The sequence below is a fragment of the Salmo trutta genome, chromosome 32 (assembly GCF_901001165.1).
Source record: "Salmo trutta chromosome 32, fSalTru1.1, whole genome shotgun sequence".
In the NCBI taxonomy this organism is placed as follows: Eukaryota; Metazoa; Chordata; class Actinopteri; order Salmoniformes; family Salmonidae; genus Salmo; species Salmo trutta.
Genome location: NC_042988.1, coordinates 3847385 through 3989534, shown reverse-complemented (window position 1 = coordinate 3989534; position 142150 = coordinate 3847385). Strand labels below are relative to the sequence as shown.

Genomic DNA, 142150 nt, shown 5'->3' with positions numbered 1-142150 from the left:
AGGTACAGAACGGCAGGCAGGCTCGGGGTCAGGGCAGGCAGAATGGTCAGAACCGGGAAGTCTAGAAAACAGTAACTAGAAAGACTCGAAAACGGGAAAACACGCTGGTAGGACTTGGCAATACGAACTGGCAACAGACAAACAGAAAAGACTGGTATAAATACACAGGGGATAATGGGAGAAAATGGTGGGGGGTGGAGACAAGCACAAGAAATGTGAAAGATCAGTGCGTGACAGTAAACCCCCGGGATGCCACCTGGTGTTCTACCCAGGCACATACCTGGTTGAACGGGGTGCCGGTGGCGGAACTCAGTAATGGGGGCTGGGTCCAGGATGTTCCAAGTGGGGACCCAGCACCTCTCCTCTGGGCCATAACCATCCCAGTCAACCAGGTACTGTATTTGTATTAATTATGGATCCCCATTAGCTGCTGCCAAGGCAGCAGCTACTCGTCTCTTAAAGTACTTCATGATGACAGAAGTGAGTGCTACGGGGCGATAGTCATTTAGTTCAGTTATCTTTACCTTCTTGGGTACAGGAATAATGGTGGCCATCTTGAAGCATGTGGTAACAGCAGACTGGGATAGGGAGCGATTGAATATGTCCGTAAACACACCAGACAGCTGGTCTGCTCATGCTCTGAGGACGCGGCTATGGATGCCGTCTGGGCCAGCAGCCTTGCGAGGGTTAACACGTTTAAATGTCTTGCTCACATCGTCCACGGAGAAGGAGAGTGGGGGCCCGCAGTCCTTGTTAGCGGGCAGAGTCGGTGCCACTGTATTTATTTACTATCCTCATAGTGGGCAAAGAAGGTGTTTAATTTGTCTGGAAGCAATACGTCGGTGTCCGTGACATGGCTGGTTTAGTTTTTGTAGTCTGTAATTGCCTGTAGACCCGGCCACATACGTCTCGTGGCTGAGCCGCTGAATTGCAACTCCACTTTGTCCCTATACCGACATTTCGCTTGTTTGATTGCCTTGCGGAGGGAATAACTACACTGTTTACATTCTGCCATAATCCCAGTCCTCTTTCTATGGTTTAATGCGGTGGTTCACGTTTTCAGTTTTGGACGAATGCCGCCATCCATCCATGGTTTTTGGTTAGGGTAGGTTTTTATAGTCACAGTGGGCACAACATCTCCAATGCACTTCCTTATAAACTCACTCACTGAGTCAGCGTGTAGATTTATGTCATTCCCAGAACATTTCCCAGTCCGCGTGATCAAAACAATCTTGAAGCGTGGATTCCGATTGGTCAGACCAGCCTTGAATGGTTCTAGTCACGGGTACATCCTGTTTGAGTTTCTGCCTATAGGAAGGAACTCACAACTTGCAGACTTGTTTACGCTGCTGTGCGTTTTTGTTGCCGATCTTACTTTGCTACCTGACTGTTTTTACTTTTTCATTACCGTATATTTTTACTTTTTACCCTCACTCAACTTTTTTCATTCAACTTTCTTACCCCGGAGGTTTTATCTGGACATGGTTCGTCAGGACTTCAAACAGCCGAAGCTAAGTAACATTAACATGATGCCTTCTAATTGCAGTCGTTGTACTTATAATATACAGGAGAACGATCGCCTTACGGCAAGGATAGCTGTGCTGCAAGCCCAGCTTCAGACGCAATCGTTAGGCAAGGGTAATTTCAGTGTAGGAAAGGATGAAACAGCGTCTGTGCCACCAGCAAGTACAGATAGTAACGTTAGTATAAACCCCCTCGCACGGTCCCCGCAGCCGGACAACTTTCTCATGGCTTCTGGAGGGAAACGCTGTAGGAATGCTCAACCGGTGTCGCTTATTCAGCCGACAGAAACTTTCAACCGGTTCTCCCCATTAAGCGAGTCGGAGTCAGAGGCCGAGTCTTCTCTGGTCTATACTCCTTCCGCTGTGGGGTCTGATACGCCGACGGCTCTCACCATTAGCTCTGACAAATTGAAAACGCTAGTCATTGGCGACCCCATTACCCGCAGTATTAGACTTCAAACGAATCATCCAGCGATCATACACGGTTTACCAGGGGGCAGGGCTACCGACGTTAAGGCTAATCTAAAGACGGTGCTGGCTAAAGCTAAAACTGGCGAGTGTAGAGAGTATAGAGATATTGTCATCCACGTCGGCACCAACGATGTTAGGATGAAACAGTCAGAGGTCACCAAGCGCAACATAGCTTCAGCGTGTAAATCAGCTAGAAAGATGTGTCGGCATCGATTAATTGTCTCTGGCCCCCTCCCAGTTAGGGGGAGTGATGAGCTCTACAGCAGAGTCTCACAACTCAATCGCTGGTTGAAAACTGTGTTCTGCCCCTCCCAAAAGATAGAATTTGTAGATAACTGGCCCTCTTTCAGGGACTCACCCACAAACAGGACCAAGCCTGGCCTGTTGAGGAGTGACGGACTCCATCCTAGCTGGAGGGGTGCTCTCATCTTATCTACGAACATAGACAGTGCTCTAACTCCTCTAGCTCCACAATGAAATAGGGTGCAGGCCAGGCAGCAGGCTGTTAGCCAGCCTGCCATCTTAGTGGATTCTGCCACTAGCACAGTCAGAGTAGTCAGCTCAGCTTTCCCCATTGAGACCATGTCTGTGCCTCGATCTAGGTTGGGCAAAATTAAAAATGGCGGTGTTCGCTTTAGTAATCTCACTAGTATAAAGACCTCCTCCATTCCTGCCATTATTGAAAGAGATTGTGATACTTCACATCTCAAAATTGGGTTACTTAATGTTAGATCCCTCACTTCCAAGGCAGTTATAGTCAATGAACTAATCACTGATCATAATCTTGATGTGATTGGCCTGACTGAAACATGGCTTAAGCCTGATGAATTTACTGTGTTAAATGAGGCCTCACCCCCTGGTTACACTAGTGACCATACCCCCCGTGCATCCGGTAAAGGCGGAGGTGTTGTTAACATCTACGATAGCAAATTTCAATTTACAAAAAAAAAACAATGACGTTTTCGTCTTTTGAGCTTCTAGTCATGAAATCTATGCAGCCTACTCACTCACTTTTTATAGCTACTGTTTACAGGCCTCCTGGGCCATATGCAGTGTTCCTCACTGAGTTCCCTGAATTCCTATCGGATCTTGTAGTCATAGCAGATAATATTCTCATTTTTGGTGACTTTAACATTCACATGGAAAAGTCCACAGACCCACTCCAAAAGGCTTTCGGAGCCATCATCGACTCAGTGGGTTTTGTCCAACATGTCTCTGGACCTACTCACTGCCACAGTCATACTCTGGACCTAGTTTTGTCCCATGGAATAAATGTTGTGGATCTTAATGTTTTTCCTCATAATCCTGGATTATCGGACCACCATTTTATTGCGTTTACAATTGCAACAAATAATCTGCTCAGACCCCAACCAAGGAGCATTAAAAGTCGTGCTATAAATTCTCAGACAACCCAAAGATTCCTTGATGCCCTTCCAGACTCCCTCTGCCTACCCAAGGACGTCAGAGGACAAAAATCAGTTAACCACCTAACCGAGGAACTCAATTTAACCTTGCGCAATACCCTAGATGCAGTTGCACCCCTAAAAATTAAAAACATCTGTCATAAGAAACTAGCTCCCTGGTATACAGAAAATACACGAGCTCTGAAGCAAGCTTCCAGAAAATTGGAACGGAAATGGCGCCACACCAAACTGGAAGTCTTCCGACTAGCTTGGAAAGACAGTACCGTGCAGTATCGAAGAGCCCTCACTGCTGCTCGATCATCCTATTTTTCCAACTTAATTGAGGAAAATAAGAACAATCCGAAATTTATTTTTGATACTGTCGCAAAGCTAACTAAAAAGCAGCATTCGCAAATGGAGGATGGCTTTCACTTCAGCAGTAATACATTTATGAACTTCTTTGAGGAAAAGATCATGATCATTAGAAAGCAAATTACGGAGTCCTCTTTAAATCTGGGTATTCCTCCAAAGCTCCATTGTCCTGAGTCTGCACAACTCTGCCAGGACCTAGGATCAAGGGAGATACTAAAGTGTTTTAGTACTATATCTCTTGACTCAATTATGAAAATAATCATGGCCTCCAAACCCTCAAGCTGCATACTGGACCCTATTCCAACTAAACTACTGAAAGAGCTGCTTCCTGTGCTTGGCCCTCCTATGTTGAACATAATAAACGGCTCTCTATCCACCGGATGTGTACCAAGCTCACTAAAAGTGGCAGTAATAAAGCCTCTCTTGAAAAAGCCGAATCTTGACCCAGAAATTATAAAAAACTATCGGCCTATATCGAATCTTCCATTCCTCTCCAAAATTTTTGAAAAAGCTGTTGCACAGCAATTCACTGCCTTCCTGAAGACAAACAATGTATACGAAACGCTTCAGTCTGGTTTTAGACCCCATCATAGCACTGTGACTGCACTTGTGAAGGTGGTAAATGACCTTTTAATGATGTCAGACCGAGGCTCTGCATCTGTCCTCGTGCTCCTAGATCTTAGTGCCGCTTTTGATACCATCGATCACCACATTCTTTTGGAGAGATTGGAAACCCAAATTGGTCTACATGGACAAGTTCCGGCCTGGTTTAGATCTTATCTGTCGGAAAGATATCAGTTTGTCTCTGTGAATGGTTTGTCCTCTGACAAATCAATTGTAAATTTCGGTGTTCCTCAAGGTTCCGTTTTAGGACCACTATTGTTTTCACTATATATTTTACCTCTTGGGGATGTCATTCGAAAACATAATGTTAAATTTCACTGCTATGCGGACGACACACAGCTGTACATTTCAATGAAACATGGTGAAGCCCCAAAATTGCCCTCGCTAGAAGCCTGTGTTTCAGACATAAGAAAGTGGATGGCTGCAAACTTTCTACTTTTAAACTCGGACAAAACAGAGATGCTTGTTCTAGGTCCCAAGAAACAAAGAGATCTTCTGTTGAATCTGACAATTAATCTGGATGGTTGTACAGTCGTCTCAAATAAAACTGTGAAGGACCTCGGCGTTACTCTGGAACCTGATCTCTCTTTTGAAGAACATATCAAGACTGTTTCAAGGACAGCTTTTTTCCATCTACGTAACATTGCAAAAATCAGAAACTTTCTGTCCAAAAATGACGCAGAAAAATGTATCCATGCTTTTGTTACTTCTAGGCTGGACTACTGCAATGCTCTACTTTCCGGCTACCCGGATAAAGCACTAAACAAACTTCAGTTAGTGCTAAATACGGCTGCTGAATCCTGACTAGAACCAAAAATTTGATCATATTACTCCAGTGCTAGCCTCCCTACACTGGCTTCCTGTTAAGGCAAGGGCTGATTTCAAGGTTTTACTGCTAACCTACAAAGCATTAGATGGGCTTGCTCTTACCTATCTTTCCGATTTGGTCCTGCCGTACATACCTACACGTACGCTACGGTCAGAAGACGCAAGCCTCCTAATTGTCCCTAGAATTTCTAAGCAAACGGCTGGAGGTAGGGCTTTCTCCTATAGAGCTCCATTTTTATGGAATGGTCTGCCTACCCATGTGAGAGACGCAGACTCAGTCTCAACCTTTAAGTCTTTACTGAAGACTTATCTCTTCAGTAGGTCCTATGATTAAGTATAGTCTGGCCCAGGAGTGTGAAGGTGAACGGAAAGGCTGGAGCAACGAACCGCCCTTGCTGTCTCTGCCTTGCCGATTCCCCTCTTTCCACTGGGATTCTCTGCCTCTAACCCTATTACAGGGGCTGAGTCACTGACTTACTGGTGTTCTTCCATGCCGTCCATGGGAGGGGTGCGTCACTTGAGTGGGTTGAGTCACTGACGTGGTCTTCCTGTCTGGGTTGGCGCCCCCCCTTGGGTTGTGCCATGGCGGAGATCTTTGTGGGCTATACTCGGCCTTGTCTTCGGACGGTAAGTTGGTGGTTGTAGACATCCCTCTAGTGGTGTGGGGGCTGTGCTTTGGCAAAGTGGGTGGGGTTATATCCTGCCTGTTTGGCCCTGTCTGGGGGTATCATCAGATGGGGCCACAGTGTCTTCTGATCCCTCCTGTCTCAGCCTCCAGTATTTATGCTGCAGTAGTTTATGTGTCGGGGGGCTAGGGTCAGTCTGTTACATCTGGAGTATTCTCTTGTCTTATCCGGTGTCCTGTGTGAATTTAAATATGCTCTCTCTAATTCTCCCCTTCTCTCTTTCTTTCTTTCTTTCTCTCGGAGGACCTGAGCCCTAGGACCATGCCTCGGGACTACCTGGCATGATGACTCCTTGCTGTCCCCAGGGTACCTGTCCATGCTGCTGCTCCAGTTCCCACTGTTCTGCCTGCGGCTACGGAACACTGACCTGTTCACCGGACGTGCTTGTTGCACCCTTGACAACTACTATGATTATTATTATTTGACCATGCTGGTCATTTATGAACATTTTAACATCTTGACCATGTTCTGTTATAATATCCACCCAGCACAGCTAGAAGAGGACTGACCATTTATGAACATTTTAACATCTTGACCATGTTCTGTTATAATATCCACCCGGCACAGCCAGAAGAGGACTGGCCACCCCTCATAGCCTGGTTCCTTTCTAGGTTTCTTCCTAGGTTTTTGGCCTTTCTAGGGACTTTTTCCTAGGGAGTTTTTCCTAGCCACCGGGCTTCTTTCACATGCATTGCTTGCTGTTTGGGGTTTTAGGCTGGGTTTCTGTACAGCACTTTGAGATTTCAGCTGATATACGAAGGGCTATATAAATAAATTTGATTTGATTTGATTTAGATAGAGTCGTGGTCGGATTTCCCGAAGGGAGGGCAGGGGAGGGCCTTGTATGCATCGGGGAAGTTAGAGTAGCAATGGTCCAGTGTGTTGCCCGCGCAGGTGCTGCAATCAATATGCTGATAGATTTTATGTTGCCTTGTTCTCAAATTTGCTTTGTTAAAATCCCCAGCTACAATAAATGCAGTCTCAGGATATATGGTTTCCAGTTTACATAGAGTCCAGTGAAGTTCCTTGAGGGCCGTCGTAGTATCTGCTTGAGGGATTATATATACAGCTGTGACGATAACAGACGGGAATTCTCTTTTGTGTGTAGATTGGTGAGGAAAATGTTTTATTTAATCCATTTTAGAATAAATCTGTAAGGTAACAAAATGTGGAAGAAGGGAAGAGGTCTGAATAGTTTCCGAATGCACTGTATAGTGTATAATACAACAGCAACATGTGCACAGACATACACACATGATCTTTCTAACACACTCCAACATACACTCACCATGGTCTCAATGGTCTCTTTCGGAATTTCCGAGGGCTAGTTGCTAGGCAACCAGGGCAACTTCTAAAATCACCGGTAACTCCACTGCAGATGGGGGGGGGGCACACCGTTGGGGTGAGTGTTCTCTTCTTTCCCATTCCTCTAAACCAGTTGATGTGATGATGCACAAGTCATGCAACAATCTGAGAAATGGTTTATGTTCCTGCCTTTCTATTCATATTTTTAACCCCTGATTTTATATAAGCCTAAATCCTATTGGCACCTATATCATGAGTGAGTGGAGGGGAGTAGTGAATTTGTGATTTCTCCTGTCTTTATACATCGAGCCTGAATAACTGACAAGTCAATGCATAGGCTATGCACAACAACTCTAATGGGATCTGGATCTGGCATGACAATGACAAGTTGGCTGAAGCAGAAACAGACTATAGCATCCAGACCATTGGATGTTTATCTTCTGTTAGCTGTAACTTATTTATGTATGTATGTATGTATGCCAGAAACATCTATAATTCATCAACAAACCAATCACTTGTCCCAGACTATGGTTGCGTTTACACAGGCAGTCAAATTCTGATATTTTGCCCAATGGCAAAACATCTGATCTGACCAATTAGCGAAAAAAAGAACAGAATTGGGCTGCCTGTGTAAATGCAGCCTTGTCTTCTGTTTTGATCAGCTGTTAAGTACGAACATGAAATAAGCTAACATCTGTCTGTTTGTTGACAATATCTGTTTGTTTGATCATGCAAGTGTGTGTGTGTGTGTGTGTGTGTGTGTGTGTGTGTGTGTGTGTGTGTGTGTGTGTGTGTGTGTGTGTGTGTGTGTGTGTGTGTGTGTGTGTGTGTGTGTGTGTGTGTGTGTGTGTGTGTGTGTGTGTGTGTCTCTATTTTCAAGAGGCCATGATGGGGTGATTTATATAATCCGATTAGTTCATGTTACGCTGAGGTACACTCTCCGAAGACAGCAGGGGGAATTTGACAACTGTGGGTGTGCATGTACATGCAGAAAAAGGCTTCAGTGTGTGTATATGAATGTATATTCCCCTGTGTTTCATGTATACGTTTTCATTACATGATCATGTTTTCATTTCTGCTAATAGAAATATAATGGGGCCAATGTGTGACACTGGGACCAACATTTTAATATGGTTTGAAACAAAAATAAAAAGTATTGTCATGCAGTTAGACATGTGTACTTACAGGAATTAAAATGAATATATGCAAATTGACCCATAACTCTACCTATACAACAACATAGGCCTAGGACTATACATTCTTTAAGCAGGGTTCATACAGACATTATCAGGTCAAATTCAAGGATTTTAAGTGACTTTTTCAAGCACTTAATTGTAATTTTCAAGGACCTCAATGTTATACAATTGCATAATTTATATAATTGTACATATAGGGCCTAATATAGAACCTCACCTCCCCCCAAAAAGCATGCAAAAAGTATATAAAAGAAATAACAGGTTCCTATCTTAATGGAAGAATTTGTATGGAAAGCCAAGTTGAAGCCAGCGTTAGATGTTGTCATCCACATAATAACCGCATGTGGTTTTACCGCAACAGAGGAGCACAACGTCCTTCAATTGCACCAGCGGGAAACAAATGAAAATGGCCATATCACTCATAAAAACTGATCAAAAATGAAATCACGGATAACTATAAGGAGAACTTCTAAATTGGCAACAATAATTACAATGACTTTTCAAGTACCGAGGAAATGTCTGATTTTAAAGGTAGGCCTATTCCAGTGCTTGCATTTCTGAGCTAAAAAAATTCAAGTAGGCTACTTCAAGCCCCTTGTATTGTTCAAAATTGCAGGTGTAACATGGAAAACAAAATGTATTTGACATGTTCTTTCATTACCAGATCATATTGTGAATAAACCCGCTAGGCTGTGTCATTTGTCATTATATCCAGAATAATTCATAAGAAAAGCGCTGGGTGTTGCACAATAGTTTATCCGATATTCACCCCCAGTAGACGTGTCCTATCCAAGGCACAAAAACATGTGGAAAAAAACAAATTACCTTGGTGCTTTTTCTGTTAAATCTAAACGAGACCCTGCTGTAAATCAACAACAGATGGACACCAAATGCACATACAAGTATTATGCATAATTTTTTGAAGAATCACAATGACAGTATCGACTTAGGTTTTAAGGTTTTAAGTATCAAGAGGAGGCTTCTCGGAGGAGGAAGGAGAGGACCATCCTCCTCAGTGTATTTAATAAAAATGGTTTAACATTAAAAAAGTTAGATAAAACTATACTAAATATATTCACGTCACCAAATAAAACACACTGTTTTGCTATGAAGGTCTACAGTAGCCTCAACAGCACTCTGTATCAAATCAAAGATCAAATTTTATTTGTCACACTTGTGAGTGCATTTGACTGCAAGTTTTTTTGGGGGGGGAATTACTTTCAAAACAAGACAAACTGCATTGTAGGCTATGCCGCCTTGAAAGACACGTGAAACTAACCTAATATAAAAACCCTGTCCAACATCAACTAATTTCAGTTCAAGGGTAGCCTACATTTTCAGATGAAGAGATGCAAAGCACCAGACTTAAGTTACTCATTAGCCATTTAGTTTAAACAGTTGAATGAGCAGTCATACAAATTGCTATTCTTTTGCATTTTCTGTTCTTTGTCAAGGGCTCTTCAAATTGTAAATTTCTTGACAGTAATCCCTTAATTCTTTGGCAGAAATTTTCTAAACTAGAGCATTCCTAGAGAGGACTGTGACTTGACACAAATCTGTTACTGCCACCTATTGGCTTGTTTGAAGATCGCAGCCCATGACACCTTCCATGAAGACACATTCATTATTAAAAGACATCCTCCAGTGATGTTGGAAAATGAATATCCCAAGTATAAAGACAGTAAAGTACACACACCAAAATATAAAAATAGGTTAAGCAAAATAGTGTTTTATACAACTGCAAACTTCAAGGAATAGGGCATTCAAAGACTTGGTTGGATGGGAAGTTGTGATGTCAGCCTCCACCCTGCTATGTCATGACTTACCTGGACCACCTATTGAGATGTGCCTTTTGTTAAGTAAATTGGGTTAAATGGATGTGAAAAGGAGACTGGAGTACCACTTTAAACCAAGACTTTTAATATATTTCATGAAAGCATTTATTTTCAATACACTTAAAAAATAAAGCAATTTTCAGAACCTCTTTGGTTTATAAAAACATTAAGTGACAAGCATCGTCAATTAAGACTTAAAAACAAAACCACATTGATACTGAAAAGAGATGCAGCCTGCCACCACCCCTATTACTCCCCACTTGCGTGGGGAAGGTCGTTCAGAAGCCGCTTGCACAAGTGGTCTACATCACCTTCAGTGGAGATCTACCCATGACTGAGGTGAACAACCAATATGGGGGCCACTCCCACCGACAGTACCATCAGCTCTATGAAGGAGAGGACTGAAATCTCCCTTCACTGAAGCTACAGTCAAACTCATTGGCAGCATGTGACTCATCCTCATATTCACCCCCCTCTACATTGGAGTTCACCGTCTGCCTGCCCATCTTGTTTTGTCGCCAAGGCGGCCATGGTCGGTTGCCAGGGTTAGCCGTCCGATTTGTCCTGAACTGAAAGACAAATGCACTTTGGTTACGTTCTGCCTACTTGACCGTTTTCTACATGAGGGTGGTAGAAATAGAGTACTGAGATAGGATCAAAACAATGCCTTAAAATAGTATTTAGTAGGCCAATAAGCCTACCAAAAAAAAAGAATTCACTGTAGATCAAATGTTGAATATTCACTTTCTCAAACTTTATATTTAGTCCCACACCTGAGCCCCAGATGTGGGAGTTCATGTTTAAAATTGTGAAGTGTATACAAAGATTGTGTGGGGATGGGGGGGCTTACCTCCATTTACTCACGCCTTGGCCTTCTTTTCAGTGTTCTGAAGTTTCTCTACGAGCTTGCGCTCGTGGCCTCCGGGGTTAGGGCGGTTGGTATTGTCGCTGGCTTCCTTCTTTGACCTCCCCTTGCGGCTAGCGCCACCTGGAAACAGTGCGAGTTCACAGTTCAGATTGTGAGACTTTGAAAACAATTTATATATATATATATATAAAAATAAAAAAAACACACCCACTTGCCCCCAATGCAACGTCATAGCAGTCAACTTGGGCCACTTACGACACGTTGAGGAGTTAGACATTTATTTTTCAATTCTTTGCGCTGACCATTATTTGGTGGTCATAACTTGATAATTCATTGCACAAACAAGCCTAAGAATTACTGATACTTACATGTGTATTTTTCTGAAAGGTTATAGTATTCATATTCGTCGTAGTGTTGTTCTTCAAAGTAGGTTGGCTCAACATTCTTCACGTCTACGAAGCTTGACATAGCGACTCTTCTATTGAACAGATAAAAAGTAACTGAAAACTAACTTTTCGCTGGACAACAACAAAAACAACGTTAGAAAGCAGTTATTTTCCACGGGTGTTTCTTTTTCTTTCAACTCTCGAAATGAGTGGTTTATGCGCTTGCCCGTGTGCTTTATAAAGTATAGTCGCTCCTCCCTTTCTCCATGTCTCCCATTTATGTTGAGTCCTCCTCCCAGTTTTGTTATGAGTCATTGGCCCTTGCCTGAGTCAGTGAACGTTGCATCAGTTTTTGGTAAATGTTTGACGCCAACTTCCAATAAAATATGTCTCTGTAGTTTAAGGTCACCCATGTTTGTTTATTTTAATCAGGTGCCCTTTATTGATTTAATTTGCTCTACATCTCGTGGTACATGTTGTCTGTCTCTCTCTTTATTAGTAGCCTGTTTGTATTTGTGTAATCTATTCCATTGCACAATTATGCTTTATGCTTTCTTTCTATTGGTCATCTTCCAATAGTAATTTATTTTACATGGGCAATTAAACTAATTTCTTAATTCTAAATGCACCTAGTTTCCTTCACCGACATGGTTTCGCTGCCCTATCAACTCCTCCCTCCTCGGAGACAAAGATTAGATTAACAATGTTTTTCCTTCAGTCTTATCAACACCTGTGGTTCAAAGCTCACACTTCTCACGTTTTCTAAGAACGTGAGAAGTGTGAGCTTTTCTTTGTATGACCTCCATTTGTCTGTCATGGCCAATCCAAAGGGTGCTTGAAGGTGAGGTGTGTGAATGTGAGCAGGGTGAACCAACTTTTGGTGACAATGGTAAGATGTAAGACAGATTCTGATTGTTCAGTAGGCATTGAACCCATTTTGATCGCAGTTCTATAGCACCCATGAAATCCCATTGTGTGTGTGTGTTCTCACGTGTGCATGTTAATAGAGAGGAAATTAAATGTATGTTGTACTGTAGGCCTACATAAAGGAATATATATATGTCCTAGATAGAATGATTCAGACTGTAGTCATGACAAATAAACACATGACTGTCTGTATCTGTGAAAACGATGAGGAAAGGCCCTTCCCTCACATAAATATACTCATGTTCCGACGCTGTCGAATAAATTACAGGCCTTGAACCAGGAGCTATGAGTAAAACTTCTCAAAGTAGCCTCTTCTCCTAAAGCCTGGCTTGAATATTCCACAAACCAGTCCTTTTGGATATGACCTCATTGTTTTTGAGCAAGGAAGGTTTGACGCAGGCGTACTGAAGCAGGGAGAGAGTTCTTGGCATGTTTTACTTCCCTCGCTGCCTCCATAAACAGTCATAAACAGTACTGTACTGGCCATAATCTGGAGTCAGAGCTGAGAGGGGTGGGGTGACATGTTTAGGCTTCACTCTCTCCCAGTCTCTCTTATCTCTCTTTCCCTCCCACTATTCACATTTCTTACATTTGTGCTTGTTTCCTTTCAACGGCTATCTCTCAGTTGTCTATCAACATTCCTGTTTTTAATTTCACTGTTTTCTCCTTCTCCCCTTACTCTTTCTGTGACTCCTCCTTCCACACTTTCTTGGCATTTCTCAGTCATGTGGGCGCTCTGTTCAATAACTATTTGCTGAAATACGAGCTTACCCATATGAGCTGTGACTAAGCCTACTCTCAACAAACACACTGAACACACAAATACTCACACACACACACAATGATAAACAGCACGGAGCGTCCCAGACAGTTTTGACACATGGCAGATAAGCCAACACTTACCTGTGTCTGTCTATGGTCCATTTTACGACCTCATTTTCTCCTTGACAGTGTTGAATATTAACTTTTCAGTATCTCCACCTCACCACCCTTTGCCCCCCCTCCACACACACACACAACTAGTAATATCAAATAGATACAATACATTGCTTTACATTAGGGCACTGTCTACCTAGCTTTACATTCATATTAGTTGTCTATTGAGTTTTGTTCTTAGTGATTGTTTTGCTGTTTATGTAGCTGTTTTCTTCACCATAGTGTTTATAGCTGGTGTTTGTTTCCAGATGCCAAACCTCCCTCCACTCCCTCGCAGAATTCTGCTGACGGAACATTTTACACAAGCTTCAGAAAAAGAACAGAACATTACAGTCCGATTTAATGTGTTTACAAGAGAACGCCTCAAAAGAACTGTCTGTATGTTTCAATATGTAAACATTGAGGAGAGATGTTTGGAAGATAGAATGTAAGTGTAAATTACATGGGTTGCTAAACGAATTCAAACAATTATATTTACGTGTTATTATATATTTACGTGTGATTTTTATATATATATATATATATATATATATAAATAAAATACTTTTTTTTTTACATTAGAACACCCATATGGTAGAGAGAGGCCTTATTTGTATACCGTCTATGGCCGAGATGCCATATTGAAAGACGCGTAAGACAAACGTTTGGGGTAGTACGGTTTGTCCTCGCTGCCAGTCCGTAGTAGGCCTTGAAACGAATGAAAGCTAACAAGCTACCTAACTACCAAAGGTAAAGGTAGGGAATGTATAGTTCTAAACATGTTGTATAACAATTTACCAAAATGTAACTTTACTCCACAAAATAAACTGCGTTTGGTGGTTGATAAAAAGGAAAGATCACGTTTAAGTCATCATCGAAGCTAGCTTGCTAGATTTTTACAATTTAGCTGGCTAGCTTCCTGTAATATGTTTGTTCTGACCACGTTAGTTAACTTTTGCAGACAACTTGCCAGTACAAAGTAAATATGACGTACGTTGCGAACAATACAACTACCTAGTAATGTAACCTTACTGTTAGCTATGTTAGCCAGAAGATTCCAACCCTACCGTTACGCTTGTTTACATTGAGCTGCACTGGGGTCAGAACGCAATCACGGTTAGATTAAATGCCCATTGCAGTCAAAGACGTGATTTCCTGAGTTGTATATATATATATATATATATATTCCCACACTATGTAGTTGGAATAATATTAGGAAAATTATGATAATGCCTGTAAGAGCTCTTTCAAAATACCTGAAATTTCAGCCTGTTTTGGTGGGATGGAGTTTTTGCCTGCCTGGTGACATCACCAGGTGGTAAATTAGTTAATAGACCAGTGGGCGGTATTAGATTATGCTGAGCTGCAGGGCACGGGTCTATGGCCCGTGACATGAATGGGGAAAGCGGTGAGGGAGGAGCACCCTTCTAAAATTGAGTACTGATCTAAAAAGGAAAGATCACGTTTAAGTCATCATAGAAGCTAGCTTGCTAGATTTTTACATGTTGTCAACAAGGCAGCATGGTACATCATCCAGTAACATACAACATCTCTTTTCCATAAAATGTATGTTTGAATTTTCAAACTGGTTTTTATTGGAAAGGCAGATAATGTGTTTTTTATCAAAAGCAATCACTTTTGAATGTGAAAACACAGAATCCTACTCATTACTCCACGTGCTTAAAATACGTCACTTTTGTTTTGACCCAACTTCGCCGTGGGCTTTGAATGGGACACATGGCCCAGACAGCTCAGTTCAAAAACAAATGTAATCAACATTCAGCCGTTTAATAACACACCTATCTGGGCGCCCAGGCCAGATAAGTCGAATCCCCTCAATAAGCGAGTGAGTTCCAAACCTCTCTGCCAATAACAGCTAGTTTTCTGTTTTCCCCGCCCCACATAGACCACTCCCAGACAGTCCTAACAATTCTTGCTTGAGAAATTGGTATTTGCTAAGAAGCTATTTTTGTTTCTTGTTGACCATTTTAATTGAAAACAGTCACAATAAGGTACTTAATTGTTACCCAGAAGTTATTTGATATTTAGAGAAAAATGGCAGCATTGGACCAAACTGATACATCGAGAAGATTGAAATACTGCTAGCTTTCCGGGAAAACTGCCTTTTTTTTCTCATGCTAGCTAGCAGTAGCCACCGCCACCATTTTGGAATGGCAGTGTCAGCCAATCAGCTCCTTTGTTGTCTAACGCATGTCATTCCACAATGGCTACTGCTGGATAGCATGAGGACGAAAAGGGCAGCTTTCCGGAAATAAAAGCAGTCATTCAATCTTCCCGGTGTAACAGTTGGAATAATGGGGCAATTCGGAGTACAACACAATTTCTCATCTCCAGAGTCTTAATCTAACCATGATGATGTTCCCGACCCAAGTGCAACTCAGTGTGAACAAGCGTAACGGTAGGGTTGGAATCTGCTGGCTAGCTATCATGTCTGCAAGGCATGTCTATCATGTTGCTGCTTAAACTCAAGTGAAACTAATTTGATGAATGCATTTTGGACATCTCGTTACCACAGGCAAAATCATGTCGGCAGACACCAAAATCGCAGAGCTTTTAACAGAGCTCCATCAACTCATCAAGCAGACGCAGGTAAGTCTCAACCAATGATTGCTATGCCCAAGTGATGTTGTCATCAGAAGCACTGACCAGTGACTCAGGGACCACAGTGGAGGACGGTTATTTGATAAATAAATAGCTACCTAGCTAGTAATATTCAAATGTGACTCCTATGGCTCATATTTTTACATCATGCCATCATAGGGATTGAAGTCACATTTGGGAGTAATGTAATACCTAGCAAAATTGCCCTGAAATCTCTTTAGTCATATCCCAGTTTACCTTTTTGCTAATGGTCTTGCCTACACCTAGCGAACAGTTTTTAAATTATATGAGGAAAAAAATATGAAATTTGATTTGGAACGGCAAGCCAGACAAAATTAAACGGGCCTATTTATATAATGAATATGAATGTGGGGGGCAGATATTATTAAATGTTAAAGTATTAGACCTCTCAATAAAGGCTCCAGTCATACAAAAGTTATACTTAAATCCAAACTGGTTCTCTAGCAAATTAGTAAGAATGTCTCACCCTATATTCAAGAAAGGCCATTTTGCCATTATTCAGATTACAACCTCTCACTTTGTTATTCAAAAAGGAAATCATCTCCCAAATATTGCTATTTTTAAAACAAGCCATAGAAAGTTGGTTGCAATTTCAATTTAATCCACCAGAAAAGACAAAACAAATAATACTACAAATATTGTTGTTAAAATAAATACGACTGGTGGAGTTATGTCATACATGCAGCTAACTAAAACACAGCAAAAATGGAAGAGGAAAGTGGAAGGGGGAAAAAGTCAGGAATGTGTCTGTTGGACCTGCATTAAAGACCATAATTGGTTAAAGAAAATTGTGATAAATAAAAAATTATATCAGTTTCATTTAAGGACCAAAAATGTACAGCTGTGCCATATAGATTGCAAAAGAGATTTTTGATGTACCGATTCCACGGCACGTGGTTTATGAACTGATACGCAAAACAACGCCGGATTCAAACCTCTTCTGCTAAGAGACAGAAACATTAGATCATTTGTTTTGGTACTGTCCATATGTAGCTTGTTTTGGGACTAATAACAACAAGATAACTAATGTAAAACATACTGTAAAACGTATATAGGTTAAGAACTTTTTTGAAAGAGCACAGTTTGAAAGATATGGCAAATAGAAATCAAACCGGATGGACATGAGAAATATATGGGAGAGGTTGAGGGTAGAGGAATGACAATTTAAAAACAAAATAAAATGTATAAAATAGACTGTGTCCATGAAATGTATACAGTATGTATAAGCTGGAAAGACAGGCCTAAGGCACCAACATTGCACCAACATGGTTTAAATTAATCTAGGATTAACCCACCCATATGTGTTGTTGTTCACTCGTTTGCTCCAATTGGGGGAGGGGTGGCAGGGTTGGAGGGTAATAAAGGAAATATATATTTTTTAAAGATGTGCGTATACACACACATCTTTAAAAAATATATATTGATTGCTACGCCCAAGTGATGTTGTCATCAGAAGCACTGACCAGTGACTCAGGGACCACAGTGGAGGACGGTTATTTGATAAATAAATAGTTGCCTAGCTAGTAATATTCAAATGTCACTCCTATGGCTCATATGGTCCAATGCTACCGTTTTTCTCTAAATATCAAATAACTTCTGGGTAACAATTTACCTACCACCTTATATTGTGTGTGTGTGTGTGTGTGTGTGTGTGTGTGTGTGTGTGTGTGTGTGTACAGTTGAAGTCGGAAGTTTACATACAGTTAGGTTGGAGTCATTAAAACTCGTTTTTCAACCACTCCACAAATTTCTTGTTAACAAACTATAGTTTTGGCAAGTCGGTTAGGACATCTACTTTGTGCATGACACAAGTAAGTTTTCCAACAATTGTTTACAGAATGATTATTTCACTTCTAATTCACTGTATCACAAATCCAGTGGGTCAGAAGTTTACATACACTAAGTTGACTGTGCCTTTAAACAGCTTGGAAAATTCCAGAAAATTATGTCATGGCTTTAGAAGCTTCTCATAGGCTAATTGACATCATTTGAGTCAATTGGAGGTGTACCTGTGGATGTATTTCAAGGCCTACCTTCAAACTCAGTGCCTCTTTGCTTGACATTATGGGACAAGCAAAAGAAATAAGCCAAAACCTCAGAAAAAAAATTGAAGACCTCCACAAGTCTGGTTCAGCCTTGGAAATAATTTCCAAACGCCTGAAGGTACCACGTTCATCTGTACAAACACTAGTATGCAAGTATAAACACCATGGGACCACGCAGCTGTAGCTCGCTCAGGAAGGAGACACGTTCTGTCTCCTAGAGATGAATGTACTTTGGTGCGAAAAGTGCAAATCAATTCCAGAACAACAGCAAAGGACCTTGTGAAGATGCTGGAGGAAACAGGTACAAAAGTATCTATATCGACAGTAAAATGAGTCCTATATCGACATAACCTGAAAGGCTGCTCAGCAAGAAAGAAGCCACTGCTTCAAAACCGCCATAAAAAAGCCCGACTACGGTTTGCAACTGCACATGGTGACAAAGATCGTACTTTTTGGAGAAATGTCCTCTGGTCTGATGAAACAAAAATATAACTGTTTGGCCATAATGACCATCGTTATGTTTGGAGGAAAAAGGGGGAGGCTTGCAAGCCGAAGAAACCATCCCAACCGTGAAGCACGGGGGTGGCAGCATCATGTTGTGGGGATGCTTTGCTGCAGGAGGGACTGGTGCACTTCACAAAAAAGATGGCATCATGAGGCAGGACAATTATGTGGATATATTGAAGAAACTTCACAAGACATCAGTCAGGAAGCAAATGGCTCTTCCAAATGGATAATGACCCCAAGCATACTTCCAAAGTTGTGGCAAATGGCTTAAGGACAACAAAGTCAAGGTATTGGAGTGGCCATCACAAAGCCCTGACCTCAATCCTATAGAAAATTTGTTGGCAGAACTGAAAAGGCGTGTGCGAGCAAGGAGGCCTACAAACCTGACTCAGTTACACCAGCTCTGTCAGGAGGAATGGGCCAAAATTCACCCAACGTATTGTGGGAAGCTTGTGGAAGGCTACCCAAAAAGTTTGATCCAAGTTAAACATATTAAAGGCAATGCTACCAAATACTAATTGAGTGTATGTAAACTTCTGACCCACTGGGAATGTGATGAAAGAAATAAAAGCTGAAATAAATCATTATCTCTACTATTATTCTGACATTTCACATTCTTAAAATAAAGTGGTGATCCTAACTGACCTAAAACGGGAATTTTTACTAGGATTAAATGTCAGGAATTGTGATAAACTGAGTTTAAATGTATTTGGCTAAGGTGTATGTAAACTTCCGACTTGAACTGTGTGTGTGTGTATATATATATTTATTTGCAAAGAAATATATGGGCAATTGGAAGTGATGCAGACAATTAAATTGACAGAAGCTACAATCTATCTGCAATATTAAAGCTGATCTACACCCTAAAATATTTTATTTATTTAAATAAATAAAAAAATATACCTAGCAATGCAGAATAGAAATGATATGCAGAGATCAAATTAAATCTCATTGCCAAAACATAAGTCATTTTAATACATTGAGGTTTTGTGTGCACATGACATGTTATTCTTGCTGATTTACTGCGTCATGTTGCACCTATGCAACAACCACTTTGTAATAGTAATCCCTTTCCTTCTCTTTTTCAGGAGGAGCGGTCGCGCAGTGAACACAACCTGCTCAACATCCAGAAAACACATGAGAGGATGCAGACTGAGAACAAGAGTGAGCCTCTACCTCGCCTCCCCACGTTCCCCTTTGTCCATCAACACTGCAACACTATTTTAGAACTCTTCATGTTACAGTTACTCACCGTTTCTATTCATGTGTCGTCTGGCTAACTCTTTACCCCACACACACACACACGTTATGTTCTTCTAACCTCGTGGGGACCTAAAATGAATTTCCATTCAAAATCCTATTTTCCCTAACCCCTAAACCTAACCCTTACTTGTAACCCTAAACCTTACCACTAACCTCTTATCCTAACCCTAATTGTAACCCTAACTCCGAAGATTAAAATAGCCTTTGTCCTCATGGGGATGTGGGGAAATGTCCCCACGAGGGAGAATGTTCTTTATTTTACTGTCCTTGTGGGAACTTTTGGGGATTTTAGATCCCCACAAGGATAGACAAACCCACACACACACACACACGCACACAGTGTAATAAGGTGTTATTCTTGTCCCCATCTCCCCCAGCCTCCCCTTATTACCGGACTAAGCTGAGGGGACTCTACACCACAGCCAGAGCAGACGCTGAGGCAGAGTGCAGGTCGGTAGCCTACACCTGAAAAAGAAAAGGCGAGCCGCCCACTCTAGGAGCTCAGATGCAATAATTTAATAACCAACGTTTCGACAGACAAGCCGTCTTCATCAGGGTAGCCTACACTGACATCCCTATGCCCCTTGCACTATGCCCCTTGGAGTGTCTGCTGATCTGATATGATAGGTTTGGTGTAAGCCATTTAATGTAATGTTTCCTTTCACCTATGCAACTGTGGTAGTTCAGTGATTAGATGTGTTTTTGTCTTGCGTTCAGAAATCATCGCCACCATGTGGAGTAAGTAAGTACAGCTCCATTCCAAAGTAATAACTCGGGCACCACTCTCTCTCCCACAGTATTCTTCGTCATGCCCTCGACAAAATTGCAGAGATCAAATCCTTATTGGAGGAGAGGCGAATAGGTAAGGAGAGTATGGCTGTGACTGAATTCTCATAACACCTTGCATCCTATTTAGGAAGGAGAGGAGACGAGGAGAAGAAGCCGCTGTGTACTATTGAGATGCAGCCCATGCCTCACTATCTCCCCTCTCTCTCTCTCCTCTCCCCCAGCGGCTAAGATGGCAGGGGTGAACAGCGACAATGACCCCCCCAGGAAGACCATGCGGAGGGGGGTGCTGATGACACTGCTCCAACAGTCAGCCATGACGCTCCCGCTGTGGATCGGCAAGCCAGGAGACAGGTAGGGTCTGATGATTCAGTCTCTCTCTTGAGCCCTGTTCAGTACTGCACAACATAGCAAAATGTTTTACAACGGTAAATTAAAATCTGTGTTCTTATTGTGCACAGTTCAAGTTCAGTACCTCCCCCATTTTTCTTCCACCTGCCCCTTTTTTCTGTCCTCCATTACTATATTAAACCCTCCACCCTTCCCTGTATCCCCCTCTCCTCTTCCTCTCCAGTCCTCCTCCCCTGTGTGGGGCGATGCCAGCCAGCAGTGACTACGTGGCCAAGCAGGGGGACAAGGTGGCAGCGCGGGTCAAGGCCGTGGACGGAGACGAACAGTGGATCCTGGCCGAGGTGGTCAGCTACAGCCACTCCACCAACAAGTAACTATCAGCAAATCAGCTCCAGCCACTGTTAGCCAATCAAGTACAGCCATATCCCACTGTTACCAATCAACTACAGCCTTTAACACTTTTAGCCAATCAGCTACAACACAGACTGTTTTGAGTTGTATTCTTCTGCTCTGTCCTTCAGGTACGAAGTGGATGACATTGATGAGGAAGGAAAAGAGTAAGTCATTGTCTTCATTTTCTTTATTTCTCTTCCTACTATTTTGTCTTGTACATTATATTTTATGCCCTGAAAATCTTACCTCGGATGTAATGACAATTATCTACTCTACTTCTCCCCCCCCAATCTCCCATCCTCCTCCTCCAGGAGACACACCCTGAGCAGGCGGCGTATCATCCCCCTGCCCCAGTGGAAGGCCAACCCAGAGACGGACCCGGAGGCCCTGTTCAGTAAAGACCAGCTGGTGCTGGCCCTCTACCCCCAGACCACCTGCTTCTACAGAGCCCTTATCCACACACACCCACACCGGGTGAGACAAGGAAAGGGAGAGGAGGGGAGGGGAGGGGGGGGGGGACTTATTGATGTCATTGGAATACATTTTATTTGATGACGAAGCTGGTTCAGTTGGAGATAATGTTACTGTACACCAAACCCTGCATCCAGGCTGGCCCCTCGCTTGGCAGCTTCCTCTCCATCAATCCTAATCCTAATCATAACCATTAGTGGGGAAAATGCTAAACTGACCCCAAATCAGTGAACCCTGTTCTCTCCACTAACCACCATGCTCTCTCTGCCCTCTCAGCCCCAGGACGACTACTCAGTGCTGTTTGAGGACACATCGTACGCAGACGGCTACTCCCCGCCCCTCAACGTAGCTCAGAGATACGTGGTGGCCTGCAAAGAGAACAAAAAGAAGTAAAGAAGAGAAGAGGGAGTCAGTCGAAATCAAGGGGACTGAAGATGCTGTGTAGACAAGTGTTCCAAGACAAGTGTTTCCAACCACTCCTCTCCCCAGAATAACAATCGGTTCCATACCCTAGCCACACGTATGGACACACTGAGGGCAGGTTTGGGCAGCTATCTGTGAGGCTCAGTCAATCTAGGGAGTTGTATTGATATCCAACGGTGTGTTATAATGGCTCATCTGTTTGATCATCGTGAGACGTGCAGGATGTTCTGTGCTCTGTTCTGTCTGTATTGGCCTGGTGGTGACATGACTGTGCTTATTGTGGAACGGGCTATGCTGCATGTGTGATGTAAAAAAAAAAAAAAAAAAACGTTAACAAAAAAACTATTTTAAAAATGTGTATGTTGACTATGGACACTGAGTAAGAATAAATGTTTTTTATATACAGTACCAGTCAAAAGTTTGGACACAGCTACTCATTCAAGGGTCTTTCTTTATTTGTACTATTTTCTACATTGTAGAATAATGAAATAACACATGGAATGTATGTAACCAAAAAAGTGTTAAACAAATGAAAATATATTACATTTGAGATTCTTCAAAGTAGCCACCCTTTGCCTTGATGACAGCTTTGCACACTCTTGGCATTCTCTCAACCAGCTTCACGAGTCACCTGTAATGCATTTCAATTAACAGGTGTGCCTTGGTAAAAGTTAATTTGTGAAATGTCTCCTTAATGCGTTTCAGCCAATCAAGGTAGGGGTGGTACACTGAAGATAGCCCTATCAGTATACATTTAAACTCCGATGATGCTGTGACACACCGCCCCAGACCATGACGGACCCTCCACCTCCAAATCGATCCCGCTCCAGAGTACTGGCCTCGGTGTAACGCTCATTCCTTCGACGATAAACCGAATCCGACCATCGCCCCTGGTGAGACAAAACCACGACTCGTTTTGTCAGTCCTGTCTGGCAAAAAGATCACTTTTTGCCAGTCCTGTCTGGTCCAGCGACGGTGGGTTTGAGCCCATAGGTGATGTTGTTGACGGTGATGTCTGGTGAGGACCTGCCTTACAACAGGCCTACAAGCCCTCAGTCCAGCCTCTCTCAGCCTATTGCGGACAGTCTGAGCACTGACGGAGGGATTGTGCGTTCCTGGTGTAACTCGGGCAGTTGTTGTTGCCATCCTGTACCTGTCCCGCAAGTGTGATGTTCGGATGTACTGATCCTGTGCAGGTGTTCTTACACGTGGTCTGCCAGTACGAGGACAATCAGCTGTCCGTCCGGTCTCCCTGTAGCTCTGTCTTAGGCGTCTCACAGTACAGACATTGCAATTTATTGCCCTGGCCACATCTGCAGTCCTCATGCCTTCTTGCAGCATGCTTAAGGCACGTTCACGCAGATGAGCAGGGACGCTGGGCATCTTTCTTTTGATGTTTTCCAGAGTCAGTAGAAAGGCCTCTTTAGTGTCCTAAGTTTTCATAACTGTGACCTTAATTGCCTACCGTCTGTAAGCTGTTAGTGTCTTAACGACCGTTCCACAGGTGCATGTTCATTAATTGTTTATGGTTCATTGAACAAGCATGGGAACAGTGTTTAAACCCTTTACAATGAAGATCTGTGAAGCTATTTTTATGAATTATCTAAAATTATTTTTCGCACCAAAGTACGTTAATCTCTAGGAGACAGAACGCGTCTCCTTCCTGAGCAGTATGACAGCTGCGTGGTCCCATGGTGTTTATACTTGCGTACTATTGTTTGTACAGATGAACGTGGTATCTTCAGGCATTTGGAAATTCCTCCCAAGGATGAACCAGACTTGTGGAGGTATTGGCTGATTTCTTTTGATTTTCCCATGATGTCAAGCAAAAAGGCACTGAGTTTGAAGGTAGGCCTTGAAATACATCCACAGGTACCTCTCCAATTGGCTCAAATTATGTCAATTAGCCTATCAGAAGATTCTAAAGCCATGACATCATTTTCTGGAATTTTCCAAGCTGTTTAAAGGCACAGTCAACTTAGTGTATGTAAACTTCTGACCCACTGGAATTGTGATACAGTGAATTATAAGTGAAATTATCTGTCTGTAAACAATTGTTGGAAAAATTACTTGTGTCAATCACAGAGTAGATGTCTTAACCGACTTGCCAAAACTATAGTTTGTTAACATGAATTTTGTGGAGTGGTTGAAAAATGAGTTTTAATGACTCCAACCTAAGTGTATGTAAATGTCCGACTTCAACTGTATATAAATATACACACACACACACTACCGTTCAAAAGTTTGGGGTCACTTAGACATTTTCCGGAGTCGCCTCTTCACTGTTGACGTTGAGACTGGTGTTTTGCGGTTACTATTTAATGAAGCTGCCAGTTGAGGACTTGTGAGGTATTTGTTTCTCAAACTAGACACTCTAATATACTTGTCCTCTTGCTCAGTTGTGCACCAGGGCCTCCCACTCCTCTTTCTATTCTGGTTAGAGCCAGTTTGCGCAGTTCTGTGAAGGGAGTAGTCACAGCGTTGTACGAGATCTTCAGTTTCTTTGCAATTTCTCACATGGAATAGCCTTCATTTCTCAGAACAAGAATAGACTGATGAGTTTCAGAAGAAATGTATTTGTTTCTGGCCATTTTGACCCTGTAATCGAACCCACAAATGCTGATGCTCCAGATACTCAACTAGTCTGAAGAAGGCCAGTTTTATTGATTCTTTAATCAGAACAACAGTTTTCAGCTGTGCTAACATAATTGCAAAAGGGTTTTCAAATGATCAATTGGCCTTTTAAAATGATAAACTTGTATTAGCTAACAAAACGTGCCATTGGAACACAGGAGTGATGTATTCTGATAATGGGCCTCTGTACGCCTATGTAGATGTTCCATTAAAAATCAGTCGTTTCCAGCTACTATAGTAATTTACAACATTAACAATGTCTACACTGTATTTCTGATCAATTTGATGTTATTTTAAATGGACAAAGAAATTGCTTTTATTTCAAAAACAAGGACATTTCTAAGTGACCCTAAACTTTTGAATATTAGTGTATATCAATCAATCAAATGTATTTATAAATCCCTTTTTACATCAGCCAATGTCACAAAGTGCTGTACAGAGACCCAGCCTAAAACCCCAAACAGCAAGCAATGCAGATGTAGAAGTACGGTGGCTAGGAAAAACTCCCTAGAAAGGCCCGAACCTTGGAAGAAGCTTAGAGAGGAACCAGGCTCTGATGGGTGGCCAGTCCTCTTCTGGCTGTGTTGGGTGGAGATTATAACAGAACATGGACAAGATGTTCAAACGTTCATAGATGACCAGCAGGGTCAGATAATAATAATCACAGTGGTTGTAGAGCATGCAACAGGTCAGCACCTCAGGAGTAAATGTCAGTTGGCTTTTCATAGCCGATCATTCAGAGTTAGAGACAGCAGGTGCGGTAGAGAGAGAGTCCAAAACAGCAGGTCCGGGACAAGGTAGCACGTCCAGTGAACAGGTCAGGGTTCCATAGCCGCAGGCAGAACAGTTGAAACTGGAGCAGCATGACCAGGTGGACTGGAGACAGTAAGGAGTCATCAGGCCAGGTAGTCCTGAGGCATGGTCCTAAGGCTCAGGTCCTCCAAGAGAAGAGAGAGAAGGAGAACGAGAGAAAAGGATCGAGAGAGAATTAGAGGGAGCATACTTAAATTCACACAGGACACCGGATAAGACAGGAGAAATACTCCAGATATAACAGACTAGCCCCCCGAGACAGAAACTATTGCAGCATAAATACTAGGCTTTATTTGGGTACACATGAAAAGTGTTTTTAACATTTAGTTGGATTTACTAACGAGTGGTGAGTGGCTGGGAATCTTACACAAATCTTGTACAACCGTATTGTTAGAATATAGAGTAGACTATTCAATCGCTTTAAAGAAATCAATCATTTTTCTTAAATTATTGAAGATGAAATATAGTAGTGTTTTTCCTTTGCCCCTGAAAGCAAGCACATCATTTGGTTCTAAGATGAAGCATCTTAATTAGGCTAAGTTCAAGTTAGCCTTAAGATGTTTTTGGGAAACCAGGACCAGAACAGAACAAAAGACAGTACAGCATAAAGAACCACATTTGTAGGCAATGTCATAGCAACGTTGGCTAGCAAAGCTCATGCATAGAAACACGTCACCGGGTCTAGCGATCGTCTCGCGCCAAACTGAGCATGTGCAGGCCTTCAAATCAATGGCAAATCTGGTTTGCTTAATATAAGGAATTTGAAATGTATTTATTTAATTTTTATTTAACTTTTATTTAACTTGGCAAGTCAATTAAGAACCAATTCTTATTTACAATGACGGCCTTCCCCGGCCAAACCGTAACCCGGACGACGCTGGGCCAATTGTGCGCCGCCCTTTGGGACTCCCAATCATGGCCGGTTGTGATACAGCCTGGAATCGAACCAGGGTCTGTAGTGACGCCTCTAGCACTGAGATGCAGTGCCTTAGTCCAGCAATCTGGTTTCCGCTCAGGTTATGGATGTGTCACTGAAACCTTAAAAGTCCTCAATGATGTCACCATTGCACTTGATTCTAAGCAATGTTGTGCTGCTAATTTTATTGACTTGGCCAAAGCTTTTTGATACGGTACACCATTCCATTCTTGTGGGCCGGCTAAGAAGTCTTGGTGTCTCTGAGGGGTCTTTGGCCTGGTTTGCTAACTACCTCTCTCAAAGAACGCAGTGTATAAAGTCAGAAAATCTGCTGTCTCAGCCACTACCTGTCACCAAGGGAGTACCCCAAGGCTTGATCCTAGGCCCCACGCTCTTCTCAGTTTACATCAACAACATAGCTCAGGCAGTAGGAAGCTCTCTCATCCATTTATATGCAGATGATACAGTTTTATACTCAGCTGGCCCCTCCCCGGATTTTGTGTTAAATGCTCTACAACAAAGCTTTCTTAGTGTCCAACAAGCTTTCTCTACCCTTCACCTTTGTTTTGAACCCCTCCAAAACAAAGGTCCTGGGGTTTGGTAAGAAGAATGCCCCTCTCCCCACAGGTGTTATTACTACCTGAGGGTTTAGAGCTTGAGGTAGTCACCTCATACAAATACTTGGGAGAATGGCTAGACGGTACACTGTCCTTCTCTCAGCACATATCAAAGCTGCAGGCTAAAGTTACATGTAGACTTGGTTTCCTCTATCATAATCGCTCCTTTTTCACCCCAGCTGCCAAACTAACCCTGATTCAGATGACCATCCTTCCCATGCTAGATTACAGAGAAATAATTTATAGATCGGCAGGTAAGGGTGCTCTTAAGCGGCTAGATTTCCTTAACCATTCGGCCATCAGATTTGCCACCAATGCTCCTTATAGGACACATCACTGCACTCTATACTCCTCTGTAAACTGGTCATCTCTGTATACCCGTCGCAAGACCCACTCCACTGGTTGATGTTTATTTATAAAACCCTCTTACGCCTCACTCCCCCCTGTCTGAGATATCTACTGCAGCCCTCATCCTCCACATACAACACCCGTTCTGCCAGTCACGTTCTGTTAAAGGACCCCAAAGCACACACATCCCTAGGTCGCTCCTCTTTTCAGTTCGCTGCAGCAAGCGACTGGAAGGAGCTGCAACAAACACTGGGCAATTTTAACTCAATCTCTTCATTCAAAGACTCAATCATGGACACTCTTAATGACATTTGTGGCTGCTTTGTGTGATGTATTATTGTCTCTACCTTCTTGCCCTTTGTGCTGTTGTCTGTGCCCAATGTTTGTACCATGTTGTGTTGCTAACATGTTGTTGTTATGTTGCTACCATGCTGTGTTGTCATGTGTTGCTGTCTTGCTATGTTTTTGTCTTAGGTCTCTCTTTATGTAGTGTTGTGTTGTCTCTCTTGTCGTGATGTGTGTTTTGTCCTATATTTATATTTTATTAATTTTTAATGTTTCATCCGCAGGAGGCCTTTTGCCGGGTTTGGCCAAGGTAGGCCGTCTTTGGAAATAAGAATTTGTTCTTAACTGATTTGCCTAGTTAAATAATACAAAATAAAAAAAGACCGTTGCGGCACTCGGGAAATTATGTATACTATTACTTTTGATACTTAAAACCTGTTGAGGATCCCTGCCCGGTATTGGGATTCATTGTCATGTGACCATGGCGGGGAATTCAAAACTGCAAGAGTCTAATCATTTCAAATACTCAAATAATCAACTATTTTCCTCCATTTGAAAGATACACATCTCCTAAATCTAACCACGTTGTCCGTTTTTCAAAGAGGCTTTACGGAGAATGCATAAAGTTAGGTTATGTTAGGAGAGTACATTGACAATAGCTGTGTGTAATGTTTAGCCGATTCAAAGAAGGGCGTCAACTGAGATAGAAAACCAGCTAGAATTATGCACTTACCTTTGACAATCTGCATCAGATGACACTCATAGGACATTATGTTATACAATACATGCATTTTTAGTTCCATCAAGTTCATATTTATATCCAAAAACAGCATTTACAGTCGCGGTGAAATTCAGAATTTTTTCGGCTCGAATGCTCCCAGTGAATTCAGCGTTACAAATAACGGAATTACTATTCGAAAACATTGGTAAATTATAATATTGTCATTCAAAGAATAATATATTATCATCTCGTAATTGCTACCGAATGGCCAGATCTCAAAATAACTTTACTGGGAAATCACATTTTGCAATAAACGGGGTACTATGCTAATAACAACATGCTAGGCTATACAGGTTGGCAGCATCTAATATCATAATAACATTGTAAATATCCCCTTACCTTTGATTATCTCCATCAGAAGGCACTGCCAGGAATCCCAGGTCCAGAACAAATGTGGTTTCTTTTGACAAAGTTCATAATTTATGTCCAAATAACACCATGTAGTTAGCGTTCAGTAGGCTCCCACAAAATGTGGTGGGTGGGGGTGTAAAATCACGCAGAAAAGCTAAAAAAACCTAGTAAATAATCTATTTACGTTCGTTCAAACATGTCAAACGTTGTTTAGCATCAATCTTTTGGTCCATTTTTAACGTGAAACATCAGTAAACATCAGTAATATTTTCACACGACCTATTCTTTGTCTAGAAAAACGATTATGACAAATGCACTCTTCTCAGATTTATGCGCAGGCGCAAAAAAATGAAGTGACGACATGTCAACTTCCCTGCATTCTAATTTGCTCCCTGTTAATCATAGACGCTTCAAACAACTTTATAAAGATCGTTTACATCTAGTGGAAGCCGTAGGAGTTGCGAAATGAATCCTTTCTCACTGTGGTATCTATAAAACAATGACACTAAATAGTACAGTCACAAAATTCACATTTTCTTTTGATCTATTTTTCACAGGTTTTTGCCTGCAATATGAGTTTTGTTATACTTACAGACACCATTCAAACTGTTTTAGAAAATTCAGAGTGTTTTCTATCCAAATCTGGTAATAATATGCATATCCTAGCTTCTGAGTTGGTGTAGGTGGCAGTTAAAAATGGGCACATATTTTTTCCAAAATTCTCAATACTGCCCCTGTAGCCCGTAAGTACATTTTTTCAATTACATTTACTTTTGATACTTAAGTTTATTTAAAATCAAATACTTTTAGACTATTTCTCAAGTAGTACGTTACTGGGTGACTTTCACTTTTGAGTAATTTCCTATCAAGTATGACAATTGGGTAATTTTTCTACCCCTGATAACATGTTCAACTACCTAGGACATTGGCTGGAATCTAGGTTGTGCCTTTAGATTTTGAGAAAACGAACAACTAAGGAATAACTTTTCATCTCTCTTATGGACTTCTCATACCCCAAACCCCGGCCTAGTCTGTTTGGTCTGTTTCGTAAGCGTTCCCAGAAGTCTTGTGATATTGCGCCTGTGGGTTTAGAAACTCTGTGACACGCGATGCTGCGTCGCTGGGTTTAGAAAAGCTACGACCACGTCTTCTTCCCAGAGATGATTGGTCCAGAATGAGGTCACAAAGTCCCCCCAGAAAACACTGCGATTGGTTGGGAAAAGCTACGACCACGTCTTCTTCCCAGAGATGATTGGTCCAGAATGAGGTCACAACCTCCCCCCCCAGAAAACACTGCGATTGGTTGGTGAAATCATCACATTGGAGGGAAACAATGGCTGAAGTGGTAATTATTTTCCGGGACTTCCAAAAGAAAAGTTCTCACCGATAAGTTCGTTTAGTGTAGAAAGCAATCTAGCACAAAAGTATGCAAACGAGTCTTTACTCAAGTAGCCAGCTAGCTAAAATAGTAGCGCGATCTGTGCTAGCATAAGCTAGCTAGGTTTACTGGTGCTGCTTGCGTCAATGTTTATTTTCGTGCATAATATGCTATGCTTATGCTAAATTCTTACCAAGCCAGCCGTCCGTGATAGAGCGGATCAAACTAGACATGCTGAGTGAAAATGTTGGTGTATGGCAGGGGTATTCAAATCGTACCTTACGAGGTCCGGACTACTGCTTGTTTTCTGTTCTACCTGATAATGAATTGCACCCATATCAGTCGCTGATTAGAAAAGCAAGAGGACTGGCTTCGAGGTCCATATTTTAATTTGAAGGGTGTATGGTGTCATCGATGACAGTTTGCTAGTTTGTCAAATGTTTACAAGTTGATCCAACTTACAGTAACGTTAATTCAGCATGTAAAGCATAGAGCAAAGCTTACTGCGTGTGTGTGTGTGATCTCCCCCCTTCGTTCAGATTTCTGACAGTGACAGCGACCTTGAGTCGACCGCCCCCGTGAAGCCTCAACTCAAACGGCGTCGTATCATCGACCCCTCGTCTATTACCACAGTGCCTATCTACTCTAACAAGGTGTGGGCCATAGAGATCCTATTAAATGAGTCATATTCCTGTTCTTATTTAATTATTGTAATTCTATGGTGTGAAGTTATTTACCACTATGCTACTGGCATAGTCAATTCTATTGAAATTTGCTTTAATTATTTTATTGACTGGCAAATTCTATTTGTCTGTGATTCTCTGTATCAGTGTGTTGCCTGAGTGTATCAAAGTTGATTGATCCATCCACACAAATATTTGGATATGTACATCAACTGCTGCAGATGAACAATTGCAAAATTCCCACACAGATTTTTTGCCTTGCCAAAGCAATGGGGCTGGGCTATTTGTAAAATCTATTTCATTACCAAATACTGGTCATTTTGCATTTATGTTTGTAGGTGAACAGCAGCTTACAGCTGAATCCAACTCTCTTCGCCTGTGATGTTAACGCAGGTATGAACTACAGTCAGACCACAGACTGACAGAGGTCTGATCTGCTACGAGTTAGTTCCTGTTCAATTCCTGTCTGTTGAACTGAACATGGAGTTTGACGGGTGGGTATAATTTGTGGAACGTTCCAACAAGAATCTGTTACAAAAACTTCGTAAAGTACATGGTTGCCAACCAAGTAGCATGATCAATTCACCTAGCTAACTAGCTGCCGAATAGGCATCAACTCACCACGTAGCTTATTCTTAATGTTTGACCATAGACATTTTTCAGAACAAATGTGGTAAGTAAAAACTTTATGAAATAGCCCACTCCCTACCCGGTATCTTATTTGGCCGCCATACAACTTTCTATGCCTTATTTGTTGACAACCTTGTTATTTACGAAGTTTTTGGAACAGATTCCGGTTGGAACGTTCCACAAATTATACTCACCTGAATTTGCTTTCTCTACCTAGGTGACAATGCAGAGGAGGTCAGTTTGTGGGCCAAGTCTCCACCCTCAAAGAAAAAGAAGCCAGTCATCGTTGTCTTGAATGACTCAGAGGATGAGTCTGAGCCAGAGGACAAAGATCTGTGAGTTACTTGCTGCTAAAGGTGTACTCTGTTCTGCTTTCATTTACTGTGTTTACTGTATATGTAGCATGTTTTTGTACTACCCCAGGCAACCAGAAGGTGACAGTAGTGTATTTAATTTGTATTTATGTACAATATTTCAAGTATGGTTTTAAAGCTGCAATATTTAACTTTTTTGGGGACCTGACCAAATTCGCATGTAAATGTGTGTTATAGAGCTGTCATTTTCATGGAAAGCAAGTCTAAGAAGCGCTAAATCTGTTCTATGTGCGCTATTTCTATGCTCCCCGTTCTTAAGTTTCGTTTTTGCGTCTTTTACTTTCAGTTTTGTACACCAACTTCAAACCTCTAAAAATACAATATTTTTGGTTATGGAAAATATATTTCACAGCGGTTTAGATGGTACAATGATTCTCTACACTATACTTGCTTATTTTGTCACATAAACTGAAATTAGGCAAACTAATTACAATTTTAGCAACCAGGAAATTGGTGGGAGATTTCTGCGTAGTGCATCTTTAACAAATTCTTAGTTTAAGTAAGTAGCCTTGCATGAGCTTTGGCTTGTGTGAGCCAGAACGGCTCACAATTCTTAGTGTAGTATTCTCCTTTTTCCCCCCCCTAAAATGCTCTCTCTCTCAGGGTAGACATCCGTTCCCCCTCTCCACCCCCACCTCCAGGCAGCCCTTTTGTCAAAGTATCCAATCGGGCCAATCGAAAGATTCTGTGAGTTGACGTTTTGTCTATGTCCAAGACAGAAATGCAATGCCCTTTCAGTAATGCAATTACAATATCATCACCAGTCACTTAATTGGTCTCTCTCTCTCTCTCTCTCTCTCTCTCTCTCTCTCTCTCTCTCTCTCTCTCTCTCTCTCTCTCAGAGAGATCAACAGAAAGCTAAAGGCTGTGGGCTCTCTCCTCTCTCCTGAGGCCAAGGGGCGGTCCGGACGCCGCGGTTGCCACTCCCCTCCTCTCACTGAGTACGACGATGATGACATCATCCTCATGTCCCCAAACTCCCGGCCCAGGAGCCAGCCCCTCTCCCCCTCCCAAGACCACAGCCCCCTGACATCCAGAGAGATCACCCTCAAGTTCCGCAGCCGGACAGACCTCTACAAGATCCCTGTGTTAACCGTAAGAATCAGGAAGAGCACCACTTCCTGTTGTGTCATAGTGATGCTCAAGTGAGTGTGTTGTGATTTGGGTTAAAGATGTAGGTTGTCATTAACTGGTGGTCCAGGGTCGGTTTTGGACATTAACTTCTAGGGGCCAGTTTCTCAGATTCAGAGATTCCTGGACAAAAAAGATAATTTAACAGAGACTAGCTAGAGGATCAAAGAGGGCTTTTGTGTTCAATTAAGGCTGAATGTATGCTGAACAAAAATATAAATGCAACATGTAGAGTGTTCGTCCCATGTTTCATAGAAGTAAAAGATCCCAGAATTGTTTCATACGCACAAAAAGCTTATTTCTCTCAAATGTTGTACACATTTGTTTACATCCCGGTTAGTGAACTTTTCTCCTTTGCCAAGATAATCCATCCACCTGACAGGTGTGGCATATCAAGAAGCTGATTAAACAGCATGATCATTACACAGGTGCACCTTGTGCTGGGGGCAATAAAAGGCTACTCTAAAATGTGCAATTTTGTCACACAACACAATGCTACAGATGTCTCAAGCTTTGAGGGAGTGTGCAATTGGCATGCTGACTGCAGGAATGTCCACCAGAGCTTTTGCCAGAGAATGTAATGTTCATTTCTCTACCATAAGCCGCCTCCAACTTTGTTTTAGAGAATTTGGCAGTATGTCAAACAAACCTCCCAACCACAGACCATGTGTAAACATGCCAGCCCAAGACCTTCACATCCGGCTTCTTCACCTGTGGGATGGTCTGAGATCAGCCACCCGGACAGCTGATGAAACTGAGGGGTATTTCTGTCTGTAATAAAGGCCTTTTGTGGGGAAACACTCATTCTGATTGACTGGGCTTGGTTTGCCAGTAGATGGGCCTGGCTCCAAAGTGGGTGTGCCTTTCCAGGCCCACCAATGGCTGCACCCCTACCCAGTCGGGAAATCCATAGTTTCGGGCTTAGTTAATTTATTTCAATTGACTAATGTCCTTAAATTCTGTAAAATTGTTGAAATTGTTGCATGTTGTGTTTATATTTCTTTGTTCAGTATAGTTATGAAATTCAATTAGGAAAACTATTACCTTGGCGACAGTGTAATTTTTTATTGCAAAAATCAGGAGACTTCTGAGTGTGCCAGAACTGAGACCAGTCTCATTATGTATTTTTTTATTTATCCTTTCTTTAACTAAGCAAGTTAAGAACAAATTCTTATTTACAATGACGGCCTACCCCGGCCAAACCCAGACGACGCTGGGCCAATTGTGCACCGCCCTATGAGACTCCCAATCACGGCCGGATCTGATGCAGTGTGATGAGTGTGACTGCTTTTGAACCCAGGTAGTCTGTGCGCCACAAGACTCTCAAAGCCTACTAAGCTAAAGCCTTTGGCGTTATTAACTCAGGGGGAGCTAACACAGGTTTTCTGGTGTCAGGCAAGGTTACTCATCATCATGTTAGCGTAGCTCAGTGAGCCCCTGCTACTACACAAGTACACTGAAGGCTTCTTCTAGTTCCTAACTTGAGGCTCTTCATTCCCAGACGGTGCCTCTGAGCAAAGCGGTGGAGCAGCTGTCAGTCAAGCTCAAAGTACCGCCCTCTCGCATCCTGTTACTGAGGAGAGACATAGAGCTTCCTGTCCACTCCACAGCCAATGAGCTGGGCCTGGGCATCGCTGACATCATAGGTGAGATGACTCATAGTGGCGTACAGTAGTGGGATGCACACTTGGATGTTTCACACAGTTGTTACAACGGGGAAAGTGTCGCACCTCACCTTCTAATGCAGTGGTTCACAACTGGTGTTGTCTGAGTCACAACCCAATATTAGCATCGTGTAAATAAGAGTGCTTTTGTTCCAGATTGCTTTCTACACTAAATTATAAAATGCTTGTCACCAAATCTGGAAAACTATTTTTATGCTATATTGTATGTAAATGTAGCAATTATATGACAAGGGAACAACATTCCCACCTGTTTCATTGTCAATGATAAAATGTTGCCCATATTCTTGATGAAGAATGATAATAAACTGATTTGAGACTCAAAAATCTACCAAAATAGTGCTGCTAATAGCTCTATATTGAAAATACTGTGATTGAAGAAAAACAATTCTGAGACTGAATTATATATATATTTTTAAATTCATTATCATTTCTACGTACTTTTTAGCTGATTTAAGTCGTTTAAGTTCAGACTGGAGTATATATATTTTTTTACAGCCACGAGTTGAGAATCGGTGTTCTAATGTATTGCTTCATAATTTAAGGCAGCAACTCCACTCTCAATGTTTGATCACAAACCCTCTTTTCTGTTCTGTTCTGTTAACCCTACCCTCCCTTCTGTCAGACTGTGTTGTCATAGCAGCAGACGATAAACACGAGCCTGAGCCAAGTGGTGACATGATCACTGTGCGACTGCAGGCCAAGGAGAAAGGCTCAGCACAGGAATATTCCCTACACAAAGTGAGCATTACCCAACGTTTCTCACAATTAAGAATTTGGGGTTGAGCACAAATGTGTAAGGATAAGGTTCAAGGGCAGAGGGAACGAAGCTGTTTGGAGTACAGCCTTGGTCTTAAACTCACCTTTCTTCTCAACTGTTCATAAAGAATAGAAGGAACACAGTTCATCCTAATTCCCTTACTCTCATTTTCCCCTTCTCTTGCATCTCATTCTTCTCTCGCTCGCTCGCTCCCTCCCTCTCTCTCTCTTCCTCAGGATGCCCCCCTGGGCTCCATTCTCTCCCAGTATGTGTCCAGTATGTCCGTGGATGCCAGACGCAAGGTGCGCTTCCAGTTTGACGGGTCAAAGGTCGTCCACAGCCAGACGCCCTCCCAGTTGGACATGGAGGACGGTGACGTCATCGAGGTGTGGGTGTAAACACCTGTGATATTTTCATAGAGCTGTGGTTTTCAAACCTCTCCTTCGGGGATCCCCAGACGTTTCACAATTGTGTTGTAGCCCTGAACTAACTCACCTGATTCACCTAGTCAAGGACTTGATTAGTTAACCATTTTAATCAGGTGTGCTAGCTGATATAGTTAAAATACATGAAACTGCTGGAGGTCCCCAAGGAAATGTTTGTGAATCCCTGTCATAGATGATTTTGTTGTATATGCGATGGACACAACAAACAAAAAAAGATAGAAAGATGTCCCAGTGCAATGTTTTTTTAAAGATGCACTTACTGCACTTGGTCCAATTAAGACTCTTCAATATTGCCACTGTCAATTTATGATTGTGTTTATTTACAAGATGTGTTTTGAACCGATTTTGAAATAAAAATGTCTCTGTTCAAATGAATGCACTGTAACGTTGTATCTGAATTGTTTTTAAATGGACCTGTACACTGGTGTGGTGAGAACTCGATCCGTTGGTATATGACGATACGAGCGCTTATTTCAAAGAGCGTTCTGTAATCATGCCCCAGTGAGCTGAGCTAGGCTTGTTTCACTGTGACATGTTTTAATATGGAGAAATGCCTCTTATGGTTATGCCTATTATTTAGCCTAGTTATGCTAAAATGTTTCAGACCAGTATATTGCAGTTAATTTCGTCTTTGACTTAACCACTCAAAAATATTTGACCTATTAACTGTGAAACAACAACCAGTCCCAGACATTTCACAATAGAACATACCAGAGGGGGCCATTGTAGTAGGTAGGCTACCTACATTATTGGGATTATATGGTTACCACCAGTGTTCGGAATACATTGAGTTTGTTGATAAAAAAAAAAACACCATGGGATGCCTTTTCACACAGATTTATTTGTCAAAGGTCCGCGCTGGGTCTGTGTGAACTATGCGATTATATTGGAGACAGGTTTATAGCAGTGAATGTCATCTGTTCATTTACTGTTATAGTATTTCTAAGTAGCAGCCATATAACAGCAAGGGAAACTAATTGTTCTCACTTTGTGATAGAACATTCAGATTTGTCTGCCTGACTGTGCCGCTCTTTACCTGAATTGTTAGGATTTTGCTCAAATAATGATGGAAATAAATTGTGTTTCTTTAAAAAGATGGGCCTGGCTGACATGGACTGTTTCCTAGCCTTATTCTCTTTGTGGTTACCCAGCATTGTTGCTTATTTACCAGGTAATAATAAGTGAAAACGAAACAAGGACTGAAGCAATAGACTCAACAAGAGCTTTAAATAAATGCTGTATCTTTGAAAAGCTGGGCCTGGCTGACATGAAACGTACATTAAAGGGAAAGGATCCACAGACACAAGAGGCTGATTATCTTTCTGCACATCTCTTTATTTACAATGCTGGCTGCCATGGTTAACACAAATGCAAGACATCGAATGCTACCTGAATTGACTCATTGAAGTAACATAAGTAGGCCTACAGTATCACAGCGAGGTCAAACAGGTTGTTTGTGTGTGTTAGTCAGATTATCCAGTGTCCACATCAACACTATTGATTATTCTCTAACCCCAGTGCATGTGGTGTACTATGGTCTCACTAACCCGCATCTTTTCTCTTTCTCTGTCTCCCCATCCGGAGGCCCTGAGACTGTCGGTGTGATCGAAGCGTTGGACCGTAACTGATGACACCCTGGCCTGACACCTGGACATACCTGGCCCAATCTCCCCTGGCCCCCATCTACCTGCCTGTTGCTGCCTCCACTGGTTCTTTCTTTGTAGATGTATTTTTCAATTATTTACTTTTACTATTTGCCAATGAAAGGTATTTTTGTTTTGCTATCTATTTAGTGTTCAGTCTCTGGTATCAGTTTCATTGTTGGTCGATTTCCAAGGGAGGTGGTGTCGTAATAAGTCATGTGAGTAAGGGGCGGAAGTTGGATACAATTTCAACATGGCTGCGCCGCGATGATTAAAAGAACCTAGCTGCGCCTCACAAAAACAGCGGTTTACCTTCGTCCGACCAGTTTTTCAGAAATGTTGACGCTAGTGTGTTTAAGCTAATGCCATAAATCCCAAGAGCAGATCTGACATCAACACAGGACCCGAGACAGATATAAATTCGCGAAGACGCATCAACCCCGACTCATCACTGCGTTGACCAGGTAAACAATAACAACAAGTAGCTTTGACTCACACAGCCACAAAGCTATTATGGACATCTGTTACAAAGTATACGAGAGTCGGTATGATTACACTACTGGGCTGCTAGCTATGGAATACAGTTGTTACATATTATTAGCTAGCTAGCTAACGTACTGACATTGATGAATGACCAAATATGTTAGGTAGCTTTAGTTTTGTAGCTAGCTGATAGCTAGTTAGCCAGCTAACAAGGCGATTGGTAATTGTTTACGGTGCCACTGGTTGCTAGCAACAAGCTAACCAGCCAAGGTCCCATGACTATAGGGTCGGAATAGCAAGCTAACTACATAATTTGCTGTCCAGCAATCACGTAACGATAGCCAGCTAACTTAACTAACGTTAACTACATAATGTCTACTTCTGCAACCTTACAAAGACAATGTAACCCTGCTCAAACTAGATCAAATGAATATAGTCAACCATAGTTGAAAGAACATCCATGATTTCTTGCAGTGTGTGTGTGTGTGTGTGTGTGTGTGTGTTTAAACAGTCTGTAATATTATCTTGTTTAACTTGCTAAGTATTTTATTTAGCCATCTGTAAACAGACAATGCATTTTAACCCTCTACTCTAGACATAGTTTTGTGGTTAATTATACACAGCTTAGCTTGTTGTTTTGAAGAGGATGTTTGTGTATTAGGCTGCCTGTCAGCACAACTTGACCCGACAGCCTGGTGACCAGCTAGAGTTCGTCTTTGTGTGACGTTAAAAAACACTTGAGGAAATGGGTAAATCATAGAAACCAGACTCAAGTAACTCATGGTTCTATCTATGGTATCTTTCATTACCTGTGTTTCCTCATATACCCTTTCTAAAAAAGAGTCCATTCTTGCTCAAACAAATGCTGATACGAATGCACACACACACTAAGTCTTAACACTGCACACACACATTCAGACACGTGCTGTCCATGTTCACATGACAGTAAGGTAGTTTTGTTAACGTACATCACAAGACTACATCTCTATACTCCCCCCCCCCCCCCCCCCCCCCCCCCATTCTCCCACATTATCTCTGACTTTCTTGTTCCCCTGGCTCTAAATTACATTACTTTCCCTTTAGCCAAATAACACGACCAAACGACTCACATTAGCTTTGGTTTTTACAATGACACACTTTTGAAATGCAATTTGTGTGTCTGCCATTCATTTAGGTATTTTTCCTCTTATTTTCCCTCTCTGTTTTTGCCAGAACTCTTTGAACGTGAGTTCAATTTAACTCAAGGTGCCTACTTTGTTGACCCAAAATGGCCTCCTCGTCATTCTGTTTCCTTCCTTGTTCTCTCCAGCAGCTGTGATGTCTCTAGCCGACCCCACCTCGGACACCACGCCCTTCTTATCTGATGACAGCGAGGCAGAGGGTTCAGAAGAGCCTGGTGCGGGGCCTAACCAGCGCCGGGAAGAGGAAGAGCCAGCCAGCGGAGTGTCCAGCATGAGAGCGGTGTTTACCGTTATTGTCCTGTGTTTCATCAACCTGCTCAACTACATGGACAGGTTCACTGTGGCTGGTATTGACAATCTAACGTTACACCAACATTTACCTAATCCAACGCTCACCTAGCATTTCTTTAAAGGAGAACTACATATCATACGTGTTTAGAAATTAATCCTCACCTTAAAGCTCCCAAACAGTCATTCTGATTCCCATGTAAAATAGCCTTATGTGTGACTTAAACATCAGCCATAATATTTTTTCCCCAGATTTATTTATTTATTTTTTTAAGTTGTTTTTCTCTCATGTCAAATTACAAGGAAGTCTTAAGAGACTGAGTGGGTGGGGAGCTAGTAGGCTGTAGGCGGGGAGCTCACCTTGACTGGCGGTTCTTTGAAAACACCTATGTCAAGCAGTGTTGCAGTGAGATTATCTCAAACAAATTTGCTGACACACAAAGCAACTCAAAACAACATTGAAATTGCATACAACATCCAATCCTGTCATACATCATGGTTTCACTTTGGTTATTGTAACAGCATCAATATAAATGTTGGCTATATAATTAATCTAGCTAGCCAGAATGGAATTGTCAGCACTGTTTATAAAGCTATCGAGCTAATTCATCTTGGACAATTTCAGTTTAAACTTTGCCAGGTGAGGTCTAGGCAGAGTTGCAAAGTAAAATACATATATCAGACTGGCCCAAAAAAATAAAATATTAAGATGGGCAAAAGAACACAGACATTGGACAGAGGAACTCTGCCTAGAAGGCCAGCATCCCGGAGTCGCCTCTTCACTGTTGACGTTGAGACTAGTGTTTTGAAGGGTACTATTTAATGAAGCTAACAGTAAAGGACTTGTGAGGCGTCTGTTTCTCAAACTAGACACTCTAATATACTTGTCCTCTTGCTCAGTTTTGCACCGGGGCCTCCCACTCCTCTTTCTATTCTGGTTAGAGCCAGTTTCCGCTGTTCTGTGAAGGGACTAGTACACAGCGTTGTACGAGATCTTCAGTTTCTTGACAATTTCTCGCATGGAATAGCCTTAAATTCTCAGAACAAGAATAGACTGACTAGTTTCAGAAGAAAGTTCTTTGTTTCTAGCCATTTTGAGCCTGTAATTGAACCCACAAATGCCGATGCTCAAGATACTCAACTAGTCTAAAGAAGGCCAGTTTATGCTTCTTTAATCAGAACAACAATTTTCAGCTGTACTAACATAATTGCAAAAGCTTTTTCTAATGACCAATTAGCCTTTTAAAATTATAAACTTGGATTAGCTAACGCAACGTGCCACTGGAACACAGGAGTGATGGTTGCTGATAATGGGCCTCTGTACGCCTATGTAGATATTCCATAAAAAAACAGCCGTTTCCAGCTACAATAGTCATTTATAACATTAACAATGTCTACACTGTATTTCTGATCAATTTGATGTTATTTTAATGGACAAAAACATGTGCTTTTCTTTCAATAACAAGGACATTTCTAAGTGACCCCAAAGTTAGAACGGTAGTGTGTATATTATGATAATTTGTGGTCCCATGTGTCCCGTGTGGCTCAGTTGGTAGAGCATGGTGTTTGCAACGCCAGGGTTGTGGGTTCGATTCCCAAGGGGGACCAGTACGGGAGAAAAAAGTATGAAATGTATGCATTCACTACTGTAAGTCGCTCTGGATAAGAGCATCTGCTAAATGACTAAAATGTAAATGTAAATGTAATCATTTCACACAAAGAACAATCATGAATCTGTTTGCTACGAAAGCCTAGGCTACTCCTAAAAAGCATGTTGGATTAGACTATCATAACTACAAGAAATGCTATGGATAAGTCATTTCTCATATGCCGTATAACACAGGTCTGTCTCTGTCTTGTTTAGGTGTTCTGCCTGACATTGAGCAGTACTTTGGGATCAATGATGGGAATTCAGGGCTGCTCCAAACAGTCTTCATCTGCAGCTACATGTTCCTGGCTCCTGTCTTTGGTTACCTGGGCGACAGGTACAACAGGAAGATGATCATGAGTGTGGGCATAGGCTTCTGGTCCATCGTGACACTCGCCAGCTCCTACACACCCAAAGAAGTGAGGGACACTTACTAACTATCATTTTCAGCAGGGGTTGGAACCAAAATGATTTCCCAATCGTTTCGTTCTGAACAGAATCATTATATTTTGGGTTCCGAGCCACTCTTCCGACCAGCAAAATAAAACCGGGTTGATCCCTAAAAAAGTTACGGTTTATATCGTTCCTTTCTGCTTTTTTTTTTTTTTTTGCAGAGCAGCACCAGAATTAGAAATAAAAACACGTCTTACCTTTTTGTAGTTAATTAATAAATCCAATGTGAAACGTGAACTATAGTATCCTTAACTAGCATTGAAAAGGTTCACGTTAACGTCACTCCATTCTTCTCTTATTAAAAATTTATTTTATATATATATATATATATATATATATATATATATATATATATATATATATATATATATATATATATATATATATATATATATAATACCTCCCTAATTTCCTGATTACCCCTTGTAACGTCAGTTCGACTATGCTTCCGAGGGGGGAGGGTTAGGTTGGCTACACACACCAGGGTTTCCGATTTAATTGTTTATTATTATATATTTATTTTTTTGAAATGGCGATAAATAAAATTGTAGCCTACCGGGAGAGGCTGTCTTTCATAGCCTACATACGAATTTTCGTTTACTCCTTGCGCGCACGTGCGCCTGCTGCTGAGAGAAAGGGAGAGCGAGAGAGTTAGATCTATGGTAGGCGATTGCCTTTTGTTGGTAATTAATTGAATGCCGCAAAAATAATAACCTGTTCGTATTTCCCCTATAAACAGTGACTTAACTTACTTTTGATATTACCCTAATAAAGTTAAGCACCTTTTGTGAAGGTGTGGTGTGGCTATTAGGCTTAGCTACGGCAGGCCTATGAAGGCAGTGCGCACAGACACTCCGACTGACTGACAGTTGAACTTGAGACGAGGAAGAATGTTTTAGGCCTACCAGAGTTGCTCATTTAATCGAATAATGTAATACTTTTATAAAATAGATTCCGATCGAAAATGAACGAATTAGCCTCCTGTACGCCTATATCTCTATCGCAGTAGTAGCCAATTGACGAGTATAAAGAAGTCGATGTCGGAAAAACATGGGGCCGGCAAATCTCTTTCTCCCTGTCTCTCTAGGGCTAAGCCTAAGCTTGGCTCCTTCAAATAATATATATTCATATTTTTTAAATATATAGTACTGTGGACACCTAGGCCTATATGCATGCAATGGCCAGATGCATCTATTGCTCAAATCTCTGACCCGTGTGGTAGACAACTATTGTTTTAGAAAAGTAAAAATATAATAGACTATAAAGTTTGGAATATGCTACACATTGAACCACAACAAATTGTTTGTTTGTAATTTGTTATAGGCAGTTTAAGGACATGTAACTGTGGATGGTTTGGCCAATATTGTTTGTTTATTGATGGTGCTGGCAGCGCCCAGTTGGAGATTTCTTTCTCTCGCCCTCTTTCTCTCAGATCTGAATGAGTCTCTCGGATCCGAACCAGCATGGGTCTGTTTTCCTCAGTACTTTTCAGAATGTGTCCGACTGACCTTTGGTCCATTCGGAAGGGGTCCCCGTTTTTTGTAAAATAAATGTATGCTCATTTGGTCGGGTGGGAAAGCCATGGATCCATTTCGGGACGAATCCAACTTTTTGGACATGTGAAGACCTCTAGTTCCAAGCCCAGGTTCTCAGACAGTGTATATGAATTGACATCAAACTATAAGTGTGTGTGTGTGTGACATCTCCTAAGCTCTGTCTGCCTGCCTGCTTGTCTGTCTGTCTCCGTGTATGAAGAGATGTGAGCTAGAGTAAAACTTAAGTACATTTTAAAGCTCCCGTCTCCACCGAATTAGGTAAATTTGCCTTCAGATTTAATGCTGCCCATTTTTTTGAAAAACCTGCATCTTGATTCCTTGGGTTTAATGTTGAATATGTTAAATAAGAATGGCATTTTTAAATGTAAAAAGTGGCGCAGTGGTCTAAGGCACTGCATCGCAGTGTTTAAGGCGTCACTACAGACCTGGGTTTGATCCCAGGCTGTTTCAGAACCGGCCATGACCGTGAATCCCATAGGGTGCCCACAATTGGCCCAGCGTCGTCTGGGTTAGGCGAGAGTTTGGCCTGGGGGTCTTTACTTTGCTCATCGCGCTCAAGCGACTCCTTGAGGCGGGCCGGGCGCCTGCAGGCTGACTTCGATAGTCAGTTGAATGGTGTTTCCTCCGACACATTGGTACTGCTGGCCTCCGGGTTAAGCGGGTGGGTGTTAAGAAGCGTGGTTTGGCGGGTCATGTTTCAGAGGACGCATGACTCGACCTTCGCCTCTCCCGAGCCCTTTGGGGAGTTGCAGCGGTGAGACAAGATCGCAATTGGATATCAAGAAAAAGGGGTTAAAAAAATAAATATCATTGAAAATGAGACCCTGGTCTCAATAAGCTCCCCTAATTTTAAATGAAAGTTAAATCTTAACCTGAAGGCATGTTCTTTTCTTCCCCCTCGCCACCCATCTCTCCTCCCCTCTTTCTTCCCCCCTCTCTCCTTCCTCCTCTCTCACATTCCTCCTGTCAGTATTTCTGGCTCCTGTTGTTGACCCGTGGCCTGGTGGGGGTCGGGGAGGCCAGTTACTCCACTATCGCCCCAACCATCATCGCTGACCTGTACATCAAGGAGAGGAGGACGCAGATGCTCTCTGTCTTCTATTTCGCCATTCCAGTGGGCAGGTGAGGTCATAGAACATAATAATGAATACATCTGTATCCATCTTTGTTATCTGTCTTGGCTTATGTGATAGGAGGAGCGAAATGTGTGGTGAATGTTTGTTCCATTGTCCTTCCTTCCTCAGTGGTCTGGGCTACATCGTGGGGTCAAAGGTTGATGACTTGGCAGGGGACTGGCATTGGGCCCTGCGGGTAAGTTAACTAATCCCCGAGCTGTTGGATATTATACTTGTCAACACAAAAGTTACTCTAAATACATGCACTCTCAACCATAAAGGGAATAATACACTGTAATACAAACATGCATAAAAGCGTGGTACCTTTCATCTGACTTTTAAATTCAATGTGTCCATGTTTTAGTTATATCTGTCAGATAGATCAATTATGACATTTAAAATTGTGTTTTTTTCCCCCTAGGTGACTCCTGCGTTAGGACTGGTAGCGGTGTCGTTGCTGCTGTTCGTGGTGAAAGAGCCGAAGAGGGGTGCTATCGAGGCCCGACCGGAGCACACTCTCCAAAGGACCAGCTGGCTGGGTGACATGAAGGCTCTTTGCAGGAAGTATGTCCACCATCACAAGCCCAGTGTCAAATGATATCCCTCTGTAGAGCACTACTTTTGACCAGAGCTGAGTATCACATCCTATTTTCTATATTGTGCACTACTTTTGACTGGAGTTGAGTCTGAAATGACACCCATGTTCCCTATAATAGTTCACTGTGTTTTGACCATATCTCTATAGCTCTGTATTCATTGCACAATTACAATGCATCTTTGGTCCTATAGAATAGTTATCAAACCAATATCTTTGTGTGTGTCTGTGTGCAGCCCCAGTTTTGTGCTGTCTACGTTTGGCTTCACGGCAGTGGCCTTTGTGACTGGCTCCTTGGCACTCTGGGCCCCGGCCTTCCTCTTCAGAGCTGCTGTCTTCACCGAAGGGAGGCCCCCCTGCGTTAAGGGGCCATGCGACACCTCCGACAGGTAACACACAGACACCTGATAGGTAACACACACACAGACAAACACACACCGACATCCAACAGGTGACACACAGGAACTAGGCGCTGAACAATGACACTTTATAATCAGTCAGAATGTTAAGGGATCGTCAGACTCCTCTGTAATCACAGGATAAGATTGAATCATCACAACATCGTTGCCACTACTACACTCGACTCCTGATAACTGCAACGGCTTGGGATGACAGTAGGAGTCAGTGAATAGAGCGCAGCAGTGGAGAATAGACATCAAACTTCTGCTTTAAAAGGAATCCAGTTTATCAGGAAATAGTCAATTGTCAAAATATAAAAAAAACACACAGATGAGTTAGCAAGGGTAAACAAATGTCTCCTGTGGAATAAATAGTTTTAAACCTTCTCTCACTCTCTCCCTTCCCAGCCTGTACTTTGGCATCATCACAGTTGTGTCGGGGATCCTGGGCGTGGCCAGCGGTGCAGAGGTCAGTAGGAGACTGAGGTTGAGGACGCCGAGGGCTGACCCCCTGGTGTGTGCTCTAGGACTCCTCCTCTCAGCTCCCTTCCTCTACCTCGCCATCGTCTTCGCTCAGGCAAGCCCCATCGCCACATACGTAAGTCAACACCCATCTCTCTCTCTGTGTGGCCGTGTCCGAATACTTGCGTTCTAAATAGTCGGCATTTGAGACTTAGATTTGAGTTGCCTTTTATAATCCCCAGTACAAGGCGTAATGAACATGCTGTTTATTCAGCTTATTCATATGCCACACCAGTCAGGTGGATGGATTATCTTGGCAAAGGACAAATGCTCACTAACAGCTATGTAAACAAATTTGTGCACCAAATTTGAGAGAAATAAACTTTTTGTACGTCGGGAACATTTCTGGGATTTTTTTTATTTCAGCTGATGAAACATGGGACCAGCACTTTACATGTTGCGTTTATATTTTTGTTCAGTATACATGCTTTACTTTCTCAGACAATTAGCTTTCATTTTGACACCCAATTTGATATGCTCCTAGGAACTTCACGTTGGTCCTTTTTACCTGGAAATGACCATGTGCTAAGTGAAATTTAGAAAATCTAGTTTGGTTTAAATGTCAGGGGTGTCCTACTCATTTTGGCTTTTCATCTAGTAGAATTTGCCACACAATATTGAGGAAGAGAATCGCTTGTGTTTGACAACAGCTGATAATCAGATATAGTGCCAAAATAAACGAATGTCGGTAATCAATGCAATTGAGCATTAGATGACTCATTCTCAGTATGGCTGAGCCTAGTATGTTATATTGAACCTTTATTTAACTAGGCAAGTCATTTAAGAACAAATTCTCATTTACAATGACGGCCAAACCCTCCCCTGACCCGGACGACGCTGGGCCAATTGTGCACCGCGCTATGGGACTCCCGATCACGGCCGGTTGTGATACAGCCCAGGATTGAACCAGGGTCTGTAGTGATGCCTCTAGCACTGAGATGCAGTACCTCAGACCACAGCGCCACTTGGGAGCACGTGTTGCTATCGGCATTCGATTTTACTGAACAGTACGTAAATAGAATGTAGTATGATTAGTACACAGTATGCAGTTTTAGTAAGGTAGATTTTGGACACAGCCTCTGTCTTTCTCTCACACACACACACACACCCACACACACGCACACACATGCTTTCCTCTCTGTTGGCTTTGTATCCCCAGTGTATGGTAATAGTAATGGTGGTCTAAGCAGTTTTTCTGTGTGATCAGGTGTTTATCTTCCTGGGAGAGACCTTCCTGTCTATGAACTGGGCCATCGTAGCTGACATCCTGCTGGTGAGTTCAGATGCATAACAATCCCCTATCTCGCACTATCAAAACGCAAGGTGGTTGTGCCCTATTCAATCAATGTCCATATACAGATGTTTCTAGTCAAATTAGCGTAATCTGTCTAGAGCCGTGTTTCCCCAACACCAGTCCTCAAGTACCCCCAACAGTACACGTTTTTGTTGAAGCCCCAGAGAAACTCACCTGGTGTGCTTGCCTGGGGCTACAACAAAACGGTGTACTAGCTGGATAATATGGAATCGGTTTCTGTTGAGGAATTTAGATCATGCCAAGTCAGTGGCATATATGGATAGACACTTTTCAAGTAACGTAACTCTTTAGTGCACATGTTTGACCTTCCAACCTCAAGGTTACTTTGTATTGTGCTGATTATAAGATTTGAAAAACTGTTTGCTCATTATTTTCTGCCTCCCCTCTATCTATCCCCCCCACTCTCCCTCCATCTTTCTCAGTATGTGGTGGTCCCCACGCGTCGCTCCACGGCTGAGGCCTTCCAGATCGTTCTCTCTCACCTGCTTGGAGATGCTGGGAGTCCTTATCTCATAGGCGTGGTATGTCTCGTGATTATCACACACACACACACACATATGTGTGTATATATACGCATACCTACACATTTGATACACACGCACTTGTCTAAAGAAACAGAGTATGATCCTCATTTACTGTGTAACATCCCTCCCTCCCTCCATCCATCCATCCATCCATCCATCAATCAGGTGTCAGACTCTCTGAAGCAGACTGACTCGTACCTATGGCAGTTCCGCTCCCTGCAGCTCTCCCTCCTCACCTGCTCTTTTGTGGCAGTAGGGGGTGGGGCTTTCTTCCTGGCTACCGCCCTTTTCATTGAGAAGGACCGCCAACGTGCCGCAAACTACGCACCCTCAGGTGAGAGGCTAAGCTTGGAGCTACGTTTTTGCGCATGGGCCTCAGGTGAAGCTATGAATATATGCGAAGTAGTAAAATTCAATGAGGAGGGCCTTTCAAAAAAACAGAAATCTCTTATTTTACCAGGTAAGTTGACTGAGAACACATTTTCATTTACAGCAATGACCTGGGGAATAGTTCTAGGGGATGAATGAGCCAATTGAAAGCTGGGGATGATTTGGTGGCCATAATGGTATGAGGTCCAGATTGGGAATTTAGCCAGGGCACCAGGGTTTACAACCCTACAGTAAGTACCATGGGATCTTTACTGACCACAGGGAGTCAGGACACCCATTTAATGTCCCATCTGAAAGACGGCACCCTACACAGGGCAATGTCCCCAATCACAGCCCTGGGGCATTGGGATATTTTTTTAGACCAGAGGAAAGTGTGCCTCCTACTGGCCCGCCAACACCACTTCCAGCAGCATCTGTTCTCCCATCCCGGGGCCGACCAGGGCTAACCCCGCTTAGCTTCGGAGGCAAGCCTGCAGTGGGATGCAGGGTGCTATGCTGCTGGCCCAACACTGTTGCTCCTGCTAACTACAGATATGTGAGAGTGAGCATTGAGAGACTAACAATAGTTGAGAGCAACCACAGATGAGACCGGTAGTGATGAGTCTACAGACCACATGTGATTTTAGCAGAGAGAGGCTAGCAACAGTTGCAAGAAACTGCCAGGGCACATTCTGCTCATCTTGATAATCAATATACAATGCTTTAATTGTACTGTCTTGCATGTTCTTTCCTTGACAGATGATGAACCAATTGTTGTACCCAAGAGCGGCAGGTCCACGAGGGTGCCAGTGTCCAGTGTTTTGATTTGAGAAGATAGAAGGGGCGTTGGAGGCTCCTGTGGAAGATGCTGCGCCCTGATTGGTCCCTGTTTGTGACCAATCACGCAGCAGTGTTTTTACAACTAGGGTCTTTGATTGGACAATGCCCTATACAGAGACTTTTATTTATTATTTGTAACATTTGATGTGATATGGTTTTTAATTCCTTTATCTGCTGAGGAACATGGCAGAGTCATAGCTGCCAAACCTTCCGCTCATAATTTCTTGGTGTTTTTGTAGTCACCAACAAGATATTCCACTTCTGATTGGCGTCACATGTTGGCATGACAACATGAGACATAGTGACTTATGAGAGATGTATGCAGACTAGCAAACAGGAAGTCAAAGAGCCACATCAGTGGAAGGCTAACCTCATAAGGTTAGCCTGGAAGAGGTTAGGCTGGAAGAGGTGACCGGAAAGAGGGAACTTCAGAGGAGAAACAACTTCTTTACCTGAGGCAAAGAAGGAAGCAGAAAAGCCTTTTTGCGTTATGATGCGTGCACCCCCGTTATGTCCTGTTGAAGCCAATGTGTCACAGGGTCACAAATAGGGGTGTCACTCTTAGACAGACACTCATCTGTTACTCCACAGGGACCATATCTTGACGGTGGAGACCTCTGGAAAACCGCCAGGATATTTTTCACCCAGCGCTCTGATTGAGTGGTAACCACTACATCCCTACTACTGCTGCTGCGCTTATTGCTTGGGTCTGAAACACAGAGCTCTGATTGGCCGGCCCATTAACTACGGCCGGCCCATTTCAAAGCCATTCCAACCAGTGCTGTCATCCTCCCGTCAACAAACTAAGACTGTAAATATGATGCTTGTCCGTTCAGTGTAACCACACACTACTTACTACATACAGTATCAGACTGAAAAAAGGGAGTTTGCAGGCACAGGCCAGTGGTACCCGCATTGGACTCCAAACCCACCGATCAGTTGTGCGATGTTGCATTTTTAACAGATTAAGCCTAATCATGCTTGTTCTGTTTTTAGACCTGTTTGGTATATTATAATAATAATAATAATAATAATAATAATAATAACACTAGATTTGTCCCTCAGCGACTTAGAACGTGGTGGAGGGACATGTATGTTTCAGACAGGTCCAAAAGGTAATCTATGGTTTTTAAGACCTTCTTTTTTTTTCAATTTAATTTGTTTTTATTAGCAATTACTGGTGTTTTTATGGAATGATCTTGGAGGTCAGGTGTACTTTGGGTTTTTGTGACCTCATATAGAGGCACTGATGTCACATCGACCAGGAGATCAAATCAGGACTATTACAGAGTACATTTCTTAGTTGTCTGAGGAAAATGAATATCCCTTTTTTAATGAAGGCGATTGTTACTTTTTTTTTTTTTTAAATGGTTATTTTGGAAAGTGAAGCCTTAAAATAATTAGTTAAAGTTGCTAGTTTCTAACCTGAATTTCATTTGATGTAACCTTTTGTTGAAACATTAAACGATGAGAATGGACCGTTGATGAGATGACTCCTGGAATGATTTCTCTATGTATCTGCGCAGATGTCACTTAGGGCTTTGCAGAGGTGATAAATGTGTGTCTTTGAAGCTTGGATCCTGTACGCCCATAGCCATGCTTTAATGAGGGGTTGTTTACTCTGCTGCACAAATACACCAAGTGCAGCTGTAACCTCTCATTCAGCCTTTCTACACCTTTCCCTCTCTTGTCTCCTCTGACCTCCCTCTCCTCTGCCCCTCTCACTTATTCAGGAATTCCTCCTCTACCCTTGTTTTTTTCTTCAGTTGTCTACATAGTCTCTCTCTTTTGATGGAGAGAGGAGCTCACGGCTTCCTTCCGTTGGTGTGGTTTCCTGGGGGGAGGGGGAGCGAGGTAAAGCAAGTCGCTTGTGCAACATTCACACTATTCAAACGTAACGCTGCTGCGGAACTGTGTGTGTGTGTGTCCAGAGCAGTATGACATTTTGAGTTCTTCTGAGAACTAGCGTCTTCTCAGAGGCTCTGGCAGTTAAACCAGGATGGTAACACTAAACGCTACCACAGAGGCACCCGGCAGCCATTTTATATGTGTGGGTGCCATGCCAACCAGCTTTTCTGATGGCGGTCTGCTAGAGGAGCATCTATAGTGGTGGAAACATTTCCCCTAAAATGGTTGTCTGGAGAGAATAATAATGAGTACACTGATGAAGATGGGAACACACACACAGCCCTTTAGGAGGCACCTGTCATGATTTGCCATTCCATGTCTCTCGTATACTTAATCTAACTGACATTTGAGTTGACTTTCAGATTCTACATCCCTGACTCAAAAATAAAGTATTATTACTGACAGCTCAATTATTAGTTGATGGTAACTGATTATTGACTCGCAAGGACCAAATGATAGCCAAGTGTCTGACTGTTGGCCACTTATGCTGTTCTCACTGTTCCCTCTACAGCATAAACATTGGTCCAAATACAGACCCTTGGGGTACCTCGGCGTAGGATTTTGATTTAGATCTATAGGATGGTACATCTTTTGAAACATGAACTGAGCATTTGTCATTCCCCGTATTTTAATGTGCCTTTCAGGTCTCTCCAAGTAAGGTAGCGAGAAGGAGGCGATAAGATCAGAGGTACGGTGGTGGGGAGAGGGTGATCTGAAACAACACTGTGAGAACGATAGAAAAAAGACATTGGGGGAGGCTGAGATGACGGCAGGGTAGGAGAGTTGATGAGAAGAGTGAGGGAGGAAGGGAAGGAGGAGGCGACTGAACAGGTCATACAGACCAAAAGGTGCATCGAGGAAGCCACCTATGTCAAGCTGCTATAGGCAAGGTTCCTTACAGTTAACTGAAAGGGAGGGAAAACTCAAGAGTGAACAAAAAGAACAGCTAGGGAGAGTTGCATGTGGTAGGATAGGGATTTGAGCAACAGACAGAAGATCAGATGCATACAAAATGGCGCATCTCAGTGTAGCTGACGACTGAGCTGGTCTGGGGATTGGATTGGGGTCAACTCGGCCGGAACTCAACCTCCGGTTTAGAACCAGTCTCATTGACCACCTGGCAGATCATCAGCAACCTATGACCTAACGCTCTGTTGGAAATCTACACAACACGTGCTGGTAAGAACTCCCTCCACTGATTGACTCCTACTTTATGCCTAGTTTCTTAACCTCTAGGTTAGTAGAGAATAAGCTAGAAGTGAAGAAGTAACTTGTTGATTTATTCACCTGGGTTGGGGTCAGTTCAATTTCAATTCCACATTTTCCCCAGTGAAAAGCATTGAAGATTATTGGAGTTTCAGTGTACTTCTGGAATTGACCCCATCCCTGGTACTCAGCAATGTTGATTAACCCACGATGAATTCCAAATGGAGACATGTTCACAAGGTTATAGATATAAATTACTTTGACTGAATCTGAATGTTCTTCAACGTCATGGCCACCCGCCCATGGCCCAGGTTTTCTGAACTCCGCAGGTTCAGCAGCTCTGTACTATACCGCCTAACTGGGTCTAAGCTAGCCCTTCAGATCAGCCGTCCCTCGCTCCCCCCCCTCTCTCTCTACCAAATCTAGACCAGTCTGAATTTGGCAGAAAAGTCACCCTCATGGCTCTCTCCAGGTGGAGTGTCGAGACACAAAATAGACACCATTTGTCACAACGATGGGCCCGTTTGAGTTCAACTCACTACCTATTAAAAGGTTTGGAGGGAGCAAGGTTCTGCAAATGAGTAAATGCCAGCCCTATGGTACCACACCGTAGTGTCATTGTAGTCGTGTCTGTTCTTGAGGTAGTCTTATTTTGTGTCAGTTTTGCATGGAGTTTTACTGTAGATATTATGTGACATACAGAAAGGTGTGCTGGTATTTTCTTTAACTTTAAAATGCAGGAAATCCGTTTCCTGGCATTAGCTGAACTGAACCGCTGATAGTGATAGTTAGCAAGAAAGTTAGAGACGGCATGTGTGAAATGGAGAATCAAAAACCACAAGGAAGGAAAATGACATGATAACAATGACAACCGCATTCCTATTCAGAGGTGATATTTTTCAAAAATGTTGTAACATTAGGGGCCATTATTTTGTCTAGGACAAAAAAATCACTTTACATTGAGAATCTCCATTTAACTTGCTTCTTAGTTCAAGACTAGTCTTAAACTGGGTCAGAGAAGACAGCATAATAATGCTTTAATAGTGTCGTGTCAAAAGTGTCATCTGACTGGATGAGTTTGTGCTTGTGTTATTCCTGCAGACAGTGATGGAGGTGTCTGTGCAGCTGTATGCGTTGCTGTTGAGTGGAGCGGTCGCCCTGTCACTCATCCTGTTGACTGGCCTGTGTCTCAGCTGCAGAAGACACAACCTGCCTAGTAATACCAAGGCTTCGTTGCTGTACCTTTTTGAGGGAATCAATAAAGTTGTATTGAATTAAATTGGGCTCTATGTAGTAAATATTGTCGCTGTAAATGAAAGTGTTCTTCTCAGTCAGCTTAACTGGTAAAATAAGGGTTAAATGTCAATAATTAAAAATAATAAAGCGCATTTACAGAACATCATTTTCTTTCTCCTCAGCGTCCATTCAGCAGCATTACAGTGAGGATTACACTCAGCAGTAAGCACTTTTTCATTAAACAGCTATTCAGTGCCTATTAATAAAAATGAAACCAAATATTCCAAAGTTTGTGTGGCACTTGTAATATATGTCCGGTGCACTGTTTAAGTGTACCAGACGAGATGACCAGAAGTGCGCCTGAATGTTTGCACAAATCTCCAGCTGATATCCGTGCATGTACAAACCTCTGCCAACGCTCTGATTTCTTCCCCACTCAGCACCCCAGGTTTTGGCTTGGCCCACCCACCATGTGAGTATGTGTGTGATGACTAAAGTTCTACCCAAATCTTTTCATGAAACGTCTTCAGAAAAATGGATGTTGATGATGAACCTTGTTTCTCAGACAACCCCTCTGCTGCCACAAGCTGGGGTGCTCCCCCTTCCAGCCTTCTTTCACCCATGTGAGCTACTACACACACAAACACACACGCACACAGACAATGACTCATATTACCCGTCAAGTGAAATGTACCTGCCTTTCTATCCCATAGTTCACCACAGATCGTTCTGAGACCGAACTCTGTCACACCGACTGAAAATGGTGAGATGTCTCGCTCTTCCTCTACATCAAATGTCTATTTTCTCCACTTGTTTTCTTCCTTCCTCCGCCACTATCTCGATAGTGTTCCTTCCTTCTTAAGTTTGCTTTTTTTCTTGCAGAGAGTAATGACGGCTATGAGAGTCCAAGAGATGGTAATGTGAACGTTATATCCTACCGTGTTCAGTAACATTGATCCCCTCAAACTTGTGTGTACAGTAACCGTTGAAGAAGTTTTGAAAAATGGCACATTGCTACTTAGGTGAAAATGTGTGTGTTTTATTGTCACATACACCAAATAGGTGCAGTGAAATGTATTGTTTTACAGGGTCAGCCATATTGAGCCAGGTTTAAGTGTCTTGCTCATGGACACAGTTTTCACCTTGTTGGCTTGTGTGTTTGAACCAGCAACTTTTTGGCTACGGGCCCAAAGCTCTAACCGCTAGGCTACTGTACCTGCCTACATGTGCACCTACTCACAATCATTCAGATATTTGGACATTAAACCATTCATACAGTGCCTTCGGAAAGTATTCAGACCCCTTGACTTTTTCCACATTTTGTTAAGTTTTCAGTCTTATTCTAAAATGTATTAAATTGTTTTTTCCCTCATCAATCTACATACAATACCCCATAATGACAAAGCATTTAAATACGTATTCAGACCCTTTCCTCAGTACTTTGTTGAAGCACCTTTTGCAGCGATTACAGCCTTGAGTCTTCTTGGGTATGACACTATTCTTCTCCCATTCTTCTCTGCAGATCCTCTAAAGCTGTGTCAGGTTGGATGGGGAGCGTTGCTGCACAGCTATTTTCAGGTCTCTCCAGAGATGTTAGATTGGGTTGAAGTCTGGGTTCTGGCTGGGTCACTCAAGGACATTGAGACTTGTCCCGAAGCCACTCCTGCGGTGTCTTGGCTGTGTGCTTAGGGTCATTGTCCTGTTTTGAAGGTGAACCTTCATCCCAGTCTGAGGTCCTGAGTGCTCTGGAGCAGGTTTTCATCAAGGATCTCTCTGTACTTTGCTCCATTCATCTTTGCCTGGATCCTGCTAGTCTCCCAGTCCCTGCCGCTGAAAAACATCCCCACAGCATGATGCTGCCACCACCATGCTTCACCGTAGGGAATGGTGCCAGGTTTTCTCCAGACGTGACGCTTGACATTCAGGCCAAAGAGTTCATTCTTGGTTTCATCAGACCAGAGAATTTTGAGTCCTTTACGTGCCTTTTGGCAAACTCCAAGCGGCCTGTCATGTGCCTTTTTACTGAGGAGTGGCCTGATTGGTGGAGTGCTGCAGAGATGGTTGTCCTTCTGGAAGGTTCTCCCATCTCCACAGAGGAACTCTAGAGCTCTGTCATTGACCATCGGGTTCTTGGTCACCTCCCTGACCAAGACACTTTTCCCCCGATTGCTCAGTTTGGCTGGGTGGCCAACTCTAGGAAGAGTCTTGGTGGTTCCAAACTTCTTCCATTTAAGAATGATGGAAGCCACTGTGTTCTTGGGGACCTTCAATGCTACAGAAATGTTTTGGTACCCTTCCCCAGATCTGTGCCTTGACACAATCCTGTCTTGGAGCTCTACGGACAATTCCTTTGACCTCATGGCTTGGTTTTTGCTCTGACACGCACTGTCAACTGTGGGACCTTATATAGACAGGTGTGTGCCTTTCCAAATCATGTCCAATCAATTGAATTTATCACAGGTGGACACCAAGATGTAGAAATATCTCAAGGATGATCAATGGAAACAGGATGCACCTGAGCTCAATTTTGTGTCTCATAGCAAAGGGACTGAATACTTATGTAAATAAGGTATTTCTGTTTTTTATTTTTAATACATTTGCAAAAAATTCTAAAAAAACTGTTTTTTTGCTTTGTCTTTATGGGGTGCTGTGTGTAGATTGCTGAGCATATTTTTCTATTTAATCCATTTTAGAACAAGGCTGTAACTTAACAAAATGTGGAAAAAGTCAAGGGGTCTGAATACTTTCGATGGCACTTCATTCTCTGACATGATTGATTGACAGCCATGTGTGTGTGTCTATCCTATCTCTGTTCTATAGAGTATGTCAACGAGGACAGCTATGAACAAGGATACCTGTGAGTGTTAATTTAATTAAAACAAAATACACTGAGTATACCAAACATTAGGAACACCTTCCAAATATTGAGTTGCACCCCCCCCCCCTTTTTCCTTTGGTAGAGCCTCAATTCGTTGGGGCATGGACTCTATACAAGGTGGTGAAAGTGTTCCACAAGGATACTGTCCCATGTTGACTCCAATGCTTCCCACAGATTGTGTCAAGTTCTTTGGGTGGGTGATCATTTTTGAATCACACACAAAACTGTTGAGCGTGAAAAACCCAGCAGCGTTGCAGTTCTTGACAGAAACAGGTGTGCCTGGCACCTACTACCATACCCCATTCGAAATGGCACTTAAATATTTTGTCTTGCCCGTTCACCCTCTGAATGGCACTCGTACACAATCCATGTCTCTGTTGGCTCAAGGCTTAAAAATCCTTCTTTAACCCGTCCCCTCCCCTTCATCTACACTGATTGAAGTGGATTTAACAAGTGACATCAATAAGGAATCATGGCATTCTCCTGGATTCACCTGGTCAGTCTGTGTCATGGAAAGAGCAGGTGCTCTTAAGGTTTTTTATACTCAGTGTATACTGTATGTCAGTGCCTCACTCTGAATGTTACACTTTGCATTTCCAGGACTTCCTGGGAAGAAAAGTGGCAATTGTTACTGTGTAGACTGTCTTGGCTAAATTAAATGAATGTTAATTCTGTGGCTATAGAGTACTGGGGTCTCTCGGGTTTTGTGTAACCTCTCTCTCGCTCCTCCTTTATAGAATGGTGTTACCATCAGTTCTTCCTGGGACTGGGTCTCTGCGTCATTCCAACCAATGTCTAAGCTCCCAAGGCACAGGTAGGTAACGTAGGGTGGAGAGATGACTGAAAATGACTCATTACTTTAGCCCTTTTCGGATGGGATACATTTTAATGGGGGAGCTCAGGTAATGTAATTATGTGCATGAGCACAAATCACCACATCTGCAATTTGGTAAAACTAATCCCGTCCAAATAGTCCACTGGAAAAACGGACATTCTGGGGTAATAATTACATAGCCGACGTTCTATAGTAATACTAGTCCCGTGTGTAATTTTAGTCCCATCCGAATCTTAGTTTATTGTTTATTGTCCCAGCCCTAAAAAAACGTCCTGTTTTTCGGCAAACTCACAGGTCATCTCTGTGTTTTGAGGGATGTTACAGAGTTTAACGGGTGCTGCACCTAGTTTAGGTAAAAACATGGAAACAAGTTCATGCTTAAAACAAAGTGCTATGCATGTAGCCCACAGGTGAAGGATCTGCTTTGTCACATATCAACTTTTCTAGTGCCATACTTCTCTGTTTAAAAGATGGAGTGGACGATATTGTCAATGGATTAATAATTTGCCAAATATGTCAGGTAATTTAAATGTCTGCATAGGTTACAGTTCATGGTTCTTACTGATATGCATTAATATTTTGATTTTCTCCGAACCCAAGGCCATTAGGTACATATTAGACTGTCCCTAGACGTGAAATATCTTCATGCCTAGAAGAGCCTCCAGGCTTCCATCATAACGGTCAATTTTGAATGAGGGGAAAAAAAAGAATTACTGGGGCAGTTTGGTAACGTCCGAATCGTCCACTGGAAAAAACCGGACAAGCTGGGTAATGGTTACATAACCAGTGGTGTAAAATTACTTTAAAGTGCTACTTAAGTCGTTTTTTGGGGTATCTGTACTTAAATATAAAATAGTATTGACAACTTTTACTTCATTCCTAAATAAAATGATGTACTTTATACTCCATACAATTTCCCTGATACCCAAAAGTACTCATTACATTTTGAATGCTTAACATGACAGGAAAATTGTCCAATTCACACACTTATCAAAAGAACATCCCAACTGCCTCTGATCTGGCGGACTCACTAAACACACATGCTTCGTTTGTAAATGATGTTGGAGTGTGGCCCATGCTATGCAAAAATAAAAATAAAATGGTGCCATCTGGTTTGCTTATTATAAAGAATTTGGAATAGTTTATACTTTTACTTTTGTACTTAAGTATATTTTAGCAATTACATTTACTTTTGATACTTAAGTATAGTTAAAATCAAATACTTTTAGACTTACTCAAGTAGTACTTTACTGGGTGACTTTTACTTGAGCAATTTTCTATTTACTTTTACTGAAGTATGACAATGTATACTTTTTCCACATAACTGACGTTCTATAGTAATACTAGTCCCGTGCGAATAGGGCTTTAAAGACACTTAAACACATGGATATTGCACAACACATACACAATAAAACATTTCAGTTGAAATCACAAGTCCAATTCATGACAATATATATTCAAACCTTATCGCAGAAGTTCAGCTTTACAGCATGATTGAAATGTAAAGGCTACGTTCCCGCTTTGGCGAAAACTGCATTCAAGGTGAACGCTTCAAATGACTTTAACGTTTCTGGTGCCCAATCTGGAACCCTTCAGCGATGTAGCTTGAATAGAGCACTCATTTGCATGTATATGTTGCCAGCAGCAGCATATTTATTTCCTCATTCAAGTTTTTGTGAAGCACATGTGCAGAACATTATACAGAGGTTTAGAAATCAGGAAAAGGCATCTTGATGGGCCATGAAATATTATTAATAAAATGCTGTCTGGAGTATTCAGATCGCGTTTGTATGATATGTCAATGTGAAGCAGAGGAGGACAAAGAGCAGGGTGAGTGACGCAATAGAAATCCATCCTGTAGGTTTATCAGTATAAACATCACAATGGTTTTAGGCTGGAGTGTACATATACAGTGTATATACCTCAATCCTGTGTGTGTTTGTGTTCACAGAAAACAGTGGCGCGGTTGGCAATATGAATATCGACGTGGAAAAGAGTGATGACAGTGATGAAGGCAACGACTATGTCAATACTAAAGGTATGGCCCACATTGGCACATTGAATAGAATCTAACTTTTCAGGGATGTTCCTGATTTTAAATCAGGAATCCCTGCTTTTTTGACAGTTGTAATAACCCATGGAACTCTTTATGCCTTGGAAGGAGTGAGCTCTTTATAAACTGATTACTAACCTGGATTGTCATCCCTGTGTTTTTGAGCGATATTAGAGTTTAACAGGTGCTGCACCCAGTTTGGGTATGAACATGGGAACAAATTGATTCTTAAAACAAAGTGCTATGCATGTAGCCTAAAGATAAATGATCTGTTTTGTCACATATCAACTTTCTTTGTGCCATACTTCTCTTTTAAAAGATGAAGTGGACGATATTGTGCCAATTAATTGATACATTGCCAACTACGTCAGGTAATTAAATGTCTGCATAGGTTACAGTTCATGGTTCTTATAGACCCTTTTCCAGTGCACGACACATTGACGTCACGCAAAGATGCTCGCGACTCTTGGCGACAGTAAGAAAGTCATCGCCGTCTGCTTGATTCTTGCTTGAACAGTCATTAGGATTAGGTTTGGTTGTGATCTTTGCAAAATAACTATTTTGGATGCAGCAGTTGTTAGCTAGAATGCTAATGCTCATTGATATAGGCTGTAGCAAAAGCTAGCCAAAGAGCCATTTTACTGGTTGAAGTGTTTTAAAAAAAAAAAGAAAAGTATAATGCAGTTGATTTGCGATGATTACACAAACATTATATTAAGCAGGACATTCATAGGACCCTTTAAAATCCAATTATAATCCAAAAGTAGTGTGAAATGCACTCATAAGCAACATGTAAATAGAGGCATTTTTTGCTGGCGTTCTATAAGAACTCCCCTCTGTTCTGCTTCCAAATTGCGTGCACCGCCCTCGCGCGGCAATGTTTGTAAACACATAAAGGGGTCTATAGATATGCATTATTATTTGAACTGAAGGTCAATATTGACCTAGCTCTAGACATGTGAAATATTTCACCCCTAGAAGAGCCTCCGGGCTTCCGTCAAAACGGTCAATTTTGAATGAGGGGAAAAAAAGAATTACAGGGGCAGTTTGGTCAAATTAATCCCATCCCAATCGTCCTCTGGAAAAACGGACATGCTGGGGTAATAATTACAGAACTGACGTTCTATAGTAGTCCCGTGCGAATAGAGCTTTAAAGACACTTAAACACATGGATATTACACAATAAAACATTTCAGTTGAGAGCACAAGTCCAATGCATGACAAATATGTACATTTAGGAAACTCGGAGTTTTGTTATTTTTAAGGGCTGTATCCATCCTTATCGCAGAAGTGCAGCATTGCAGCGTGATTGAAATGTAAAGGCTTCGCAATCTGGAACGCTTCATCGATACAACTTGAATTGAGCACTAATTTGCATGTACGTCAATGTTGCCACCAGCAGCAGATTTATTTCCTCATTCAAGTTTTTGTGAAACGTGTGCAGAACATTATAGAGGTTTAGAAATCTGGAAAAGGCGTGTTGGTGGGCAATTAAATATTATTGATAAAATGCTGTCTCGAGTATTCACATTGTGTTCATATGATATGTCAATGTGGTGCAATAAAAATCTGTCTGTAGACTGGAGTGTACATATACAATGCATTCGGAAAGTATTCAGACCCCTTCACTTTACACATTTTGTTAAGTTACAGCCTTACTCTAAAATTGATGAGGATTTTTTGTTTTTAATCCATCTACACACAATACCCATAATGACAAAGCGAACACAGGTTTTTAGACATTTTTGAAATATTATTACAAACAAAAAAAACAGACCTTATTTACAGAAGTGTTTATACCCTTTGCTATGAGACTCGAAATTAAGCGCAGGTGCATCATGTTTGCATTGATCATCCTTGAGATGTTTCTACAACTTCATTGGAGTCCTCCTGTGGTAAATTCCATTGATTGGACATGATTTGGAAAGGCACACACCTGTCTATATAAGGTCCCACAGTTGACAGTGTATGTCAGAGTAAAAACCAAGCCATGAGGTCGAATGAATTGTACGTAGAGCGCTGAGACAGGATTGTGTCATGGCACAGATCTGGGGAAGGGTACCAAAAAGATTCTGTAGCATTGAAGGTCCCCAAGAACACAGTGGCTTCCATCATTCTTAAATGGAAGAAATGTAGAACCCCCAAGACTCTTCCTAGAGCTGGCTGCCCAGCCAAACTGAGCAATCGAGAGAAAAGGGTCTTGGTCAAGGAGGTGACCAAGAACCTGATGGTCACTCTGACAGAGCTCCAGAGTTCCTCTGTGGAGATGGGAGAACCTTCCAGAAGGACAACCATCTCTGCAGCACTCCACCAATCAGGCCTTTATGGTGGAGTGGCCAGAAGGAAGCCTCTCCTCAGTAAAAGGCACTTGACAGGCCGCTTGGAGTTTGCCAAAAGCACGTAAAGGACTCTCAGACCATGAGAAACAAGTTTCTCTGGTCTGATGAAACCAAGATTGAACTCTTTAGCCTGAATGCCAAGCGTCACATCTGGAGGAAACCAGGCAGCGCTCATCACTTGGGCAATACCATCCCTACGGTAAAGCATGGTGGTGGCAGCATCATGCTGTAGGGATGTTTTTCAGTGGCAGGGACTGGGAGACTAGTCAGGATTGAGGCAAAGATGAATGGAGCAAAGTACAGAGAGATCTTTGATGAAAACCTGCTCCAGAGCACTCAGGACCTCAGACTGGGGCGACACTTCACCTTCCAACAGGACAACGACCCAAAGCACACAGCCAATAAGTGGCTTCGGGACAAGTCTCAATGTCCTTGAGTGACCCAGCCAGAGCCTGGACTTGAACCCGATCGAACATCTCTGGAGAGACCTGAAAATAGCTCTGCAGCGACGCTCCCCATCCAACCTGGCAGAGCTTGAGAGGAGTAATCACTGCCAAAGGTGCTTCAACAACGTACTGGGTCTGAATACTTACGTAAATGTGATATTTAAATGTTTGGTTTTTAACACATTTGCAAAATGTTTTAAGAAACAGTTTCTGCTATGTCATTATGGGATATTGTGTGTAGGTTGATGAGTGGGGGAAACTATTTCATCCATGTTAGAATAAGGCTGTAACGTATCAAAATGTGGAAAAAGTGAAGGTCTGAATACAATTTCAAATGCACTCTATACCTCAATCCTGTGTGTGTTCTCACAGAAAACAGTGACGAGGAGGGCAATATGAATGTCGACGTGGGAAAGAGTGACGACAGTGATGAAGGCAGCAACGACTATGTCAATACTAAAGGTATGGCCCACATTGGCACATTGAATAGAATCCAACTTTTCAGGGATGTTCCTGATTTAATCAGGAATCCCTGCTTTTTTGACAGTTGTAATGACCCATGGAACTCTTTATGCCTGGGAAGGAGTGAGCTCTTTATAAACTGATTACTTTATTACTAACCTGGATCGTCATCCCTGTGTTTTGAGGGACATTAGAGTTTTATCAGATGCTGCACCTAGTTTAGGTAAAAACATGGGAACAAGTTCATGCTTAAAACAAAGTGCTATGCACGTAGCCCACAGGTGAAGGATCTGTTTTGACACATATCAACATTCCTAGTGCCATACTTCTCTGTTTAAAAGATAACGTGGACGATATTGTGCCAATGAATTGATAAATTGGCAAATATGTCCGGTAATTAAATGTCTGCATAGGTTGCAGTTCATTGTTGCTATTGATATGCATTATTATTTTGACTTTCTCCGAACTGAAGGCCATTAGGTCAATATTAGCTATCCCGAGACATTTGAAATATCTTCATGTCTAGCAGAGCCTTCAGACTACCGTCATAATGGTCAATTTTGAATGAGGGAAAAAAAATAATTACTGGGGCAGTTTGGTAAAACTAATCCCGTCCGAATTGTCCACTGGAAACACTGAAATTCTGGGGTAATAATTACATAAACAACATTCTATAGTAATACTAGTCCCTTGCGAATAGGGCTTTTGTGACATCTTGTGGTTGAATGCTTTTGAATTTTTTATTGATATCCAAATAACACTTAAATACATGGATATTACAATATATAAATCATTTTAAAAAAAATAAGTTGAAGTCATAAGTGAAATGCATGACAATACAGTGCCTTTGGAAAGTATTTAGACCCCTTTACTTTTTCCACATTTTGTTACAGCATTCTAAAATGTATTAAATTGTGTTTTTTCCTCATCAATCTACACACAATTCTCCATAATGACAAAGCAAAAACAGGTTTTAGAATTTTTTTGCTAAATTATAAAAAATCGAATACTTTTGTAAAAAGACCCTTTACTCAGTACTTTGTTGAAGTGCCTTTGGCAGTGATTAGAGCCTTGAGTCTTCTTGGGTATGACGCTACAAGCTCGGCCCACCTGTATTTGGGGAGTTTCTCCCATTCTTCTCTGCAGATCCTCTCAAGCTCTGTCAGGTTGGATGGGGAGCGTCGCTGCACAGCTATTTTCAGGTTTCTCCAGAGATGTTAGATTGAGTTGAAGTCCGGGCTCTGGTTCTCCAATCTCCACAGAGGAACTCTGGAGCTCTACCATTGACCATCGGGTTCTTGGTCACCTCCCTGACCAAGACCCTTCTCCCCAATTGCTCAGTTTGGCTAGGCAGCCAGCTCTAGGAAGAGTCTTGGTGGTTCTAAACTTCTTCCATTTAAGAATGGTGGAGGTCACTGTGTTCTTGGGGACCTTCAATGCTGCATATTTTTTTTTGGTACCCTTCCCTAGATCTGTTTCTCGACACAATCCTGTCTCGGAGCTCTACGGAAACTTCCTTCAACCTCATAGCTTAGTTTTCGCTCTGACATGCACTGTCAACTGTGGGACCTTTATATAGACAGATGTGTGCCTTTCCAAATCATGTCCGATCAATTGAATGTACCACCAGTGGACTCCAATCAAGTTGTAGAAACATCTCAAGGATGATCAATGGAAGCAGGATGCACCTGAGCTCAATTTCAAGTCTCATAGCAAAGGGTCTGTACTTATGTAAATAAGGTATTTCTGTTTATTGTTTATAAATTTGAAAAAATTTCTACAAACCTGTTTTCGCTATGTCATTATGGGGTATTGTGTTTAGATTGAGGAATTTATTATTTATTTAATCCATTTTAGAATAAGGCTGTAACCGTAACAAAATGTGGAACAAGGGAAGGGACCTGAATACTTTCCGGATGCACTGTGTAAATGCCTCAATCCTGTGTTTGTGTTCACAGAAAACAGTGGAGCAGAGGGCAACATGAATATCGACGTGGAAAAGAGTGACGACAGTGATGAAGGCAACGACTATGTCAATACTAAAGGTATAGCCCACGTTGGTACATTGAATAGAATCTAACTTTTCAGGGATGTGATTTTTTCCCCCCCCTGATTAATCAGGAATCCCTGCTTTTCTTTTGACAACCCATGGAACTCTTTATGCCTTGTGAGAGGAGTAAGGTAGTAGCCCTTTATGAATTGATTACTTTATTACTAACCCGGAGCGTGGTGTAACAGGCAGGCTGTCGCAGCTGCACTCGGTGTGTATTGGGGTGCATTCCAATACTCTAATAATGATACCAATAGGTACTCAAGTGCTACACAACCTGGTAATGTGTAATGACGTTAATACCACATTCCTTCCCTCATAAGATTTCAATATTACGTCTTCACAAATCAACAAAATCTGAATTAGTTATTTTAACTGAAACAATTATTTTAACCTTGTTGTGCACTTTACTGACCTAAACAAGTCAGTCATTTTAAACAACAAACATGACGTTCCACAAGTTCACTTTTATTTTCACATGCTTGGGTAACTAAGTATTTTAACTCTTGAGTCTCTTAAACAATTTATCACAGTTATTTTTTTATTTTCTTGTTCAGAGTTCAGTCTTTTAAGCCGCTTGGAAGCTTTGCGTGCCTCTGTGGATAACGTATACTAGGGGTAGTGTTCATTCGCAACGGTGGAAAAGCCACCAGCTGTTTCTGAGCTGGGCTCAGAGTTTTTGACTCTGAAACTGGATTCTCCTCTTGGTGAACTGTTTCCTCTGTTATTGTCTCTGTCTGAGGAATGTGCACTACAGAAGCACTGGGATAGCTAGAGAACAGACTGTCCTCTGCCATCAGAACTGGTAACTCACTTGTTGTTCCATCCCGTCTGGCAAGAATCTGATCGACATGTCTGCGAACCACCTTGTCAGAAACAGGACAAGTCACTGAGTCTATGAATCCAGGAATCCATTTTCCCACAACTGAAATTTCTGATAAAGACAGGGTCCCCCTCCAAAATGTCAGCCCTTGGTATGTTTGTCATGGTTCTTTTTCTGTCGTAGGCCATCTATAGTAGTGGTGGATGAAGCAGAACTAACCGGATACACATCCATCCGTTTTCAATCTTCATCAATGATTATCAGGAACATTTTCCCCATGAATGGCCCTGTGTAATTTATGTGCAATCTTCTCCAAGATTTCCCTGGAAACTCCCATGGGTGGAGTGGAGCTGCTGCTGGTTCCTTTCTGTGTTCCTGACACGTGTTCCATGTCTTGACTAGATTGTCTATCTCCTGATCTAGTTTTGGCCACCATAAATAACTCCTAGCCAAGGCTTTATATGCGAGACCACCTGCTGTAGGATGTGCTGGCTGTGGAATAATCACTAGTGCTCCCCACAAAACGCAACCATCCTGTACACTCAACACTGTTTCCTGACACTGTAATGGTGTGAATTCAGTCCCTTCTGTTTGTTGTGGCCATCCCCTTCCTACATGTTCTCTAACTCTAGACAGTACTGTGTCTTTACTTGTCCGGGATCTCCCTTGCTCTGCAGTCACGAGGGCCGTGTCCACGCACATCAGCACTCTGTCCTCTTGAGCTGTTGTGGTGGGTGTTTATCGCAGCAGAAGACTGCTCAAGGCATCTGCATTCCCATGGTACTTTCCTGATAAAGCTCAAAAGCAATCACTTTTGCGCGTGAAAACACAGAATCCTACTCATTACTTCAAATGCTCCTACGTCAATTTGTTTTGAGCCAACTACGCCGTGGGACTTGAACGGGGCACCTGGCTCATGCCGGGAGGCAGCCCGCTTCCAAAACGAATGCAATCAACTTTCACCTGGTGCAAAACACACCTACACGGGCGCCCGGGAGAGATTAATCGAACCCTTTTCCTAACCTTAACCTCAGTCTCCTAACTTGTAACATTAATTATCCTAACCTGCGTCCAGAAACCATCAGTTTCATAACACCGGAACTGACCAATGGCAGTTATCAATTGGCATTTCCTGATATCAGGGAACACCCACATCAAGAAACACCCTGAGTTGTGGTCTGCAATCACACCATATTCTTTCCAATGCCTCTTCTCCTATGAAGTAGTAACGCCCCTCTTCCACCCCTGTGTGGCGTCACATAGCCCTAAGTGTTATGTTCCAATGACACCTTATTCCCTATATAGTGCACTACTTTTGACAAGAGCCCTATGGACCCTGGTCAAAAGTAGTTCACTATAAAGGAATTAGGATGCCATTTGGGACACAGCCTTATTCTCTACTCATATTTGATAGAAACTGACCTATCCTCCCATAGCCATTACTGTATGTTGTCCTGATCACATCCCTGATATTATTAAAGTGTAACTGACAGCGTTTTAACTACTTTGCAGATATGAAAAAAGCAGACAATCATAATATCACAAAAAAAATCTCAGATTCCCAGTGTGTGCTTCAAAACCAACTTTGAAAATAGGTTTTAAAAATAGGTTATAATTAACTCAAAATTCCATGACACACAGTAAGGCGTTGTTGGCAGAATAGATGCAGTTCAATGCATCCATCTATTCTTATTGTCTATCAACAATGACAAAAGGTCTGACAACTTGGATGGAAAATTACTGAGGGTAATAGCGGACATTATTGCCACTCCTATTTGCCATATTTTCAATTTAAGCATACTAGAAAGTGTGTGCCCTCAGGCCTGGATGGAAGCAAATGTTTTTCCCCTACCTAAGAATAGTAAAGCCCCCTTTGGTTGGCTATTTGAGCCAGTAATCAGCCTGTTACCAACCCTTTGTAAACTTTTGGGGAAAAATTGTGTTTGACCAGATACAATGCTTTTTCACAGTAAATGAATTGACACCAGACTTTCAGCACACTTATTGGGAAGGACATTCAACAAGCACAGCACTTATGCAAATGACTGATTAGCTGAGAGAAATTGATGATAAAAAGATTGGGGGGGCTGTTTTGTTGGACTTCAGTGTGGCTTTTGACATTATCGATCATAGTCTGTTTCTGGAAAAACATATGCGTTATGGCTTTACACACCCTACTATATTGTGGATAAAGAGTTACCTGTCTAACAGAACACAGAGGGTGCTCTTTAATGGATGCCTCTCCAACAAAATCCAAGTAGAATCAGGAATTCCCTAGGGCAGCTGTCTAGGCCCCTTACTTTTTTCAATCTTTACTAATGTAACAGTGTAGGTTCCGTCCCTCTCTTCGCCCCAACCAGGGACCCTTGCACACATCAACAACTGACACCCAACGAAGTATCGTTACCCATCGCGCCACAAAAGCCACGGCCCTTGCAACGCAAGGGGAAACCCTACTTCAAGTCTCAGAGCGAGTGACGTCACTGATTGAAATGCTATTAGCGCGCACCACCGCTAACTAACTAGCCATTTCACATCGGTTACACTAACAGCATGCCACTTTTGATTAAAGTCAGTGTCTACGTATGCGGTTGACTCAACACTATACACGTCAGCTACCACAGCGACTGAAATGACTGCAACACTTAACAAAGAGCTGCAGTTAGTTTCAGAATGGGTGTCAAGGAAAAAGTTAGTCCTAAATATTTCAAAAATTAAAAGCATTGTATTTGGGACAAATCATTCACTAAACCTTGTAATGACTGTGTTAATCTTGTAACCCTGGATTGTAAACTGTCATGGTCAAAACATATTGATACAACAGTAGCTAGGATGGGGAGAACTCTGTCCATAATAAAGCGTTGCTCTGCATTCTTAACAGAACTAGCAACGAGGCAGGTCCTTCAGGCCCTAGTTTTGTTGCACCTGGACTACTGTTCAGTCATGTGGTCAGGTACCACAAAGAGGGCCTGAGGAAAATTACAATTGGCTCAGAACAGGACAGCACGGCTAGCCTTTGGATGTGTACAGAGAGCTAATATTAATATTATGCATGTCAATCTCTCCTGGCTCAAAGTGGAGGAAAGATTGACTTCATCACTACTTTTATTTATGAGAGGTATTGACATGTTGAATGCACCGAGCTGCAGATAAAAAAACAGATAAAAATACACCTTATGGAACAGCGGGGACTGAGAAGCAACACAAACATAGGCACAGAGACATGCATACAAACACACGATAACATACACACTATACACACAGACGGATTTTGTGGTATAGATATGTGGTAATAGAGTAGGGGCCTGAGGGCACACAGTCTGTTGTAAATGTATTGTAATGTTTAAAAATAAAATAAAAGGTAGAACTGCCTTAATGTTGCTGTTCCCCAGGAAGAGTAGCTAATGGGGATTTTATAATAAATACATGATTAATATAATTCACCAATACATTTCTTGGTAGTCCAAAGAATATTGCTATCAGGTTGTAAATCACAGCTGGCCTGACACTGTTTGCTGCCTACATCCATTTGGGATGCACTGTTTCATCTTCAATTACTAAATATTTGGAATGAAAACGGACGACTGTAACTAAGGCTTGGAATGTTAATACAATCAAACTAGCAAGGGCAGTGATCACATGTCAGTCATAATGTGGCTAATCGGCTAGCACACAAGGCCCGCGGGCCGAAAAGGTCTCAGGCAAGTATAAATGAATCAACAATTGAGTCATGTACTTAATGAAATTACAGCGTGATGTGCTCGCATGAGTGAATTCAACTTCAATTGCGCTGCTTTCGTGTGTCCCGTTTACAGCGCGCAGTGGATGGAAAGTGTACAGACACATGCTACGGTGTACACATGCCACTAGCTAGGCTACTAAAATGCAATAAATGCTTATGTATTTTCACGTGACATTTGACTTATACAGTATGTATAATACTTATGCTCCTATATGTGATACATGTAGTATTCACGTGTTTATTACATGTCATATGTTACCTTGTGCTCATGTGTGACACACAGTATTCACATTTTTATTACACATGTCCTTTGTCACAATACATGTTTAACATATGTTACGGGAGCATAATTTCAGTGCTACTTGTAGTCATGGTAATACAATTGAACAAACACAAAACTGAATTTAATCCTATTCATTTTCTTTCATCGATTCTCAATTCAGCCATTTTACTGTTTCAAGCCGTTCCCACTTGTCCCTTTGTTGCACCCGGAAGTGCTTCATGACAGCGTCTGTGGAGGTAAAGCAACAAATAAGATAAAGAGCAGATAGGGGTTGGGTTCATAAAATTACATTTAAAAAAAAATACATAAGCTTTTCAGATTTATTTTAATAAGAAATCGACCAATAATGCCCTATTTGCAATGATACAAGCATTTCGCTACACCCGCAATAACATCTGCTAAATATGTGTATGCGACCACTAACGTTTGAATGGCGCCGCACATGCGTGCACAGATAACATAATAAAACGCTGCGATCTCTATGCGAAAACAGGACAGAGAATGAGGAAGTGGACAATTCTTGTTTCTTATAACTATCAGTCAAATTAACAAATGTATAAGAAAATCGAGTATACTCAACGACAATACATTGAGCGCGCCATACAGCAACGCTGCATTCCACCGCACCGGTGATCCATGCAGTGGCAAACAAAACAATATTTGGAGTTAAATACCTTTTCATTAGGGTCGCAGCGTATTATGCATTGCAGTAAAGGATGGACAAATATTTATCTTATGTTTTAATGTTAATGCTATATGCATCCTATGCACATAAGATGACATTTTATAAAAGTCCCATTCAGTTGTCAAAACGTGGATTGGGACAAGCATGCATTGGCAGGCATGCTGCGGAAGGACAAGCAGGCTACTATTCTACGATTCTGATGCCCAACTAGCTGAAAACAGTTTATCTAATGTTCTCTCGTTAGATTTTAGCTCTGGCTAGCATTAGTTGTTGGTGTGCATAGGCAACTGAGGGAGCGAGCCTATTTTTTCATGGTTGTTTTATCAATAGGGCTATGAAGTTCGCAAATGTAAGAGGACTCCCGTAGTATTTACACATTTGCAGAAATCCAGTCATGTGGCTTTTGGCAAATGCGTTCTAATAATCTAAAGGCACACTGTTGCTACGGCCTGTAATCACACAGTCCAGTTTACAGTGAATGATGGCAGGCCCATGTGGCAAATTGATGATTTGCATGCATCTCTGATTGGCTATGGTGCACCTGGTCTGCATAGACTCTGGTCCTGGACAGGACAGATGTTTTATTTACTGCAGTGACTTAATTGTCCAAACGCAAGGCCGCTTTCCCACTCTATATTGCTATACAATTTTCACAAATGCCTTACTATGTCATTCCCATACATTCTATGAAAGACCATATCTAAGTGCTCCATTGTCAGAACATTTACAACAAAAGTCTCATTCCTGGGGGTGTATATGAACCGATTTTAATAAGATTTCATGTTGCAAAAACACTGTGTTCCATTTTGAACTGCTAGACCATCTAATAACCAAGCAGGTGGGTGATACCATTCTGAAACTCAGCTCTACATAACAAATAAAGTTGGTACGAACTCCTTTTTTTTCTCTTAGATATGTGAAGCCTCCCCATCATGTAGCTGATTCCGACGGGGAGGGAACTGATGAGTCGATCGACTGCTGGATTTGAGGGCAACCAAGTTTGTCAAGGGAAGACTACACAGCGTAACTAACATCTACATAGGGGTTCTGCAATATGGACAAGAGCACTGTGCAACTCACTGCTGTGGCTGATGAAACTTTTCAAAAGACCTTAATCTCATCCACCAGCCGTCTCTCTCCGATAATAATTAAGGCATAGTTAGGACATGTAAGATTTATTGTATGGCTTCGAACACCTCTCTTGGTGCCCCAGCTGCTTGTGAGCTACCAGCTATAACCATGATTTTTGTTCTTATCTTTAAGCTCTTTCCTGACTATTAGAGAGGATGACAGTAGGGAAAGATAAAGGTGGTGTCAAAGGGCAGTAGGCCAGATTTGAACCCATGTCGACGGCATTATCGTTTTCAATGTATGGATTTGCTGACGACTCCTGAGAATGTTCGTTCTAGTTTACCCATTTTCTCTTAGCTGTATTTATATGTTGTTGTTTTTTACTGTGGAGTCATGTTAACTACATTCACATTTGGTTTTATAGTTGAAGGTACTTTTGTCACTATATAAGAAATGCTTTGCCATAATCTATAGCCCTATTCAGACAGGATAAGTTTCACTGGGGGAGCTCAGTTAGTGTAATGTGCATGAGCACAAATCACATCTGTAATTTCAGTCCCCTTTTAGTAATACTTTTTTTGTTATAATCCCATCCCTAAGGTTGGGTCCTCTGATAGTGTGAATTGTCATCCCTGTGTTTTGAGGGATATTACGGTTTGACAGGTGCTGCACCTGGTTTGGGGAAAGCACTTGGGAACACATCGATGCTTAAAACAGTGCTATGAATGTAGCCTAATGATAAATTCTGTTTGGTCACAACTTCTCTAGTGCCATACTTCTTTTACAAGATGAAGTGGATGATACTGTGCCAAATACGTCCGGTAATTAAAAGTCTGCATAGGTTCTTATTGATATGCATTATTATTTTGACTTTCTCCGAACTGAAGGCCATTAGGTCAATATTAGGCTGTCCCAAGATGTGAAATATCTTCATGCCTAGAAGAGCCTCCAGTCATAATGGTCCATTTTGAATGAGGGGAAAAACTGACATGCTGTGGTAAATTATAGCTGACTTTCTATAGTAATACTAATCCTGTGAGAATAGGGCTTAAACCATGTGTGTGATTTCTGAATGCATTGTGTTATAGCAAGATTGGGTGGCATAGTTTACGGTAATTCACAAATGCTTATGTTTGTCATATACCTTTAAAATAAATCTAAATGAACAAGATTCCTTTTCAATCATTTCACCTTCGCTCTTGCACAGAAAATAAGAGTTCTGGCAGCATGAGGTTGAGTTTAAAACTTTATTTTTGTATGATTTTTCAATTTTTTTGTATTTTAATAGTTTCATTATTTATTAATGGTTACCTGTAAAAGGAGGAGATGGGGAGGAAGTAAAGAGAAGTAGGTCAGGTTAAAAGGGAGCAAGTTTCATTGATTGATAACTCCTATAATTCTCTGCAGAGTCTCTTCAGTCTACTGTGAGACGATGCTTTCGCCATGTCAATCCTCTCAACTTAAATGGATCCAGCTAGCGAGGACGACTCAGTCTTTCTAAGCTTTCATTAAAACAAAATAATTCATTTTATTTCTCCGTCCCTAACAGAGTAGCAGAAAGGGAGCCTTTGATGGGCTCTCTTTAACGAAAAGGACTCCGGGTAAAAAACAGGAGAAAAAAAACAAGTTGCTTATTTTGTGGGCGAGAGGAGAGTGGCGGCGGTGGTTCCAGAAGGGGGCTTCAGTTCTCAGACCAGTTTAGCCGATCAGAGAACAACTTGATTGGGTCAGTCAAAGACTCAGTGAGGGACTGGGGGCTTCAGCTCCCTGTCCTCAGCTCCCCTCCCCTTCTTCCATCCTGTGTCCTGCTTCTTCTGTGGTCCTCAAGATGTAGGTAGGGGTGTCAGTTTCCAGGGGGGTGGAAGGAGAGCTGCTGGGTGGGGTGAGCCTGCACCTGTACAGCTAGAACACAGAACAGTCACTGACGAAGATCTGTAAATGTAAAGCTAATTTCTATTGGAGATGTAGCTCCATGACTTGAAGTTACTTACCCTGTGGGTGTTGGATGTAGTAGTGTTGGTGCGCCCCCTGCTGGGGGGGAGGGCCGTGCTGCTGGGCGGAGCTTGGGCCTTGCTGTGGGGGTGGGGCGTAGTGCAGCATCATCTGGGGCGGGCCGTGGCCTCCTTGGTGGTGGGGGCCAGACATACCTTGGGCAACATGGGCCTGGAGAAAGAGGGAGCGAGATCGTGTCATCCCTTTCTAAAAAAAACATTTAAATTCAAGACTAGTGATCTACAGACTACGGCGCTAGAAAGATTCAGAGCACAACGCAGTATGTGAATGTTTTCCGTCAAAATGGGTGGTTCCTTGTAGAACGCCGTCCTACCTTCGTTGCTGGCGACTTTTTTGGAGCTCCAAATCTGACTGTGGGGGCAGTGTTAAAAGCTCTGCTAACCTACCCCGACAGGCTTGACTAAGATCATGACATGGTGTCAGAAGTGCTTCAACATCAAATATAAGACAGGAGTGATTATTTCACAGAATAATGTTCCTCGCTGTCAGTTTAGAGTGAGCAAAAGTAGCTAACAGTGCTCCCATGTCTCGTCATTGAGCAGAGCTGAGCCGTAGTTATTGATACCCAGACTTAAAGCCACCATAAGCAGAGCGAGCTGTGTGCAGGGAGCGAGTGACAGGAGCAGCTAATGGATTTACTAATGGAGGAGGTTATTTCAGGCAGGGCCGGGGCCTTAAATTTGGCAGAAGCAATCGGGCCTGAACATCGCAGGCATGGGTAGGGCTCTGGCTTAAAGTTATGCCAGTGCCGAGCTCTACAGTGTTGTGTAGGCAATGAAGCTGTTCCTTGATCTGATCCGCAAAGTAGCATTTTGCATTGATAAACAACTACAATCTCAGCGACTGTTTAAACAAAACATTGTTGCCTTAGAATCCCCACAAAGGTATTTTGTTGAAGTAATAACTGATTCCAGGCTCTTTTGAAACAGTAAAAACAGCTAGTAGCCATGTGCCTTTCCTCTGTGATATACCACTATTTTTAGCTGATATGGGAGCAAGTCTCACTAGTCTTGAACTTTAAAGCAGCATATCAAATCATGTAGGTTACACTGGCAACTATAACATACTATCAAGGGAAGACTAACATAACTCTTTTCACAACAAATGAGAACTTGCGAATGGGAGTCTAGGAAACACAGACTGGTGAGGAAATCCTGTTAAAATCTGACTCCACCCATGCAAAGCTTGTATCGGCCTTACGTAATTTAAACAAAGACTTCTGCTATTGTTTGACTTAGTATCATTGTTTGCTTAGATCTGTTACTCTCTCCTCTCTCTGGCGAGTTGAATGTATGTGGGCTGTGTGTCCAGCGTAGTCTGGTGTTTTACCTGTGTGAGCTGTCCCAGGCCGGGGTAGTGTTGGGCCATGGGCTGGTGGGTGGGCAGGCTGTAGCCCTGCATGGGGTAAGAGGCCTGGGGAGAGCTGTGGCCAGGGGGCATGTTAGGGGGTGTGGGTGCTGGCAGGGGCCCAGAGTGGTACATGGACTGGGGCTGGGGGCCTCCCTGGCCCGACTGAAGAGGGGAAGACAAATGTGTTAGGAAATCACATACTCGTGATACACTATATTCTCACGAACATACAGTAGACTAAAAACAGGCTGGTCAGGATAAATAGGCAGTGTTTTAGCCAGCCAGGTGCCTCTCGAAGGAGCTCCATTTTGGTGGCCTCTGGTACATTCTAATGCCTTGATTCCATCCGAAATACACAACAAAATTATTAAACTATCAAGTTTACCTCCTAGATTGGAAAAATGTGTTGTGTAGAAAGACTAAAATTACAGAAAATGTACGAATTCAGTTTGTTAGTTTGATATCTATATGATCAGGACTTTTCTAGGAGATATATTAACGGTTTTACTGCAAGATATGAATTGCCACACCGATCTAAATGTCATATTTTATTAAAAACAAAAAGGAAGTAAATACCCCACATTAACGAATGAAAAGGTAAACTCAGTATTTTGTAATCCTGGTCCTGGGGGCCCAAAGGGGTGAACATTTTGTTTTTGCCCTACCAGTAGACAATCATCTTTGAGGATTTGAGTCAATACATTTCTGAATATTGTTGAACTCCATTTTAATGCCTGGATTCCATGAGGGTCCTAATTATCATATTTGGACCAGAATGAGGCTCCCCACTACCTATTGCTGCGGTGATGATTCACCATGTTCATCTGTTTTCTTAACTTACAGTATCTGCAGTTAATCACTAAAAGGCCTAGGCCTACCAGTAGCCTACGCAAATTAGGGCGCCAAATCAACTGATGCAATTTGATAGTATACACCTACTGACAAGAGTCCCTCACTTTAGTCTGGCAAGCCCCGACATCCTAGGAAATATGTTTTACTTGTCCCGATACCATGTACATATAACCACTTTGCATGATTTATGAATGGCAAATGGATATAGATCGACTTTATTCAGTCAGTTCGACACCTTTTATAAACTAAACACTTGTTCAGTTGTCAACCAAAGCACACTAGGCTAAATAGCCTATGCGCCATGACGCTGCGTGGCTGGCTACGTGAACAAAAATAAAATGCAATATGCAAGAAAACAATAATTAGGCGAAGTGGATTTCAACTCATCGTTACCACTTACATTACATGGGACGTGTAAATCCACGAGCATCACGCCTTCTCCGTGTAAAGACATTTGAATGCAACCAACCACAGCGCACACAAATTGTAATGGCAGGCGGGACAGACAGCAGACTGCGTTTACCCGTCATCGCTCGCTTTGATTGACAGGCGCCTATCCCCTCAATAGATCGCTAGAAGATCCATACTGTTCATTCTAGCGGGACAGGGCTCGACGGACTAGTGAATTGAAACTTAAATGACAAGTAGCCTAGTTCATGAAGTGGAAAAAGTAGAGTGTTGAAAATGAGTCTAACCCGCTGATTAGCCGACGGCTGGTGCTAATGGAAAACACTGAACAGGGGCCTTACAGCCTGGTATGATGTCTTCAACTTTTCCTGTTGAAAATAAATATTCCAAGTATAATTCTACTATTTGTATTCATTTGCATCACTGGGTACAAATGGGCGAGGAGGTACGGGGTAGGGTGGGCCAGGCCCACTAAGGCCTGCCCATAACACCGGCCCTGACTAAGCCAAACATCTGAACAGATTCTCTCTTAAATCAAAATCTCTCTCTCAAGCCGCCAGTTCTGGTTGTAGACCGCACGTTCACGACCCATAGAGATGTATAAAGGGCACACTTTCTACTAGACGGGAAAAACCCTCTATGGGCTTTGCTATCACAGAAGCGATCAATAGCAAAGATCAGAAGCGCGCCCTCTATACATTTCTATGGACAGCAGCAGTCATGACATTTCTCTAAAAACAGCCGTTCTCCGCTTGCTTGAGAACTAAATGAGGGAACAGGTCAAGATCGGATCAATGGAAACACGTGTCCCGATTCTGAAAGTAACGCCAAGAAGTAACGTGTAAAAAGACTACTCATTAAAGTAATCTGATTATGTAACAAGTTACTTTAACGCATAACGCCCGACACTGCTGGAGTGCCACTTTAATTACAGGTTCCTCACAGGAAACATGCAGCACAGACACCGACAAGATAGAATCTGTCCTACACCATTACGTGAATCCCCCCCCACACACACACACAGCCTAGCGGTTAAAGCGTTGGGCCAGTAAGCGAAAGATAGCTGGTTTGTATACCCGAGCTGACAAAGTGAAATCTGTCGATGTGACCCTGCTTCAGGGGCGCCGTACTACCATAGCTGACCCAGTAAAATAACACATTTTACTGCACCTATCCGGTGTATGTGACAAAACAAACACACACACACACACACACACATCTGGGCCTGTTGGTTTACCTGTCCGTGCCCAGGGCTGGGGGCAGTGTGCTGGGGAGGGGGCTGGCTCCCAGTAGGTGTGCTGGAGGGCTGCGGAGGGTGCATGGAGCTAGAATGGTGGGAGAACTGCTGGGGAGCTAAGAGACAGATGGAAGACTAACTTGAACCTGAAGTATGTGGATTCAAACATCATTTACAAACCAAAGAGCCTTGAACAATGACAGTCTTTGAAGAAATTAATTGTATTGATGCGACTGTCTGTAAGCAGGACGTTGTCCTGTACACAACTAAAATGATGTAGTCTTGCTGAGTGTACTTTTAAAACAGAGACAGCGCGTTATCTTACCATACATGGCCTGTTGTGGTCCCGGGGGCCCCTCTGTCTGTCCGGGGTACTGAGGGCCTGGGGGGCCCAGAGCCTGGGGGTGGCCCGCCTGAGTCAACATCCTGGCTCCACCCTGCAGCATAGAGTACACTGGCTAGAGGGAGAGGATAAAGAACGAAAGAAGGAGAAAAGAGTGAGATAAGAACATTTAATGATATGAACAAAACATTTTTTTTTAAATCCTATGCAGGTCAGGCTTCTATTGAAACAAAACTTCCATCCACAACACACATTTTGGGTCTCCGGACCTATGCTGTTATAAGCGTGGATAAGTATTAGCGCCAGCACCACTAGCACAATAGTTACCTGTCCGGGGTAGTGGGGCATGCCCTGGATGACCTGACTGTACTGCAGGTAGGCCTGGGGGTAGGGGGAGGCCACCAGGGGAGGGCCTGCTGCAGACGCTGCAGCCTGGAGCATCTGGGGCTGAGAAGAGCCGTGGTGGTCTGGACGAGGGCCTACCACCTGGCCTGGGGGGGGTTAACATACTGATCATAACTTTAATTCTTTACTTGTTGATTTCAAAATGTTCCCCAGTTGCTAAATTAAAAAAGAGAAAGGTTAGGACAGTGCTGCGACCAACCTATTGATTAGGCAACACAATGGTGTGAGTGTGTGTACCTTTAGCTCTGGGATACTTCCCCTGCTGGACTGTGGACATGGTGTACTGATACATCTGGGGAGGCTGGGAAACAAAAGGACAGTTATACCCCAACATCAAGTGTATACACACCATTTGTTTTTTTACACCCCAGACACACTAATGCGTATTTTTCACAGAGAACGAAGTCAAAACACACAGCCTCAGTCCTACCTGTACAGAGTGTCCCTGTATCTGTACGGGGGAGAGGTAGGACAGGTAGGGGGTGCTGTAGATGGCCTGTTGTCCCGGGGGGGGCTGGAGCACCACGGAGGGGCTGGGAGGAGTGGGCCGCGGGGGAGTGGGGGCTGGGGACGGCTTCACCTGGGGAGGAGAGAAGGTGCACAGCTTAGGTTGGTTTGTGAGATAATGTGAGTGTGTGTTTAGTTGAACTCCTGGCCAAACAGGTTGCTTTGAGAGAGAATTTGTTCTCAACTACTTCCGTGAGAGTGAGAGTGAGAGAGACAGACCAGGGTCATGGGTGCCTTGAAGACGAACTCTTTGGCGTTGGGGTTCAGCGTAGACTTCTTCACCTGGCTAAATAAAAACACACAGAAGGAGAGCGAGATGACTACTCCAAATCATCTTTCAAATCCCTTTTCCATACATCCATCCTCAACACGGCGACTACCTTGCCCACCTGAGGATGGGGCTCACTTTTGACTTAATTTAGCACTGTATCAACATATTGTTATTGTTATAAAAATCCATACCAGTATTCATGATATAGCACCCAGATCCTGCATAATACCTACAGATAAGTGTCAACACATCTTATCAACACTAGGGGTGTAAGGGTACTATAGGGGTGTAAGGGGACCTCGGTTCGGTCCGCATTGTGAACCTGTACCTTTCATTGTGCGTTCGTAACCAAGAGGGAAAGGGGAATTTACCACATACGACTGGGGAAAAACCCACTTGAACAGTCCTCAAGCTGGTAATTACTAGTAGGGAAACTCGTCTATCATCCTGAGCACCCACTTCTCCCACATGTTGACCTCTGACATAATTTAAAGAAATGGTCTCTATAACAGCATTTTCGGCAGTTAAATACAACAAAACATTATTTATAAAAAGCAATCTATTCATTTAAGGTATAGGGGGCAGTATTTTCATTTTTGGATGAAAAGCGTGCCCAGAGTAAACTGCCTAATACTCGGGCCCAGAGTCAAATATTTGCATAGAAAACACTCTGAAGTTTCTAAAACTGTTTGAATGATGTCTCTGAGTATAACAGAACTCATATGGCAGGCAAAAAAAAAAAAATCCTACCAGGAAGTGGGAAATCTGAGAATTGTAGTTCTTTTGAATCCCTATCGAAACTACAGTGTCTGTGGGGTCACGGTGCACTTCCTAAGGCTTCCATTGGCTGTCAACAGCCTTTAGAAACATGTTTCATCCTTCTCCTGTTACTGGGCAGAAAATAGGAGCTCAGTCAATGAGTGGACTGCCTATGGACAAAGGACTTGGTGATGCGCAAGCCCACCAGTGCGCCGTTCCTTCTTTTCCTTCTTGAATGAATACGCTATTGTCGGGTTGGAATATTATCAACGTTTTAGGTTAAAAAGACCCTAAGGATTGATTGTAAACAACATTTGACATGATTCTACGAACGGTAATGGAACTATTTGACTTTTCCTGTCTGGATTTACGCTCGCGCGTTATGCCTTTGGATAGTAATCTGAACGCACGAACAGAACGGAGGTATTTGGACATAAATATGGAGTATTTCGAACAAAAATAAAATTTATTGTGGAAGTAGCAGTCCTGGGAGTGCATTCTGACGAAGATCAGCAAAGGTAAGAGAATATTTATAATACTAATTCTGAGCTTAGTTGACCCCAGAACTTGCCGGGTATCTGTATAGCTTGCTTTGATGGCGAGCTATGTACTCAGAATATTGAAAAATGTGCTTTCTCTGTAAAGCTATTTTAAAATCTGACACAGCGGTTGCATTAAAGAGAAGTATATCCATAATTCTTTCAATAACTGTTGTAAATTTGATCAACGTTTATGATGAGTATTTTTGTAAATTGATGTGCACATTCAACGGAAGTTTTGGTGGGAATACATTTTCTGAACATCACGCGCCAATGTAAAATGGGGCTTTTGTATACAAATATGAACTTGATCGAGCAAAACATACATGTATTGTGTAACATGAAGTCCTATGAGTGCCATCTGATGAAGATCAAAAGGTTAGTGAATATTTTAGCTGTATTTTTGTTTTTTGTGATGCATGTCCTTGCTTGGAAAATGGCTGTATGGTTTTTCTTGTGAAGTTTATGTCCTAACATAATCTAATTGTATGCTTTCGCCGTAAAGCCTTTTTGAAATCGGACAATGTGGTTAGATTAATGAGAAGTTTATCTTTAAAATGGTGTAAAATAGTTGATTGTTTGAGAAAATGAAATTGCGATTTTTGCTGTTTTGTATTTCGCGCCATGCTATTTCACTGGCTGTTGAATAGTGTGTCCCGCAGGTGGGACGGTAGCATCCCACGTAGCCCCGAGAAGTTAATGTGTTTTTTTTAAACTCTACCATTTGTTTACAAGCACGATAGCTGTACTTTCAGTTTATGGTTGACACAGCTTGTTGGCCATTAGCCGATTGGCATTTTGCAACGAGTTCAAATCACAAGAATGCGTCCAACTAGTATTTACGACTTCACAACTGGTAACTTCCCACCTCCCACATGGTTACAAACGCAGCATCGGAGTACAAACTTGAGGCCCAACATAACAATCCAGCCAAAACAGACAATGCAAGGAACATTGTGAATGACATTACATTTTTCCCGTGACCACACAACCGTAATATGTACCGAACCGTGGGTTTGGTGAACCGTTAAACCCCCTAATCAACACTACAACATATAACAGATGAACTGTAGGTATTAGGTTGACTTAGGAGTAGACTATTACACTACACTGTGGAATAATGTACTGTATTGCACAGTTCTTGGGTCACTTACTCAGCCACGCCCTCCACTCGCTCGCCACCCTCCTCGCTGCCAGGGGTCCTGGCTGGCTGGGGTGTCCCTGCAGCCTGTCTATCTGGACCTGATGACTGAGAGGCGGTGTTGGGGGCTGGAGAGGGGGTAGGGGTGGTGGGGTTCGGGGTGAAGGAGGACCCCTCTCCAGTCTGAGGGTCCTGGGAGGGGGTGTGGCCAGGGGCGGGTATAGACTCGGCTGTGGTGGCGGAGTCTGATGGGGAGGGCTGGGCGGGTTCTGAGGAAGTGGGGCCAGCAGAAGGGGAGGAGCTGGGCTGGAGCTGTGGAAGAGAGCGAGGGTGTCAGAATCAGATAAGATACATGGGGTCACACACAGGCACACATGGACACGAGACACATACTTACCCTGAACTCTTTACCAAATTTCCGGAGCTCCTCCAACTGTGTTCTCTGCAGGACTGAGGGAACTGAGAGGGAGAGAGAAAATCATGGAGAGAAAAATCTACTTTTCAAAAGACCTGAGATGAGGGGAAGGACAGGGTCCAGTCAAATGGAGAGGAAGTGAGAGAGCTAACCTTTGCCGCTCTTGCCGTCCTGAGGGCTGGCTGGGCCTTCTGTCCTCTCCTTAGCCGCTGAGCTCAGGATCTCATTCACTGAGAGCGAGAGAAAAAGATAGCAAGAGACAGATGGAGAAATAAAGAGGTAGAAAAAGGAACAGAAATCAAAAAATTATTCACAAAAATAACTTCAATAGAACAATAAGTAAGAATAATAATAGTGTAGTAATCCTCCTCCTCACCATCCACAGTGAACAGAGGGGTGGGGCCAGAGGACTTGGGTGTTGCCGAGGCAATCGAGGAGGAGGAAGTGTCCAGGTAGGCAGGGCTAGCCAGAACGGGGTCGTCTAGTTTTGGAGAGCGAGAGACTGCGGGGAGAGAGAAAGAAGGGAGAGGTGAGGGATGTGAATAGTCTAGAATGATGGAAATGTGTGTTTGTGTGCACTTTCAGATGAGGTGTGTGTGTACCTGCAGGTGAGGACTGGGAACTTGGGTTGCGCAGAGTTCTATTGGTCTGTACGGATCTCTGGGCTTTGGGAGAAGTTCTAGATGACACTGATGCACAGAAAGAGCACATTTAAAACCCAATATACCCCAAAAAAACTCACACTCCCTCCCTCAAAATACCCAAACAGACAGAGGCCTTACCTCCGTTGACAGAAGAGCGTGAGGCATCGGCTAGAGCTTGTGGGTGAGAGATGGAGTGAGGGATCGGGTGAGAGGAGGAAGAGGAGGGGGTTGGGCTACTGGGCTGGGCCGGGGGGCTGGCTTGGGACTGGTGGGGAGAGTAGGCGCCCCTGACGGACAGCGGGCTGCTTCTATCAGAACCCTGGGAGGGCCTAGAGGAGCCGGGGACTCCTGTTCGATTGGGTATTGGACCAGAGGCTCCGCCCCTCAGGCTGCTGGGGGACACACCCATCTCCCTGGCCCTCTGGGGAAGAGGAATGTATTTACCCTCCCTAGAGAGAGAGAAGTATAAACGCAACAATTTCAAAGATTGTACTGAGTAACAGTCAATTGAAATAAATGAGGCCCTACTCTATGGATTTCACATAACTGGGAATAGAGATATGCATCTGTTGGTCACAGATACCATAAATAAAAAAGGTAGAGGCGTGGATAAAAAAAAACACACTCGGTATCTGGTGTGACCACCATTTGCCTCATATCCTTCGCATAGAGATGATCAGGCTGTTGATTGTGGCCTGTGGAATGTTGTCCCACTCTTCAATGGCTGTGCGAAGTTGCTGGATATTGGCAGGAACTGGAACGCGCTGTCGTACACGTTGATCCAGAACATCCCAAACATGTTCAATGGGTGACACGTCTGGTGAGTATGCAGGCCGAGAAAGAACCCAGAATTTTTTTTTACCCCCTTTTCTCTCCAATTGCATGGTATTCAATTGGTAGTTACAGTCTTGTCTCATCGCTGCAACTCCCGTACGGACTCAGGAGGGGCGAAGGTCGAGAGCCATGCGTCCTCCGAAACACGACCCAGCCAAGCCGCACCGCTTCTTGACACAATGCCCGCTTAACCCGGAAGCCAGATGCACCAATGTGTCGGAGGGAACACTGTACACCTGGCGACCGTGTCAGCGTGCATGCGCCCTGCCTGCCACAGGAGTCGCTAGAGCGCGATGGGACAAGGACATCCCGGCCAGCCAAACCCTCCCCTAACCTGGACGAAGCTGGGCAAATTGTGCGCCGCCACATGGGTCTCCCAGTCGCGGTCGGCTGCGACGGAGCCTGGCCTCGAACCAGGATCTCTAGTGGCACAGCGATGCAGTGCCTTGCGTCACTCGGGAGGCCTCCTGAACTGGGACATTTCAACTTCCAAGAATTGTGTACAGATCCTTGCGACATGGAGCCTTGCATACTGAAATATGAGGTGATGGTGGAGTAAGAATGGCATGACAATGGGCCTCAGGATCTCATCACAGTATCTCTGTGCATTCAAATTGCAATCGATAAAATGCAGTTATGTTCATTGCCCGTAGCTTATACCTGCCCATACCATAACCCCACCACCACAGGACATTCTGTTGACAATGTTGACATCAGCAGACCGCTCGCCCACACAAAGCCATATATGCTTTCTGCCATCTGCCCGGTTTAGTTGAAAACGGGATATCATCCGTGAAGAGCACACTTCTCCAGTGTGTTAGGGGCCAACAACTCTGGTGGACATCCCTGCAGTCAGCATGTCAATTGCACGCGCCCTGAAAACTTGAGACATCTGTGGCATTGTGTTGTGTGCCAAAACTGCACATTTTAGAGTGGCCTTTTATTGTCCCCAGCACAAGGTGCACCTGTATAAGGATCATGTTATTTAATCATCTTCTTGACATGCCACACCTGTCAGGTGGATGGATTATCTTGGCAATGGAGAAATGCTCACTAACAGGGATGTAAACAAATGTGTGCAACATTTGAGCGAAATAAGCTTCTGGTGCACATGAAGGGCAGAGTTGCTAAGAAAAGGCCATATCTCAGACTGGCCAATAAAAATAAAAGATTAAGATGGGCAAAAGAACACAGAGGAACTCTGCCTAGAAGGCCAGCATCCCGGAGTTGCCTCTCCACTGTTGACGTTGAGACTGGTGTTTTGCGGGAACTATTTAATGAAGCTGCCAGTTGAGAACTTGTGAGGCATCTATTTCTCAAACTAGACACTCTAATGTACTTGTCCCCTTGCCCAGTTGTGCACCGGGGCCTCCCATTCCTCTTTCTATTCTGGTTAGAGCCAGTTGACACGTGCCATTGGAACACAGGAGTGATGGTTGCTGAAAATGAGCCTCTGTACGCCTATGTAGATATTCCATTAAAAAACTGCCGTTTCCAGCTACAATAGTCCATTACAACATTAACAATGTCTACACTGTATTTCTGATCAATCTGATGTTATTTTAATGGACAAAAAAAAAGTGCTTTTCTTTCAAAAACAAGGACATTTCTAAGTGACCCCAAACCTTTGAACGGTAGTGTATGCCTGCGATTCCCTTACGGTCTCACCTGCTCCCGGCACTACTCTGGAATCCAGGGCTGCCCCTCTCCCTCCCCTCATCTCTCTCTCGGACCACGGCGCTGTACTTGTCCTCCTCGCTCTTATCGTCGTTCTCCAGGTTGGTGCGGTGACGGTACTGGGGGCTGCCCTCGATCTCATTCGCTAGGCGGGCCGCACGTGCCTCCCGCTGCCGGAAGCCATCCGAGCTGCCCCTTTCCAGGGGAACACTGAAGGGGGAGAAAGACAGAGATAAGACCTCCAAGGTCATTCAAAAACGTGTGTGAGAGAGAAAGGGAGATGTGAGTGAGTAAGGCTGTGTTCACACAGGAAGCCCAATTCTGACCTCTTTTTCACTAATTGGCCTTTTGACCGATCAGCTCTGAAAAAGATGTGATCGGTCAAAAGACCAATCACTGGAAAAAAACAACACAGAATGATACAGAGCTATATAGACAGACAGAGTGACCTTAGCTCCTTATTATGATTGTGGAATATGCTGAGGGGAGAATACTCACGTGTACATGGAGAGGCTGGAATCGTAGGTGGACGTGACGCCATATGTCTCCTCGTTAAACTTGAACATTTCGCTGGCATCCCAGCCATTAGACTAACAGAGACAGAAGAACCGTACGGTAAGTGTGTGCCTGTGTCTCACCAAGTGTGCGCAAGTCAGTAACCAGGTTTCCATCCAACCATTTCATGCAGATTACTTGACAAAAAAAAAATATATATATTTAAATGTTAACTCAAAAGGCATGATAGAAACAGCGAATTTGCCGTCAAAATATATTATTGTCGACAACACCGTTTTTGGTTCGGTGAAATCGATTTTTGCCATAATTGAGGTGGAAACGCTGCTGTGGGCAACTACTGAAATAATAACCATCGTGTCGAAATAAACTTGGGAGTCACGCAATGATGTGTTACGTTCTTGTAACCTACTACCATCACGACGTGTGAAAGCATAAAGACTTTACAAGCAGATGAAATAAGTTATGAACTTCCCGTTGTGGTTAAGTGCACGGTGAGATTCATGAAAATGTCCAATAAATATTGAGGTTGTTATTTGAACGCTGGTGACGTGATGATTGGCTGCAATTATCAAATAAAAATGAGCTTGCTCTTATCCATATCATCATATTCATCAGCAAACAGAGAGCATGCACTAAAACCAGACTGGGAAAGTTTGCTATTTATCACAACAGTTTGTGTGACAAAACCATCAGTAGAGTAAAACATGTGATGGAAACCCACTGAACTTCTGTTTATCATTTGGTACATGGTAAATGAAGCGCAAGTGTTTATGTGCACTAGGTCATCACGCAGTTGTTTTGGTAGCAACAAGTCTGTTTGATAGAAACCCAAATTGAGGTAGGATTTTTTTTTATACCGCAGATTTTAGAATCTGTTACAAATTGGATGGAAACCTAGCTACTGTGTCTATGCATTTCTCTGCGTGTGTGAGCGCGCCTCACCGTGTCTGTCTCCAGGTCGAAGCCTTCTCCGTTGCTGTCGCCTCCATCCCACCGCTGCAGCACCTTCTCCCGGTGTTCCCCGTTCACCCGCGATGAGCTGATTGCTGTATCTGTGAAAGCATCTACAAAGCCCCAACTTGAAGGTATAATGTGTCATCTACTAGTGGTACATAATGATACACACACACACACACACACACACGGTTCACCCTCCCATCTGTCTCATTCAGTTCCATTGCTTACTTAAACACACATCCTTATCTTGAATCAGTTTCAGTCACACTGACAACGCACTCTCTCACACACACTTACCTCTGATGGCGTAGTTGAGGTCCACATCTCGGCAAGTCATTGTGACCAGGTCGCCGGGGCTGAAGATCATGGTGTCTGTGATCTCCTCGATCCTGGGCAGAGAGGGGGGCAAGCCTCCCCCTCCGTCTCCATCCGCATCTCCTCCCTCACTCCGCTTGTGGACCGCGTCGACCACCAGCTCACACTGGAGAAAAACACATTAGGACCACAGATGAACCACAGAGGTTAAGTGAAGAGCGGCTGCAGGCAGTGGTCAATGTGACCTGTGGGTGTATTCCTTACACTGATTCTATTGCAAAACGCTGTCTGCCGCAAAACATTTTGCAACGAAATCCATTTACTCCAAACGTAAAACATTTTTGGACAATTTCAGGTAGGTCCCTCCTGGTGTTGCATGGTATACCAAAACTTCAGTCGTTTTTCGATACTAGAACATGAAAAACTGTTCGGTACTACATTTTTTGTTACTTTCGGTACTTCTGTCAAACGTGTCTCACGGATCAAGTGTGTCTATCAGCACAGCCGACCTCTTATTATAGTGTGCACTGTGCCTGCTCCACTTACTCATTGCTAGCCTGCACTGGGAGTCTGGGCTGCATCATGTTTGCCGCACACAAGTTAACACACTTTAATAATGAGACACGACGGCACGTAGAAATGTCGAAACTGTTACTTACTGTTCGCAAAACAATGTCAATATAGGCTACAACACTTTACAATGCAAGATGACACCAGTAGCTTCCAGCTATTGCAGGCCAACTTTCCTTGCTAGCTGACAGGTAAAGCTAACATCAATTCACTACCCTAGTACTTTGTGAACTATAGCGCAAACCATAACGCAAAATATGCTGACTTCAATGTTGATCGCCACAAAAAACGTTATCCATTCTCTTATTTCGGTCTCTCTCACAAAGATAATCTATTGCCTCAGCGAACTGACTATGCTCCTACGGGCCGTCCCCCTCTTGCCTCGTGAATGGCGTCATTCCTGGTAGACAGTGCACATTTTTATAAAAGAAGCTGCTTCAATGCAAATGTTGATCGGTACAATAAAATAAGTCCAAAAATGTAAAAGAAACAGATTGTCACCTGTAGCCCCATGAAATCAGCCAAAAATAAGCTCAATAACTCAATGCATGCACACACTCCTATTGAATAGGGGCGACAGGGTAGCCTAGTGGTTAGAGCGTTGGGCTAGTAACCGAAAGGTTGCAAACAAATCTGTTGTTCTGCCCCTGAACAAGGCAGTTAACCCACTGTTCCTAGGCCGTCATTGAAAATAAGAGTTTGTTCTTAACTGACTTGCCTAGTTAAATAAAGGTAAAATAAAAAATAGGCATTGACCTTGTTTTTGGGTAGGCCTAGGCCATCGTAAATTTACCCAGTTTATCAAGAGATTTACCATTCAAATAAATTAACATTATGTTAAGTAGTTAGATTGTTTTTAACAAAGTCAAATTGATTGTATGATTGTGAAATTGATTAATTAATGCATACACATGGCTGTGCCTAACAAAGTGTCCCAAAAAATGTTTTACTCAAAAGATGCCCGACGGTTGAACAGAACAGTAGCTGAGTTTATCGGTCTGGATCAGGTGCAATTCTGTGTCTTTGGCTAATATGCTTTCTTTTATTTGCTGTGGTATTATTTTGGCATCTATCGTGATATATCATGTAAACATGGTATCGAAGTAAAAAAACAAAATCTGGTATCGTGACAACACTAGTCCCTAGAGTAAACGGTAAAAGGGGTAGCATGTAGCCTAACGGTTAAGAGCAGTGGGCCAGTAACTGAAAGGTTGCTGGTTCAAATCCCAGAGCCCTTAAACAACTGCTCCCGGGGCGCCGATGACGTGAACGTTGATTAAAGCAAACCCCCGCACCTCTCTGATTCAGAGGGAGGGGTTGGGTTAAATGCGGAAGACATTTCGGTTGAATGCATTCAGATGTGCAACTGACTAGGTTTTGTAACAAATCCGACTAATGAATACATCAGAGATCTGACCACAACCATGTTTCTAGGAGCGGTCTATAACGTGCCAGTATGCAGAACACCCCTGTATGGTCTAATACAAGGTAGTATACAATTACCCTTGAGCTGAGGGTCTTGAAGATGCCTTCATACACATTTCCACTCTTCACTCGGACGTCACAGGTGGAGCCCTTGATGGATAATAATAATAATAATAATAATATGGTTATTGATCATTTCATGGTGATATACATTAGTAGACAGTTGTCTACAACTTAAATAGTGGAAATAGTGCACATTAGGGCATAGTGTATGTGCTGCATCAAAGTAAGGCACCATGGTGGACCAGGACTAATTGACCAAATGAACACTCACCACTACAGCTGTGAGATAGTGAAGCATCCTGGTGTTGTTGTAGACACCTTCAAATACCTGTGTAAACAAGCATGTCTGACTTCAGTATGGCATGGACCTCTATTTCAAAGCTCCAAAAAATGTGACATTACTCTAAACGCAATTTTCTTTTAACATTTTAGAGTTTACACTTTGTACAGTAGTGCACTAGTATGGAAGCAAACAAAGAGAAAGACAACCTACATTATGTCATCAAAAGGGTACTAGGCTATGCACTTCTGTAGTACATGCTGGATAGCCTACATTTCATGATATATGACTTACGGGAGAGGACTGAGATGGCGGCTTCATTGTATTTCTTGTCCTGAATGTGAAGAGAGAACATTAGCAACAGACAAGACAAATGGGTGTAGCTGGCTCCGGGGCAAAATGCTGCACCGCTAGAAATAGGCCGGCAGCTGCACCACTTTCAATGTAGCTAACTAACATGCAAACTTGCGAAGCATTATGGACACGGGACATTTTGCGATGATCAAATGTGGACTTTTTAGCCTGGTGGTCCTCGATCTGTCATAGGACTGCATGAAGCTAGCTAGATGATCTAGAAGACCCGTCTATGCAGCCGTAGGGCAAAAGACTTATCACGGTCACGAATGCGTGCCGACGCCGGTGATCTACATTAGCTAGCTATGACATTTGGTGGGGGGGAAACAAGCTAGCCCCGCAGCGGATCATGTTCTGTTCTTTATTACAGTGCCGTACGACATTGTTTGTGAGGCTTAACCAAAACAATTGTGTTGACACAAGCTGGCTAACTAGGGTCAGCTAAAACCGAAGGTAACGTTAAAGCGATGTGGCTAACAATATAGCTCACGTTACCTAGCGGTAGCCAGCTAACGTGCAACTATTTTAGCTAAAGTAATCTGGTAACTGGCTAACAGCTGAGTAACTGGCGAGATTGTCAAAAGATCAAAAATCTAAACATTAGCTAGTTTAGGTACAATACAATAGCTAGCTGTTTGTTGTCTAGTTAACGTTAGCTAGCTAGCTAAAAAAGACAGCTAGTAAGGAGGAAACCAACTGCAAACTGGTAAATAATGTAAGAATTTATAAATATCGAGAGAGACGTTGAATCCAATAAATAATGAAAGAGTATTAATACTTTTTAGTCATGTGCATCCCTGTTACTCCGCAGTCTTGTTGATTCTGTGAAAAATCACACGACTTGACAGGCCAAACAAAATCTAAAGCAAATGCTTAAAAACACAACAAAACACGGATAATCCCCTCCCCACAGAAAGTGAATGGGCATAATGGCGTCAATCAAAATGTATCGTCTATCCCATTGGTTCGGACACCGGTCAATCATAGCAATGTCGATTTAGCAGAAACTTTGTGCCCATTGGCCGCAACCTACACCTATTATATTTACTTGGTTCCAATTGGCTTAAAACAACGATTTAAAGCCTTCATTTGACATGGGCACACCCACTGTAATCCTCGTATTGACCGGTAAACCTCTATGGATATGTGGCAGATCCCCGGACTTGCTTGACGACTGTGGCCGAACATGTGCTTACCTTCCAGGCACAGCTCTGTTGGTATTGCTCCCGCTGATATGAGGGGGCAAACCGGCTGGCCCTGCCGTTCCATTTGAGGTTTTTCGTCCGCCTGAACCGGGTTGTTGCTGGTGTGACACGTGCCAATAATTACACCTCAAGTAACAGTTATACGGATTACATTTGCCTTTAGTCTACTAAATAGTATTTGACATTACCAGACTAGCTACCTCGCTAGTGTACAATTAAGTCATTGAGGACACCATCGATAAAGCTCACGTTAGCTATCCAACTTTTAGCTAGCTGCTAACAAATATCGAACCAGCTAGCTAGAATTCATACACACAGAAACCAATACATGTAGCAGCAAGTGACCATTAACAACTTGACACAACTACAACTCACGTTCTGTCGACGAAAAGACATTGCCTCTTCGGATCTCAATCGATAGTTTATCTGGCTACTGGCTAGCTAGAAGAGCAAGCAGTAATGTCCCTTCTGTAGCTAAAACTTTTAGCACGTCGTTTTCGTTTCCTCTCCGTAGATATAGTCTTGCGTGTGGCTTATTCCGATTGCATGTCATTTGTAACTTGAACAAATTCTAAAACTCGGGGAAAACAAATTCGCCGGTTTGGCACCACAAAGATGCTGTAGTCTGCGCGTGACTGACTGGGTTGATGGGGGCATGTACGAGTGTGTATGTGCGCATTCACAAATTAAGAACGTGCACGCGCTAAACAGTTTAGACCCCAAAACTGCGGTCATCACTAGTTTCCAGCCAAACCCCGCCTATATCTAAAATGTATCTTAAATTCTGATTTTAAACCTAACCCGAACCACATTGCTGACCGTATGACTAACCTTAAATTATGACCCAAAAACTCATTTTTGTTTTCATGACATTGCCATCTGACTTTGTGGCAACTAGTGACAACCCAAAGAATTACTGTAACATTCCTTTACATCCTTCCCCTTTATTCAGTAAGAAACAATAACAGTGAACCAAAGCAACAACACACGAGGCCAAAATGTTTCAGTATAATTATATTATATCATATTATCATTTAATTCAATGTAGTACCTGAAACTAACCACACAGGTTGGACAAAACCCTGCCCACCGTCAACACAAGGTCCCAGCAAAAGAGAGAGCGACAGAGACAGAAAGGCACAAATAGAGATCAACATTTGAAAAGGATTAACAGGGGTATGGGGGTAAGATGTGTAAAAGATGACAAGGCTCAGAGTAGAGCACAAACAGAAGAAGTGAAGGTATAAACAAAGAGAGGAAGGAGGGGGATACAAAGAGAAAGAAAGAAGCACTGAACTGAATGGCAGAAAGACGGACATGGCCACACAACCCAGGCACAGGTTGAAGGAGTATGACAGAGGTGATAACAAAGAAAGGCACAAGTAGAAAAATGTTTTTTCCCCCCCTTATATTTTTCTTATTTTCTATTTCTGCACATTAAAATTAAATTTGAATGAGGTCCAGGAGGAGTGGACTGTATGAGTGTGAGGGAAAGACTGAGTATGAGGCTTAGGAATATAAAAAAACGCAAACAAATTTCAACTGAAATAACCGAATGGGGGCAGGAACAAGTGTTACACATTACATGGAGTAAACAACATACAATAAAAGGCATTTTAAAAATAAAATTAATACTATTATTTCCGACCATCATCATTATTTCCTTTATCATTATTGTTAATCATATCATTATTATCAATAAAGTAATTATTTTTATCTGAATGATAGATATAATCACTCTCTATCTCTGGCCACTTCTCTACCATTAAAGAAAACCAGAAAATGAGTGGAGAGAAAAACAGAGACAGAGAGAAAGAGTGAGGTTGAAAGAGTGACTGAGGTATATGTATCCTGCCTGCCGGTTCTAGCCTAGTCTCTTTGCCACCTTGTAAGTATATGGTTGTCCTCCATCTCTACCTCTGTGAAAGTGTACTGTTGGCCAGTAGAATGTCTGCAGGATATTGAGGTATGGTACTGCTGGGTTCAGAGGATCTCTCTCACTACCTACATCCATAAATGGATTCAAAAGTCTACAGAAAGCGTACCAAGAGGTGTACCGACAAAAAAGCTTATCTCGCTAAACATTAGTGTACCTTTACTTAGTGTTGTAAGGTGCTCCCATCCCTCTCTCTTCTCTTTCACCCGTTTTCTCTTTCTCTCAATCTTGCTGAATCTCCCAGAATGCTTGTGTTTTAATAGTGTTAGTACATCCTTCTAACCCCTTCCCCTCACAGTCTCGTAATAAAATACAAATACTGGTTATGAATGGCTATGACTCCCACCTCCTCCACTCTCCCTTTCGCACAAACAACCCCCTCCCTCCTCAGAAGAAGGAGTACTGGTTGTCAATGGCTCTTGCCCTCCCTCCTTCCCGCTCTTCGCCCTCCACCCCCTCCAGTTGGCGAAGAGGAGCTTCCCTCTCCTCCCAGTCCTCCGCTCCTTCACCTCCTCCTGCAGTTGCTGCAGTTCCTCCTCCACCTCCTCCCAGCTCGGTCTCGTTCCCTCGTTCCTGGGGTGGGGTTGGGGGTGGGGGCCGGCCGGGGGGCAGGGGTGGGGGAGGAGGCTGGGGGGGGCTACGGGGTCTGCTGGTCAAGTCTGTTGGGAGGAAAGAACAGCCCAGAGAGAAAAGCAGAGAAAGAAAGAGTGGTAAAAGGTGTAAATAAAGGAGGGGCGGGTGGGGCGGGGGACAAGATAAAAAGGTGACATTTCCAGAGAGCGAGTGGTGAGAAGGGAGAAGAGGAGGAGGAAGAGGGGGAGAGACAGAGTGAGTGTCATGGCCGCGACGTCTGTGTGACAGGTCCATGTCATGGAATCAGTCGAGACACACACAAACACACTGTGCGCTCACATACACACCTTGTTCCCGTCTATTAAATACATTTAATGTACAACACAAAACAACGCATCGTCTGAAAATGTTCTATGAAGATTCTACATGACCCTAAACTTTTTAGCAGATACAACATTCTATGGCAGTGGTGGTCTCTCAAGTCATTGCTCTAGGAGTGATCTGTGTTCTCAAAAATACTCTATGGTAGGTCCAGTTCTAGATAAGGTTAGTACAGACTAACTTCACTGGAAGACTGAGCAGTACACTGAGGTGAATGGCCACTCTAGCTAGCTCTACACTCGCACTATGGTGCGTTCCATCACTTTCTCTCTCTCGCTTACATCTCTCTCTCTCGCCGGCCGTCTCTCTCGCTGGCTAGGTCTCGGTCCCTCTCGCTGGCTAGGTCCCTTTCGCTCTAGGTCCTTCTCTCGGTTTCTCTCTCTCTGTCTGTCTCTCGTGCTGCCTCTCTCTCGCCATCATTCTCTCTAGGTCTCTCGCTAGGTCAATGTCTCTCTCACTCTTGATCTCTCTCTCGCCGCCTTTCCCTCAATAGGTCTCCCAGTCTAGGTTTCTCCTCTCTCTAGGTCTCTCACGCTGCCTCTCTCTCTCTCTTTCTTGCAGTCCCTCGCTCTGGGCGTCTCTCTCGGTCCCGCAAGTCACTGTCTCTCTCACTCTTGATCTCTCTCTCTCTCTCTCTCGCCGCCTTTCCCTCACTAGGTCTCCCAGTCTAGGTTTCTCCTCTCTCTAGGTCTCTCACGCTGCCTCTTTCTCTTTCTTGCAGTCTCTCGCTCTGGGTCCTTCTCTCGGTTTCTCCCCCTCTCGGTCTGTCTCTCTCTCATGCTGCCTCTCTCTCTCACAGTCTTTCTCTCTAGATCTCTCGCTAGATCGCTGTCTCTCTCACTCTAGATATCTCTGTATCTTTCGCCGTCTTTTCCTCACTAAGTCTCTCCCATTCTAGGTTTCTCACGCTGTCTCTCTTTTTCTTGCCGTCCCTCGCTCTGGGTCCCTCGCTCTGGGTCTCTCTCTCGTACCATTGCGCTCGCTCGAGGCCTGGGTCTGTCTCTCTCGCTAGGTCTCGGTCTGTCCCTCTCGCTCGCCCTCGGTCTGTCCCTCTCGCTCGCCGTCTTTCTCTGTAGGTCTCTCCCCCTCTAGGTCTCTCTCTCGCCACCGCTCTCTCCCTCTTGCCGTCTCTCTCTCCAGGTCTCCCTCTTGCCGTCTGTCTCTCCCGCTACGTCTCCCTCGGTCTCTCGCGCTACGTCTCCCTCTCTCTAACTCGGTGTCTCTCTCTCTGTGGAGTCTGGTCTCACTTACACACAGTCAGAGATGGGGGTTGATGGAGAGTCAGGGTGGCGCGTGGTGATGACATCACAGACTGTGGGCCGGCTGCCTGCCCTGTCCCGGCCTGCGAAGAATGACCCAACGAAAACACAATAAGAGACAGCCAATCAGAGCTCTGGAAGGCACGGGGGAGGGGTGGGTGGGCGGAGGGGTGGAAAGAAGGGTGTAGAAGGAAAGGAGGTAGAGTGCTAGGGCCTAGGGACATAGAGAGTAATAGGGGCTAGGGGTTGATTTGGAATTGTGTGTGGTGGGGGGGGGGGGGGGGGGGGGGGGGGGCAGTTGTAAGAGGAAGGGGTGTATGGGTGGGAGCATCAGTGCAAATTGATGGGACCGAGCCATGCGGAGCCACTCCAGTGTGTGTGCGCACGCATGTAAGCATGCATGCTGTAGTGGACACAGGATGAGGATGCAAAGCAGCCAGTCTTATGTTATAATGACATTGACAGAAACATCATGCAGTGGCCATGTTTTAGCACACACAAAATTACTTATGGCCTGTACACACACACTCCTGATCTTCAATGGGATGATACACACGCACACTGTATTGATTCACTGACATAATAGCATAGTGTAACCCAATCCTAATGCATAAAACACATACACCAGACATACAACGTATATACAACACCCAAGACTTGCATTTAGAGGCCAGTGTAAACCCAGTGTAGTTTCATCCTAGTGGAATATCCTGTGACCTTTCACCCCTGACCTGTTACCTGGCTGCCGGACGGCGGTGGCGCCCACAAAGCTGATGAGAGTGACGTCCGAGGCACCCCCAGACTCCAGGGGGATTGGGTGCACGCGGAAGTGCTCCAGCATGTCGAATATGGACTGGAACCACAGGTGCTGCACCCGGCACTGGCCGTCCTCGTTCAGAGACAGACGCAGGTGCTGCAGCGGACAGAGAGAAGGGAGAGAAAGAGAATAGAGAGAGAATAGAGAGAGAGAGAGAGAGAGAGAGAGAGAGAGAGAGAGAGAGAGAGAGAGAGAGAGAGAGAGAGAGAGAGAGAGAAGGAGTAGAAGGGGGAGAGACAAAAGAAGGGAGAAGAGAGGGGGATATGGGTTAGCTTTGGACGCTACTTAGCAGGTATATCTCCTAACATGGTATTGTTGTTTCCCCTACCATTTCACATAAAAACACTGGTACTTTCAAACACACACGTAAACATCAATACTGTCTTACTCTCTCTTTCACACAAGGACAATATAGGAGGAAAGTGGAATAATATTCCACCATCTCCGATGCTCGTCGTATGCGGCAAGGCTTGCAGACAATAACGGATTACAAAGGGAAACCCAGCCATGAGTTGCCCAGCGACGCAGAACTCAAAAACGAGCTAAATGCCTTTTATGCTCGCTTTGAGGAATATAACACTGTGCCTTGCGTGAAAGCCCCTGTTTTTCCAGATGACTGTGTGATCTCGCTCTCTGTGGCCAATGTGAGCAAAACGTTTAAACAAGTTAACAATCACAAGGCCGATGGGCCAGACGTAATACCACGGCGCGTTCTCAAAGCATGCGCAGACCTCGTCCCAGTCTGTCATCCCAACATGTTTCAAGCTGACCACCATTTTCACTGTTCCAAAGAGCTCCAAAGTAACCTGCCTAAATGACTATCACCCTGTAGCACCTGTAATTATGAAGTGCTTTGAAAGGCTGGTCGTGACACACAACAACACCACCATCCCAGACACCCTAAACCCACTCCAATTCGCATACCGCCCAAACAGATTCACAGATGACGCAATCTCAATTGCACTTTAAACTGCCCTCTTCCACCTGGACAAGAGGGGAAATCACTATGTGAGAATGGGCTACATCTCAGCGGTCAACACCATAGTCCCATCCAAGCTCATCACCAAGCTAAAGACTCTGGGACTGACGTCTCCCTCTGCAACTGGATCCTGGACTTCCAGACGGGCCGGCCCCAGGTGGTGAGGTTAGGCAACAACACCTCTGCCACGCTGACCCTCAACACGGGAGCCCCTCAGGGGTGTGTATTTGGGCCCCTCAGGGATGTGTACTTGGGCCCCTCCAGTACTCCCTGTTCAACCACGACTGCATGGCCACGCATGACTAAAACACGAACAAGTTTGCTGATGACACAGCGGTGGTAGGCCTGATCACCGACAGCGATGAGTCAGCCTACAAGGAGGAGGTCAGAGACCTGGCAGGACAACAACCTCTCCCTCAACGTCAGTAAGACCATAGAGCTGATCGTGGACTATAGGAGAAAGAGAGGTGAGCACGCCCCCCATCCACAGGGCTGTTGTGGAGTGGGTCGAGAGTCTCAAGTTCCTTGGTGCCATCGAGAGCATTTTGACTGGCTGCATCACCACTTGATATGGCAAATGCGCAAAGCGCTACAGAGGGTGGTGCGGACAGCCCAGTACATCACTGGAGCCAAGCTCCCTGCCATCCAGGACCTCTACATCAGGCGGTGTCCGAGGAAGGCCAGAGAAATTGCTAAAGACTCCCGCCACCAAAGTCATAGACTGTTCACTCTGCTACCGTCCAGCAAACAGTACCAGAGCATTGGCTCTTAGAGGAACAGGCTCAAAGACAGCTTCTTCCCCCAAGCCATAAGACCGCTAAATAGCCAGACTGCTAAATAGTCAAATATTGGTACCCATACTAACGGCAATGCCTGTATCTTGCACTGACCCACATGTATGTATGCAAACTCCGCAAAAAAAGAAACGTCCTCACTGTCAACTGTGTTTATTTTCAGCAAACTTAACATGTGTAAATATTTGTATGAACATAACAAGATTCAACAACTGAGACATAAACTGAACAAGTTCCACAGACATGTGACTAACAGAAATGGAATAACGTGTTCCTGAACAAAGGGGGGGGGTCAAAATCAAAAGTAACAGTCAATGCAGCGGGTGGCCACACCAGATACTAAGTACTGCAATGCATCTTCTCCTCATGGACTGCACCAGATTTGCCCGTTCTTGCTGTGAGATGTTACCCCACTCTTCCACCAAGGCACCTGCAAGTTCCCGGACATTTCTGGCAGGAGTGGCCCTAGCCCTCACCCTCCGATCCAACAGGTCCCAGACGTGCTCAATGGGATTGCGCTCCGGGCTCTTCGCTGGCCATGGCAGAACACTGACATTCCTGTCTTGCAGGAAATCACGCACAGAACAAGCAGTATGGCTGGTGACATTGTCATGCTGGAGGGTCATGTCAGGATGAGCCTGCAGGAAGGGTACCACATGAGGGAGGAGGATGTCTTCCCTGTAACACACAGCATTGAGATTCCCTGCAATGGCAACAAGCTCAGTCCGATGATACTGTGACACACTGCCCCAGACCACGACGGACCCTCCACCTCCAAATTGATCCCGCTCCAGAGTACAGGCCTCGGTGTAACGCTATTTCCTTCGACAATAAACGCAAATCCGACCATCACCCCTGTATGTAGCCTCGCTACTTTTATAGCCTCGCTACTGTATATAGCCCGTCTTTTTATTGTTGTTTTATTTCTTTACCTACCTATTGTTCACCTAATACCTGTTTTGCACTATTGGTTAGAGCCCGTAAGTAAGCATTTCACTGTAAGGTCTACACCTGTTGTATTCAGCGCACGTGACTAATAAACTTTGATTTGATGAGACAAAACCGTGACTCGTAAGTGAACACCACTTTTTGCCAGTCCCGTCTGGTCCAGCAACGGTGGGTTTGTGCCCATAGGCGACGTTGTTGCCGGTGATGTCTGGTGAGGACCTGCCATACAACAGGCCAACAAGCCCTCAGTCGAGCCTCTCTCAGCCTATTGCGAACAGTCTGAGCACTGATGGAGGGATTGTGGGTTCCTGGTGTAACTCGGGCAGTTGTTGTTGCCATCATGTACCTGTCCCACAGGTGTGATGTTTGGATGTACCGATCCAGTGCAGGTGTTGTTACAAGTGGTCTGCCACTGTGAGGACGACCAGCTGTCCGTCCTGTCTCCCTGTAGCGCTATCTTAGTGGTCTCACAGTACGGACATTGCAATTTATTGCCCTGGCCACATCTGCAGTCCTCATGCCTCCTTGCTGCATGCATAAGGCACATTCACGCAGATGAGCAGGGACCCTGGGCATCTTTCTTTTGGTGTTTTCCAGAGTCAGTAGAAAGGCCTCTTTAGTGTCCTAAGTTTTCATAACTGTGACCTTAATTGCCTACCGTCTGTAAGCTGTTAGTGTCTTAACGACCGTTCTACAGGTGCATGTTCATTAATTGTTTATAGTTCATTGAACAAGCATGGGAAACAGTGTTTAAACCCTTTACAATGAAGATCTGTGAAGTTATTTGGATTTTTACAAATTATCTTTGAAAGACAGGGTCCTGAAAAAGGAAGGTTTGTTTTTTTGCATGTATGTATGTATACACACACACACACACAACCAAAACCCACAAACAGAACACCTACACGCAGACCGACAACACAAACACACATAATTTGCTGCTGCTGCTCTGTTCTTTATTTAACTCTTATTATCTATCCTGATGCCTAGTCACTTTACCCTGCCTTCATGTATATATCTACCTCAAGCACCTCGTACCTCTGCACGTTGATCTGGTACTGGTACTCCCTGTATGTAGCTCCACATTGATCTGGTACTGGTACTCCCTGTATGTAGCTCCACATTGGTCTGGTACTGGTACTCCCTGTATGTAGCTCCACATTGATCTGGTACTGGTACTCCCTGTATGTAGCTCCACATTGATCTGGTACTGGTACTCCCTGTATGTAGCTCCACATTGATCTGGTACTGGTACTCCCTGTATGTAGCTCCACATTGAACTGGTACTGGTACTCCCTGTATGTAGCGCCATTCTTGTGTATTATATTGTATTCCTCTTGTTACTATTTCAATTTTGATTTTAAAACTCTGCATTGTTGGGAAGGGCTCGTTAGCAAGCATTACACAGTAAAGTCTACACCAGGTGTATTCGGCACATGTGACAAATAAAATGTGATTTGATTTGACACAGACACTCTCCCTCCCCCGTCTCTTGTACCTTGGCCTTGCCCTGGAAGTTGAAGGTGAGGACGTACTCCCCGCGGCGTGTCTCGCTCTGGCGCACAAGGAAGACGCCGTGGCTGGCAGTACCCCCTGCCAGCACCAGCTGGGCCGCCTTCAGGCGCGACAACGTCCCGTGGAACCACTGGCACTCGCTCAGAGGGTGCTCCACCGCCTCCGCCACGTCTGAGAACAGGAAGGATCCTGGCAGGTGAGGAGGGATTGATGAAAAGATTAGACAAAAAAAAGGTATCACCAGACTTGCTCTGTACATTCTGGTGTGTATGTGTGTTTGCTAATGCGTAAGTAACAGGCTTCACACCTGTGGCATCTGGCGTCTCCGCAAATGGTGTGCCCAGGCCGGCTCCACCCACGCGTCCGTCTGATTCATCCAGAGGGGCGCGGGGCGGTAACTCTGGGGGGAGAGGGTCCATCAGCGGGGAGGAGCCGCCCACACCTCCATAACACACTGCAACAGGACAGGAGCAAAAACATCAGTCTTACCTTTTATTTAACCAGACTTCTTTTACTTTCAAACAGCAACGAAACGTTGGACTCGTGGTTAAAACAACTTTTTTCGTCTCGCTTTCTGTATCAGGTGTTAAGTGATCTAACTGTATATTTGTAAAGCTGCAAAAAATTGTGAAACAGGGAAACCGTCACACAACAATCCCAAATGGGCTCTTAGATCCTATCTTGTGCAGTCATATTTGAGAAGATTTGATAGGTAAGGAGTAGCTCCTACTTACCTTATGCTACATTTCTGCTGTTTGTAGATTCTTACAGTTTAAGCGTCTAGGGCAGTGGTCACCAACCTTTTCTGAGCCAAGTTCACTTTCAAAATGCAAGCAGAGATCTACAGCTCCGAACTGTTTCTAAACATATATTTTTTTTTAATGTAAGCCTATGCAACATTTACCAAATAAGAACAGTTCTGTAGGAATAAGGTTTATTGCAGTAGGCCTGTAACGGAGGCCACCCTAGCAGTAGAGGTTTCAGTAAGGAGGCAGATGCTTCGATACAAGGCAAACTCAGAATGAGGGTGTTTATTTACAGTGCTGAGGTGGAGTCGCCGGAAAATTGTTCACTATGTACAATCAAAAATAACATAACCATAACTGGACAGGAGCATAAACTGGAAAATTAATCAAATAATAAGTTGAGCTCCAAAGAAACCAAGCTTCAATCAATAGCTGAACATATAGCGTTCAGCCAGCATGGCAACCAATTAAATGACAGGGTTTCATGTACAATTCCCATCAGGCCTCATCTTGGACTGTACACTTTTAGACTAATCACAAATCAATGGTAACTATTACCTTACATAAAGGCCTGAACAGCACAATAAACATGCACTGAACAAAAATATAAAACACAACATGTAAAATGTTGGTCCCATTTCTTGAGCTTAAATAAAAGATCCCAGAAATGTTCCATATGCACAAAAAGCTTATTTCTCGAAATGTTGTGCACAATTAGTACCCTGTTAGTGAGCATTTCTCCTTTGCCAAGATAATCCATCCACTTGATAGGTGTGGCATATCAAGAAGCTGATTAAACAGCATCATCATTACACAGGTGAACCTTGTGCTGGGGACAATAAAAGCCCACCCTAAAATGTGCAGTTTTGTCACACAATGCCACAGATGTCTCAAGTTGAGGAAGCGTGCAATTGGCTTGCTGACCGCAGGAATGTCCACCAGAGCTGTTGCCAGAGAATTTAATGTTCATTTCTCTACCATAAGCCGCCTCCAACACCTCCATATCCGGCTTCTTCACCTGCGGGATCATCTGAAACCAGCCACCCGAACAACTGAGGGTTAGTACAACCAAAGAATTTCTGCACAAACTGTCAGAACCCGTCTAAGGGAAGCTCATCTGCGTCCTCGTTGTCCTCACCAGGGTCTTGACCCGACTGCAGTTCAGTGTCCTAACCGACTTCAGTGGGCAAATGCTCACCTTCGATGGCCACTGGAGAAGTGTGCTCTTCACGGATGAATCACAGTTTCAATTGTACCGGGCAGATGGCAAACAGCGTGTATGGCATCGTGTGGCCGAGCAGTTTGCTGAATGGCGAGTGTCCCATGGAAATTGAAGGTGATGAGAGTGAGGATGAATTAACTGTGGTGGCAGGTGCATTGCTGACTGCTGAGAAAGTTGAATAGAGAGAGAAGTGGTGTGGTGAGGAAGGTCGGCGTGAAGTTCATCCGAGATGGAGCCTTGGCGAGAGTGAGGATGAAATACATGCGATGAGGACTGCCGAATTCGGGCCTTGTCCTGAGGATGATTCTGGCCCAGTGGAAGTGAGATTTGTAGAGCAAATGGATCCTTGTATTTTGGCTGATCCATATGTGGTGTGTGGTGTCAGGTTGGGGACTGTTGAGTTGGTGAAGTTAACTCGGAGTGGACTCGTGATGATTTATTGTGTTTCATCCACCCAGAGGGAGTGGGTGCGCCGGATTACGCGATTAGGGACAATAATTATGACTTGCTTTGCAGAGCAGGGTGCCGTTGAAAGGAGTGATAACGGGGGTGGCATTAAGTGTTGAGGAGGAGCAGTTGAAATTGAAGATTCCGGTGTCTAACACCCGCCGTTTGGTGAGTTGTAGATTTGGTGGAGAGTGTGGGGAAACGGAGAAGACATCGTCTGTCAAGCTGAGTTTTGATGCAGAGCCTTTGCCAGATAAGGTCATGGTAGGAAGTGTCAATTACCCGGTGAGAGCTTTTGTTTAGAAAATAAAAGAGTGTTTTAGGTGTCAAGTTTATGGGCATGTTGCAGCAGTGTGTCGGAGGGAGATGCCTTGATGTGAGAAAGGAGGGCATGAGATGAAGGAATATGTGGTATCGGCGGAGAAAGTAATACATGTTAGTTGTGGGGGTTCGCAGGGAACTGGAGTTTGGAGGTGTCCGGTGAGAGAAAGGGACATTGAGGTAGCCAGGGTTAGAGTAGTACAGAAAGTGTCATATGCCGAAGCAGTGAGGAGAGTGGTAGAGGAAGATGGGGACCGGGTGAGGGATCCTGAGAGATGGGAAGAATATGTGCTTCAGTACGGTGGACTTTTTAGCATTTATAGCCTTGGTTGTTAATTGTACTGCAGAAAATCACAGAAAATTGAGGTGGCAGAGAAGTACTTTTACTGCAGAACAGTTGCGGGGGGTGTTGAGTGGTAGTGTTCTGTCTTCTCAGACCGTTGGCCTGAAGTAGGACTTGATAGGGTTAAACAGTGGAATGGGGTGGTGGGTTTTGTAGAGAGGGCTAATAGTTGGCTGGGCAATTTCCCTTTGTCTCAATTTTATATACACTGCTCAAAAAAATAAAGGGAACACTTAAACAACACAATATAACTCCAAGTCAATCACACTTCTGTGAAATCAAACTGTCCACTTAGGAAGCAACACTGATTGACAATAAATTTCACATGCTGTTGTGCAAATGGAATAGACAACAGGTGGAAATTATAGGCAATTAGCAAGACACCCCCAATAAAGGAGTGGTTCTGCAGTTGGTGACCACAGACCACTTCTCAGTTCCTATGCTTCCTGACTGATGTTTTGGAGTCTACAACCCACACAAGTGTCTCAGGTAGTGCAGCTCATCCAGGATGGCACATCAATGCAAGCTGTGGCAAGAAGGTTTGCTGTGTCTGTCAGCGTAGTGTCCAGAGCATGGAGGCGCTACCAGGAGACAGGCCAGTACATCAGGAGACGTGGAGGAGGCCGTAGGAGGGCAACAACCCAGCAGCAGGACTGCTACCTCCGCCTTTGTGCATGGAGGAGCAGGAGGAGCACTGCCAGAGCCCTGCAAAATGACCTCCAGCAGGCCACAAATGTGCATGCGTCTGCTCAAACGGTCAGAAACAGACTCCATGAGGGTGGTATGAGGGCCCGACGTCCACAGGTGGGGGTTGTGCTTACAGCCCAACACCGTGCAGGACGTTTGGCATTTGCCAGAGAACACCAAGATTGGCAAATTCGCCACTGGCGCCCTGTGCTCTTCACAGATGAAGCAGGTTCACACTGAGCACGTGACAGACGTGACAGAGTCTGGAGACGCCGTGGAGAACGTTCTGCTGCCTGCAACAATCTCCAGCATGACCGGTTTGGGGGTGGGTCAGTCATGGTGTGGGGTGGCATTTCTTTGGGGGGCCGCACAGCCCTCCATGTGCTCGCCAGAGGTAGCCTGACTGCCATTAGGTACCGAGATGAGATCCTCAGACCCCTTGTGAGACCATATGCTGGTGCGGTTGGCCCTGGGTTCCTCCTAATGCAAGACAATGCTAGACCTCATGTGGCTGGAGTGTGTCAGCAGTTCCTGCAAGAGGAAGGCATTGATGCTATGGACTGGCCCGCCCGTTCCCCAGACCTGAATCCAATTGAGCACATCTGGGACATCATGTCTCGCTCCATCCACCAACGCCACGTTGCACCACAGACTGTGACTCCAAATCCAGACCTCCATGGGTTGATAAATTGGATTTCCATTGATTATTTTTGTGTGATTTTGTTGTCAGCACATTCAACTATGTAAAGAAAAAAGTATTTAATAAGATTATTTCATTCAGATCTAGGATGTGTTATTTTAGTGTTCCCTTTATTTTTTTGAGCAGTATATTACCATATCAAATAATTTAATGTAGGTAGGCCGTGAATGGCCTTACACCAGTACAGTAGGTGGTGGTGTATGCACCTAAAAGTTGGATGCGATCTCCCAACAAAATCCCAAAGAAGAAGAAGTTCCGTTTGACCCACCTCCCATCTCAGCAGGAGCATGACAGAGGAACAAACAATTCGCAGGTAGGCTACGTTTTAAAAGCAATTATTTTACTTCACATTGTGATTACAGAACTCTGTGCACTTGAATTGTAACACTGATAAGAAAAGGCCTGATAAGAAACATTAAATGCAGTGCAACAAACAAATAGCTGCTGCCAAAACCAAATGAATTGCTGGCGAACTCACAACCTGCGTTTCGCTCTACAGGCTACATCGACAGCACCAAAGGACAAGGCATCATACACATATTATATTCAATAAAGGAACATGCATTTCATAAACCCACAAACCGTTTCCATGTCTGGTTGTATCTGCATCTGATGGTCAGTCTCAGCGGATGAAGGGAGAGAGTGAGCAGCAGAGGGTCTGCCTCTCACGGTCCCTGATCTCTCCTTTTTCCGGTGAGACTGACCAGAGAGGGGAAACAGTCTGATGACCAAACTCGAGTCACACCGCATTATTTCTGTCTCAAGCACAAATTCATGTTGTTCCTATGACCAGAGAAACTGAATTATTAGTCGACATTAAAATAGACAAGACGAGCCGTTAATAAAAACGCAGGCCCATCGATACACTTGGCTACTCATTCACTGCAGCTGCAGTGCTGGTTGTAACGTGAGTGTAAGTAGGGAGAAGCACATTTTTTATGTTTTGAAAAGTGTTGAATCGTAAAAGCAGCAGCTATTTGCTGTATTCTTTGACAGTCTCTCTGGTCAGGGTTTTAAAAGTTATTAAAATCTCATTTAGGCTAGTATCAAACTTTGCTGTGGGGTAGTGGAAGCTACTGGCACGATGATTTGAGCTATCCGATTGGCCAGCGCAGTAGGCGCACTTGATTTAGCTCTAGGGGTCTGCCGGGTAGGCAGAGTTTGCTCCTTCAGACAAATGAAATGGTTCAAAATGGGAACACTTTGCCTACCCGGCGCACAGGGCTGCCGAATCAAGTGTATCTACCACCAACGGCTCAAGGCAACAAAAATAAATGTAAAAAAAGAGAAGCGCAAAGAAATGTTCGGCGATCGACTAGGAATGCCTAGCTGACTAGGACCGCGATTGACTGGTTGGTATATACTGGTCTAAGAGTAGTAGCTTGGGGAGGTGTGTAGGGGTCGATTTGGGATTTGGCATGCCCCACTCACCTTGAGAGAGGCGGTCACTGAATTCTGGCATTCCACTGATGTCCATGGGTCCCCCACACACAGCTTCTATGTCCTCCTGTTCACTGTAGAGTCAAGATACACAAAGCTTGTTCTACAGTAGCTGGGGCGTCGCTTCTACTTCTGTTGACCTCATCAATAGTTGACAGTCAGTGAATACAAGCATATATATATGGTCCCTCTTAACTCTCACTCACTGCCCCCCCCCCCCCCCCCCCTTATCACTGACTTGAAAGAAAACATGTGTTACATGTATTACTTAACACACAATTTGCTTACCTGATACATATACCGTTCCTGATGTCACTCAACCAGGCTCTCATCTGCACAGCGTCTCGTGTCTCAATCACATACTGCACCTGTCCCTCCAACTGACAGAGAGAAAGATAGGGTTAGCGAGAGAGTGAGAGCGAGAGAGAGGGGTGAGAGAAAGAGGGGGGTGAAAGAGAGGGGCGAGAGACATTGGGGTGAGAGAGGAAGGGGTGAGAGAGGGGGCGACAGAGGGGGTGAGAGAGAGGGGGGGGTGAGAGAGAGGGGCGAGAGACATTGGGGTGAGAGAGGAAGGGGTGAGAGAGGGGGTGACAGAGGGGGTGAGAGAGCGAGCGAGAGAAATACAAGTCAGTCTACAGATGCAAGCAGAACAGGAGCTGACTACCTGAACAAAATGAACTGAGAAAGAACAAGAAAGGGGAAATGAAAGGACGGACAGAGCAGAGCATCACCTGCAGGAGGAAGGTGTTCTCCTTGTCAGGCACCTCCAGGGCTGTGGTGCTCCTCACATCCACAATAGAGCAGCATGGGACAGTCAGCCTGGGCTTGGAGGACTGAGACAGGGGGACAGAGAAGAACATTGAATAAGACACATCTGTGCGCTCAGAGAAATTGTGCAATTTTCACATTATGGAATATTCACAATGCCTGCCAATGACATTCATCTCCAAGCATTCCAAAGGAGCATGTTGACAGGTTGTCATGCCTCAGTGTTACATCAAAGATACACAACCTACTCTGATGGCCCCCACCCACTGGGGAGCCAGGCCCAGCCAATCAGAATTAGTTTTCCCTACAAAAGGGCTTTATTATAGACAGATACACACCTCAGCACCCTCCCCCCCAGATGTGGAGGTCCTGAGGTGGTCTGCGGTTGTGAGGTATGTTGGACGTACTGCCAAATTCCCTAAAACAACGTTCTCTAGCAACAGCTCTGGTGGACATTCCTGCAGTCAGCAAGCCAATTGCCTGCACCCTCAAAGCTTGAGACATCTGTGGCATTGTGTTGTGTGCACATTTTAAAGTGGCCTTTTATTGTCCCCAGCACAAGGTGCACCTGTGTAATGATCATGCTATTTAATCAGCTTCTTGATATGCCACACCTGTCAGGTTGATGGATTATCTTGGCAAAGGAGAAATGCTCACTAAAAGGGACGTAAACAAATTTGTGTACAAAATTTGAGAGAAATAATTGTTTTGTGCGTATGGAACATTTCTGGTATCTTTTATGTACATGTTAAGTTTATATTTTTGTTTAGCATATTGTTCTTAGGTTTTGCCACAAATTATATTGAAAAAGTGTTTTAATTACTCAATTACTAATCTACTCCCTTCCCTGAAAATCCCACCCCAATGATTCCTTAACAGGTCTGAAAACCCTACCAACCCAGTGACTCTCACAAATGTCCAGATCCTTCCGACAATCCCACCCACAGCGATCGATTGACAGGCTAAACTGTTAATGTGGCCAGGATAACGAATGATAATGAGGAAAATAAATTGAAAATGGGAGGAATAACATAGTTTTACCCAATAAAAGATTTGAATTAAAATGTTGTGCTTTGTAGGTTAAGAATAAGCATTGTTAATTTGCACATTTAGTTTATATATTTTTGTCACAAATAATGCGATCAGTATAATGTAGTACAATTACAAATGTGAACTTTATCTTCCAATTTTATTTCTCAATATGGCAGTGTTATCTGGTAGGAAATTAAACAAAAACTGACAACTTAAATGCAAACTGGAGTATTGCGTTTAAATTTCATCATTGATTATGTTCACATAAAAATACAATTGCAAACATATTATTAATGTATCATTATAAAATAAGATTTTTTTTTGGCAGCTATATACTCCAAACATTAAGAACACCTTCCTAATATTGAGTTGCACTGAACAGGTCTCTCACTCACTTTAGGCGGGATGAAGAACTCCAGATAGTACTCCTCGCCCCGCTCCCCCTCCTTGTCCCTCTCCCTCAGGACCAGTCGGCACTTGTGCCACCGACCACCCCTCCAGCCCACAGTGCCCCCGGGGACGAGAGGCTGCACTGCGGCTGTCTGAGCGGCGTTAGCGGTGGACGTAGTGTTGTTTAAGCCAGTGCCAGCGTTGTTGTGTTCTTGTGTGCCGTGGTGCAGCAGGCCGAAGGAAAAGCCAGGGAAACCACCGTGGCTCCCGGCAAACTCATCTGGCATGGAGGAGCTGACGCTGACTCCTCCCTCCCTCACCAGCCGGCCCATCTTCCTCGGGGTGGCGCTGCTGCTGCTGCTGGGGGGCAGGCCGGAAGGTGACACCACGGCCGAAGTGGGCGCCGAGGAGAGAACGGGGGGCGGGGAGCGAGACAGACGTAGCTTCTCCAGCCGGTGGCTCCACTTCTCCTTCTCTCCCCCCTCGCCATTGCTCCGCCGGCGGTCCCGTGCCTCCGATAGCGAGAGGGAGGTGGCACTGCTGGAGGAAGACGGGGGCAGGGAGGAGGAGGAGGAGTGGGGGAGGGAGAGGGGCAGGGAGAGGGATACAGGCATGGAGGAGGTGGGTGTAGGGGGCTGAGTGCCAGAGTTCCTCTTGGAGGAAGAGCCGGTGGCAGCGTCCTGGACCCCCATTGTGTAGCTGTAGCTGGAGGGCATCTGGGAGGAGCTCTGGGGGGAGTCGCTGGACGAGCTGCGCCAGTGCAGGATGCCCCGGACACTGCCCCGCACGCTGCGCCCAACACTCCGCAGAGAGAAGCGCTTCTTCAGTTTGGTTTTGGACTGGCTTCCTGCCGAGGCCGGGGTGCCATTACCCTTGAAGCGAGGAAGAGTTGTGTCGGAGCAAGGGGAGGCAGGCGTTTGGGGCATATGGGAGGGGTCTTCATCGTCCAAGCAAACTTCCAGCTCCGCCTCCCCCTCATCTGGCTCCACCTCCTCCTCCATGACCGTTACGCCCGCCCAGCTGTCCTCTTCCTCGGCTGTCGTTTCTCCGTTGCCCGGGCCGACGCCAGTAAAGTGTTTAACACTAACTGGGGCACCCCTCTCTTCCCGCCTGCCGTTGTTTCCTCCTCCCACTGAGGAGGAGCAGGAGGAGGAGGAGGATGGGGGGAGGACCGTTGTGACAGCATAGGAGTCTTGAAATTGGTCCCCACTTCTGGTTTCCAACACCAGTCGTGTGGAGGCAGGCTTGGGCAGGGCTCTCACCGGGTTGGCTGGGGCACAGGGGTGGTAGGAGGCTCCCTCGGTGACGGGAGGGGGAGAGACCGCCTCCTCTTCCAGGGAGGTGGCGTCTGATTGGGGGGCCCAGCTCCCCGCCTCCATCCCAGGGGCTGTACCCGGCGCCCCTGCCACCCCCTCCAGTTCGCTCTGGAAATGTCGGACAAAGCGGTCAGTGAAGCGGCGACAGAAGGTGGCAGCAGAGTCGGGGGAGTAGTGAGGGTTCTCCAGGAGGAACGCCCGGAAGTGGCGGGCAAAGTCCCCGGCCGCCATGCGGGCATGCAGCTCACAGAACTCCGTCCAGCTCAGGCAGGGGGAGGGCGTGGGGGTGTCCGACAGCGAGGAGGGGTGAGGCTGGGCCAAGGGAGGAGGCAGGGGGGGTGGCCGAGGGAACATGGGCAACAGGGAGGGGGATGGAGGGGACGGAGAGGGGGAGGGTGAAAGGGGCAGCGGGGAGGAGTTGGCTGCCCGCGGGCTAGGTGGGGTTAGAAGAGAGCCGTTCATTCTACCAGGAGGGCGTGGGGGGAAGCTGATTGGCCAACTAGCTGGCTGCTATTTGGTTTATCACTTAAGGTTAATTAATGAAACCTACACAGCTCATCAGGGCTAATTTACAAACAGGTGGGAATTCAAGTACCGTACTATGCCAGACATAGAGTAGATTCACCCCCATTTAAAACCTTCAGCTAAAAGACTACTGTAACACACTGATGAGCACAGACTGAGAAGAGGTAGAAATATAGGGGGTCTGTCTCTGTGCAACATGCTTTCATACATTTAAAAATATCTATGATAAAAGACAGGGTAAAATCGGTGTCAGGGAGGAGGTATACGACAAAGAGTTGAGGTAAATAGGTGAGGTTCACAAGTGGCCGCCCTGCTTACGGTCCACCACACATCCACAAGAACACAACTGCAGCCTGTGAAAACAATACAAGCACAATCAATGGCGATACATCACATTACCTGTTACATATATTCTCCAGAGCCATAACCAACTCTAATATGATCTACAATATCTAATCAACTGTAACTAATACAAATACCCCTAACACCGGTTGCCACCTGTAGTTGTTGTCTGTTGGACTAGTGGTCACAATAGTTGTCAACTATTGACTTAAATTGAGTCAATGCTTTACATCCACAAAAACAAATTGATAAGCAACCCGTTTTACTGACAACCCATTCAATTAGTTAGCTAGATATCTTCACATAACGGTACTTAGGTAGCTAGATGTGGTGAAGATCCAAACGGTTGCTTTTGAGACACCAACTGATTTGTCAGTGTTCAGATAACTAGTGGCTTAATCAATTTCACACACTGTAGCAAAGCCAAATATACCGTGGCATAGCTAACTAACTACCTTACTGGCAACAAAATAAATAAAATACCTTGTTGGCTAGATTATTGAAGCTGAACAACTGACTGCGTATGAAACCAGTTAGCTAGCTAACAACATTACCTAGCTAGGTTGCAAACTGGCGCTGGATGTAAACAATCCAGAGAGCCTGGTTAGTACTGACGTTACTGGCTAACGAAGTTAGCTTGAATTCACAAACCATTGTCGGCCTAGTCAGATACTCGAGGCCAGTGCTTGATGGCTAAAATAACCTAAAGGAGAGGAGGAGAGACAGTTAACTAGATAGCTGATATTACAGAGTAATGACAGTGCATGGACATGGCAAAATGACACACATCGAGGTCATGTTAGCTTAACTAACGTTAACTAGCAACAAGAGCCAGCACTTCGCGTGATAAACAATCTAGTTAGCGTAAGCGTTACTGAGCTAGCTAGTTAACGGTCGCTAACTAGCGACCCATCACAGCTGGCTAGTAACGCCATCCATCTTAACAGAACCATGTTAGCTAGCTAAATAAAAAAGCACCAGCTTGAAGCAGTTAGCTAAGCAGCTAACTAGCCAATATTCAACAATGTAGCTAAAATGTAAGCCTAGCTTGCTGTTTTAATTAAATAACAGCGGTTTAGTCAGCTAATAGTAGCGAGCTATCGTTTGTTATAGTAGCTACCTAGACTATGGCTATTATCGTTGAATAAGGGGTGCTAGCTAATTGAAGTAATGTTATGTTTACCCACTTGTACACGCTTGTCTTCAAAATAGTGTCCACTTACAGTTAGCTAGCCTCCCATACGTGCTACAGACAACAGGCGAATCGCTAGCTAGCTACCTAGATATTATTATTAGCTAGCCAGCTATTAATAAAACAACTAATTTAGTAATCTTGCGTTGGCTTACATTAGAATTGTAATTTATACGCTCCAGCGCTTTATACAATTCGTTCATATATCCGCGATATAAATATAATGTTATAATAGTTGTTACTAACATGAATATTTCTGTGCTCCCTATCTCTCGCGATATAGTGGGAGAGAGACGATGGGAAGGGAAAGTAGACTAGCGAGGAGGGTGGCAGCAGGAGGAGTTGCAGGGACTACGTTTGCATTGAGTACTTGGATGGTGGGAAAATGGAGGGGCACTAAAAACATTTTGAAAAACAATCACCACCGTCTGTGAATTGTGTGAGGCGTAAATTAACATTTGGCTCATACTGAACTACTAGACTATCTTTAAAAAAATGCATGAATGTTTACAAAAAGCCTATATAATAGCATATCATTTAAAATGTTTTTGTAATTAAAATATATCCTTATGGAGATGAGTAAATAATTTATTTCAAACTAGCTGAATAGATCCGTGATTACTGTAGGCTATAGTATGCCTATATGCAGCCTTTCTGTATCAGTGGCCACATGAGCACATAGACCTACTGCTGTGTTTGGTGTTCTCTCTATAGCTGCTTTCAGTATTGTGTTGTTCATACACAGCGTGTACTTACTGTCAATTCAGGTTCCACCTTTCTCTTCATCTTCTATGGCATTTCTCTTTCATTTCACCAGCATGTGTTTAAAGGTCCAATGCAGATTTTTTTTTTTATCTCAGTATTTATCCTTTCCAGGTAACAATGAAGTTCCTTACTGTGATTGTTTTCAAATAAAGTTTTCTAAAATAGACAAATGGACTACAAAAGAATAGAATAGCATTGAATAGACTAAAATAGAATCGAGAAGGATTAGCCGGTGTGTTCATAATTCGTCTTTCATTAAAAAAAAAATTATACTGGAAATCTTAAATACAAAAAAATATATATTCCCTGGAATCTGTTGAGAAGTAAGGAGGAACCTAACTAGTGGTTGTTTGTAAAAAATAAAATAATACTTTCAATGCCATTTGTACTGTACGTTCTCTTTCTATCGCCCTCTCTGTGTCACACACACACTCACTCAATTATCTTCCAAAAAATATACAGTTGAAGTCGGAAGTTTACATACACTTAGGTTGGAGTCATTAAGGCTAGTTTTTCAACCACTCCACAAATGAAAATAAGCCTTTAAAATACAAATACTTAAATACGCATTTATTACTGAACTCAGGTTTGGTTGTTATTCAAGTATATTTAGGCTAACACCTCTGTTGGTGGAGATTGACACTACTTGCTCCTAGGTTTTCGTAGAATAATATCAATTTCTAAAACCGTCTGCTAACTCCAAACCATCAAGATGTCATCAGCTAAAACCTTGTCTATCAGCATTGACCAGGATACTACCTACTCCTGTGTGGGGATGTTCCAGCATGGCAAAGTGGAGATCATCGCCAACGACCAGGGCAACAGGACCACACCTGCCTTCACAGACACAGAGAGACTCATCGGTGACGCAGCAAAGAACCAGGTGGCCATGAACCCCAACAACACCGTTTTCGACGCCAAGCGCCTCCTTGGTGCTGGTGAAGATGAAGGAGATCGCTGGGGCCTACCTAGGCCAGACGGTGTCCAACGCAGTCATCACAGTCCTCGCCTACTTCAACGACTCACAGAGACAGGCCACTAAGGACGCTGGAGTGATCACTGGGCTGAACGTGCTGAGGATCATCAATGAGCCCACAGTGGCGGCAGTCGCCTATGGAATGGACAAAGGCAAATCCAGGGAACGCAATGTCCTGATCTTTGATCTGGGCGGGGGCACCTTCGACGTGTCCATCCTGACCATCGAGGATGGGATCTTTGAGGGGAAGGTCACTGCTGGGGACACTCACCTGGGTGGGGAGGACTTTATTATGGATCGCCATTAGCTGCTGCCAAGGCAGTAGCTACCCCTCCGAAACTAACTGCAGCTTTTTGTTAAGCATTGCAGTCATTTCAGTCGCTGTAGTAGCTAACATGTATAGTGTTGAGTCATCCGCATACATAAACACACTTGCTTTACTCAAACCAGTGGCATGCCGTTGGTAAAGATTGAAAAAAGCAAGGGGCCTAAACAGCTACCCTGGGGAATTCCTGCTTCTACCTGGATTAAGTTTGAGAAGCTTCCATTAAAGAACACCCTCTGTGTTCTGTTAGACAAGTAACTCTTTATCCACATTATATACAGGGAGTGTAAAGCCGTAAGACACGGTTTTACAGCAGCAGTCTATGATCGATAATGTCAAAAGCTGCACTGAAGTCTAACAAGACAGCCCACACAATCATTTTATCATCAATTTCTCTCAGCCAATCATCAGTCATTTGTGTAAGTGCCGTGCTTGTTGAGTGTCCTTCCCATTTTTTCCAGAAGTTTACTAAGGTTTAGTAGCAGGCTGATTGGTCGGCTATTTGAGCCAGTAAAGGGGGCTTTACTTTTCTTGGGTAGCGGAACAACTTTAGCTTCCTTCCAGGCCTGAGGGCACACACTCTCTAGTAGGCTTAAATTGAAGATGTGGCAATATCGTCCCCTATTATCCTCAGTAATTTTGCATCCAGATTGTCAGACCCCGGTGGCTTGTCATTGTTGATAGACAGCAATACTTTTTTTCACCTCTTCCTCACTGACTTTAAGGAATTCAAAAGTACAATTCTTGTCTTTCATAATTTTGTCAGATATACTTGGATGTGTAGTGCCAGTGTTTGTTGCTGGCATGTCATCCCTAAGATTGTTTATCTTGCCAATAAAAAAGTCATTAAGGTAGTTATCAGTGGGTAATATCAGCGGGTTTTGTGATAAATGAGCCATCTGATTCAATGAATGATGGAGCCGAGTTGTTTTTTTCCCCATAAATTTCATTTAAGGTGCTCCAAAGCTTTTTACTATCATTCTTTATATAATTTATCTTTGTTTCATAGTATAGTTTATTTTTATTTAGCTTAGTCACATGATATCTTAATTTGCAGTATGTTTGCCAATCAGTTTGGCTGCCAGACTTATTTGCCATACCTTTTGCCTCATTCCTCTCAACCATAAAAATGTTCAATTCCTCGTCAATCCAAGGGGATTTAACAGTTTTTACAGTAATTTTCTTAATGGGTGCGTGCTTATTAGTAACTGGAATAAACTGGAATAAATATGTCAAGTCCAGCATCTGGTTGCTCCTCATTACACACCACAGACCAGCAAATATTCTTTACATCATCAACATATGAATCACTACAAAACTTATTGTATGACCTCTTATACACTATATTAGGCCCAGCCTTTGTTACTTTGGTTTTCCTAGATATGGCTATTATATTGTGATCACTACATCCTATGGATTTGGATACTGCTTTAAAGCAAATTTCTGCAGCATTAGTAAAGATGTGATCAATACATGCTGATGATTTCATTCCTGTGCTGTTTGTAGACACCCTGGTAGGCTGACTGACACCTTAACCAGGTTGCAGGCACTGGTTTCAGTTTGAAGCTTTTTATTGAATGATTTTATTGATGAAAGCCAGTCAATTTTAAATCCCCCAGAAAATATACTTCTCTGTTGATATCACATACAGTGGGGGAAAAAGTATTTGATCCCCTGCTGATTTTGTACATTTGCCCACTGATAAAGAAAGGATCAGTCTATAATTTTAATGGTAGGTTTATTTGAACAGTGACAGACAGAATAACAACAACAAAAATCCAGAAAAACGCATGTCAAAAATGTTGGAAGAAACACAAAAGAACGGTCAATCTCCCTCGGCCTGGGGCTCCATGCAAGATCTCACCTCGTGGAGTTGCAATGATCGTGAGGAATCAGTCCAGAACTACACGGGAGGATCTTGTCAATGATCTCAAGGCAGCTGGGACCATAGTCACCAAGAAAACAATTGGTAACACACTACGCCGTGAAGGACTGAAATCCTGCAGCGCCCGCAAGGTCCCCCTGCTCAAGAATACATATACATGCCCGTCTGAAGTTTGCCAATGAACATCTGAATAATTCAGAGGACAACTGGGTGAAAGTGTTGTGGTCAGATGAGACCAAAATGGAGCTCTTTGGCATCAACTCAACTCGCCGTGTTTGGAGGAGGAGGAATGCTGCCTATGACCCCAAGAACACCATCCCCACCGTTAAACATGGAGGTGGAAACATTATGCTTTGGGGGTGTTTTTCTGCTAAGGGGACAGGACAACTTCACCGCATCAAAGGGACAATGGATGGGGCCATGTACCGTCAAATCTTGGGTGAGAACTTCCTTCCCACAGCCAGGGCATTGAAAATGGGTCGTGGATGGGTATTCCAGCATGACAATGAACCAAAACACACGGCCAAGGCAACAAAGGAGTGACTCAAGAAGAAGCACATTAAGGTCCTGGAGTGGCCTAGCCAGTCTCCAGACCTTAATCCCATAGAAAATCTGTGGAGGGAGTTGAAGGTTCGAGTTGCCAAACATCAGCCTCGAAACCTTAATGACTTGGAGAAGATCTGCAAAGAGGAGTGGGACAAAATCCCTCCTGAGATGTGTGCAAACCTGGTGGCCAACTACAAGAAACGTCTGACCTCTGTGATTGCCAACAAGGGTTTTGCCACCAAGTACTAAGTCATGTTTTGCAGAGGGGTCAAATATTTATTTCCCTCATTAAAATGCAAATCATTTTATAACATTTTTGACATGAGTTTTTCTGGATTTTTTTGTTGTTATTCTGTCTCTCACTGTTCAAATAAACCTACCATTAAAATTATAGACTGATCATTTCTTTGTAAGTGGGCAAATGTACAAAATCAGCAGGGGATCAAATACTTTTTCCCCCCACTGTACATTATCAAGCATTTCACAGATATTATCCAGATACTGACTGTTAGTACTTGGTGTTCTATAGCAGCTTCCCACAAGAATGGGTTTTAGATGAGGCAGATTAACCTGTAGCCATATTACTTCAACAGTATTTAACATTAGATCTTCTCTAAGCTTTACAAGAATGTGGTTCATTATATAGACCACAACACCACCCCTGTTGGCATTTCTGTCTTCTCGGTAAATGTTATAACCATGTATTGCTACCACTGTATCATCAAAGGTATTATCTAAGTAAGTTTCAGAGATAGTCAGAATATGAATGTCATCTGTTACAAGCAAGTTATTGACTTCATGGACCTTGTTTCTCAGGCTGCATATGTTAATAGGGGCTATTTTTAGCACTTTTCTGGGTTGATTGATTGTTTTTAATGCTTTACTGGGAAGCTTATCAGAAGTAGACTTGATAGTGCAGGGTAAGCTGCACAAAGTGGTCTTCCTACTAGGGCACACCACCTCAATGCTAACAGTGTTACTCTGGTTCATAGGCTCATGATTACTGCATCCAGTAGCTGTAGTATTAACAAAGGTATTCGGGGAAATTAGGGTGACATAAATTAAGTTACTTACATTATGTCTGCCAACGCCCCGAGGACAATGTTCATTTAATGCAGCATTATGACGACTCATTGTCACAATGGTAGGGGTGAGCTAAGCTGTTCTTGGGTCATTGATAAGTCATTGTTTCAACGCAGCCTTGAAATGCATGGACAGGAAACAAGGTGATTTGGATGGACTCCTGTTGAGTATCTTCTGTTTCCAGAAGGTGCCAAAGTTATATATAAAAGTGACTCCAGCAGAGATACAATAATCTTTTAGCCAGATGTGTAATGCCAGTAGCCTGCTGAATCTTTCACACCCGCGGCCCAACAATGGTACTGGACCTGAAATGATTGGCTGTTTTTTAAAATCTTTTAATGCTAAAATCAGTTCTTTAAAATACATTTTCAGATGTTCCCAGCTAGCCCTCCTGATGTCATTTGACCCCACGTGGACTACGACAATGTCAATTCACGGCATCTGTCGTAGAACAGTCGGAAGCAGCCTTTGGATGTCCTGTACTCGTGCACCTGGGTAGCACAGGGTTTTTGACTTGGGAACCGAGATGTTTCTCACCGTAGAGCTGCGTATGATGACAGGTGGCGATGTTAAATGGGCCGGTCTCTCAGGCAGCCTCGCGGTCTGATGAGGTTGGGAGCTCCAAGGATCTGAACCCGAGGTAGAAGCTACCAGAGAGGGAGACAGAACAGAGGACGAAGACGCAGGCACTTCCGGATCCGATCTTGAATGGGAAGCCCCCAAGGAAGAAGGCGCTGGAACCTCTGGATCCAGGGCGGCAAAGCTGCTTCTTGTCTGTCAGGTCCGGGCTCAACACCTCCAAGGAGACACCCGTTGCCAGAGGACTCTGTCTTTGACTTCCACAGCGAGTGACGTATCTCTATGGCTGGTTGGTTGGGTCGAGAACAGCTTCGTTCTCCAGGGAAGGGGGAGACCCCTTCGGGGATGGAACCCTGCTGAGCTCTGTGGAGAGCCGACACTTCCACCAGACCAGAGCGGCGTCCAGGCTACTGGGGTGGAAGAAAATTAAAAAGTACGAGGGCGTGGATTCCCCAGTAGCTTGTGTAGGTTTGCTACTTGTTTGTTAAGCGTAGCCACTTCGCCCCTGTAGTCCTCCGCAAGCAAGCAGTTGCTACATTGAAAGTCAGTGCGGTCCACATTGTCCCAGAACAAAGGAAAGTAAACACAGCTCCTGCAGTGCTGGAAACGTTCAATAGCGACCTCCATTTGAGGCCGCCGAGCCAGCTAGGCTAGCTGGGATTCTGTGTCTCTCCCCCTCTGCGGAATCTGGAGGGATCCCGGGAGTATATGTATATGAAAACACTGTCAACTTTACAAAAACAATAAACCGAGGACTCTCGTTAAGCTTTTGTCAAATCAAATCAAATTGTATTTGTCACATGCGCCGAATACAGTGAAATGCTTAGTTACAAGCCCTTAACCAACAACGCAGTTTTAAGAAAATACAAAAAAAGTAAGAGATAAGAATAACAAATAATTTAAGACCAGCAGTAAATAACAATAGCGGGGCTATGTACAGGGTGTACCGGTACAGAGTCAATGTCAATGTGCGGGGGCACCGGTGTCAACATCATTGAGGTAATATGTACATGTAGGTAGAGTTATTAAAGTGACTATGCATAGACAATAACAGAGAGTAGCAGCAGCGTTCCGGGGGGGGGGGTTCAAATAGCCTGGGTTCAAATAGCCTGGGTAACCATTTGATTAGCTGTTCAGGAGTCTTATGGCTTGGGGGTAGAAGCAATTTAGGAGCCTCTTGGACCTAGACTTGGCACTCCGGTACCGCTTGCTGTGCGGTAGCAGAGCGAACAATTTATGACTAGGGTGGCTGGAGTCTTTGACAATTTTTAGGGCCTTCCTCTGACACCGCCTGGTATAGAGGTCCTGGATGGCAGGAAGCTTGGCCCCGGTGATGTACTGGGCCGTACGCACTACCCTCTGTAGTGCCTTGCGGTCGGAGGCCGATCAGTTGCCATGCCAGGCAGTGATGCAACCCATCAGGATGCTCTCGATGGTGCAGCTGTAAAACCTTTTTAGGATCTGATGACCCATGCCAAATAGGTTTTGTCGTGCCCTCTTCACGACTGTCTTGGTGTGCTTGGACCATGTTAGTTTGTTAGTGTTGTGGACTCCAAGGAACTTGAAGCTCTCAACCTGCTCCACTACAGCCCCGTCGATGAGAATGGGGGCGTGCTCGGTCCTCCTTTTCCTGTAGTCCACAATCATCTCCTTTGTCTCGATCACGTTGAGGGAGAGGTTGTTGTCCTTGCACCACATGGTCAGGTCACTGACATCTTCCCTATATGCTGTTTCATCATTTTCGGTGATCAGGCCTACAACTGTTGTGTCATCAGCAAACTTAATGATGGTGTTGGAGTCGTGCCTGAAAATGCAATCATGAGTGAATAGGGAGTACAGGAGGAGGCTGAGCACTCACCCCTGAGGGGCCCCAGTGTTGAAGATCAGTGTGGCGGATGTGTTGTTACCGACCCTTACCACCTGGGGGCGGCCCATCAGGAAGTCTAGGATCCAGTTGCAGAGGGAGGTGTTTAGTCCCAGGGTCCTTAGACTAGTGATGAGCTTTGAGGGCACTATGGTGTTGAACGCTGAGCTGTAGTCAATGAATAGCATTCTGACATAGGTGTTCCTTTTTGACCAGCTGTGGAGAGCAATAGAGATTGCATCATCTGTGGATCTGTTGTGCGGTGTGCGAATTGGAGTGGGTCTAGGGTTTCTAGGATAATGGTGTTGATGTGAGTCATGACCAGCCTTTCAAAGCATTTCATGGCTACAGACGTGAGTGCTACGGGTCGGTAGTCATTTAGGCAGGTTACCTTAGTGTTCTTGGGCACAGGGACTATGGTGGTCTGCTTGAAACATGCTGGTATTACAGACTCAGACAGGAAGAGGTTGAAAATGTCAGTGAAGACACTTGCCAGTTGGTCAGCACATGCTCGGAGTACATGTCCTGGTAATCCGTCTGGCCCTGTGGCCTTGCAATATTGACCTGTTTGAAGGTCTTATTCACATCGGCTGCGGAGTGCGTGATCACACAGTTGTCCGGAACAGCTGATGCTCTCATGCATGTTTCTGTGTTACTTGCCTCGAACTGAGCATAGAAGTTATTTAGCTCGTCTGGTAGGCTTGTGTCACTTGGCAGCTCTCGGCTGTGCTTACCTTTGTAGTCATGACTCTCCTGTGAGTATCCAAGGATCAGGTTACAGTGGATCAGCATTCAATAGAACCCTCTCACCCGCAGAGGGGGGAGGGGTGGATGTGGAGGTTTTATGACACCTTACGTCGATTGAAGACAGCAGACGATTCCTTTTTGGGTCTAATTTGGGCGAATGGAATGTCTCTTTGTGTTACAGAAGAGTTTGCCGCCCAAAAACATCAAACAATGGACACTGGGACAATATATTTCAACATCCGAATGTTGAATGATGAGAGATAGACATTAATTTTCCATATTCCACCTTGAGATGTCATTAAAATTGTTATAAAGACGTTATAACAAAAACATTGTAACTTCAAGAGCTTTTACACTATGTATATCAAGTTTACATACTTTACGTTGTGTAGAAAATATTCAGGATAAAGAGAATGTATTTTAGTGATGATAAGATTGAGATTTTAGTTCTCTAACGAGATCATAGTAAATTGTGAAACCTTGCCTCATAACTAGCCACGCCCCAGGGAGCGTGTCAGCATGACGTAAATGCCCCTTTTTAAAAAAAAATGTATTTAACCTTTATTTAACTAGGCCAGTCGGTTAAGAACAAATTCTTATTAACAATGATGGCCTACTAAAAGGCAAAAGGTCTCCTGCGAGGACGGGGGCTTGGATTAAATAAAATAAATTACTCACGATAAACGTTTACAAAAAGCATAACAATTATTTTAAGAATTATAGATACAGAACTCCTCTATGCACTTGATATGTCCGATTTTAAAATAGCTTTTCGGTGAAAGCACATTTTGCAATATTCTAAGTAGATAGCCCGGCATCACAGGGCTAGCTATTTAGACACCCAGCAAGTTTAGCACTCACCAAAGTCAGATTTACTATAAGAAAAATGTTATTACCTTTGGTGTTCTTCGTCAGAATGCACTCCCGAAAGGGTAAAGAAGGGTGACGAGCACGACGCATTTCGTGACAAAAAATATCTAAATATTCCATTACCGTACTTCGAAGCATGTCAACCGCTGTTTAAAATCAATTTTTATGCCATTTTTCTCATAAAAAAGCGATAATATTCCGACCGGGAATCTGTGTTTAGGTAAAAAAAATAAAGCATGGGATGGACTCGTGCACGCGCCTAAGCCCATTGTCCTCTGATCGGCCACTTGCCAAAAGCGCAAATGTGTTTCAGCCTGTGGCTGGAATGACATCATTCAGCTTTTTCCCGCCTTCTGAGAGCCTATGGGAGCCGTAGGAAGTGTCACGTTACAGCAAAGATCCTCAGTCTTCAATAAACAAAGGCAAGAAGCTCAAGGAATGGTCAGACAGGCCACTTCCTGTAAGGAATCTTCTCAGGTTTTTGCCTGCCATATAAGTTCTGTTATACTCACAGACACCATTCAAACAGTTTTAGAAACTTTAGGGTGTTTTCTATCCAAAGCCAATAATTATATGCATATTCTAGTTTCTGGGCAGTAGTAATAACCAGATTAAATCGGGTACGTTTTTTATCCGGCCGTGTAAATACTGCCCCCTACCCCCAACAGGTTAAATGGTGTAAAATAGTCATATGTTTGAGAAATTGAAGTAATAGCATTTCTAAGGTATTTGAATATCGCGCCACGGGATTACACTGGCTGTTGAGTAGGTTAAGAAACTGATTGTTAGAACTTAAGGCTCCATGGATTGGTGAGGAATTGAGCAACTGTATGGTTGAAAGAGATGGGGCAAAAGGAGTGGCTAATCAGTCTGGCTGCACATCTGACTGGCTTACTTATTGCAAATTGAGAAATGATGTGACTAAACTCAACAAAAAGAAGAAGAAACTGTATTATGAAGCCAAGATCAATGATATAAAGAATGATGGAAAAAACTTTGGAGTACTTTAAATTAAATTATGGGCAGAAAGACAAATTCAACTCCATATTTCATCGAATCAGATGGCTTATTCATCACGAAACTATTTGATGTTGCTAATTATTTTAATGGCTATTTCTCTGTAAACAAATTAACAACAGACTTTTAGCATGCTTATATAGAAGGGCACTCAACATGTACTGTACTGACACAAATGACTGATGATTGGTTGAAAGAAATTGATAATAAGAAGATTGTGGGAGTTGTACTGTTAGATTTCAGTGCAGCATTTATTATTGACCATAACCTGTTGTTGAAAAAACTTGTGTTATGGCTTTTCAACCTCTACCATATCGTGGATTCAGAGCTATCTATCTAATAGAACTCAAAGGGTTTTCTTTAATGGAAACTTCTCTAATGTCAAACATGTAAAGTGTGGTGTACCGCAGGGCAGCTCTCTAGGCCCTCTATTCTTTTCTATTTTTACCAATGACCTGCCACTGGCATTAAACAAAGCATGTGTGTCCATGTATGCTGATGATTCAACCATATACGCATCAGCAACCACAGCTAATGAAGTCACTGAAACTGTCACAACTTCCACCAAAGGTGGCTCCTCTCACTTTTCGGGCAGTGCTCGGCGGTCGTCGTCGCCGGCCTACTAGCTACCACCGATCCATTTTTCCTTTTCGTTTGTGTCTGTCTGTTTTGTTTTACATTAGTTAATTTCGGTGGGTTTATTAACCCCCGCTGCCTGCTATTCTTTGTGTGGGATTATTTGCTGTTGTTGCTACGATAGGGGTGCGTGTTTGCGCCATAGTTTTTTTTTTCTCACGGTCGTGTTGTACCGTTTGTAGTGTATTTAGGAGTAGAGGTTTCTCCTCCGTGTGTTACGTTTATTTCCCTATGTGTGGCGACTTCGTTGGGTGTGTTTCCCCACCTGTTGTTGTCGTGTTTGGGACGTTCTAATAAACGTTTGTGCTTCTGGAAATCCTTGCTCTCCTGTTCCTGACTCTTGCACCTACCTCTCTTAGGAGGCACGTAACAGAAACCCTTAACAAAGAGTTGCAGTCTGTTTTGGAATGGGTGGCCAGTAATAAACTGGTCCTGAACATCTCTAAAACTAGAGCATTGTATTTGGAACAAATCATTCCTTAAGTTCTAGACGTCAAGATGAATCTGGTAATGAATGATGTGGCTGTTGAACAAGTTGAGGAGACTAAATTACTTGGCATTACTTTAGATTGTAAACTGTCATGGCCAAAACGTATAGATTCAATGGTTGTAAAGATGGGGAGAGATCTGGCCGTAATAAAGAGATGCTCTGCTTTTTTGACACCACACTCCAAAAAAGCAAGTTCTGTAGGTTCAAGTTTTGTCTAATCTTGATTATTGTCCAGTCGTGTGGTCCAGTGCTGCAAGGAAAGACCTAGTTAAGCTGCAGCTGGCCCAGAACAGAGCGACACGTTTTGTTCTTAATTGTAATCAGAGGGCTGAAATAAATATTATGCATGCCAGTCTCACTGGGCTAAGAGTTGAGGAAAGACTGACTGCATAATTTCTTATTTTTTATAAGAAACAGTGTTGAAAATCCCAAATTGTTTGCATAGTCAACTTTTACACAGCTCGGACACACACACTTATCCCACCAGACATGCCACCAGGGGTCTTTTCAGTCCCCAAATCCAGAACAAATTCAAGGAACGTACAGTATTATATAGAGCCCTAATTGCATGGAACTTCCTTCCATCTCATATTGCTCAAATAAACAGCAAACCAGGTTTCAAAAACAGATAAAGCAACACCTCGCGGCACAACGTCTCTCCCCTATTTGACTTAGATAGTTTGTGTGTATGCACTGATATGTAGGCTACAGTGGCAAGAAAAAGTATGTGAACCCTTTGGAAATACCTGGATTTCTGCATATATTTGTCATAAAATTTGATCAGATCTTCATCTAGGTCACAACAATAGACAAACCCAGTCTGCTTAAACTAATAACACAAACAATTATACGTTTTCATGTCTTTATTGAACACACCATATAAACATTCACAGTGCAGGGTGGAAAAAGTATGTGAACCCTTGGATTTAATAACTGGTTGACCCTCCTTTGGCAGCAATAACCTCAACCAAACATGTTCTGTAGTTGCGGATCAGACCTACACAACGGTCGGGAGGAATTTTGGACCATTCCTCTTTACAAAACTGTTTCAGTTCAGCAATATTCTTTGGAAGTCTGGTGTGAACTGCTCACTTGATGTCATGCCACAGCATCTCAATCGGGTTGAGGTCAGGACTCTGACTTGGCCATTCCAGAAGGCGTATTTTCTTCTGTTGAAGCCATTCTGTTGTTGATTTACTTCTGTGTTTTGGATCGTTGTTCTGTTGCATCACCCAACTTCTGTTGAGCTTCAATTGGTGGACAGATAGCCTAACATTCAACTCCAAAATGTCTTGATATACTTGGGAATTAATTTTTCCATTGATGATAGCAAGATGTTCAGGTCCTGAGGCAGCAAAGCAGCCCCAAACCATGATGCTACCTCCACCATACTTTACAGTTAGGATGAGGTTTTGATGTTGGTGTGCTGTGCCTTTTTTTCTCCACACATAGTGTTGTGTGTTCCTTCCAAACAACTCAACTGTAGTTTCATCTGTCCACAGAATATTTTGCCAGTAGCGCTGTGGAACATCCAGGTGCACTTTTGCAAACTTCAGACGTGCAGCAATGGGTTTTTTTTGGACAGCAGTGGCTTCTTCCATGGTGTCCTCCAATAAACACCATTCTTGTTTTGTGTTTTACGTATCGTAGACTTGTCAACAGAGATGTTAGCATGTTCCAGAGATTTCTGTAAGTCTTTAGCTGACACTAGGATTGTTCTTAACCTCATTGAGCGTTCTGCGCTGTGCTCTTGCCGTCATCTTTACAGGACAGCCACTCCTAGGGAGAGTAGCAACAGTGCTGAACTTTCTCCATTTATAGACAATTTGTCTTACCGTGGACTGGTGAACATCAAGGCTTTTAGAGATACTTTTGTAACCCTTTCCAGCTTTATGCAAGTCAACAATTCTTAATCTTAGGTCTTCTGAGATCCCTTTTGTTTGAGGCAAGGTTCACATCAGGCAATGCTTCTTGTAAATAGCAAACTCAAATTTTGTGAGTGTTTTTTATAGGGCAAGGCAGCTCTAACCAACATCTCCAATCTCGTCTCATTGATTGGAATCCAGGTTAGCTGACTCCTGACTCCAATTAGCTTTTGGCGAAGTCAATGTCGGTCTGTGACAGACAGAAAGTGTTTTCTGTTTAAAATCTATTAATTATTTTAGATTAATGGCTATCAAATCAAATTCAAATCAAATGTATTTATATAGCCCTTCGTATATCAGCTGAAATCTCAAAGTGCTGTACAGAAACCCAGCCTAAAACCCCAAACAGCAAGCAATGCATGTGAAAGAAGCACGGTGGCTAGGAAAAACTCCCTAGGAAAAACTCCCTAGAAAGGCCAAAAACCTAGGAAGAAACCTAGAGAGGAACCAGGCTATGAGGGGTGGCCAGTCCTCTTCTGGCTGTGCCGGGTGGATATTATAACAGAACATGGTCAAGATGTTAAAATGTTCATAAATGACCAGCATGGTCAAATAATAATATAAATCAATGTGCCACCGTGATGAAACCTACACTCTCCTGCTGTGGTACGATGTAACGATTGCAGGCATGTGGTTTGTCAGTGGCTGTGACATAGGCTTCTGCCAGGAGTTGGACAGTCAGACGAGCAAATTAAATGATAGGAAGGGCATCCCAGTGGTTTCAGATTTCACATCCTATGTCACACAGGCTCAGAATATACTACACTGTTTGTGGAAACCAGGGCTATTGCTCAATGCAAGCCATTTGAACTTTGAAAGTCCTTGAAATAAAAATAAAGAAAAACCCTTGAATGAGTAGGTTCTAAAACGTTTGACCGGTAGTGTATTTGGGCTACAGAAGTGCCATTTCTTACCGAACTCTACAGCTTCCATCCGAAAAAAGATTCTGGGAAATGACGTCAACACATACTGGAGGAGTTACTGGCTAGCTGCAAGTGGCTAGCTTAGCTAATGAACTAGCTATATTGGTCGCGGTGAGCATTACCAGAATGACACATAGATGAAATTGCACACCCCATTTCTGTTTGAAAATTGAGAAAGAGGCGGAGTTGGACAGTTTTTCGTGTCCCAAGTCGACCGTTAAAGTAAATTTCCTGCAATTCAACATATTTTGCCATTTCTTATGACATGTTCATATTTTTCCTGGGGGGGTTGGGGGGGGGCGACTACGACATGTCCCCCCAATCCCCTGTGGCAATTTCACCTATGGAATATGGGCCCTGGCCTGTCAGCATGCTGGCTTGTCATCAATGCCACTCCACCTGAAATGCAACAAAATATAAGAATTAGCTTAGTCGGTAACTTAGCTAACTAATGAAACACTCATGTAAATGTTTACAATAATAAATATGAAAAAAACAGCCAATTTGCAGTGAAATTAAGAGGTTGCCTGACGACTCAAACTGAATTCTTCCTCTGTTCTGTGTTCGCTACGTACTTCAGTCTGAGACCTCCATCGTTGAAGTTGTTTGTGGTGAAGTTAAAGTGGGGGGTGTTGTACAAAACAAAGTAATCAGCGATTGGATCATCTCTAACCAATCAGCGTATCAAAGCCAACGACACATTTTCAAAACGCTGCTTTACCCACGTGTGTTCTGGCTCTTGCCTGACCCATAGGTTTCTGGGACCAATCAGAACGGTTAGAATGTGTTCGCATTCTGGAAATCGTCTGGGAGGTACTCAGATCTACAATCATTGCAGAGAAGAAACTAACGTCCGTGGTCATGGTGTTGCGCTTGGCCAGAGCAAGGAGTTTGGGTAGCCAGACAAATTAGGGTGGGCATTTTTCTTGAAAACTTTCAATCACCATTTTGCCACAACTTTGGAAGTATGCTTGGGGACATTGTCCATTTGGAAGACCCATTTGCGACCAAGCTTTAACTTCCTGACTGATGTCTTGAGATGTTGCTTCAATATATCCACATAATTTTCCTACCTCATGATGCCATCTATTTTGTGAAGTGCACCAGTCCCTCCTGCAGCAAAGCACCCCCACAACATGATGCTGCCACCCCCGTGCTTCACGGTTCACGGTTGGAATGGTGTTCTTTGGCTTGTGCGCCTCCCACTTTTCCTCCAAACAAAACGATGGTCATTTTGGCCAATCAGTTCTATTTTTGTTTCATCAGACCAGAGGACATTTCTCCAAAAAGTACGATCTTTGTCCCCATGTGCAGTTGTAAACCGTAGTCTGGCTTTTTTATGGTGGTTTTGGAGCAGTGGCTTCTTGCTTGCTGAGCGGCCTTTCAGGTTATGTCGATATAGGACTTGTTTTACTGTGGATAGAGATACTTTTGTACCTGTTTCCTCCAGCATCTTCACAAGGTCCTTTGCTGTTGTTCTGGGATTGATTTGCACTTTTCACACCAAAGTACGTTCATCTCTAAGGAGACAGAACGTGTCACCTTCCTGACCGGTATGACGGCTGCGTTGTCCCATGGTGTTTATACTTGCGTACTATTGTTTGTACAGATGAACGTGGTACCTTCAGGCATTTGGCAATTGCTACCAAAGATGAACCAGACTTTTGGAGGTCTACAATTCTTTTTCTGAGGTCTTGGCTGATTTCTTTTGATTTTCCCATGATGTCAAGCAAAGAGGCACTGAGTTTGAAGGTAGGCCTTGAAATACATCCACAGGTACACCTCCAATTGTCTCAAATGATGTCAATTAGCCTATCAGAAGCTTCTAAAGCCATGACATAATTTTCTGGAATTTTCCAAGCTGTTTAAAGGGACAGTCAACTTAGTGTATGTAAACTTCTGACCCACTGGAATTGTGATACAGTGAATTATAAGTAAAATTGTAAACAATTGTTGGAAAATGACTTGTCATGCACAAAGTAGATGTCCTAACTGACTTGCCAAAACTATAGTTTGTTAACAAGAAATTTGTGGAGTGGTTGAAAAATAAGTTTTAATGACTCCAACCTAAGTGTATGTAAACTTCCGACTTCAACTGTAAGTTAAGCAAATCGCCTTATTTTTTGAGATATTTTTAAATGCTCCTTTAGAGGTCATTCAATTCAATATTCATCAATAATAAAAAAACTGTTTCTGGCTAAAGAGACAAGACTAACAAGGGAAATACTGAACTAATAGTACAGGTACACTACCATTCAAAAGTTTGGCATCACAGAAATGTCCTTGTTTTTTAAAGAAAATTATTTTGAAAGAAAATTTGTTGTCCAATAAAATAACATCAAATTGATCAGAAATACAGTGTAGACATTGTTAATGTTGTAAATGACTATTGTAGCTGGAAACGGCAAATGTTTTATGGAATATCTACATAGGCGTACAGAGGCCCATTATCAGCAACCATCACTCCTGTGATCCAATGGCACGTTGTGTTAGCTAATCCAAGTTTATCATTTAATGGACAAAAAAGTTGCCTTTCTTTCAAAAGCAAGGACATTTCTAAGTGACCCCAAACTTTTGAACTGTTGTGTAGATAGCAATAAAAACGATACTACAGAGATACAAAATAAGTTAGAGGAAAATCAAAAAGAATTGGAGGAACGTAGTCAAGAATGATCTAATTTAATCTATTACAAAAATAAAGCAAACTTGATGGAATATGGAGAGAAACGCACCAGGAACGCTAACTAAAATATTTTGCAGAAACTCGTTACTGAGAGTCATCTATGATTCTCCAAATTATATTTTAAGAGGAAGCTAAATATTTTAAGCAGATGTTCTCTTTTCTGTCTCATCCTTACTGTAAGGAATTATTTCCACATAATAAAAAAAAGGAAAATTCATGTACAGAAAGTGCGAAGGCCAAATTACAGAGGACTAACTTTTTGAGGCTATTAAATCCTTTCAGTCTGGAAAACCCCAGGGCTTGATGGCATACCGGTAGAGGTATATCAAGCCTTTTTTTGATATATTCAAAGCTCCATTGTTAGCTGGTTTTAACTACTCCTATAGAAATGGTAGTCTGTTAGGTACTTAGCGAGAAAGTCTGATTCCACTATTATTAAAACAAGACCCAGATGGTAAATTTAAAGATCCATTCTATCTTGAAAACTTCAGGCTTCACACTTCAATGTGTGATGCAAAAATACAAGCAAAATGCACAGCAAGGTTTTACCAGGTATTGTTAATCCTGATCAGACAGGTTTTTTACATGGATGATATATTGGAGATAATATACAAAAACTACTAGAAATAATAGAATATCATGAAACATCTAAGAAGCATTTATAGCGCATTTTGAAAAGGCCTTTCAAAACTGGATTTTATTTATAAATGCCTGGATGTTTTCAATGTTGGTGATTCTCTTATAAAATGAGTAAAAGTAATGTATAACAACCCCAGGTGTAAAATAGTAAATAACGGCTGCTTCTCAGAGAGTTTTGAATTGTCAAGCGGAGTTAAACAAGGGTGTCCACTGTCACCATATCTATTTGTTATAGCCATCGAAATGCTAGTTATTAAAATCAGATGAAATATCAACATTAGAGGATTAGAAATCCAAGGCTTAAAAACAAAGGTGTCCATGTATGCCGATGACTCAAGTTTTATATGAAGTCCGCAAGCTAGATCCCTGCAATATCTCATTGAAGATCTAGATAACTTTTCTGGACTCTCTGGACTAAAACCTAATTATGAGTGTACAATATTACGTATTGGATCTTTAAAAAATACAACTTCTACACTACCCTGCAGTTTACCTATAACATGGGCTGACTGTCACAACGTCCACAGAAGGTGGCGCCTCTCCCCGGTTGGGCGGTGCTCGGCGGTCGTCGTCGCCGGCCTACTAGCTGCCACCGATCTATGTTTCAGTGTCTGTTAGTTATGTCTGTTTTAGGTTGCACCTGTTTCGTGTTTGTCATTAGTGGGGGGGTATTTAGTTTGTCTGTGTTTAGTTAGGATTCGTGCAGGATTGTTTTATGTTACATGTGATAGGGGTCAGAATTTATGTACGTAGTTGTTTGTGCTACGTGTTGGATAGGCATTAGGGTTGCCGGGCTGCGCCCCGTTTAACTTTGAGAGTAGAGTCGTTCTCTTAGTTTATCTTTTGTGCACCCTGCCTTGGATTTTGGATTTTTGCCCCTTGGCAGTATTAAATACGTTTTTGTTCAACGGACCTCAGTCTCCTGCGCCTGACTCATCCCTCCTGTTATTTACTGCCCGTGACACTGACGGTGAAGTAGACATGCTTGGAATTCATATCACAAAATACATAAATGAGCTCTCCACAATGAATTTCAAAAGACAACTTGTAAAAAATAGACAAGATCCTGCAACCATGGAGGTAAATACCTGTCTATGGAAAAATTGCCCTGATTAACTCCTTAGTCGTATCTCAGTTTACTCACTTACTTATGGCGCTGCCTACTCCTGATGATTCGTTTTCAAATCATATGAGCAAAACATATTTGGCTTTATCTAGGACCCTAAACCACACAAGATAAAGTGTGCCTATCTATATAATGAATATCAATTGGGTAGGTTGAGATTATTAAATATAAAGGCACTAAACCTCTCTCTAAAAGCTTCACTTATTCAAAAGTTTTACTTGAACCCTAAATGGTTCTCAAGTAGATTACTAAGAAAAGCTCATCCATTATAAAAAAAGGTCCCATTTGCCTTTGTGCAGATTGCCATGTCTCATTTTCGATTAATTGAAAATTATATATTTTTCAAGGTATCTCTATTTTTTAAACAAGCATTGCAGAGTTGATTACAATTTTAATTCCCCCCCCCCTGAAAAGATAGAACAAATATGATCTTTTCTCAAGTATGTCTGCATAAAGCAGTGACATCTAAAAAGCTTTGAATTAATCAGCACCTTGGAGAGTGCTGTCCGTTTCACCATCATATGACTTGCCTGTTTACTCCGTCTGCTGCGCTGCTATGTTGTGTTAGACACTTTTTTTCTCAATGTGTATCTCGGAGCCCCCGGGACCGCCCAATTTACAAATTAAGCACTGCTCTCGCATACAGAGATCGGAAAACGATCAAATGCATGTGTGCTTATCGTAGTGTTTACCATCCGGTACATAGCACAGAACCATCCTTGCTTCTGATCGACGCAGAGACCTAAGACTAGCTAGCTAGCCAAGGCTTGAGTAATTAAAAACAATTATAGTAATTTTAAGCTAGCTGTCCTCCGGCTACACCATGGTGCTATCCTAGAGTGCTGTTGAGGCTACTGTAGACCTTCATTGCAAAATAGTGTTTTAATAAATTATTTGGTGAAGTGATTTAGTATAGTTTTATCTAAAAAGGATAACCTTTTAAATGTTTAAAGCATTTTTGTAATGAAATTCACTGAAGATGGTCCTCCGCTTCCTTCACTGTCATTCATGATATCAAAATTATAGTTTTAACCATGTTTTGAGACTATATACCGTTTGCTTACATTGGAGTAAAACAAGATCATATTTTGGGTTCTGGTGGGGTGCGACAGTTGAACTAAGCTCATGAGGCGTTTACACGTTATATTCTTCAAGAATCAATGGATACATATAAGTCCAAAAAATGTATGTAGCAACTGCTGATTGCCAATTTAAAGTCTGCACATTGGACAAACTATATATCAATGCCAATTGGAGACTATCCCACTGGAAGAAGAGGTCAACCACCTGAGGTGTCAACTGCCTGTCTCTGCCACCTCAGAAAAATAAATGCCTTGACCTCACCAAGGTAGTGAAGGGAGAGGGAGGCAAAAGCACCAGTCAAGATCCAGGTGGGGAAACTACTGGCAGACCATGCCAGGGCTGCCCACAACAGAGAATAAAGAAAGTAGTTTTAGGACTATCTTAAAATACTTGTCTCACCTCCACATTATGCAATACAATTTAGCCTAAGCTATGATATTGGATAGCCTATTTGTATCAAGTATTTATTTTCAGTGTGAATGACAGAAAGTAACATTTTTGTTCAAATTATTAACAGGCATCAGGACGGTGCATGTAATGGTGTTCTGTAATGACTGTATTTATGCTCTGCAACCACATTCTCTGTGTCTACATTCATAGGTCATGGACAGGACACACCAGACAGGACCCACCGGACCTAAAGCCATCATCTTGGGTGGTGCGCACCCCAGGCTGGCAAACTTGGATAAGCTGTTATTTGTCTTTGATGTGATGTTCCTCAAGATGACATTCTGGTGAAATCAATCCTAATTTATTCTGTATGTACATAATCGGACTACCATAATTCTATCTTCAGTTTAACTGTATAATATCCTACAAAAGCAAATTTGATGGGTAGCCAGGCTGGGACTCCCTATGACAATCAGTCCTACACCTTTGTCCAGGGGTGTCAAACTCAATTCCTGGAGAGCCACGTGTCTATTGGGTTATTTCCTTTGAATTCATTTTCAATTAAAGACCTAGAAAACCAGGTGAGAGGAGTTCCAAAATAATAAACCCAGACACTTGCCTCTCCAGGAATTTTGTTTGACACCCCTGCCTTAGTCCTTACATCAAGAGGTCTAAGCATAACAATACATTTTAAATGCCCAAAACAATACATTTTAAATGCCCAAATTCAGAATCAATTGGGCTTCCAAAAATAATATGGTCACTGGGATTTGTTTATTTTGATTGCATTAAGATCTACGGCCTATATAAACAGCAGTATGGCCTTGATTTTAAGTCCCAATGAGGGGATTTGATCAGGCTGGCCCAGGCATCCGGGTGGGAGATTTCACCGGGTGAAAAGTGATTACATTCGTTTCGAAACCCGGCTTCCTCCTGGGCGTGAGCCGGGTGAAATAGTGAAGTCGGCTTAAAACAAAATGGACGTATGTCAAGCACGTAGAGTATTGATTACAACATATGCAAAGTGTTTGCTCTTGATAAAAACACATATTTGCTTTATCTGCCTTAAACTAGTTTAATAATTGGAATATTTATGGAAAATACAGTGAGGGAAAAAAGTATTTGATTCCCTGCTGATTTTGTACGTTTGCCCACTTACAAAGAAATGATCAGTCTATAATTTTAATGGTAGGTTTATTTGAACAGTGAGAGACAGAATAACAACAAAAAAATCCAGAAAAACGCTTGTAGTTGTAGAGGTCAGACGTTTCTTGTAGTTGGCCATCAGGTTTGCACACATCTCAGGAGGGATTTTGTCCCACTCCTCTTTGCAGATCTTCTCCAAGTCATTAAGGTTTCGAGGCTGACGTTTGGCAACTCGAACCTTCAGCTCCCTCCACAGATTTGCTATGGGATTAAGGTCTGGAGACTAGCTAGGCCACTCCAGGACCTTAATGTGCTTCTTCTTGAGCCACTCCTTTGTTGCCTTGGCCGTGTGTTTTGGGTCGTTGTCATGCTGGAATACCCATCCACGACCCATTTTCAATGCCCTGGCTGAGGGAAGGAGGTTCTCACCCAAGATTTGACGGTACATGGCCCCGTCCATTGTCCCTTTGATGCGGTGAAGTTGTCCTGTCCCCTTAGCAGAAAAACACCCCCAAAGCATAATGTTTCTACCTCCATGTTTAACTGTGGGGATGGTGTTCTTGGGGTCATAGGCAGCATTCCTCCTCCTCCAAACACGGCGAGTTGAGTTGATGCCAAAGAGCTCCATTTTGGTCTCATCTGACCACAACACTTTCACCCAGTTGTCCTCTGAATCATTCAGATGTTCATTGGCAAACTTCAGACGGACATGTATATGTATTCTTGAGCAGGGGGACCTTGCGGGCGCTGCAGGATTTCAGTCCTTCACGGCGTAGTGTGTTACCAATTGTTTTCTTGGTGACTATGGTCCCAGCTGCCTTGAGATCATTGACAAGATCCTCCCGTGTAGTTCTGGGCTGATTCCCTCACGATCATTGCAACTCCACGAGGTGAGATCTTGTATGGAGCCCCAGGCCGAGGGAGATTGACCGTTCTTTTGTGTTTCTTCCATTTGCGAATAATCGCAACAACTGTTGTCACCTTCTCACCAAGCTGCTTGGCGATGGTCTTGAGCCTTGTGTAGGTCTACAATCTTGTCCCTGACATCCTTGGAGAGCTCTTTGGTCTTGGCCATGGTGGAGAGTTTGGAATCTGATTGATTGCTTCTGTGGACAGGTGTCTTTTATACAGGTAACAAGCTGAGATTAGGAGCACTCCCTTTAAGAGTGTGCTCCTAATCTCAGCTCGTTACCTGTATAAAAGACACCTGGGAGCCAGAAATCTTTCTGATTGAGAGGGGGTCAAATACCTTTTTCATTAAAATGCAAATCAATTTATAACATTTTTGACATGCGTTATTGATTTTTTTGTTGTTATTCTGTCTCTCACTGTTCAAATAAACCTACCATTAAAATTATAGACTGATCATTTCTTTGTCAGTGGACAAACGTACAAAGTCAGCAGGGGATCAAATACTTTTTTCCCTCACTGTACATGTTGTATGTCTCAATGCTTATGTACATAAGGTATTTAAAACATTTTTTTATCAATTTGCTAAAATTTCTAAAAACCTGTTTTCGCTTTGTCATTATGGGGTAATGTGTGTAGATTGATGAGTATTTTTTCCCAATTAAACCATTTTAGAATAAGGCTGTAAAATAAAAAAACGTGGAAAAAGTCAAGCGCTCTGAATACTTTCCTTAGGCACCTTATGTTGTTGCACTATACACTACATTGGATCTATCTTCATGTCTTTTTTCTTTCCTGCTGCCAGGACCAACCACCTGCCTGGCTCAGAACCAGTCCTGCCTGGCCCAGTCCACTGCTTCTTGCCCCTCACTGTGCTGGGTAACACAGGGTCACAAACTATAACGGGCTGGAAAAGTAAATTAAAGAAGTTGTCAGTGAGTTTCAAGATAGTAGGTAACTGGCTATGCAGCCTCAAAGACAAGAATAGGCACACAAAAAGGGCAAGGACATCATTTCTAACCAGTATGCCTTCCTACCATTGGGGCCCAGGATAGTGGAAGTGGCTTCTAGCTTTATACCTGCCTCCATAAGGCTACTGAGTGAGTGCTGCACTGTCCTCCTAGTCACCCTGGCTGCCTATTTAGCGATTTATGGATACAATAATTAATAGGCTACACCTGCATGCACTGTGTTTTATTTGCTAATGTACACATGCCCTGTTTTTTAATGTAATAATGCACTGTTGTGTGTTTTAAATTAAAGTGTGCTTGATGTATCTGACAGCACAAATTAAATTCCTTCTGGGAAAACAAAGTTAGTCACATGTTTTGCTATGAAGTGAGAGAGTTTTGGCTAGCTATTGGCGTGAACTGTGACCAGCCTCCATCACTACTGTAAGCCCAGTATTCTAATAAAAATATACTCTATAGTACTTTTTCATCAACATCTTTGTGTTTTTATTAATAAAATATTTAAATCCATTTATTTTATTTTTTTCAAAATGCAGATTTGTATTAAGATACTGTACAGTGTGACAACAGGACAATGAGAGTTACTGTAGGCAGCTGTTTGTAATCATCTCAGCTAGGAAAGGAAGTGATTATGAGATCGGTCTGCAATATGCCTAATTCCTTAGATAAGCGAGAGCAGTCCATGTCCAGACTTCCTCGGTGACCTCAAGTACTCATTTACTCTGTCTTTTATGTTTTTTCGGGTTACATCACTCATGGAAGGAAACTTTTGAGACACAGTGGTCCTGATGAACATCCGGAGGTTCACTGGCAAGCCAAATTTTCCTCGTGATCCATCCCAGTTGGTATTCTGTTCCCACTCGCGGTATCTCTCTTCGCTTACGCATGCACGGAATAGCAAAACAGCATAGCGGTCCGGACGGCCCCCGCTGCGGTTGGTGAGCAGTTCGTCATATTCTGGCGTCAGATGAGGAATGGAAATGTCAGGATGTACCTTCGAGCGGTATACATTTGAGCGTTTTGGGTAAAGAGTGCCCTGCTGCTGGGCGTGAGCATATTCCTCCCCCTTCCTCTTTTGGCGCCATGCAATGGACCGGGGCACAGCTGGGCGGTGGAAAGGTGGTGAGGAAAGAGTGGGGTCCAGGGACTGGCTTGCTGTGGCCTGGCCTGTGGCAGCAGCGGGGCCTCGATCCTGCAGGGCAGACGCAGAATCAGAATACCTAGAATTCTACTTTAATCTATTCATATACCTTCTCACTGATGGCACTAAATACTCAAGTTACTTTCATGGGATTCCCTTTCATTTAACAGACCTGCTGCCATTTCAATGCTCCATTTTCCCTTATGTGAGTCTTCTGATGTTTTATGAGAGTACCCTTTACCTTACAGTAATCATCACAGACCTGGCACTGGAAAGATTTCTCATCATGAGTCTCCATGTGCAGGTTCAGATTATATTTGCAAGAGACATATGTGAAAAAAAAATAAGAAGACATTTCCATTTAATCAAATGTGTGTCAACGTTAGTTTCAAGATCTATTAAAAACGTTTTTTTTTTTACTTAAAGTATTCTACGCACACACACACACACACACACACACACACACACACACGCACACACACACAGGTTCTCTCCCACTAGCATGCACTCTGATCATAACAGAAAACGTGGTGTGAAAGGAATCCCCACATAACGTGCCACAATGAAGACCAGCAGTACCAATTTGACTGACCAGTGCGCTCTTTGATTCCGGTGGCTTTGACCCTGATGGAAGCTCTCCACACGCCACACGATCTACACTGAGGTTTACTCTGTTTTCACGCTGAACAGCAGAATAGTGATTAAATGCAGAGAGGGGCTGAGGTTCACTGGTTGGTTCTAATGACATGTAGCCCTCTCCATCAGGTTCTGTTTTGATCTGTTCCGTTGAAGTGCTTGGTAGAGAGGCTCCCCGTTCATATTCCACACTTTGGGTTTGGTAAATATGTGAAGGCTCGGTTGAGACCTGATTCTGGCACAAGCTTTTGACACAAGCAATTGTGAATATAACATTAGGGTCTTTTGACTCCAGAGCATGAAGCTGTTCTCTCCCATGACTGGTCCTGAGCTCCTGCTCATTAATCTGTGTGGGCTCTGGGTCCTCCTGCCTCAGACTGGGGCTCAACTCCTGTTCACAGTGCTGCTGCTCAGGGGGAACCTTTTCAGAGACAGTGAGCTGCTGTAGGTCTGGAGGAAGGATGAAACGGATGACTAAGTGAATTCAGCTGACAACAATAATAAGCCAAGACAACATAATTGTGACACCCCCCCCACACACACCTGTGAAGCTATACATGTACTTGGTTATTTACTTAAAGGGTGTATATGAAACAAGTGGTCATGGAGAACGAAACCCTTCACCAGGCACCACAGCATTGTTTTGTTTATTGATGAAAATTATATCCCTAAAAATGAATCAAGAGGAATTTTAAACCAACGGTTTACAAAGTAGTTTTGAACGCTCGGGATGTTTGGCGTTCTGAAAAAATGGACTTTGACGTTACTCGAGGAACCAGTCAAACAACTGCAGCATACTAACCAGAACATGTATAAATATTTGTCATGAAATCTATAGCCCACTGCCTAACACCAGAATTAAGATGGACCTGCCTATTCATTCATATAGGCATCTGATTCTAGAAATACAAATAAATCTATTTTGAGCATCCATATGCAACATCCATATGCTCAATGGCTTGCGGTTCACATTTGCAGTGCTGATCATGCAATGCATGCTAGCAGCCCGGGAGCTACATTAGTGGACAACCTTACCTACTTCGGTGCATAATAATCACCGTAGAAAAATGCATCATGACCTCATTTAGGCCTACTGGAACATGACAGGCAGCCAAAAGTAGGCTGTCTTTTAATTACTAGTTATTGATTTATTAAAATCAGCGTAGCATTTCTGTTGTCAATACTGCGACCACAATACAGTAGCCTAGTAACTACAGTAGCGTAGTTGAAAGGTGGCTGTAGCAGTGGAGACGAGGGAGCTCAAGTCTATTAGGTTCGTCCATGTTTGGCCGGGGTAGGGCCGTCATTGTAAATAAGAATTTGTTCTTAACTGACTTGCCTAGTTAAATAAAGGTAAAATAAAAAAATTATAAAAATTTTACAAGCGGCACCTGGCCAATCAATCAGGCGGTTCATTTGAATTTAGAAAATGCTCCGTTACTAAAATGAGTAAGTCGTTTCGCTCCATGAAGTAACCCAATAATGTGTACACTGGCATCTTGTCTATTTCAAATCTTCTCTCATTAACAGATAGGTGGGTCCACCCAAAAGTGCCGCACGGCATGACGACACTCACCTGTCTCGATCAACGAGAGAAGATTTGAAATAGACAAAATGGCGGTGTACACATTGTTGGATTACTTCATGGCGTAAAACGTTTTAATAAATGGAGCATTTTCTAAATTCCAATGAGCCAACTGCAACTGAACACAGACGTTTTAGAAGATACACGTTTTGCCGAATCGAGAATGAAGAGTAGCGCCGAGTTAAGGTTGGCCGAAAATTCTCTGTGCTAGCCAAACCGTACTATCCTGTAACGGGTCATGAGAATCACGTTAGCCTGTTACAAATCTATTTACACTTAAAAATGATAAAACGCAACAAGTTAGTCCTATGTTTCATGAGCTGAAAAAAAAAAATCCTAGTAATGTTCCATACACAAAAAAATAATTTCTCTCAAATGTTGTGCACAAATTTGTTTACATCCCTTGTTAGTGAGCTTTTCTCCTTTGCCAAGATAATCCATCCAGTTGACGTGTGTGGCATATCAGAAACTGATTAAACAGCATGATCATTACACAGCTGCAACTTGTGCTGGGGACAGAAAACATGCAGATTTGTCACACAACACAAATGCCACAGATGTCTCAAGTTGAGGGAGCGTGCATAGACATGCTGACTGCAGGAATGTCCACCAGAACTGAACCAGAACTGTTCCACCAGAGAATGTAATGTTCATTTCTCTACCAACGTCTTTTTAGAGAATTTGGCAGCATGTCTAACCTGGCTCACAACCGCAGAACACGTGTATGGCGTTGTGTGGACGAGCCGTTTGCTGATGTCAACGTTGTGAATAGAGTGCCCCGTAACGGTGGTGCGGTTATGGTATGGGCAAACATAAGCGACGGACAACAAACCCAATTGCATTTTATCTATGGCAATTTGAATGCACAAAAATACTGTCTACCATAAGCCGCATCAAACGTTGTTTTAGAGAATTTGGCAGTACGTCCAACTGGCCTCACAAACGCAGACCACGTGTAACCACACCCGCCCAGGACCTCCACATCCAGCTGAGGAGTATTTCTGTCTGTAATAAATCCCTTTTGTGGGTTAAACTCATTCCGATTGGTTGGGCCTGGCTCCCCAGTGGGTGGGTCTATGCCCTCCCATAGCTGCGCCCCTACCCAGTCGTGTGAAATCCATAGAGGGCCTGACTCAACTAAGTAAAATCGTTGAGTTTATCTTTTTTATTCATTTGCCACCAGTTTAGCGACTGTTTTTCTGCAAATGCACGTAAAAAGTAGTTTGAAACAAAGTTTAACTTTTAAAATGAGGTGAAATTAGATTGCTATTGGTTGTGAATAGGCTACTGGATGGGTGGTTGCCGAGTTGTTTTCTAACAGTTGTTTTTCCTGCTAAAATGTTTCATATACACACATTTTAATCAATTAACGTTACTAACCCGATCTATGCAACTTTATATCTGGTTTAAGAACGATATCAAGCAGCCTCCGTAGCTTCTCGTTCTCCTCCTTCGAACGGTAGATTTCTTCCTGGTACTCTGCCACCGTTTTTTCAACAGCCCCAAATATCTCATCAGCAACTGCTGTTAATCGTTCATTGAGAAGCACTCTCAGCAACGATATTTGAGCCATTTTCGCAGAATGAAAGGCGTTGTTCTGTCCCATCCGAACAGAATTCCACATGTTCTCTCTTGCTACGGAACAGCACAAAACAATGAAGTGTGCGCATGCTCTGTTCCTCGTTTGTCCACTGAGCGGCTTGACAAAAGTTTCATTACCGCCACCTGCTGTGGAGTTTGTGTAATGGGTTATCTGATTCAACCGTGGTGTCCAAAAAGCGACTAGTAGCAAAGATTTGAAATGAATTGATCCATGAGTAATAATAATAATTGCCTTTAGATGTTATTCCACGTTGGACACTTAAGCAATAAGGCCCGTGGGGTTGCAGTATATGGCCAATATACGATGTATTATGGCTGTTCTTAAGTTACAACGCAACGCAGAGTGCCTGGATACAGCCCTAACTATGGTATATTGGCAATCTCCCACAAACCCCTGAGGTGCGTTATTGCTATTATTGCTATTATAAACTGTTTACCAATGTAATTAGGTATACAGTCTGATAGAACATGGCTTTCAGCCAATCAGCATTCAGGGCTCGAACCCCCCAGTTTATAATAGTCAATTATTAATTTGTCAAAGTTCATGGCACAAATATTCTTCCACAAGTACTTCTGGACAGGTCTCCGTGCTTCTGTAACCGAAAGACCACTGCACAGGAAGCTGCGCTCTCATTGGTCAGTATAGTAGAGCCCTGCAGTTGCATGAATTTTAAGCCAAGCCCCACCCATGTCCGCAACGTTCAGGTCTTACCCTACCCAGGCCCGATTACTACTGCCAAATTTAAGGCCCGGCCCTGCCCGAAACCCGATATCAGAAATAACTTACTCCATTAGTGAATCCATTAGCTGCTCGTCTCTGTCTCCCTCGCTCCCTGCAAGCTGCTTACTCTGCATACGCTCTGCTTATGGCAGCTCTGGGTCTGTGAGTATCCATAGCAACGTCGGCTCCGCTTGGGCTGCTTTGTTCCATAATGAGACGAGGGAGTAGTTAGCTGAGCTACTTTTCGTCACTCTAAACTCCGACAAAACTCAAGGAACATTATTATTTTCTGTGAAATAATCTCCTGTTTTTTATTTGATGATATTTAAGCACTTCTGACACCGTGTTATGGTCTTAGTCAGATATGACCGTACAGCGCTCTACAGGCTCGGGCCGGGTAGCAGAGCTCTACAGTGTAGTCAGAGAGTTGAGAAATGTCGAGAAATCAAAAGGGATGATATAAATTCATTCAGTTACAAACATCGACTCAATGAGAACACTAAAGAGAGAAGAAAGTAAGTAAAAAGAAGAGCGACCTTAAGCTACTGCCCTATACCTTTCAAAGAGACTTCTACATTCACAAACTGTAAGTAACTTTCAGTATTTTCATAAATGGCTGTAACAATTGGGCTATAGGCTTCATAGAAATCAAAACTGATGCAATTTTGATTGTGTAGACAAAGCCTTAGCTATAACATTATGGTTTGTTAGAATATTTGGTTTAAGCTCTCTGGAATCCCCCCTGACCCACGAGGAATCCCTCAGCTTGAGGTGCATGACTTTTAACATCGACGCCAATGGCATTCTGAACGTATCAGCGGTAGACAAGAGCAAGGGCAAAGAGAACAAGATCACCATCACCAACGACAAGGGGCGGCTCAGCAAAGAGGACATTGAGAGGATGTTGCATGATGCCGACGAAAACAAAGCTGAGGACGATGCACAGAGGGAGAAAATAGCAACCAAGAACTCCCTGGAGTCGTACACCTTCAATATGAAGAGCAGCGTTGAGGACGACAACGTGAAAGGCAATATCAGCGAGGAGGACAAGAAGAAAGTGGTGGACAGGTGCATCCAGGCCATTTTCTGGTTGGAGGACGACAAAGAGGAGTACGAGCTTCAGCTGAAGGAGCTGGAGAAAGTGTGCCAGCCTATCATTACTAAGCTATACCAGCAAGGAGGGATGCCTATAGGTAGCTGTGGAAATCAGGCACGGTGCAAGTTCTGGTGTCGAGCCCCCAAAGACTCAACCATTGAAGAGATTGACTGAAGTGAGGGACTTGTATAATGGACTTTTCAAAATGCATTAGTACTGGTTGTACTGTAAAGAGACAGTGGATAAACCGGTTCTCTAAATGGGTGGAGAATAATCTTTTTTTAACATATTAAAAGAAGAAAGAAAACACACTGTTGATGTTATTATGTCATTTAATTTCGTATTGCATTGCTGGACATTGAACATAAAATGTATTGAAATAAGTTTATTGGTATGTTGGCTGTTGCCTTCTCATCATAGCAGATTCAGTATTCACATATATAATTTTTTGGGACACAATACCATGAAATATTGTAAACAAAACTTTGATCGACAGCTAAACCACCAGAAAGAGAAGAGCAGGTGAAGACACCTTAATAGCCACTGTTTATAAACTCTTTATTCTGTGATAATATCAGATAGAATTACTATGGTCCTTCTTGGAAAAATAGGCACATTTCTGGTTATCCCAAAAGAAAAATCATTACATTTCTGGCACATATTGTGCCAATATAAAAACGAATAGAGGTCACATTTTTCTTATTTTATGCTTAATGGTGTCAAGCTCAGAGAACCAAATATAATTGATTTGGAATATTTTAAATTCCTTGGGTCACTGAAGGAAAGTACCAGATGAAAACCGTAATTTTACTCTAATGTACAGTACCAGTTAAAGTTTGGACACACCTACTCATTCCAGGGGTTTTCTTTATTTTTACTATTTTCTGCATTGTAGAATAATAGTGAAGACATCAAAACTATGAAATAACACATATGAAATCATGTAGTAACAAAGTGTTAAACAAATCTAAATATATTTTATATTTGAGATTCTTCAAAGTAGCCACCCTTTGCCTGATGACAGCTTTGCACACTCTTGGC

At 43.2% G+C, this 142150-nt stretch overlaps 8 protein-coding genes and 1 pseudogene across 21 annotated transcripts; 5 read left to right on the top strand and 4 right to left on the bottom strand.

Annotated features, from left to right (window-relative positions):
- Positions 1 to 10305: 10305 nt before the first annotated feature.
- Positions 10306 to 11871, bottom strand: nupr1b (nuclear protein 1b). The gene is made up of 3 exons (XM_029727134.1): positions 11480 to 11871; positions 11094 to 11231; positions 10306 to 10812 (listed from the first exon to the last, which is right to left on the bottom strand). The coding sequence occupies exons 1-2, from the start codon at positions 11577 to 11579 to the stop codon at positions 11104 to 11106; spliced, it is 228 nt and encodes a 75-aa protein (XP_029582994.1). The 5' UTR covers positions 11580 to 11871; the 3' UTR covers positions 10306 to 10812; positions 11094 to 11103.
- A 1660-nt stretch (positions 11872 to 13531) lies between these two features.
- On the top strand, positions 13532 to 22639 carry sgf29 (SAGA complex associated factor 29). Of its 3 annotated transcripts, none has more exons than XM_029727133.1 (10): positions 13532 to 13787; positions 15876 to 15949; positions 19623 to 19698; positions 20175 to 20247; positions 20595 to 20659; positions 20808 to 20937; positions 21158 to 21304; positions 21456 to 21491; positions 21639 to 21801; positions 22075 to 22639. In XM_029727133.1, exons 2-10 carry the CDS (start codon positions 15884 to 15886, stop codon positions 22189 to 22191), a joined length of 873 nt encoding a protein of 290 aa, XP_029582993.1. In that variant the 5' UTR covers positions 13532 to 13787; positions 15876 to 15883; the 3' UTR covers positions 22192 to 22639. The 3 variants fall into 3 exon arrangements, with proteins under 3 accessions (XP_029582993.1, XP_029582991.1, XP_029582992.1); XM_029727131.1 differs by lacking the exon at positions 13532 to 13787 and adding an exon at positions 13991 to 14089; XM_029727132.1 differs by lacking the exon at positions 13532 to 13787 and adding an exon at positions 14011 to 14095.
- Positions 22640 to 30212: 7573 nt separating this feature from the next.
- On the top strand, positions 30213 to 36425 carry nfatc2ip (nuclear factor of activated T cells 2 interacting protein). Of its 3 annotated transcripts, none has more exons than XM_029727127.1 (9): positions 30213 to 30311; positions 30884 to 30997; positions 31366 to 31420; positions 31875 to 31992; positions 32635 to 32718; positions 32874 to 33126; positions 34664 to 34808; positions 35470 to 35585; positions 35841 to 36425. In XM_029727127.1, the coding sequence occupies exons 1-9, from the start codon at positions 30300 to 30302 to the stop codon at positions 36000 to 36002; spliced, it is 1059 nt and encodes a 352-aa protein (XP_029582987.1). In that variant the 5' UTR covers positions 30213 to 30299; the 3' UTR covers positions 36003 to 36425. The 3 variants fall into 3 exon arrangements, with proteins under 3 accessions (XP_029582987.1, XP_029582988.1, XP_029582985.1); XM_029727125.1 differs by lacking the exon at positions 30213 to 30311 and adding an exon at positions 30321 to 30630; XM_029727128.1 differs by lacking the exons at positions 30213 to 30311; positions 32635 to 32718 and adding an exon at positions 30320 to 30630.
- An 834-nt stretch (positions 36426 to 37259) lies between these two features.
- Positions 37260 to 50463, top strand: spns1 (SPNS lysolipid transporter 1, lysophospholipid). Of its 2 annotated transcripts, none has more exons than XM_029727124.1 (12): positions 37260 to 38157; positions 39489 to 39704; positions 41510 to 41712; positions 44273 to 44424; positions 44547 to 44613; positions 44839 to 44981; positions 45249 to 45401; positions 45819 to 46008; positions 47140 to 47205; positions 47670 to 47768; positions 47937 to 48105; positions 48900 to 50463. In XM_029727124.1, the coding sequence occupies exons 2-12, from the start codon at positions 39494 to 39496 to the stop codon at positions 48968 to 48970; spliced, it is 1524 nt and encodes a 507-aa protein (XP_029582984.1). In that variant the 5' UTR covers positions 37260 to 38157; positions 39489 to 39493; the 3' UTR covers positions 48971 to 50463. The 2 variants fall into 2 exon arrangements, with proteins under 2 accessions (XP_029582984.1, XP_029582983.1); XM_029727123.1 differs by having other exon boundaries at positions 39486 to 39704.
- Positions 50464 to 51423: 960 nt separating this feature from the next.
- lat (linker for activation of T cells) lies at positions 51424 to 72168 on the top strand. 2 transcript variants are annotated; one of them, XM_029727129.1, is made up of 13 exons: positions 51619 to 52067; positions 53196 to 53310; positions 53513 to 53552; positions 53771 to 53802; positions 53896 to 53953; positions 54044 to 54093; positions 54213 to 54245; positions 56151 to 56187; positions 56946 to 57022; positions 58995 to 59081; positions 62254 to 62343; positions 64302 to 64388; positions 70839 to 72168. In XM_029727129.1, exons 2-13 carry the CDS (start codon positions 53202 to 53204, stop codon positions 70844 to 70846), a joined length of 708 nt encoding a protein of 235 aa, XP_029582989.1. In that variant the 5' UTR covers positions 51619 to 52067; positions 53196 to 53201; the 3' UTR covers positions 70847 to 72168. The 2 variants fall into 2 exon arrangements, with proteins under 2 accessions (XP_029582990.1, XP_029582989.1); XM_029727130.1 differs by lacking the exon at positions 62254 to 62343 and having other exon boundaries at positions 51424 to 52067.
- A 98-nt stretch (positions 72169 to 72266) lies between these two features.
- atxn2l (ataxin 2-like) lies at positions 72267 to 90759 on the bottom strand. Of its 2 annotated transcripts, XM_029727114.1 has the most exons (24): positions 90453 to 90759; positions 90069 to 90175; positions 88813 to 88852; positions 88510 to 88566; positions 88254 to 88325; positions 86163 to 86346; positions 85851 to 85972; positions 84891 to 84982; positions 84384 to 84602; positions 82020 to 82330; positions 81840 to 81926; positions 81614 to 81739; positions 81390 to 81467; positions 81220 to 81281; positions 80836 to 81134; positions 78332 to 78398; positions 78036 to 78185; positions 77843 to 77906; positions 77528 to 77691; positions 77183 to 77315; positions 76858 to 76973; positions 74340 to 74522; positions 72989 to 73160; positions 72267 to 72899 (listed from the first exon to the last, which is right to left on the bottom strand). In XM_029727114.1, the coding sequence occupies exons 1-24, from the start codon at positions 90471 to 90473 to the stop codon at positions 72841 to 72843; spliced, it is 2985 nt and encodes a 994-aa protein (XP_029582974.1). In that variant the 5' UTR covers positions 90474 to 90759; the 3' UTR covers positions 72267 to 72840. The 2 variants fall into 2 exon arrangements, with proteins under 2 accessions (XP_029582974.1, XP_029582975.1); XM_029727115.1 differs by lacking the exons at positions 90069 to 90175; positions 90453 to 90759 and adding an exon at positions 89651 to 89775.
- A 242-nt stretch (positions 90760 to 91001) lies between these two features.
- sh2b1 (SH2B adaptor protein 1) lies at positions 91002 to 111061 on the bottom strand. Of its 7 annotated transcripts, none has more exons than XM_029727117.1 (11): positions 110746 to 111060; positions 110113 to 110261; positions 107381 to 109569; positions 105917 to 106018; positions 105474 to 105565; positions 105177 to 105259; positions 99587 to 99733; positions 99263 to 99468; positions 94965 to 95139; positions 94219 to 94309; positions 92620 to 92672 (listed from the first exon to the last, which is right to left on the bottom strand). In XM_029727117.1, exons 3-11 carry the CDS (start codon positions 109151 to 109153, stop codon positions 92651 to 92653), a joined length of 2691 nt encoding a protein of 896 aa, XP_029582977.1. In that variant the 5' UTR covers positions 109154 to 109569; positions 110113 to 110261; positions 110746 to 111060; the 3' UTR covers positions 92620 to 92650. The 7 variants fall into 7 exon arrangements, with proteins under 7 accessions (XP_029582982.1, XP_029582977.1, XP_029582976.1 ...); XM_029727116.1 differs by having other exon boundaries at positions 110210 to 110261; XM_029727119.1 differs by having other exon boundaries at positions 110906 to 111060.
- A 1150-nt stretch (positions 111062 to 112211) lies between these two features.
- On the top strand, positions 112212 to 141492 carry LOC115170656 (heat shock 70 kDa protein-like; annotated as a pseudogene).
- Positions 134790 to 139371, bottom strand: LOC115170808 (uncharacterized). Its single transcript, XM_029727113.1, has 3 exons — positions 139071 to 139371; positions 136062 to 136555; positions 134790 to 135520 (listed from the first exon to the last, which is right to left on the bottom strand). The coding sequence occupies exons 1-3, from the start codon at positions 139312 to 139314 to the stop codon at positions 134990 to 134992; spliced, it is 1269 nt and encodes a 422-aa protein (XP_029582973.1). The 5' UTR covers positions 139315 to 139371; the 3' UTR covers positions 134790 to 134989.
- Positions 141493 to 142150: the final 658 nt, after the last annotated feature.

Bases quoted from the DNA above. Each gene is read 5' to 3' on its own strand.
- nupr1b (XM_029727134.1), bottom strand. From the start codon at position 11,579: ATGTCAAGCTTCGTAGACGTGAAGAATGTTGAGCCAACCTACTTTGAA. The intron at 11,232-11,479 runs GTAAGTATCAGT...CACTGTTTCCAG, and splicing joins CCTTTCAGAAAAATACACAT to GTGGCGCTAGCCGCAAGGGG.
- sgf29 (XM_029727133.1), top strand. From the start codon at position 15,884: ATGTCGGCAGACACCAAAATCGCAGAGCTTTTAACAGAGCTCCATCAA. The intron at 20,248-20,594 runs GTCGGTAGCCTA...TCTCTCCCACAG, and splicing joins GACGCTGAGGCAGAGTGCAG to TATTCTTCGTCATGCCCTCG. The intron at 21,492-21,638 runs GTAAGTCATTGT...CTCCTCCTCCAG, and splicing joins ATTGATGAGGAAGGAAAAGA to GAGACACACCCTGAGCAGGC.
- LOC115170808 (XM_029727113.1), bottom strand. From the start codon at position 139,314: ATGTGGAATTCTGTTCGGATGGGACAGAACAACGCCTTTCATTCTGCG. The intron at 136,556-139,070 runs GTTAGTAACGTT...TCCTTCCTCCAG, and splicing joins TATAAAGTTGCATAGATCGG to ACCTACAGCAGCTCACTGTC. The intron at 135,521-136,061 runs GTCAGTCAAATT...TCTGCCCTGCAG, and splicing joins CGGAATCAAAGAGCGCACTG to GATCGAGGCCCCGCTGCTGC.
- sh2b1 (XM_029727122.1), bottom strand. From the start codon at position 109,153: ATGAACGGCTCTCTTCTAACCCCACCTAGCCCGCGGGCAGCCAACTCC. The intron at 106,019-107,380 runs GTGAGTGAGAGA...CCCCTGTCTCAG, and splicing joins AGTTCTTCATCCCGCCTAAA to TCCTCCAAGCCCAGGCTGAC. The intron at 105,566-105,916 runs GTGATGCTCTGC...TCTCTCTGTCAG, and splicing joins AGAACACCTTCCTCCTGCAG to TTGGAGGGACAGGTGCAGTA.
- atxn2l (XM_029727114.1), bottom strand. From the start codon at position 90,473: ATGTCTTTTCGTCGACAGAAC. The intron at 86,347-88,253 runs GTAATTGTATAC...GTTTTTCTCCAG, and splicing joins TCAAGACCCTCAGCTCAAGG to TGTGAGCTGGTGGTCGACGC. The intron at 84,603-84,890 runs GTGAGTATTCTC...CTCCCCCTTCAG, and splicing joins TCCAGCCTCTCCATGTACAC to TGTTCCCCTGGAAAGGGGCA.
- spns1 (XM_029727124.1), top strand. From the start codon at position 39,494: ATGTCTCTAGCCGACCCCACCTCGGACACCACGCCCTTCTTATCTGAT. The intron at 44,982-45,248 runs GTATGTCCACCA...GTCTGTGTGCAG, and splicing joins ATGAAGGCTCTTTGCAGGAA to CCCCAGTTTTGTGCTGTCTA. The intron at 47,769-47,936 runs GTATGTCTCGTG...TCCATCAATCAG, and splicing joins GTCCTTATCTCATAGGCGTG to GTGTCAGACTCTCTGAAGCA.
- lat (XM_029727129.1), top strand. From the start codon at position 53,202: ATGGAGGTGTCTGTGCAGCTGTATGCGTTGCTGTTGAGTGGAGCGGTC. The intron at 53,553-53,770 runs GTAAGCACTTTT...TTCCCCACTCAG, and splicing joins AGTGAGGATTACACTCAGCA to CACCCCAGGTTTTGGCTTGG. The intron at 54,246-56,150 runs GTAATGTGAACG...TCTGTTCTATAG, and splicing joins CTATGAGAGTCCAAGAGATG to AGTATGTCAACGAGGACAGC.
- nfatc2ip (XM_029727125.1), top strand. From the start codon at position 30,589: ATGTTGGTGTATGGCAGGGGTATTCAAATCGTACCTTACGAG. The intron at 30,998-31,365 runs GTGTGGGCCATA...TTATGTTTGTAG, and splicing joins TGCCTATCTACTCTAACAAG to GTGAACAGCAGCTTACAGCT. The intron at 34,809-35,469 runs GTGAGATGACTC...CCCTTCTGTCAG, and splicing joins GGGCATCGCTGACATCATAG to ACTGTGTTGTCATAGCAGCA.